Source organism: Ptychodera flava, chromosome 11 (genome assembly GCF_041260155.1).
Source record: "Ptychodera flava strain L36383 chromosome 11, AS_Pfla_20210202, whole genome shotgun sequence".
Lineage (NCBI taxonomy): Eukaryota > Metazoa > Hemichordata > Enteropneusta > Ptychoderidae > Ptychodera > Ptychodera flava.
In genome coordinates this window covers 39,765,020-39,894,784 of record NC_091938.1, presented here as the reverse complement: position 1 = coordinate 39,894,784, position 129,765 = coordinate 39,765,020, and the positions used below count along the sequence as shown (strand labels likewise).

General features: G+C 36.6%; 3 protein-coding genes and 1 long non-coding RNA gene across 5 annotated transcripts; 2 read left to right on the top strand and 2 right to left on the bottom strand.

Moving 5' to 3' along the window:
* Positions 1-30,019: 30,019 nt before the first annotated feature.
* On the top strand, positions 30,020-57,269 carry LOC139144253 (tumor necrosis factor receptor superfamily member 16-like). Its single transcript, XM_070714921.1, has 5 exons — positions 30,020-30,281; positions 42,348-42,846; positions 47,484-47,700; positions 50,605-50,753; positions 54,437-57,269. Exons 1-5 carry the CDS (start codon positions 30,240-30,242, stop codon positions 54,748-54,750), a joined length of 1,221 nt encoding a protein of 406 aa, XP_070571022.1. The 5' UTR covers positions 30,020-30,239; the 3' UTR covers positions 54,751-57,269.
* Positions 57,270-60,948: 3,679 nt separating this feature from the next.
* Positions 60,949-94,105, bottom strand: LOC139144252 (DNA topoisomerase 2-alpha-like). 2 transcript variants are annotated; one of them, XM_070714919.1, is made up of 31 exons: positions 93,665-94,105; positions 90,649-90,861; positions 90,193-90,295; positions 88,820-88,883; positions 88,102-88,247; positions 87,836-87,933; positions 87,015-87,227; positions 86,376-86,549; positions 85,727-85,828; positions 85,238-85,375; positions 84,192-84,488; positions 83,402-83,638; positions 82,402-82,507; positions 81,711-81,913; positions 81,145-81,259; positions 80,479-80,600; positions 78,109-78,257; positions 73,974-74,205; positions 71,471-71,670; positions 70,735-70,870; positions 69,348-69,543; positions 68,678-68,925; positions 67,992-68,075; positions 67,545-67,742; positions 66,525-66,666; positions 65,461-65,646; positions 64,510-64,773; positions 63,934-64,077; positions 63,454-63,558; positions 62,354-62,571; positions 60,949-61,749 (listed from the first exon to the last, which is right to left on the bottom strand). In XM_070714919.1, the coding sequence occupies exons 1-31, from the start codon at positions 93,725-93,727 to the stop codon at positions 61,549-61,551; spliced, it is 5,097 nt and encodes a 1,698-aa protein (XP_070571020.1). In that variant the 5' UTR covers positions 93,728-94,105; the 3' UTR covers positions 60,949-61,548. The 2 variants fall into 2 exon arrangements, with proteins under 2 accessions (XP_070571020.1, XP_070571021.1); XM_070714920.1 differs by lacking the exon at positions 93,665-94,105 and adding an exon at positions 93,299-93,506.
* A 3,697-nt stretch (positions 94,106-97,802) lies between these two features.
* Positions 97,803-101,418, top strand: LOC139144251 (uncharacterized). Its single transcript, XR_011554794.1, has 2 exons — positions 97,803-98,210; positions 101,185-101,418. It is a non-coding gene; the product is annotated as an uncharacterized lncRNA (long non-coding RNA).
* A 4,116-nt stretch (positions 101,419-105,534) lies between these two features.
* Positions 105,535-114,736, bottom strand: LOC139143160 (homeobox protein SIX2-like). Its single transcript, XM_070713295.1, has 4 exons — positions 114,480-114,736; positions 111,337-111,418; positions 107,220-107,341; positions 105,535-106,562 (listed from the first exon to the last, which is right to left on the bottom strand). The coding sequence occupies exons 2-4, from the start codon at positions 111,415-111,417 to the stop codon at positions 106,406-106,408; spliced, it is 360 nt and encodes a 119-aa protein (XP_070569396.1). The 5' UTR covers position 111,418; positions 114,480-114,736; the 3' UTR covers positions 105,535-106,405.
* Between the last annotated feature and the right edge of the window lie 15,029 nt (positions 114,737-129,765).

Below are 129,765 nucleotides of genomic sequence, written 5' to 3'. Positions count from 1 at the left end.
TATGTCAATGTATCAAAGGCAAACAGTGCATTCTCATCCAACTCAGTGTGGTGGCGCTATACTGGTAGTACAAGTGATATTATATCCTTTGTGAAAAGTGAATTTGTTCTGCTGTGTCTATCATTTGTCAGTTACTTTATACAATGAATATTATTTCAGTTTTTTGAGACATGTCATCCTGATCCTTTATGTTTTGCAAAGATCATAAATACTGGTAGTACATATTCTGATGAACTTACTATCACTCTTTTTTTGTGCCTAAAAGAGTCTAAAGCATGTACAGTTACATAAATAAGGAAATATAGTTAGTTGTCAGTTTCATTAAAGATAAATATGCTCTCTGTGGACAGTTGTGTGGCTGCACCAGATTTTTTGTTCAACACACACAACTTGTGCAAATTTCATCTATGCAAGCCTCATGATTTTCTTTAGGCAGACACCTTTCTTCCAAAACTATCCCTTGGTTTAGACAACTCCTAATTTATTTTAAGACATCTAAAAGCATTGACATTTGTACTTGTACATATCCTTGAACATAGATATGTCCTAAAGTAATGAGCGATTCATAGTTTCATTTAAGTTTGACAAACTTCATATTATTTTTGAAAACTGAATAAGTTTCAATGACAATTTGTGTTTAGCAATTATTTTTTGAGTTGATCATTCAAATTCTATGAGACTCAAAACTGGTCGACAAGTTTTATGTTTACAGTATCAACAATCATGAGGACCTAAGAGAATATGATTATCTTTTTGTGTGTCACAATATTCCTAAGTGATATGTGGTATATTTATTATCATGTCAATGGTAGTTTTATCCTGGTCAGTCAAAGGTCATAGTTCATCTAATGTCACTTTTTGTAGTGTACCTGAAATACATAAAAACTCTTGAACTTTCTGCTTTTCTTAAATCCATTACATCCCTTTTTCATCTTTAAGGTCAAAAAGTATTTTATAAAGTAGATTTACAGTTGTTTCCAAGACTATTTATGGCCAAATTGTAAATTTTAAAACGAGAAAAAAATATTTTGTACTTGATTCATTGTCAAGTTGACTGTGCATCTCAGAGTAAGTAACTAAAGTATGAATTCATTCCCACTAGAGTGAGTTATCATTGTGTGTCTAAATTGAAAACTGTCAATTATTACTAGACACCAGTATTTGATTATTTTGATATGATCACGTGTATGAAATGAGTAGCTTTATCCTTGTATGACCTCATACTATACCGTGTTGATAAATACAGCTAATTTCACTAGACCTTGCTCATTAGGTGTCTGCTATACACACATTGTGTGCATGGGACCCTACATGTGTTTATCAAACACAAACAACAAAATCTTATAAAGTTTATGCCTTTTCCTCAGATTTATTACAGCTGGTAGACTGAAGCCTTGAAACTTTATTTTATTGCAACATGGGATGTCAAACCAATATCTCAGTGGTATCCTGTGTAGGCCAATTTACTTAACAGAGACAGGATATCTTTTTCTGTTGTTTGTAATAGATAACCTATTCAAAATTTCAAGCACACAATGTATGCATACCTGACACCGTACTGGTGAGGTTGAGTGAGATTGGCTGTAATTACCATCCGTGGTAATGGGGAACAGTGGACCACCATCATTTTCTTTGGTAACATTATTTATACATTTTGTGTCAATGCCCACATTGCATATTTTACCCTGATAATATGGGAAGATCATTCAAACTTGAGGAAAAAGGGATGATTTCAAGGCATGACCCGCAGAGTCCAATGTCTAACGATCATTGTTGATTTTGAGCGGCTTTGCTTTGAAGTCGTGTTGTAATAATGATTGACACTATTCTAAAGAATCCACAGGAATCAAAGTGTGTACCACAATACCATGCTGTGCCATATACTCACTTGGTTTTCAACGCATTACAAGAGTTCCAATGATGAACGTATGATCTTCAAAACTCAACATTCAGTAGGCCATCAAAGATGCAAGCTTCTCTGAATACATCATCAATCTCTATTGAATTTTTGAAATCCATGTGTAAGTGCATGGTCAAAGTATTGAAATAGTATGTTGAAAAACTGGTATACCACTTCAAGATGTATTTGGTAAATCAAATTTTTGTTGGAATAGGAACTATTGGAACTGTTGTCTAACTAGGCAAGAGTTCAATAACTAATACCTGATAAGTGTGAAAATGCTATCTGTGAAAGCTCTCCAGGTACAAAGATATCCACACCATTAAAGCAGATAACATGGTTTTGATGTCACTGATGAGATACTTTGCTGACATATCCAGTGCAGCCATATGCATTTACCAACATAAGTATCCAACCCTGTTAGGAAATGATCATAGTGCTGTGTCCAAGGGCAAGGTTGACTTTTGCACATCTCTAGCAAATGTACATTATTTCTCTGAAGTAGCAAATCAACATCCTTGTACAATTCAGTTTACATGTAATTACAAATCTTTATTTGTATTCTGCATGTCAACTTTCATATCTATTCAATTTCAAGACAGCAATGTAAGCGTACATATTCAAGACGAAAATGGTAGCGTGCATGCATTCTGTTTTAAATTGAAAAATTTAATTATTATGGTTTACATTACTGAAGAAGCTATAAGTGTTTTTTATTCTGAAATTTTGTCAATGAAATCAATATTGACAATGTAACAAAATAAAGTACTATGAGTGTTCTTAGTTATGGGAACTCTGGTAGTTGACATTCTATTAAACCACATGACAATGATAGCTACAGAAATGATTAATCATGTTGGAAATTACTCATTCTCACCTGCGCCCCCACGTGGTGGTTTCTCTGTTTACTTTTGTTTACTTGCAAGCATATGAGGCCAGATCCTGTTTTATTCAATCATGTAATAACAATGTCAGAAAGTATTATCCATGCTGGACATTATCACATCATACATCACAATCTGTGTATCAGATACTTGAGTTTTTGAACTGATTCAAAGACCTGTCTGTACACACCATCGTCGTAAACCATGCGCCTCTTTACGGCAACAGCTCAGCGCTACCCGTCAAGAGATTTGATTTGATTTTTGCGTAGGTCAGCGGAGCGGAAATTATTGCTCTGGCTCGCGAGAATGGTACACACTATTACAAAAAATAAAAGGTATTCAGGTGATGATAGTTGACCTAGTTACTGATTAAATGTGATGTAATTTCATAAATAATGTAATTATAAAAAGTCAACTGAGAATTTTGTTTTTTTGTTTGGCTTTTCCCTTGAAGATGTAACTGCTTTAAATCCAAGAAATTTGTATACAATTTTGTTCATAAATCCTCTGATGTTTTGAAACTACAAGAATTGTACTTCACATGTGACATTAACATTGATAACACATGCATATGGTGAAAGTGAAATTTAAAATTAACCAAGAAAACTGATTTATCTACAGATAGGCTTGAATGTACACTGATATTCTGCTTGTACATTGAATAAGACCATTCAGAGAAAACTAAATATTGTACATTTTGAATAGGTTTTGTAAAGTCCTTTGCATGTAATCATTTTGACAGTTTTTAAACAGTAGAAGACCTCAGAAACTATAATGCTGTAATATATTTATATGGCTTTCCTTTCCAATTGAACCTTTAAATTATTCAATACTGTATGTAACTGAATATAAGAAATGACCCTACACATTTGAATTTAATAAATGTGTATAAATTTATCAAAACTGAAATCAAAAATATGCCCCATTTTCTGTATTAACTCTGCTGAAATGTTCATTGTGATTATGATTGCGATGAAATGAGTCTACGCTATCTGTACACCAGAAAGTGAAATAAAGGTTTTGAGATTCTGAAAATCTGTCCCAGAGATACATTCCACTGAGATGTAATGTAATGAATTTGATATTAATAAATTTTATTATATTGATGACTTGTTGTGAAATGTTTCCATCATATTCCATCTTCAAAAGAAAATAATTTGATATTCTGTTTTGTCTGATTGAAAGTGACAGTATCAAACAAATGTACATAGATAGGAATTTGTGCGTTAGAGTAACCATGGTAAATGTAAATATGTTACTGATGAAGTCATGCATGTTATAGACATGTTTGTCCTCTGGGAAGATTGTCATGTCCAATTTATAAAATTCATGATATCTGCAGTTTAATATATCAACGTCCTATGGAGTTTGTGGGTTATACCTAACTTTGCCTGCCAATAAGTACACACTGATCAATGGTAGAATTACTTGGCAAGAACATTGACAAAATATGAAATCAAGAAAAAGCCATTCCCAGCATTCTCTGTAGAGGTTACCTGAGAAATAATCACCCACATTGTATAAGGTGATGCACAACTATAAGTCATTTCCCTAGTTGTAAAACAGTACTTCCAACTCCACACACTCACAAATTTACTGTCAACATAACATGTGAATAGTGTATTCCAGGTTGAAATATGGCTGTTCAATTACCTTTCAAGTAATCTTGACACATTGAGATTTTACAGTACATTAATTTTGTGTACAAATTAGTTTCTTGTTCTACTCTGTACGGCACATTGAAACAACCAGTGTTCAGCATGTTCACATAGCATGTAAAAGACAGTGTGTACAGTGAGTGCAATGTTGAATTCCAGACCATAGACTTGCCAACAGCAACATTGGCTATCTAGCTGTACATGTACTTGCTATTTTAACAAATGGAATCAAAGCAAGAAACTATAGTTGATGTACAAAGCAAAATATTCCGACAAACATCTTTACAAAGTATGTATCTTTATCTTCGAAATTATTTTTAAAATAGTAAAAAGATAAATAATGAAAATGAACTCTAATCAAATGAATATTTGATTTTGAGTGTAAGATGTGTAGTATGAGATGTGTGTGTGTGTGTGTGTGTGTGTGTGTTCTACCAGTTCGGAACTGAACTTGAAATGCATCACGCAGGAGCGGACTCGTGTAGTAAATGAAACAGAAAGTAGCCTTTTGGTAACACAGATTATCATCATATATCTTCAACTTATCCTTAAACGTAGTCGAACTTCAATTTGATCTGTTGGTTTTCAGAGCTGGTATGACACCTGTTTGAGAGATTTACATATGCATTGTTCATTGATTGTTTGGGTTAGTGTTGTGGCTTCAATAAAGATAGGGTATTGTATAACATGTATGAATCTTTTAATTATCTTTACGTGCAGAACATCTCACGCCCACAGGTTTTACGTTTTTGTAAATAAATATTAATTTGATAGTTGTTGTTCCAATTATAATATCTATGGATATACAATATCAATGGAAAAAACAACTTTGATATATCGTGCGAAGCAAAGAGCTTTTAAAATCTTTCTTTCCATTGGTAGCAAGAATTTTCAAGAAGAGAGCATTGGTATAAGCCGGAAAAATTACCCCCTCGTGAACCGTTCATGAGTTTCCCTTAAAATGGACTTATGAACACTTTGTCTCCAAAACCCCTTTCACCAGTCGAATTAGTGTCAATTTTGACCGTTAGATCAAAAGTGGCTTGGATACAGGTTTTCTTCTCCTTACGCTGGATTAAAAACCTTCAGAAGGGCAGACACACTACAGATACTTAAAGTTCCATTTACTGAACAACGCAAGTGACTTTTGGAGGAGCTCTGGTTGGATTCTAACGAGAAATGGTGAAATATGGTGGAAATTTTTCAAAAAATGATGAGTAATTGTAGGCGTTGAGGGCGCCCTTTCAGCAGCTTGGAGATAAGGTACATCATTGAAATTCACATGGGAGGGCACAGAGAGTAAATGAGTAACTATGTCATTACTGCAGACTTTCTGGTGTCATATTCACGGTAATTGATGTAGATCTCTACTCAAATTGTTTTCCTATTACATTTATCACCATACAGCGATGATTAAGCTAATAAACTTGGAAAAGTTGGCCAATTCTCACAAAGCATAAATAGTAGTTGCAATTTTCTAGCGCGAATGTCATGATTAATACAGTGTATCGATATTCCGCTTGAATATACATTTTCTGATATATTTAGGATTTTGATTCTTTTTAGAGCCCCCTCAATACACTCAATACACTCAAAGACATTTCAAATCCCACTCTGTGCCTTCACGAGGGGGTAATTTTTCCGGCTCATACCAATAATGCTTCCATCTTGAGGACTCACTACAGCTGGAAAGAAAGTTTCTTTTTCTGTTTTCTTCGTACACAACCCTGATGTTTTATTTCCATTGATAAGGTATATCCATTCATACATGATCAAAATGTTCAAATTCCCAACCATTATTATATGGCCAAAACATTCATAGAGTCGACAACATTAGACTAAAATTGTGATATTTTTTTATTCTAGTATTTTTGCTCATTTTATCAACTCCAATCTCTTGTTTTCCACCCTATCACAGGGCTTTCATTAATCTTTCATCAACAGTTTGAAAATAAATGACAACCGGCTGATGCAGCCTCTACCGAAGGTTTCTACACCGGATGATCAAAGTCGTCGGGAGGGGAGAGAGCCTAAAGGCGGGTCTCCTCTTTGGATGGGGATCCGAGGGTTTGTTACCCAACACACACAGCCCCGGCACACAGCACAAGAATCAGATTTGGGTCAGTAAGAATGTCCAAACGCAGAGAAAAAGTATCGACCACAAAAATTTATTAAACTGAAATTCTGATATCTTTTTATTCTAGTATTTTTGCTCTTTGTATCAACCCCAATCTCTCTTGTTTTACACCTATTACAGCTTGTCAGTATCAATACAAATTTTATGAAAGAAAGAATGACATAACTTCTCTCTTCTCTGATGCAATGTGTTGCATTTATTTGTAATAGATTCTTGGTAAGACTTCCCTGGATATATGATTCGAAATGCTCTCTTTTGAACTGATTCAAGAAGGGTGCTTTGGTCTGATGTGAGGCCATTATGCCATAAGGGACATGCATACTCGACCACGGGTCTTATGATTGACATGTAGTATGTTTGTAAATGCTTTGTGCTCAACCCTGATCTTTTAAGGAGATTGAGAAAATACAGACGTTTTGAAGCTTTGTTGTAAATGTAATTAATGTGATCAGACCAAGACAGTGTATCATTATCATAACTCCAAGGAGTTTTTGGACCTTTACCCTTTCTATGACCAATCCATTTATGACATTTATGGTTGATACACAGAACAGAAATATTGAAAAACATATCCACTGTTGCAGCTTCTGTCCCCTGTTACAGAGTCTACTTGTTGTTTTTTCCTCAAATTCAATGGCATTCATACAATTTTAGATATTTTTTTTTCAAAATAAAAGTCATGAAGAATTTCAAGGGCGATTTGAAATCAATGTTCTTGGTGTGGTAGAAGGCGATTTGAACGGTTTGCAATTTGTATAGGGATGGGATCTGAAAATATTTCGGTTACCTATTGTTTTATATTTTCAGATTCCAGGGTCTGCTAAGTAATTCAATAAAAATGAATGAATGACATTGAATTCCTCCAGCCCCCACCAAGTATTCGTGAATGTAGCCCTATCGGTAGATAACGATGGTAAGGTTGATAAACGCGGAAATGATTATTTAACTACAGCAGCCAATGTCGTTGGTAGGTCAGCCTGGGTTCCAGTGTTGTCACTTTAAGGGAAATGGGTACCAATGTGTGTTCTCAAAATCACGGAAATTGGGTGTTTTTGCTCATCATTACGGTTCCTGAAAATAAGCTAAGGTACTTTATTCCAAAAGTTGGTCCATGAAAGGATTAGAATACCCCTTTGAAAACTTGCAAAACAACTGACTTTGATGCAAAGCCATGCCAGTGATTACTTGAAAATGAAATTGTTTTAAATGACGTCATCATGCATGTACACTCTTTTCCCAAAAGTCATCCTTTTACTTCAGACAGTAATGAAGTTAGGCTGGCAAAGACAACATTAGACTACGTTGATGTATTAAAACAGTCTCATTCCACTACACAAACTATACATGTAGTTCGAAATTATCTCCCCTCCTAGATTTTTTTAATAAATTAAGGGCTTACTCAAAATCCAATTAAGGTAAAGGGTATTTTGAGGTTTGTGCATGGGTACCGAGCCATCCTGTGAGTGCCGTGGAATAAGCTTATAAAGTCGTAATGACTTTGACGATCACATCCAATATCGGAGTTCAGTCACCTGACTGACAGTACAAATACATACAGTGGTACCGTGCCGTAGCGTACTCTACTGATATGGTACGGTAACGTAAAGAAGCGATGCTGTACAGTGCTGCACAACTGATGGCATACCAGCCTTCGTAATTACTGTTACATTTGGTTCAGCATAGCGCTGGTTCATTTGGATAATCAACTCTGTAATACAAGTGATATTTATTAACACTTTTGATTAAACAATCGAAGGGTGTTGTAGTCTAGGACCACCAATAGATGGCGCTGTATCAGCCAATTCCATGGGTTTGCACATAGAAATGCAAGAAAACATCATTGTAATATTGCCATTTTCTTGAAACTTTCACAAAAGACTTGGAATGGGAGGTCATTTTGAAAAGTTATATTCAAAAAGTGGTGTCACCGTGCTATATTTCAAGATAAAATGGCAAGAATATTCCTTTCTACGCAAACAAACCTACAAAAACATGCTCAGTGAGCAGTTTGTAATATTGCAACATTCAGCTATAAGGCACCCAGCGCTTTGAGAAATTTGAAAAATATAAAGATCAAATTCTCCCAAAATTAGTTCCAATCAGTAACTGATTTTGATAAATATATCATCGTGTAACTTCATCAAGTGATCAGCAATGCTCAAGTTTCCTTATACAATCAAAAGTCATTTGTAAGGGTTTTTATCCGAACTCTCTACTGCAGGAAATAACAATACTTTAGTCTTAGTCAGCTCCTTACATCTTTAAGGGCTGAAAATTATCTCAAAGCAGTGCAAACTGCATAAAATCAAAGAGAATGGCATATTTCTATAATCTTAAAAAGCAAGATGGAACATTAATCTTTCTCAATATTTTTCTTGACTACTCACTGTACCCTATACAGCATATGCAAAAATTAGGAAAATGACGATATTGCCTAACAAGTTTAGGCATCTGTTTCGTTGAAACTATCAAAAAGTGTTTTGTAGAAAAAAGCGTCTGGTAGGGTACTTCAGGACCCCCACCCCCACTCAAAATTCGGGACGGGACCCCCCCCCTTTTTGCCCATTTATTTTTGACGTTAGAATAAATCACAGCACAACGTACATGCATGTAGAAATCAGAAAAATGACAATATTTCCTTACAAGTTTTAGGCAGGCTATTTGCAGAGTTATTGAAAATGACAAAAAGTCCTGTCGACTGTCTGCAGTTGAAAAGCGTAGGCCAGGGGTAGTGTAGATCAAATAATAGGATGGGAACCCCTTTTTCTGTTTACTTCTATCGATATAAATAATCAGAGCACAACATATGCAAAAGTCAGACGAATGACAATATTCTCTGACAGATTTTGGGCTTTTCCTTCACTGAAGCCATCAACAAACGACAAAAAACCGTTTGTTGTTGAAAAATGCTCGGGGTACTTTGGGACTCCTAACTTAAAAATAGGACGGGAACCCCTTTTATATTATTTTTGTTTACATAATTGATCATAGCACAACAAATGCAAAAATCAGAAAGATGACAATATTCCCTGACAAATTTTAGGCATATTCTTTGCTGATATCATCGAAAATGACATCATACCTAAAAACGGTAGGGTAGGGGTACTTTGGGACCCCTAACTCAAAAAGTAGGAAACCCCCTTTCTCTGTTTATTTTTGTTGATATAATTGATCAGAGCACAACATAAAATCAGAAAAATGCAAAAACAATGTAGCGATGCACGACATTCAGGACGACATCGTGTGTCAAGAATCGTTTTCATAAAGTCTCGAAGTGACGTCAATATAAAACACAGGTCCACATGATAGCTGCGTTTATTTCTCACTAAGCGAAAAAGTGAGTTTAAAATCATTTAATACTGAATGCATACATATGTGTCTCAATTATTTGACAGTAAAATGTGTACTTACGCGCCAGACGCCAGCTGTCGGCGGTTATCCTCAAGAAATGAGTGCACACGTGTACAATACGATATATACATTAATAAAATGTATAAAATATGCAATACCATTTCAGCAAAACGGCACTTGCACAATACCGCTTATTGTTGGAATAATTGATTCAATACTACCAGACTTTTCACAGACATGTCTGTATTATCGATCTACAAACAAAACCCTGACAAGAGATATGTGTGCATTAGTTCCATATATATTATCAGTCTATCACTTGCAATATTGACTCGATAAACCAGGTACCGATGGCAATTTGTCATCATCAAAGACCGTATGTTTAATATCAGTTGGACTCATGTGTCCAGTCCCATACAACATCAAATTCGTCGCCAAGGCAATAAAATCGTTGTCTTCATCATCCCTCAAATGTGATAGTGAGAGCTTAAATTTCCTCAAATGTGTGTGTGTGTGTGTGTGTGTGTGTGTGTGTGTGTGTGTGTGTGTGTATAACACACACACAAACACACACACACACACACACACACACACACACACACACACACACACACACACACATATATATATTATATATATATATATATATATATATATATATATATATATATATATATATATATATATATATATATAGCTTCTGACAGTCCCTCGTCAAGTAGCATAATCCCATGAACTGTAATTTGTCCATGTATCAAAGACATACTAGATCGTTTATTTCAGTCTTTGTTTGTGTCAGTTTTGTTGAGTATTGAAGGTCATAAATTCATCACTATGGCAAGCCATGTTTTTGCATTATTCCTAGAAAACCCATTTCTTTTTACACAAGTTACATTCATATTCTTCAAGTACTTCAAATTTACGTTGTTGTTCCTCAAACCTACGTTTTGCCATTGAAAAACTATTTTCTTTTTTCAGAACTTGCATTCATACTCTTCAAACCTATATTTCTTTTACTTTTACGTTGTTTTCTTCAAACCCGAGTTTCTTCTTCCCTAAACCAATGTTTGGCTTCATCGATTTACTTTCTTTTTCACAAGTTTGTGTTTATTCTTCTCAATTTAAGGTTCTTGTATTCTCAAAATCCCATGTTAGTCTTACTTGATTTATGTTTTTGTTTCCAAAGTCAATGTTTGTCCTACTCAGTTTTACATTCCTCTTTCTAAAATCAATCTTTGTCAATCAATATCCATTTCGGCTCTTCTAATCTATGCTTATTCCCCTTTTGAAGTCTTGCATTTATTTCCCCGCATCCAATGTGTATTAAATCTAATGTTGTGTTTGGTAGTCCCACATTTCTCATTAATACACAGCTTTTATTCAAAACATCTTCTTTTATGTTAATAACACAACATGTACATAAACTAAGTTTGTATCCGCAAAACTTTCATTCATGTTCTAGCCGATGTTTGTATTCCAGAACGGACATGCGTATTACTCAGGTATTTGTTTTTTTCTTCGATCACATTTTTGTTCTACTCACTTCCATGAATGTTTTCATCAAATAAGTCACCTATAGACTAAAGGTGGCGCTTTAGTCAAATGTTATTTTGCAGAAGTCACTTTACTTTCAATTCATGTCACACACAATAAAGCATACTTGATGCTAGCATGCTTACTAAGAAAAGATCACTACAAAAACGGAAATTCGGGCGCGATATTTACAGTCTCTGAAGAATTCAAAAAAAAATATTAAAGTAACACTTTAGAAATTTATCGACGGCTGTCAAAATTTGTGTATAATAATATGCATTGAGTAAATCACATCCATGACACCTTACGCCATGGTGATGATGGGGATGGTGTAATAATAATACTAAACGATGGTGACGATGATAATGATCATATAATAATTACGTCAAAAAGTGTTGTACGATAAGCTTACGGTGCAGTTCAATGTAGTCCAGTGCAGTGCTGCAATACTGTGCACGGCAGTACGATGCAGTGCGGCACAGTACAACATGGCGCAGCTCAGTGCACTTCAGTAGTACAGTGTAGTAAAAGTACGATACGAAACGACACAAAACGATAATATGCAACACACCGCAACATAACACAACACAACACAACATAATACAATTCAATACAATACAATACAATAAAATACAATACAATACAATAAAATACAATAAAATACAATACAATACAATACAATACTATACAATACATACAATACAATACAATACAATACAATACAATACAATACAATTCAATACAATACAATTGTACCTTGGAATACGACTTGTATCAAGTATTTCTAGCAGGTCATTAGGGTAATTTATTGGTGCAGGTAGGGCTTGCTGATAGTTTGTTGGAAAACTGAAAACTGGGAGTCAATGTACATTATGACGTTTCTTCCCCTTCTTGTGACTAGTGACTGAGCTCCTGAGTGTCTGCAGTTTATGAATTGAATTGACCGCTATATACATCTGGCTACATCAAGTTCCGAACATAAACTCCTGCCTCATGACTTTCCTTGCTTTTATTCGGCATGGAGAATTATTTCACACTTTGCAACGAAAGAATCTTAGGTCTACTGATGAAGGTTTATTTTATGTTTTCTTTTACAAACTAAAGTCAGGAAATTATAATGTATTAGCACAAGTACTACAGCAGAGATACTGTGGAAATTTAGTTTTGAAACAAAAGTGATATTATTTTTCTACTTTGAGCTGCATGAAAATGCGATGTGCTCATGATGCGGAGCTTAATTTACATGCAATTTTCTCTTAATGGTCGTGAATTTTCCCCTGCAGTTGAAGGCAGTAATCTTTTGTTATATGTGCATCCATGCTCTACAAGCCCATCAAGTAAGCAAATATTATTTAGATCAATGAAATACCGTTCCGGACAGGAGTGACAATCTGATTTATGCATGTGATGTCTGGCTTATGAGCAAATGGTCCAAAGTCACAGATGACGCCATCAGCGGCCGTATGTCAAGATTAATTCCGGGGACTTCTTATTCTTAGAAGACCTTGACACTTCTTATTTATGGTCGTTACCTTGCTGTTTTATAATGATTGATCAGTTTCGGTAGCCTTTGTAGTTTAGTCAGTTCGGTAGAAGCATTAGTGGTGTACTTTCATTTTATATTACTCCAGATAAATTTTGGCGATGAAACCCCTAGGTACCCCGACATGATAAATTATCCATTGTATTGCAGCGAGGCACTCAGAAAATTACGTAGCTGTGCTCAAAATATCAAATTGTTATGTCGAACTTTTCTCCGAAATTCATTAAAACTTACTGTGCCTGAATATTAAACGCGAATATTTCGCTTTGTCCAACCGCGGTATGTTCAACGTTTGATGGGGCAACTTCCGCGCTTTAATTTGGAAATATATCATTCTAGATATTATTGGTTCTCTTTCAGAAATGGCCAATATATTAATAAATCACAAATGTGCATCAAATATTTTGCATTTTTGCATCTTTTGTTCTCATCGACCGCTTACAGCAGAAAAGTATGCATATGTCTTTCCTTAACGACCAATCTGTCTATGGACTGATTATCCGTCCAGCATTCATCTGCATATCTGTCTGTCTGTTTGTCAGTCTGTTTCGTTCTCTGTGCCTGCATGCCTATCTATCTATCTATCTATCTATCTATCTATCTATCTATCTATCTATCTATCTATCTATCTATCTATCTATCTATCTATTTATTTGTCTTCATGTCTATATGTCTGTCTTGCTGGCTATCTTTATTTATTCATTTATGTATTCTTATCTGTCTTGTAGCGTGTCTCTGTCTGTCTGTCTGTCTGTCTGTCTGTCTGTGTATGCATCAATGTTGCTATTTTCTGTCTCTCTGATTGAATGTCCGATCGTTTACGTTTTTCTGCTTTAAAGTCTGTTCATGAACGGTGCAATTTTTATGACTCTGAATTTCTCACAATTTCTCGGACATCTCGAAGCTGTAAAACTATGATGAGATGGTAATGTATACATTAACCTAGGGACAACACGTGCGTTGACCTATACCGATACGAAACTTTTTTACTACCTGTACAAAGTGGAGAACTTAACGCTGATTTCCATCAATATTACTCGACAAAGACATCATTTCCAAGTGTTTGCCTTGTCACAACACATCACAACAATACCATGTTATCAAAACAGCCAGTATGGTGCGGGGGTCATTAGCCGACATGCCCTGTGAACGCTGAATGACCTCGGAATTTTACGAGCCTATACTAGCACACCAATTTCCCTAATCCGTCAGCTTTTATTCTATTACTCCCACTATTGCATGTGGCCATAGATTGAAGTACAAGTCTCGTGAGCTGAACAAAATTTTGTAACGTTTAAGGTTCAGCTTTATCTGATCTGGTCTCGGAAATACACGTATCATCAGTTAAAATTGCTCTTTCGTCCATACGTAAGTTAGTGTCAGCTTGTTGTGTCTGTGCAAGGTCCGCTTTTACATGCAATGGCAGAATTTCACACATACAATTATCACCTAGACGTGATCTTCTAAATTTTTTATCTGCACAGGGAAGGAGTATGTGTTTGTCTAGATGTGGTGTGAGTCTGGTGAATGCGTGATAACATAGTAGCAGCCAAACCCCATGAAGTTAATACTCTTAATATAGCCAGTCCAAAGAGTGTCTATGCTTTGGACAATGACAGCGACAGCATAAAAACAACCCTCAAAGCGTACTTTTTTTATACATCATGCGACAAACATGCAAGGACGTGAGTGGAAACGATTTTATTCAGAAAAAACAGCCATAAAACAACCGGGTTGACTAGTTTAGGCATTACATGTAACACCAGTGTTGATTTCAGGAAGGGTACTTTTCAGTCAGTTTACGTTTTGCCAACGCATATCAAAGTCATTACACTGACTGAATCCATGGTCGATTATTTCATTAGTATATCCGTGGTGTGAGATTGGTCGATACAGATGACGACAAGTAATCGTCTGCAATGAGACTAAGGCTACTTTTTGCATCTGACATGTTATACTAAACTTAAAGTTGCAAACTTGCCATTAAGCTGATTCTAAGGGAGCTTTCATTTATTATACCGGGAACGCAAATTTTCAATATTCCATTCACCAGTGAAAAAGGACAGAAACATGTACAATGCGGTGAGAACTGCCAATAGCAAAATGAAAATTCCAACTTGTAATACAGCTCAGAACTTTATTTTCACTAATTTCACTTGAAGTTATCAGCACTTTGCATCAATAAGTACATGCATTCAAGAAGTGCTATATAGTGCAAAAAGATATTTCCATGTATCAACTGCAACTAAAATTTTCCACTTCTTGATAGAGCCTGCAATGTGTAAACCATCATTGCATTGCTTCCAAAATGTAAATTTATACAAAATAAATAAAATAATATTAAAGATTTATTAACAGGCGATTAAACAAAGAATGTTTGGTGTTCACACAAAGCTGCAATCGATACAAGAAATAAAATATAACAGTATCTCTACTTATAAAGAATACAACATCAAAACACTGTATATAAATAAAAATACCTGAAATATGTATTAAATAAAAATCTTTATATGACAATGTTAGTCTGAGGATTCATCACTTAAATGGACTACCTGAAAGGTAATATTCTGCTGGCTCTCATCACTTTATGTTTTATCGCTGGCTTCATCTTCATTAATTTGTTAGTGACGTGATCTCTCAGTTCACAAGGCCATTTTTCGTGAATAAGTTCAAAAGTATGTCTGTCAATCGAATTCATCTGGTACACCGGAAGGAGACTGTTTACTTCTGACAGCGACAATACAATTTTTCAGAAAGTTTGTGTATCGATTTCTCCGGCATAATTCCAAATTTCTCCTGAAAGCCATTAGGCAATTCAAACTGAATTGAATATTAATTCAGCATAGCATGGCTTCTTTATAATCAAGGAGACAAAGATATTACCAGCACGCTCTTTCGATACTATTTTCATTCATTATTTTCAGATATAAAAGATGTTTATCTCTTCATTAATCTCCCTTAAGTAGATCTATTTACAAAGTATTAGCGAGTAGCTTGCCAACACAACACACAGTGTACATGCAATATGGAATATCAATGCCGGCAAATGATTTTTTTGGACTAAAACTTAGTTGTAACGATAACATTGGACCATAACAAACACACAAGCTGGTGTGTTTTCTCGGCATTTCGACACAATTTTCGGAGGAGAAGTCCACGAACAAGGCACAGGAACAACGATTCCGAAAACATGTCAAAAGTTGTAATTATTTTAGAGTTTATAATTTAATATCTACCCATGGCGCAGAATATGAAGTTCTGCAGCGACCTCTGTATATGAGAAACAGCGTGTGACAAACAACGATCCTCCGATTTCCATTAAAAACGTGATTTGAACAGGGCAGCAGCTGCCGAAGGAGATCCCAGGGAATTTCAATGCGTCGTCAAATTCAAGGTTTACAGAAAAGTTCAAGGGCTATTTTCACGACTATGATGCCATAAAAAATTATTACCCTTTATGAAACTTAGCTTGACAAAAACAGAGACTGTAAAAACACAGAGATAGGCGTCTCTGCTGATAGTACCATTCGAACACTCTTTATATTGGAATAGGGACAGATGTAATGCAGCTAAATATTTACGGCGTCAGGGTCTGGGTTTTCATCATCGTTATTGAGGATTTCTGTAAGAGGCAAGACGATGGAAATAAACTTGTAAAATAACGTTATTATGTTTCGAATGGAGCATTTGATTATGATTTGATTAAGTCGTGGAATTAATAACGTTTTTCAAGGACATGAAAGTTTATTTACCGAGTTCAATTTCAAAATACAAAACTAACTTTTTTATGGTCAAACTCTAACCAATATACAAAACTTCGAATCAGTAGGGTAACGGCATATTATGATATTGTGGTCGGTCGGGGGGAGAGAGAGAGAGAGAGAGAGAGAGAGAGAGAGAGAGAGAGAGAGAGAGAGAGAGAGAGAGAGAGAGAGAGAGAGAGAGAGAGAGAGAGAGAGAGAGAGAGAGAGAGAGAGAGAGAGAGGGAGAGAGGGAGGGGGGATAGAGAAATATTCGCTATCTCGACAGACCGTTATTTTATTTTTCCAAGTGTATGAAGGAAAAGAAGTTAATTAACACAAGAAGTCGTTGAAATATTGCAACATAGGAAATACTCAAGTTTCGATATGACAGTTAGTATAAATGATAAATATACAAAAAAAAACCAGCAAAAATGAAATATGAGAAACTGATTGCCCTTAGGTAAGTTATTGAATGATAAAAAGTGCGTCAAACCACTTTCGCTTCAAGGGTAAACAAGTAAAATTGAACAGTCAACAGATTACCAATATAATTGTACACTAGCATACAGAAGCTGAGACACCAGATACTTTCTAATGGTAACTTAGTGACACCAATTTGTTAGTAGTGGAACAACTATGCTTCAACTGAAAGTATGTTGAAATAAAAAAGGCGAACACAATGTCTTTTGAACAATACACAATATTGTTGTTGATAAAAGAACATGCTGGGAGTGGAATTCAACTATCATCGATAACATTAAACTTGCCACAGATACAGACATACGGGTTGTGTGTTTCAAATTGAATACTGGACGTTTTACATGATTTAGGAATGAAACTAGAAACTATTTTTACAAGTAGGACACAAAATAAGGGATTGCACTGACAGTCGAACCGTATAAAGCCTTAACTCGCAGAGGGATACAAAGTTTTAGCGATGAAACCACAAGCTGGAGCATAAACTCATTTGCATTGTGAAAAACAAGTCTTGGTTACACTTCATACACAAGCCCAAACATAAGTGCAGTCAGAGAATAAGTGTTTGAACATTGCAAAACAAAAAAAATCAAAACAAAACAACATACTATTGAACTGCCGAGATGAAAAGTGGTCAAAACTCGGGAAAAGGCACACATCAATTAGTTATAGATCTACGACAGTATTTGACACATCTAAATCCCAAACACTTTCAGTTTCTCTGAATGGTAAGGTTCTGTGTAGAAAGTTACTCTGAAGATGCTACTATATGAGTGGAATCGTTAGAAAAACAAATTGACGTATTATATGATCACGACATTGGCATCCTGATCAGCTTTATTATCTCCTACACAATTAGATGTAAACCCTACACAATTATATGTTAAAATCTACCGAACCGATGTTCAGAAGCGAATTTTGAAGACCGATTCAAAAATTTGGTACAGTTGTTCCATTTCCTGTCGCGCCATCAAACCTTTTAATCCCTGTCTCTTCAAGTTCAACTTTGTTCACATTTATCATCGTCACGGTGTCGTCGTCAGACTAGTTTGTGTTAATGCTCCATTTTCACTCTATCAAAATTCTGAAAATGTTAAATACACTTTAATATTTTCCCTGAGCCACCCATTCGCAAGATGGGGGTTGCACACCAATTTCAGGAATTATGTCAGGGAACATGAACGATCACCAAAACATTTAATAGCGAAGCAGCAAAGTTTTCTATGCACATGCGCACGAGAAAGATGTTCGCCTGGTCAAAGAAAGAAGTGAAAGTAGACATGCATGCATATATCATGATAACATTTTATGACATGCGTAGTGCACTCTTATTTTCATATTTAATTTTTCCCATAGCGAAAGTAAAACGAGAAATAGCGAAGCGACTAGTCTAGATCGACTCACGTGAGGGTAACGAATAAAACCTTTTCGAATTCCTTTTGGCCTGATCATGTCGTAGTGAAAACCTTTGTCTGTTTTGTTATTGTTTGTTCGTATACCTTTCTCTCGTCCTTGGCGTCTTATCAGCTTACACAAAATGTAATAAATGGCATTATCACGTGACGGACTTAACGATGTCTCCAAAGAAGCGTGGTATCTTTTACGACTTCAGTAAGAAGGTCAATCTTTCGGAAAATGATCCATAAAGGGACTGTGATCTTGCATTGCAAGAATACGACTGGGCAGTTGTTTGTTTAGTGTTGAAAGAGAGGCAGCGGTAACCGTTTGATGATATTCTCTGAATGTACACACATCGTTCATTGCAGTCACCAACCCCCAACCCGCTCAAACATGTTACAACATTCAGCTTGACATCCATTTATATTTGTGCGTTTAGTCTTGAATCTGCCATGTAAATTGGCATGTTGGTAAACTTGAATTATAGCATAGATTCTTGAATAGTAAATTTTGCACTGTAATTCCAACGTATCGTTGGCTCGATGTATAGTCTGTTCAGTGATTACATGGCGAGGATGACGAAGTTCGAATCACTCGTTCACTTGATGGATAAATATGTATATTATGAAGGTGGAGCATATTTTAAGACCGATATCCGGACAATCAAAGTCTTAATGATTTTCGCTGGATGTCCACTGATCAGATTGCACGGTCAACTTATTTTGAAACTTGTTGAGAATATAAAGTTTTTCATCGCATTGCTTTTTAGAAAGCTCAAAATTTCAGGCGGCCGTTATTTTTCATTGAAAATGTCGGTAAATTGAGGTAATTTGTTCAAATCCACGTCATTGCAAGGTTACCCCTCCTCTCATATTCATCACTGTCACAAAATATCTTTACAGTTTCTTTGAACCATCTATGGATAGAAATTAGAGTCTTACATTTTGGAGGTAGAGTGTGACTTTTCGTTTAGTATGGTAGGAATTTCAGCAGTGCATTGATTTTGCACCTCTAGTAGCAACTGCATAATAATGTTGCAAATACCAAAAGCAGAGCAACTTTACATGTTAAAACGAGCACTTCAACAATTTTCGCACTTTGTATTTCATGCTTGTGATGGATATTCTCATATTTGCATCGCTTGTCTTACTGCAGGTGTATGCCCGACACATAATTTATCACAGTTATTTTCTTGTTATACCTCGTATGGAGAACTTGGCTGGATCTCGGACCACCGTGATCAACAGGTACGTTCGATTAAGAGAACAACCATGATCAAAGTAATACATGGCTTACAGTCCGAAACCGTTACAATTCCCGCTATGTCACATCTACACGTGGCCGTCTTTATCACGCTCAATCTAGAACTTCATGTCATATCATGTCATGACATTTCCTTTCATTGCATTTGACAACGAAGATGGATTTGAAATATTTTGCTGTGACAAGATACGGTGAAAAGTCTTAACATCGTTCAAATAGTTATGACATATAAACGGTACAATTTAGACTTAAATGGATACAGTCGTCGGTCGTATGGGACCCATACGACCAATGTAAACACTGTATCCAAGGTACGATGGTGATTGATGAAAGTTAAAACATGTCTGTCATAATCTACATCGTATAATTTAAATGTTGTAGCTATGATGATGAGGTGCATCTAGATATCGTGCACGAAATACATTGTTTGTAAACAAGGAACTCGCACAGACGCAGTTACGTCGACCGTTTCCCTTTATTATCCCACAAAATAGCAATCTGTAAGAGGTAAATCATTCTCTGTTAACTTGGGGCGATTACTTCTAAGATCATCATTCATTGACTGTTAGTTCTATCATCGAACCCTTTAGGATTTCGAAATAAACAATTCGTGATCTTGAGAGAAGACCGAAGGAATGAACGACTGACTCTGTTAATAGAGTTCCCGCCTTCTTTGGCCGCCAAAATTTCATATGAAAGAAAACACGGACAAGTCAGCATGGTTACCGTAGTAAAGTAGTAGCAAATTCATTTTTGATCTTTGAAATTGAACAGATTATGCTTTTATTGCAAGAAACGGTAAGACATTTAGCAGTCAACATCATTAGCGATTATTATACTTTGAATTTTGTCATTAAAATGTAAAGAGGAAATGATAATGAACATACAGTATTTATTAAATAGGTTTGTAACATGTTGACTGTTATAATTAGCTGCCATGACGTCATCCTTTGTCGCCATAACGATAAACGCGGGTAGGGTGCCCATCTGAGTCGTGAAAACACAGGACAGCCATGAATATGCAGCCAATACATTACCACTGACAATTATTCATCGATAATTTTTAAAGGCGGTTGTCGGCGAGACACAGAGACAGTGCCGCTGTTGTTCTCATGTTTCTAACAAGGATGTGTGAAATCTTTTGTTTGGGCGAGGAGGGTACTGAGTTGGACCGCCCTAGTTTTATGACCGTGTTTAGTAGATGATAATATTCTTAATAATACAGGAAAAATGTCATGGATGTTAAAAATGTAAGTACGCAACCGCTATGAAGAGAATCGTGTCGTAGAACTGCAATTCAATTCGTCACCGTTTGAATAAAAGGAAAGGAAGAGAAAAGAAAAGAAAAGAAAAAAATTTCAAAGCATGTTCTCGTTTGTATTAGGGTATTTAATATGTGTTACGTTTATTCTCGTATTTAGTATTTAGCCCACTTGATGGTTTTTATGACAAGTTGTGTCAAGCACTTGCACATGTAGCTCTGCAAATTTACATCATAATCTACTTTAACTTGTTTTATGAAACGATCACAGAGCAGGAATGAAGCGACCAGATTTATAATTGTAGGGCGGGGAGTGTGCCAAAGGCCAATCTACATCGTCAATGTGTGCAGGTTGCGTTCGCTATGAACAACACATCACAGTTGTAAATAGAGTTTACATGGAGGGACCGTCGTTTCCTTGACTTGCGTTAGAGCAAATCAGTTGTGAACGAGACGAAGCGAATTGATATTGTCTATGATTTCTGGAAACACCATTTTGTCAAGTGTACACTTGTTGCGACACAAGGGCTTCAATAATGTTATCCAGATAAGTGAAATGATCAGGGTGATAATGACATAAATTATGTTAACTGTGTTTCTACTCTAACTAATGTTGTTATATGATATCAGATATTTAGGATTCCTTCTTGTCCTTCGTCCGATTTCCTTTCCCATTTGGTATTGTCAAGCTCTTTTAAACTCCCCTCACTTGCTTTCCATCGCTACATTTGATTCAAGATAGCGCTCTAAAACATTTTGCCCTTTTGTGCACCTTTTGTCTACAGCTTTCCTGTCGCTGATGTTTTCCCACCGGTTTATTGGGGGCATGGCGTGTTAGTTGTAAACAAAACTCATCTATCATAAATGATCTTAATGAGTCTAAGACAGTATCAAAAGATAAACTAATGAAAATTATGCAAATATACGTACAGTAAATTCATCGGAAGTGAAATAAACCTGATAAAGATGAACGTAAACACTCACGAGAAATGAAATAAACACCAAACTATAATACTTATCAATTCGTTAGTGTGTGTGCGTGTATATATATATATATATATATATATATATATATATATATATATATATATAATATATATATAATACTTTAGCAAAATTGCCATTTTTATGTAAAAAGTACACATTTCTCAAAAATACGGATGACCCCATTGTTTTTTTAAACAGTGGTAGAAGTCAAAATATTGCGTTTCCAGGATCAAGTTGGATTTTGTCATTTTGAGATGACTTTGAAGCTGTTTATTCGGTAGGTTAATGTCATGGTTATGATTTATTCTATAATTGTAATATAATTAGCGTTGTTAGATTGGCTCTGATGTACCCGATAAGCAAACAATTATGTATTTCAGCCCTAAGTTGAATTCCAAGATTGCTGATCTGTGTGTATAGGTTTAGCAATGCTGTTTTTTAAATCTTTTGGTGAATGTTTTAATTTTTTGCTGCAGTAACCCAGTGCGCAAATTTAATGGCTTTAATTCGTGGAGCTAGCTATACACATCATTATCGTTAAAATCGAGTAAAATATTGGATTTTCTTTAAAACTGATCTTGAGCGTATGTAATGTGTGATTTATCTCACATAGAAACTAACTTTAAAATTTCAATAATTACCAATTTGAAGGATGTTTTGCAATAATATGTAAGGGTTGTTATATGAACTGCGATCTTGAAACACAAGGAAGAGCGATTGGGAAAATACCTCGAGGCTATGACGAAAGTGCCCGGCTTTAGCTACGCCGCCTACCAACCCTCGTAGGGCTACCCTGAGGCTGAACACCGCATTGACAGAACCGATAAGACCAGAAACAATATTGTGAAAGATGCAAATACATGCTAATGACGCAACAGCTGCTTCACACACTGAAAGCCTCAGCTTCATCAGTAGAGCGACTGTTGCCTTCATCAGTGGACGGACAACCGCCCCCCCCCCCCCCCATCACAAACACAGTCCCTCCATGAGTGCAGTAACTTGGGCCCCGTTCTCCACTTTTGGCCTTCGTCCACACTCCCGAGGGCCTAAAGCGGAGAATGGGGTCCAGGCTATCAGTGGAGGGACTGCGGCATAAACAAAGTCCCTCCATCCATTGTGGCGGACTGTGGCATAGAGCACAGCAGTCCTATAGTTCACAGTAATGAATGTATCACGAAGCGATATCTCACGAGTTCATCGATAACCAACTACAAGGCGGTATTACTATTTTCTTGACACATCGAACTACAAAGCGGTGAATTTGTACATTTTTTGAAATGCGCTCCGAAAAAGTGACTTTAAATTCTTTCCTCCAGATATCTCGTAAGCCGACTTCATTTATACTGTGAAGAAATGAAAACATGAATAACGGAGTTCGTCTTTTTTCCACTTGTGCTTTTGGCCTATATTGTACAAGAACGTAAAGTGTGGTACCTGGAGAACGCAGTCCCAAACCTTCCCGGAGGAATTGTGAGTTCAGTTAAGATTTCTGTTTCTTCTAATATTATTTCGTAAACTACCGTAAACTACATAACGGCAAAGTCTCCGCTCCTCGGGGCAGTCGTGTAATGGCCTACGTTTCGCTCGAGGCGACTTAATGTCTCCGTAGAATTATCTTTGCAATTATTCCGAGTGATTTATTGCTATTATTTTGTTCCATTTTTAATGCCGAAATGGGACAGCCGATGCAATAATGACTTATCACCATTAGGTCAACGCCCTCAATGATAGCAATCGGTTTTTGTCCGTTTGTAGTACCGCCGATGAATCAGGTGGTCTGGGTTCCAATATTGCGTGACGTCACCGCTGACAGACAAAGGCCGTAAAACTTGCCGTGAAGTCACACCTATCTGTAAAGGATCGCAATGCCATGCTGTTCCCTTCTTTACAATATGCCGACGTTTCTGGAATATGTTGGCTCATATTGCCACAGATTGATGGAACACTCCCGCTGTCGATGTAGTCGTCATGCTTGTACTATCAAGGAGGTCTTTTTTACCTCAATGCTACAATACTGTACGTATGTACCGCCACCCTGGTTCAAGTGGTTCAAACTCACTGATTTCGGTTCGGGCGTTTTCTTTGGTTCAATCTATTGATATGAGTAATGTCTTGCCACCGCGCTGCAAAGTTTACGTCTCACCGACCACTAGATGGAAATCCATTTTCAAAAAACCTTAAACGTTGCCAAGTCATCAATTATGAATGTTTTCAGCAAAAACGAAAAAAAAGAAAGTTTCGTGTTATAAGCTTATAGTGCTACAAAAAATAAATAGTCAGGCAAGTAGCTTGATGTATATTTTTATTTCTCGCCGGCCAGCACGGTTAACCATAAACGTGGTAGATAAAAGATAAAAAATTATACATTCAGGCGTTCTTTTAACATAAAAACTAACAGTCAAGGTACAAAGTAGGATGGGTTGTGTTACAGGAAAATTGGGCTATGATGTAAAAAATAGATTTATTGGTGTTCATCGCGCATATCACTTTGAAACCTGCGCGTTACTCACTCCATATTTCGTTGCCTAGTCTCCTAAACAGCCCAACTAAATAATTCACAATATCGTTTGAGAACAAGCAAGAAACTCAAATAGACTGAAGAGAAACATTTTGTTTTGGCTTGATTAAGTTTTAAAATCTGAAAACATCCCAGAACATTCGATATCAAAGTAAACAATTTGGATATTGCTGCAGAATCTTGGATGTGTATTGGTAGGGAATCGATAGGGATAGGCTTTAGACAATGATATTGTACACAGTATTTATTATTATTGGTTTGGGAAAACAAAATGAAATTGATGTTCTGACTAAAGCTTGTCAACGATTTCTAAACAGACGCGTATAACACAAACTTCGAATCAGTAGGATAATGGCCCATTATGATAAAAAATGTTTTTCGGGCAGATCGTCCATGTAGCCGACACGAACACGAAGTGTCTGTTACCGGCTACCAAAAACTATGAAAAATAGTAAAGAATGAGCTACAAAATCACTATCAGTTTAAAGTTGCAGGTAGAATAAGTCTGTGCCTTTGTAAAAAATACTATAAAAATAGTAGAAAGTGAAGAACCAGCTGAAAGTTAGTTGAGGAGACCTTGACCGCATATCATTTGCATCTCATTGTCGGCTACATGGACTGTGTGCCGTTTCTTTGGAGCCAGGAATGGAAAAGCCAACTTTTGCCTTCATGAAAGTTCTGAATGCAAGTGTTGCAGAGAAAGTTTACGGTATATAATTTGTAATGGGTATGGACTGCAAATTTCCTCAGTCGGCTATATGTCTCCTTACGTCTGAAATTTAGCTGAACTTCTCCGCCTTTCTGTGATCAATTTGTTAAAATAAAAAGCATCGTTCACTTTCGTTCAGACATGTTAAAATCGCATCTTTTGTTATCTTGTTGTAACTTGTAGTCACTCTCGTCGTTTTCTTCAATTTCCGCAGACATTCATTGTCCGGTTGTCCACTACCATCATCAGAATACCACCTACCCTCTGCTCTATATCTACATGTACGCGTCCAGTCATGATTGTACGTTTTCCTAAAGACGCCACTGTAAAATACAGAATGTATGTGGACCTTTGTGGTAGAGAACACTCACAAATGCGTGGCATGTTTGCACGTGGGGTTCTAAAATAATCGCAGGCAGGTAAATGATTGAGTAGAAGTTTGAAACACAAGACAAATATTTACCACCTCTATGAGGTACATACAGGAACGTTGACACCCAATATTCATCAGCGATGTTACATGTCTGGTACCGATCTAATCGAATCTTGAGCGTAAATTCTAATTATCGGGTGAAATGAAAACTATTCAGACACGGCAAAAACAAAGACTCGTTTCATTTTGCAGAATTGTAGCCGGCACAACACCTTACTTCCACATTTTCCCGTTCCCGAATGGTTCACAGGTTTTTCTCCCTCAACTAAACCACACATCGGCATGAACACTATTTAAACTAAACCTTAAACCGCTGTTATCGTCCCGAAAATTGGGGAGAGCGCTAGCATCAGAGACCGAGCAAGCTGCATGAAGCGGTTTTACAGTTGTCGGCAGCCTTGGCTAACGGTTTTATGGAGTCGCCGTTGTGGGAAACAGCCAGGGAGAGAGATGATAAATACGCTGCAAGTGCCTGCTAAAAGCCGAGTGCAGGTTCTAAAGAGAAATTTATGCAAATAAGAAGCGATTTCAGGCCAATGGGCAGCTGATCCTCTTATCTAATGTCACCCCTCTGGGGGTGATAGGAATGTCTTTCTATGTGAAACAGTCGTAAAACCCAGGCTCTTCACATTTATTATGAATTTAATAGCATAATACAATTTTTGTTCAGTACCGATCCGACAGCCATCATTAAATCGAGCACCGTGACCGAATGAAAGGATGTATCATCTACTACAACCACAACACTATCGGCCGTGGAGAATCGAATGTGGAGAGCAGCTACAGATTGGCCTCATTGTACACATTTTTACTAGACTTAGTCCCAACTCTGGTGTGGACACATAAATATCAAAACAGTAAATTGAAGCAAGATACTCTGGGTGAACGCCATGGACAGCCAGAAACTGTCGCGTACTCCTGAAAAAAGCCAGGCCACTAAGGCCAGTCTAACTTTTTTACATGTAGAGTGACAGATTGAAAAGCCTTACACTGTTATAGATCGATCATCTAATTGATCAGTCGATAAGTTGATACATTTAAAACTACCAGAAACATAATGGCGACCAGAGACTTCTGTGAATGGGTCAAATTAACCTTGGAAGCATGTACATACTTTTTTTTTATCTGGGAGATCATTTAAAAGAGCTAGGTAACTTGCATTCCGAACTTGTCTCACTTTAATACAAGGTTTTGAAATAAGGAAGGCACTATGTACGAAAGAACCTTAGCACAGGCTACATGTTAACGACTTAGCGGCGGCGTTTTTGTAATACACGTAAGTCATGGACTGAGGAAAGGTGAACTCGCACAGGTACAGCGACATCCTCAGTGTCATCCTGATGAGCCTGAGTTGCCTCAGTGTGTCAACCCTCAGCACGTACACACTAGATATTTCTTTGGTTGGTCTTGTCCTTCCAAATGTTACGATGTTCTCAGCAAAGAATATTTTCCCGGTCTTTCACGGAAGTGTAAATTGCTTTGTTTATATCTTACTCATGTCACCGCTTCTCTAACAATGAACCAAAGTCCTATTGTTTCTCTTCATTTGTGAGTAGAGTTGGTTAATTAAATTAAGTCGATGGCCACGAATGCAGTATTGACTGTTGGGGTCAAGTGGCGCAGCGCCTTTCTGAGTAGACGCATGCAGCTGGTGAATACGCACTGTTGAAAAAGTGGTTGAGTTCATTCGGGTGAATAGTTTTTAGCAAACGTCAGAGTGATGAGAAACATTACCTCTGGCAACTTAATACAAAGTCTGGCATTCCCTTTCCATTTAGCTTTCTATTCAATGGAATGGTGTCCTTTTTTTTACTTTTCACCGAATACAGCCAATGGTAAAATAATCAAAGAACGGCAACGTAGAGGCCATCCAGGGGCTGCTAACTCAAAGTCAGGCAACTCGCGTATTTGTTTGGCGGAAGTTTCTTGATTGTTAAAACTGAAGTTACTCTCGTGATTCAGAACTTGCCACAAAGCGATAAAAGTCGGGGTTTTTGTAATCAATACTCATAGCAGAGACAAAGCTCCTATCTGAGTGACCGGTACAAGAAAACTTTGTTAATATATATTTTTTCCTCCCTAGGCAGAAATAAACAACAATATGTGCGTCTCCTTTTTCAAGAAAATATTATAGCTTTATCGTCAACAGCTTCTCCAAATTTTACTCCCTACTATTTAAAGAAAATGACTAAATGTAGTTTATCAATGTGTGGTTTTTGAAGCGCAAAAAGTCCCTACAATCATCAGATTTTTACAAGTTTGCCTCCCCCTCCCTGGTGTAGGTAAGATAACGATCTTGGAGGGTTAGTTTATGTTTGTTTTTCAGTCGCACTCACTCGTAAGAAATGGTATTACTCTATAGTTTCCCGTTTGACGTGGAACTGGTTGTCACGGTTTCATTGTTCGTTGCATATTATATGTTGGATGCATGAGCTAGGATCGGTTTTTACCTGTTGATTATGGCAAAAAATGTTACTGCTCATAAATCCAGTGATAAGGAGTTTGCAGCTTGACGTTTTGCACGTTGTTGAACTTTTAGTTTTCGTGTAATAAAAACAGCTTCACCAAGTATTGAGAACATTATCATTATTTTGTCTTCTTCAGCTCAACTTTGTCGAAAGACAAAGTATGAGCCATTGACGTCAATACGCATTGTGTATAATATTCAGTGCTATTGTTGACAAGTAAATTGTATTTTGAACCAAAATTCAGTCATCAACGATGAGATGGAAGATAAAACATACAGGCTGTGTCGTGATGTGGATTTTGGTGAGAACCAGGACAACAATGATGACGCAATCATTACAGTGATATGTTATGCTAACAAACACCAATGCAGGTCATCGCTACTTTCGTTTGAAGAAATACGTGTTATTTCGAGAAAAAAAAGAAGCGGTGATTTAAAGCAAATCCATCAAAGTAAACGGAACAGACAAAACCGTACGGACTTTTCATTTTCTATTTTAGGGTTCAAAGTCGACTTACAATACCTGTCTTTATCAATTCAGTGAATCGTAAGGAAATTTCTGCAGGCGGTGTATTCTTTAATTTACATAAAATCAGCGATTTACGCTTTTGCTTCTGTGTTTGCCAATATTTTTTGTTTCTTTTACGATATTCTATCATGGCAATCCGATTTATTTGGTGGTGAAATCGGCAGATTTGAAGGCCTGGCGCAGCTTTCACAGAGTCATATATTGGTGTATAATAAAACCCCTGGTGTATGTTTAACTTGCCTTGATTGGATCTAGAGTGACAGGCCTTAAGGTTTAGTCAGCACACTTTGATGTGTGACACTGGCCTACCCGCATCTTCATCATGATGCGGACCTAGTAAGACCATACAAACAGTTCTTCTTAGAATGGAAACGACAACGGCGTGTATTTGTCTCTCCACCTGCTGAAAGAAACTTATAAATACATGAATTCCCATCAACATAAACTTCCAAAGCAATGGCTACGACAACTGCGACTATAGTTTTCGGAGGTCAGGGAGGGAAAGTACCATCTCAGAATGTCGTTTGAGAACGAACCGACCTACATTCAATGCAATTTCTTAACTTTTACGTAGTAATTTATGTGACTCTCAAGGGAAAAATAATTTGCCTTTTGATGATATCTGCGGTGATGTTGTCAAACTCTGCTTCCCATTTTAATGAAATAAAATAAAACCGCCCCGATAAGGCACTATCCTGAGAATAGTCTTAAATAATGAAAATTCGTATCCCGATAAAATGTTACATCTCTGTAGCTTTTTATGGCTTGGTACGATAAAACGGTGCATTTATTGTTTCCTTCTAAATCATAATTTTCATCACATATTACTTCAACTGTTGAAGAAACAAATTCCATGTAAGACGCGGCGAAGCTGGAAGTTAAAGTTTGCTTGTGTCGCTCACATGCAAATTTTACGTTATTTCATTGTAGGCCTAAAGCTTTGAAAGTGGTCACATTGAACAACTCAGCAAAACTTTCATCGCTATCACAAGTACAATGCCAAATCAAGTTTAACATGTTAAATATCGAAATTGGTTTTTGCAAAGATCATACAATATAAAATGGAATTTTTTGAATCTGTGCTAATCGCCTAGGATGTTTGCGCAACATGCACACTCCGAGCCGGGGGTGAGCACATTTAACCTAAGAGCCAATATCCCACGACACAGTCGAGCGTCTAATTAAACGATTGCCATATACGGCATAATCACCCCGGGTCAGTTTAATTAGTTGACAACAGACCAATCGGTGGCGCGCTCTATGCACTAATAGGACCATCTGACAGAGCCCATTGTAACACCTTTTACAACTTTTATTACTTTTTTATCCTTCCGTACACTGTGTGCTGAATCGGTGGTGACAAATGCTATTACTAATCCGAACTACAAGCATTGCTACAACCAGCAGTTTGGCGGCAGCAAGTGGGAATCATTGGACAGCGGGCTAAAATGTCAGCGATTTCGGCGTTACCGTTGCTGTATTTGTGTATGGTAAGCCTGTTAGCTATTATATTCAACTTAAGCAGCTTGTTCGTTGACACAATCGCCGTGTCACGGTTGTGTTAACACGCTATCTGTCTGCATAGCATTTCAGGGTGACGTTACTATCTGCTGTGTGAAGGCAGTGGTCTCGTCAGACCGCTTAGATCTGCCAATGCAATGTTTGAAAACTGCGACCGGTGTGAAGAAAAGTCACGACAATATGTTATGCAAACAGCGATGGGGATTACTCGGGCAGCTTTAAAAGGGATTAACACACTGAGTAAACGTTGAAAACACGAAAGAAAGCGAATTGTTCTTTTGGCTTTTTGGAATTTGCCTTCTCCTGAAAAGTGTTTTGTTGTTTGCAGTGAGTACCATAGACAAGACTATTATCCATGCACACTACGCGCCGTTGTCTCAATAGACTCAGACGGTGGTCGGTGGGCACCATTGGGTTCGAGTGGGGATAAGTTTAAAAATACGAGTGTCAAGCTATCTTAGCGGACTTCGAAGGATTTATGTATCAGGCACTTAACCGTGTTGTCGATCGTCGATTGGAGGTCACATGAAGTTGATAAAAGCAAAACATTCAGCGAGTAAGGCCGGTATCTTCTCTGTTGCAATGTGTATTGGCGGTTGTAAATCAAACACACACTTGACTTGGAGTCATTCCAGCGTGTTTGCCAAAACTGTGTACAGATCACACGTGTATTGTGGTTCATACCACCCGCCTTTGTCAGCGAACAGGAGTAGGGCACAAGCCAGTATTTTCAAGTCGCCAACTCCATTCAACGGTGTCGCATCGTCTATAACTTATATCTCGCGGCAAAGAAACTCTTATACATCAGCCATGTTAAGAGTTGCCGCCTCTATCATTGTCAGTTTGTCTGCTTCCGTTGTCAACTTTACGAGGATTGCTTCTCAAGACGTTGGTTAAGGCACAGTGTTCAGGTTCCTGCCTCAAAAGTAGTATCGTGACTGAGATATTCATTCAGGCCGCGGTCTTCTCTTTGAAAACACACACCGACATTTCCTGTGTTAAGCACAGCTCATTGTTTTCACGAGCTTAGCAGGAAGGGACTGGCTTGTCGGCTTGAGGAGATGCGCCAACGGGTTATTTGCAATAGCAAATCGACACATCTGGGTATCAACAATGTGAGTCATGTTGTCGAGTTGGTTTGATAACCCAACCATATTGACCTCTGCTTGTTTTATAGGTTGATTTGCAAACTGACAAGTACTCTGATTAATAGCACAGTCCTTGCCAGCACGCTCCTCGTAAAATAGGCCATCGTTTGTCCATCAGACTCACAGCCTCAAGTTATTAGCCAAGTCCGTTGCCGAACAGTCATCGTAAAAAATCTCCCTCCACGACATGGGGGCAACCTTAAAATTTACAGTTTTATTATTACAATTAAGTCGTTGTAATGGTAGGGTCAGTGGAAGTGTTCAGTGTACCACTATATCTTTTCGACGAGTAAGCTTTGCGTGCTGATGCTCAGTTGATCCACTGAGATACTACGACGCACGGATCTTGCGAAGATTACTTTATATACAGCAAACGCACAGCTGCAGTGGATGTTGTTCAAGTCGCCAATTTGCGCCGGCGGTCTTCAAAGGCGAACCGCCCGCCCCAAATCGTGAGCTGCGGTCGACAGAAAATATGCACGGTAATAAAATACATCCGATATGGGCGAACGCAGCGAGTGCGCCCCGGTCGAAAAGACCTACACGTTTTATGATTACTTTTGATTACTACCGGTGCAACTTTTAATGGTAAGGAATAAAAACAACTACCTTTCAGAACGCGAAAATAGAACAGGCCGGCGTCGTGAAATTACCGAGTGGCCACCCATATTTTGATTGTTACCCACGGCACGGAGGTAGCATACAAGACCTTCATGCCCAAGGGATGTCTTTTTTTCTCACCTCAGTGCTTTTGACATGATCGCTAACACAAGTTGACTCTGCGTTTTGTGGCACACCAGTTACACAAAGACGAATAATATATAACACACGACTGCAATGAAAAACACCATGAAGAATTGTCCCAACACTCGCGTATAATCCAAGTTAAAACTGTTTGTTCCGTGTCAAATGTACACACCCATATGTCCAACACACGATTACCAGCTAAGTAGTGCCTAGCTACACATGAAACAGTTGAACAAAGGATATCCCTCATTTCCCATGTGAACGCCAGATTAATCTAACCAACACTGTTTGAAATTTACACCAAGTGACTCCGGAATTAACGTTTGTAACACTTCTCAGAAATGAACGCCAGCGTTTGTAACATTTCTCACAAATTAATTTTCAGCGTTTATATTATTTCTCTGAAATGAACCTCAGCTTGTAAACAATGCACTGAAAAAAAAACATTGCGCTATCATCCATACACTGGGGTCTACACTTCATCTTTCTTGGCAAATTACTATGGTTACCATGTAGGTAAGAAAAGAGACTTCCATTGGTTGCGGGCGTCATAGCAGTCGATTAACCGTTCATTGAAAGCATATGGAAGTAACGGCAGTTTTGCTGAATGAGGAAAACTTTCAGTTATAATAAATAGCAGTCAGTTCATGACCTTTTCGAAAAGTATATTTAATGCTTAAATCTCATAAACATTAAGTCCAAGGCAATTGTAACTAGGATTAGTTGAATATATCCTTCATGCCTTACTACTCTACCAGGATATGCACAGCTATTCTTTATTGACATTTCCTATGAAAGCACCTCAACAGTTACACCACATAGATACCTGTCCAATAATGCACATGTGTAGAGTCCTATTTTGCTTCTGGAAAACGAGTAGTTACTCGATTACACTGTATACATGAATGAAATACAACTGCAAAGATACTGTATCTTTGTCTGTGTATGTGTTAAAATGCATGTATTGCAGTTTCTATTTTAAAAGTTTTGCTGGTGAAAGGAAGGTTGTAGTTTGTTTGGAGAAGGCTTTGGTTCTGTGCATCCACGGACTGACACAAATGAACATAATGGTCAATGTACGACTCTTTCCACCAGGAAACAGTTTACATTCTTGTATAGACATTGTATGTTGCGTCACCCTCCCATCTGCTCACCCCTTTTTCCCTCCCCTCCTGCACAAAAGTGGGAAATATCAATGGTACTGTTACATATGCAGAATATTGCTGTTGAAATTTTAATATTATGTTTTAGTGACATAAGTAATTGTGCAAGTTTGGACTCTGCAGCCCAATTCATATTGACAAGTAAACAACCATTATATCTCAAAGTAAATAACTCAATTTATTGGTTTAAAAATAATGTATTTCTGCAACTTTAATATCAGTGCCGATGATAAAAAGATATATTGCAATGAAAAATACAGCAGTATTTTCTCAGTGCCTGGGGGTGGGTTACAGTGTTGGTTTTGAATTGAGCGTCAGTTTCACATCGATTAAAGCTACACAAGTATGGAGATGATTATGGATAATGTTTGTCACGTTTCATTGATAACCAATAAAGTAGTGTTGCGGAATCTGTATCTGTGTAACAGTGATGATGGAAGATGCATAGAGTAAGGCATTCTGTGTTGACTTTTCACTATGAATAATACCTTCAGATTTGCTGAAGTAGTTCCATAGTTCAGACACTTTTAGCAACTAACTGGCAAGTCTTGTCAAAGTATGGTTACTTTCACGCTACCAGATAACTTGACTGTATTTTTAGGTCGTGTTGGTGAAAAGTTACCCAGAGGTGGAATAAATTCTATGGCAAGCACGGTGCAATTGAGGTCGTGACCAGAGATGCCCGCAATTGTTTGAGTTGATTGGTTTGACTTTAGGGCCCGTTTACTTCTGGCTGGCTGGATTTCCAGTATCATATGTTATTACAGAGCGGCCTCAGATCGGTTTCAAAGTACTTTAATAGTGCTATAGAGCCAGTCAGTGATCTTCTCTTTGAAAGAATGATACAGTTACCCCCAAGGAGTGGCCCAGACTCTTGCATTCAATGCCTTTTATCAACTCTTCTTTTGGTGTTATGGATCTAATTAGAAATCAGTTAGTGGTACTGACAAAATGCAAGGCCTGCTTTAAGCAACTACAGTCAACATAAAAGTCAGGCCGAAAATTTCCCATGACTCGGACAGACTTTTATGTTGGAATAAAACTCTGCTTCTTTTCAAGGTTTGTAGTAGCAACGGCCACAAGCATTATAGCAGTGCAGATCAAGGTGAACTTTTCAAGACTGTTTACATATTGTTACAGTTGAGCTACTACATTATGAATGATATTATTTGCAGGTCAAATTGTTACACAAACAAGATGGAGAAGTTGTCGCTTGAATTGTAACAAAACTTTCTCACAAGCCAAAAGATATCATGCTTCATCCAATGATTTCCTCAGGCTACTTGCATTTATTGGTATGTTTCAAAGCAATGCTGTTTGATGAAAAATGTTGAACTGCAATATTTACAAAGTGAATGCATTGTTTAAATTTGATCGTCCTGTAACGTTTCATGTCTGTAACTGTTTTGGCAATTTACTCAGACTACAAAATCTAACTGGAAATATTGATTTTGTCATGCCTGCATTTCATCAAGGCTAATTCACTGATAACCATACACAGGCAGCCTTACATGTGAGAATCACCTCAGGCTGACAACATAGCCATGACATCATTCTTGCATCTTGGATTACCTGATCACCATGGTGATTGTAATCTGATAGGGTTTCTCACACCTACTTACTGTAACTAACAGTGGACATCCTGAGGACATATCATTTGCATATTAATTATATAATTAGGTACGCAGAGAGCTGAGAGCTACAAAGGAAATAGTTATCTGTATGTTAGGATGTGGAAAGCCATGGTACTTTCCTTCGGTCACAGTAGTGATATCTCTTCTAGAAACTTTGAGAACTTTGACGAGCTGTGCTAAGCAAATTAGAAATGATGCAGGAACATAAAGAGAGGGAGAATGGAATTTGTAGAACAGGAATTGATGCCAATAACAATTTCACTGAGATCATTTGGTTCATTTACTGCTGTGTGCTGAAATTGAAGCCTTCTTTGGAGAACTAACCGGTTGTTATGACAACAACATGTGCAGATGTCTGACTGATATTTTGAAATTTGACGTCTCTCTATGATCTGTCCATTGGGATGATGGAGTATTTGACAGACACTATAGAATCCATATCTGATGCTGATGTGTTCCTTTGATTTTGTTCTGATAAAAGCATGTTGCTGGTTTTCTCTGATAATGATATGACACCAAATAATAAAGTTTTGCAAATGAAAGTCGGTCCAGGCTGCTTTTGACATACTGGTGAACTGTAAATTCCAAATTTTCATCTTTAGTTGTTTTAGCATTGGGATGTGAATGAGTGTCTTTAGGATAGCTGAGCTGTCTCCATGGCAACATTGCAACTTAGGTAGTGGAGATCAGGGTCGTAAAAAACGTCAGTATGAAGCCTGGTTTTGTGAGAGTGAAACTTGGTGAAAGTTGCAAACTGTGATATGATGTTGTTGACTTGGCTTTGCTGATCCAAACAGCTAAGATGTATGAAAAGTACTGACACACCCATACATCATACAGCATGTTGATTGTAACAATCTTGAAAACTTTCTTTCTTTCAGAAGCTGTGTTTGGGACTAAATTGTATATGCTTATTTTAACAAGCATTGATGGGAAAATCTGTGGCCTTTGTCTACTGTCTTGTTCCAAAAGTGTTTTTGATTAAGGACGGTATTTATTTGAAGCCCTATGGAAAGTTAATTAGAGTGTTAAGCCAAGGGAGATAATGTGTTTATGTCTGGCTGACCTGACATCAAAGTGGTTGCTAGGAAAAATAAAGTCTGATTAAAAGTTATTTCCAGTGTGTGTTTGGAACTTTATGGTAAATTGCATATGTTTGGAGCTTGTCCTAGATTATGAATTCACAAACAAGCCTGACTTGAATGTTTGCAAAAAATAAGTCCGTCATGTCGTCTTCCATATATCTGGTCTGGTTTCTTTGGTAATTTTGTGAAATCCTAGAGTTCTGTGCGGTGTCAAATTAATTTCCGGCAAATTGATTCCTTTCAGTAAATGATACAAACATTGTGGTGACTCTTTTATTATATTCTTGACTTTCAACTACAGTGTTCACCTTGACCTCATTAGAGGCAATTATGTACTTAGGGCTGAACTGTCTTTTATACCTTGGAGACTTATCATTCCCCTCCGCAAGGATCGTGAGTAGACATACGTGAAGATCTACGATACACACTGCGTAGAATATATATCTGCCGACTCTAAAGTTAGAGAGGTGGTGAACTTTCTGAGGACATACTGTTGGCGCCAGCTGTTGAGAGAACAGCTCTGATCTAGGGTTGATGTCTGTCAGCATAGCATTCAATGTGCTATACATTAACAACTCCGTGAGTGGAATGAAAACAGTGTGAGCTTGTGAAGATTTCAATGTAGCCAGTTGAGCAGAGAATGTGATATAACTGAAATAATGCCATCATTTAGAAATGACTTTGGACATTCAGGTAATTATCTTTTAGTGTAACGTCTGTTTTTGACAACTTTTGACATTTTAGTAATCTCTGAGCTCCAGTTATTCATGAATTTTATTTGTATCTCAATTTCTTCAGAAAAGGTTAAATCTTCACAAATGGGAGATTCATACCAACTTTGTTGGACACATTTAATGAAAACCATCCTACCATGTGCTCTGAAGAATTTGCTTGAGGAATTTTTGATGATACAATAAGCTTTCATACCAAAATTACAATCTGAAAGTTACAGATGGCGTCCCGGTGGCGGACTCTATATCATCAAAACAGCATGACTTATGGTAATGTGAGTGAAATGATTAAAAGATCAATTATTGTGGAAACTTTAATAATGCCGACATTATCACTCATTTGTATCAAATTAATATCCCAGCAACAATCATCAACAATGATAATTTGATGAGAACCAACCATAGATCTGTAGCCTATGTCAGTTTGTCTGGACTTACTTTATATAGAGTGGCAATGGATGTCACAACTAGAACAATAATCAGCTTATTAATCCATTCATCCATCTTAGAAAAGTGCTTGACAAGACAGATAAAGAATGTAGATATAATGGTGATTTTGCTGTTTCTGAAAGTTCTTGTGGAGCAGTGATTGTTTACATCTTTACTAAAATGACTTGTTCAGTATTTTGTGAGATTATGATCACAAAATGCTGTTTCTTCAAGGTACATCCTGTAATTACCATCAAGAGTTGAAAGAATTTACATTTCTGATTTGTTAGATGTGCCAAATTCAAGCAACTTGCTGGAAATTGCTGATTGTCGATGCACTATAGGAAATTCTTCATTGAATATGTTGCTGTGTTCACAGTTGACAACTACTATGACCATAGAGGTAATATGACCAGCAGAGGAACAATATATGTAGCTTTAACTTTTAATAACATTTTCATATTCATGTCCTATAAAAAATAGAATATCTACTTTTACCATGTTGAAATGGAAAGTCTTGCCAACATAATTCATTGTTATTATTGACAAATGGATTATTTTATTTTATTTTATTTGCTCATCAACAGCGCCATCAGGCAGCCACTTACAGACAGAAAATAAAGAAAAGGATAAAATACACTAAAATTAAAACAAACAAAAAAGTACCCTAAACATCAAACAATGACAAAAATAAATTAACATGTCTTTTAAAAGTTGAATGAGATTCTTCAAAAACATTGACATCGCAAACCTTATCAATCAAATCATTAAAAAGTTGTGACGTACGTCCAATCAGGCCATTTTTTGTAACATCAACTCTACAATATGGGATGTGTAATAGAGATCTATGTCTAGCAGAATATCTAGGTACACATAGACCATAAAAACCTGTACAATCTGTAGAGTCATAAGAAGATTCTAGTCAACTATTATAAGGTTCAGTTGTCAACAATAACATAGGATATATCACACACATATACACTGTGGCTGCCATACATGTATGTCATGTTGACGACTATGCATCTACCCAACATGCAGTATTTTAGACATGATTTTGTTGGCAGCATAATAACTCAATAACTGTATTTTACAAACAGAACAAAATGAATCAAAAGCTACAGCTAATCGATCTGTACATACAGCCTTCTCTGCCACCCTATACAGCTTTCTGTGCCACCCCATCTAGCCTTTGTCTCATGTTTGGACTACAGGATACACAATAGCCTGGCCCACAGACCAGGAGCCTTCTCTGTACCTGGCCATACAGAATGGTATAGCAGCAGAGCAGCTATGGCTATGGAGGTACATTAATGCGTGCATGTACCTCTTGCTCTAAGATGTTCCATGCTATGGCTTACCATGAAGGAGGTGGTAGGGCTTACAAAACAAATATCCTATCTCATGATGCTGTATTGGATATTTGCATTGCTAATCCATACTTTGTTTGCCTTTTGTTATCCACTGAATGTTTTGAGCTATTGAAAATAGCAACTTCCTGCCAACTTTATATTTGGTGACTAGCTTGACAAGCTTCACTCAATGGTTAAAGGATTATGTGTGCTTTACTGTGTAAAACAATTACTTTAAGTCATCAAGCTGTTTGTGTATTGTGAATTTTAATTAGACTTGGTGCCATTTGATAGTGTTTGTCACAGGAATTGCTCCCTGTTGTTGAGTGCCAAAACATCTAGTTTACTTTTGTTGCAATGTCAGGTAAACAAATGTAGAACTAACTATTATCCATGGATTTTACAAATAGTCAGACAACATGGAGGTTAAACGCTTAGAGCTGGTGTAAAATAAAAAGGCATATCAAACTTGTTTTGAAGTAAGCCAATGTACACAACTATTTCCAGCAACTGATGACAATTACTTAAGTTGATTTCATGACTGCAGTTCACAGACATTTCAAGATAACTTGAAATCACGTCCCTGGATTTGCAACAATATGGATTCCAATGCCATGATATTTCAATACAGGGAATATCATGGAAGTAAAATGAGGCAAAGCAGATGACGTAGTTCCATGTAAATTGAAAGACAAAGTGATTCTTACTGATTTGTAAAAGTATTTTATCAACAAGTAAAGTTCACTGGAACTGAAAACTTGAAGACCCAAAGTGGCCTCTTATCATTGAAGCTATTTATAATTTTATGTATCTATTCACAATGTCAGGTTTCCTGGCAATAGCCTTATTTATTTCTATTGTTGTTTTTTTCCTGGGTTCAGAATGTCACCAAGCAAAGCATCACAATCGAAAGCAGCAAAAGAGAAGTAAACAGGCGACCTGAATCAGAAGCCATGCAAATCTGTCAGTCTGGTGTCGTCTGAGATTCTTACTATGTAACACAATCTAAATTGCAACGCCCGGCTCATAAAAAGTCGCCTTGATTGTGGCAGACCAATTTATGCCAGACTTTTAGTTTTATTACCGTGGAAACCCCCTAAAAACACAAGGAGTCAGTTTCAGAACAAACCAACAGCCTTGAGGTTAGCAGACACATCCATAACCAAACAAGAAAGAGAACCCAAAACAAGGTTGAAATGCACAATGCTTAATGTAGGACAGTGATTTTCACTCGCATATTGTGCCAAGACCTGTTTCGTCAAAATTCAAGGCGCAGGCCACTCACACAATAACGACTACAAAGCAACTTTTGTTGATTTGCATTCATGTACTAATATTACCCTCTCATTAAAATATATTAGACAGACCATTATATTAGTGCTTGCAATATGCAGAGAAAGATTCAATAAAAGTTGGCATTTTCATTGAGATAGCCATTGGAGTCATATACAAGCAATGAGTAGTGGTTGTAGTATATTGGGTTTCACCTACAAGGAATTTTGAAGAGGCGATTAAACGGTTCAGAAGAAGCAGTAGTGAATGGTAGCTATTGGTGAGGCTACTAAAACTCCTAGTGCCTGTGTGCCATATATTCCTGTTAAATAATCACTAAAATACGATTTTCTCATAAAAGCCCTGCTTAGCTCTTGCTTTGTGTTTGCCAAGTGATCGCCATTTGCACAAATTCTGTTCAAAGCAAATCACAACCACTCTGTATGTGAGTCCACTTACAGACATACATGTATGTTATATCTCCTGAGTTGATGTCACTTTTTCAAAACATACCACACTGACGTACTGTAGGCTCCGCAAAACTCATGTTCCTTTGCGAAAACTCATAAAATAGTCAAGACAGACAGAGCAGTGTCAATGTGAAAATTTTGTGTTACAAACATGTAACCTGATTTATCAGATCCGCCTCAACTAGCAAATTTAATAACACTTCATGGTACTTTTGATATTTTTTAGTTATCTTCAAAGATTACACATATGATATGGATGCACCAAATGATATGATGTCAAATCAAAATATCCGCGAGCTTTATCATTTTTTTCATGAATTCTCAGGGCACATGTATTCAGTGTGCATTTTGTACAATTCATATATATATATATATATATATATATATATATATATATATATATATATATATATATATATATATATATATATATATATATATATATATGTATGTAGTATATATATATATGAAAATGCAGAAGGGGCATTTTGATTTATATTAATATATGTCTTATATTTCCAAAAGTGTAGTAGAGGTGAATCAGAACAAAAATTTTTATATGTTGCTACAAGTATATAGAATTACTAAGCTCAAAACTGATAAATTCATTTCATAATACTAGCTTGATTTCGATTTAGCTTCACGTTCACGGGTAGATATTGTCTACAGATTCTGAGTCATGGCTAACCTTGCAAAGATTCGGTCCACCCCATGTCAAATACAATGACAACTCCCTTGGTAATGTCGGTGTTAAAGTCTCTATCAGTGAAAGTAAAGCTGTGTATTTGGGTGGTTTTCATGGTGATTGATGACCTTTCACAATGTATAGACTTCCCATTTGTACCGACTTGTCTTTGGATGTATTACTGCAACTTTTGTGTCATTATGTAAGCCTTGTTGATTTATCCGCCTATGGGGAGAAATGTTTCTTTCCTGCAAGTAGATGACTGCCGGTATGCTAAGCTACATGTAGCTTTGTGACACACATCTGACTCATTTAGCAAGTGGCAACTAGCAGAATATGTACCATTAAAAAAATGATATAACAATTTATAGTTGTTGAGTCATCTGGTGAATTTTATCATGACCAAACCAATTCTTTTCTTCAAAATCAAAAAGCAAATAAAAAGTTAATTGAAGAAGTCTGTTTGTGATGAGAACCCAAATGCAATGAAGTAAAGGCCAAGCAGACACATTATTAGCTTGACTGGGTGTTACTATGGCAACAGCAAACCTAGACAGAATCTAGATAGATTACCAAATCATTATGTCCAATTTTTACACAGACCACATCTGTCAAAGACCTAGGAAATTAGCTCAAAATAGCTCATTAAATCTGAAATGCACAAGCCGTCTGGATTTTTGTCTTTAAAAAACCAAATAGCAAGATTTCTGAGTCATATTGATCATCCCAAAAGGATTAAAATCCATCATGCCATTGTACTAATGATTCTAGAGCTTAATTTTAATCCAAATTATTAGTCTACTGTGATATGTTTCTTTGTTTTTTACGAGTCCGTTGAGAATGCAATGCATCTGAGATATATCATTATAGTGATGTATTCTGCCATTACAAGACTAAGTCTTCTGTCATCTCAGACTGGAAAGTTGTTTGCAGTAAAAATCTGGTCTTGTTAAGAGTTCAACAAAGGATTCATAAAAAGAGTTGCTCAGCACAACCTGACTGTGAAAAGAAATGTATGTGATATTTCACTGAAATTTACAGATTTATCCCAAAATAAAGAAATTATACCTTTTAGAATATTATGTCAATACGATAATAGATTACATAGTACATGTATGACTGTTTTTGTCAAGGGTGGTACACCAGTAAATTTTATTAGGTTTCCCAGCCGAATCATGTTACTAACTGTGCAATTGTATTTTACAATGTAAGATGACAGAAAAGGTACCAGGGCTCCAATTGACCATTTACTTGTAAACCAAACCCTTGAAACCACTTTATGACATGTAAGATTTATAATTGTCTTTATATTTTCTCAATAGGTTATTTCTGTGTGCTATAGCTGCAATAGCAATGAATATACGGATCATGGGGAATGCTGTGAAGACTGTCAGGCTGGATATGGAGTAGTCAAGAAATGTCTGCAATCAAACAACACAGTCTGTATTCAATGTGAACCAAAAACAACGTTTTCAAGCATTGCCAGCCATACAGCGCCGTGTCAATCATGTAGCGAGTGTCCACCAAATATGGATGTCCTACACCCATGCAATGCGACTAACGACACAGTGTGTGAATGTTCAGACAATTACTACATGAACCAACTGGACAATAGCTGTAGTCAATGTGACATTTGCCCTGCTGGGTTTGGTGCCCTGGTCATGTGTAGTGTGAACTATAACTCTGAATGTATTGAGTGTGAGAATGGTACATACTCTGATGAGTTCAGTACAACTGGACAGTGTAAACAGTGCAGTGATTGCAAAGACGATCAAGTTGTCCTATCTCCTTGCACAACGCTGTCTAATACCATCTGCCTAGGTAAGTGTCATCTTTACAGAAACTTACACCTAGCAGTATAGTCATACAGTATAATCAGTAGTCTAGGATCTTCATCGTCGTAAACCAAGTGCCCCTTTACAACAACAGCTTGGTGCTACCTATACGAATTGTACGTCTGTGGAGCGGAAATCATGCTCTGGCTCAGGAGAATGAGGATCTTGCCCCCATCTCGAATGCAAAATAACACAGTTTTAAGTTTCAACCAAGGGACTGATCTTACAATTTATCAAGAGGGTTAATTATGTTTTAATTTGCAGTGCAATTTTTTCTTTATCTCTTACTGTGTCATTGAATTCAGTACATTACATTGTTAATTTGAACAAATTAATGTTAAAAATGTAGTGCTGTGTGACGTATGAAAAATGAGATACATGAAATCTCAGCAACATGAAAACCAAGCAATAATGTATTGGTCAGAATTAACTATGGAAACCACCGTTCCCTTCTTATGAGAGGTAATCCCATACTATAATTACATGTACTTATTGGCAAAGATATGGATAGTAACCAAAGCAAGATTAAAAAAGTTCTATGTTTTCCTGGAAGACTGTATACTTTACTTAATTTGTGCATGGTTTGTTTAAAAACTTCACAAGATTTTATTTATCAAGGTTCAATTTCTTATAGTTTTACAAACTGCATTATCGTCAGAGATACAATGTGTTTTCACACAGATAATAACACTTTTTGAAATATTTATTTGTACATTTTAGCAGTTTCATCAGCTTTTTTATTGCCAGAAAGTACTTATTATCTTTAATATGATTTGATGTGCTTTGCTGATCCTAAACCTAACAATATGTTTACAGAGTTACCACAATCATAATGATTCAGTGTTCTCCACAAATTTGAAAATAAGGGGCACTGTCAGTTTACATCATGACAATTGCATATTCTTTTGTGTAGTTATTATTCCCACCAAAATTTAGTGCAACATTTTAACAATTTTTATGAATTTTTCTGTAATGTTTTTGATATTTTGGACCAAATGGACACCATATTTCATAAGCTATAATTTTTAATCAAAATTTTGGCAAAAAACAAAAAAATTGACTTAGATATATTTTATGAAAGTAACAAAAATTGACTATGGCCCTCAAATGGTTAATATAGGAATGATTGCTAAAACAAGGGGTGGCACACCCTCAAAATTACTTTTGTAGAGAACCCTGTTATTGTGAAAAGTAATCAGCACTTTATGTCATAACTTTACAAGATTTACATGTCCTGTAGCTAAGATATTTAGTTTGCACATTTTGGATGATTTCAGGCAGATTTCTATAAATTAGGACTAAAATTTGGCAGCATTGTTGAGGTTGCTGTTATGATATTGTAATTGCAATGTTGAAACTTTAAACAAGTGTTTCAAACAAACTGCCTGAACAGGGATTTAAGCATCTTGAATCACATGTGCACTTAAGAAGAAACAGCTTGGATGAATTCAGTTTAAAGCATCACTTATCTGAGAGGGTTATTGTGTAGAACTATCAAAGGTTATTAATCAGAGACAGGCGAGTAGCTTTTTTTTTTGCAGTTTCTACCAATAAAATTAAAAGTATGCTTTCAGTGTTGTGGTAGGCCTGTACTAGTCAAATAATCTGATGTCTTTACAGTCCAAAAGAACATCTGCATTTCATTGGTTTTCAGGGTTTAATGGACCATATTCCGAATCTTTTTTCCATAATACCAGTTTACGGTGTGTTTCAAAAGATTTCCTGGAAACTTTGCGGTGTGTTTCAAAAGATTTCCTGGAAACTTTGCCAGATGTTGATTCAGTTCTTTGCTTTGTGAACAGGACATCATGGTGTATTCTAATGACTTTTTTCAGTTGCAGTGTTGGACTATAACACTTTGGAATAGGTGTGGAAATATTGATGGTGTACCAAATTAGAAACATATTTTCATTCACTGGTTTTGTGTAGTTGTTTAAGATCTTCATACATGAAACCTCCGTCAGGGTGTAACGTGAATTGTAATCTATGGGTGTGTCACTGGTAGCATTTCAAACGAGCAGTTCTCTGATATTGTATCATCAATGTTTAGTACAGAAAAATGATTTTAATATCAGCTGTTGCCCTGATTAAGGGAAGTTTATGAACAAGAAAGATTATCAACGTTACAGCTGGTTTTACTTGACAAAGAAACTCTGATATCTGTCGTCATCTCATCAATATTAATTTAGGTCTTGTTTCCAAGACAACCTTTCACACAGCAGCCTCATATATTGTGTCAAATTTTCCGTAGTATAGCTCATATAATTTAATGATGGTATTCCTTTCAACTTGAAATTTATTAGATTTTCATCATATCTCCCTTGAACTTTACTGATGATACTAGATAGATTCACATTTCCCATAGTTGTGTCATTTAATTGTCAAAAAAAAAAACCAAGAAAAACTAATGGAAGTGAAAAATCTGCCAGACTTAATTTTTTGTGTTAGAGGGACATAAGCTGTAACTGTAAGCTGTTATGTCAACAGCAAATTCTTGTTCCACTTTCAAAAGCATGTCAAACCATAGACCCTCGAGGGTCTATGGTCAACACACACCTTCTGGCTTGTCAAGACAGCATCTCTTTATGTAAAATGCAATTATTGTTTGCATTTGAATTTTTGTGCGGACCAGTATTCGCTTGTAAACAACAATAATGCAGTTAATACCCATATACAGACTCAGTATATAAGTTGAATAGTGTGTATCTAAACATTATTGGAGGAGTAGAACAGCAAACTGTAGTAAACATTAAAAATAATGACAAAAGTCACCAAACATTACAGCTAAATACTGGCCCTGTAATTACAAGTCAGGTTTATATGGCAGAATATTTGCGCATTTCATAGGGTACCTTTAAAAATTTTCAATTATAAATTTAGCAGTTACGGTATGCCAAAATGTCTTGAGTTACATACCAACAAATCAAGGAGATAGTAGTCCGTATTAACGATTCCTGTAGTTTGACCATGGCAACAGTAATTTCACCATGGCAATGATCCAATGTATTTTACCAGTTATCATATTCCAAATTGAATATCAGTGTTTTCTTGTAGCCATTTTTATCAGAATAGATGTGAAGAACATCGGGCTACTTTCTCTCTTATATTAGAAATGGTGTCTATGGTGTGTACGTACAAACATAGTAGTGCCAGTGTACCACAGTGAAACACTGTCCCAGTATCCCTCAGTCTTGGTGTTTTTTTCTCTAATCTAATCATTCTCTAAACTTTGACTAATTGTCAGAAACTATTAATGCACACTGTATAAGCTGTGTGGCATACAAATTACTACATATACCTACAGTGTATGCCTGCAAGGGCAAAAATGATAATTCATGCATTTCTTCTTTTTTAAATACCCATACTGTTAATAGAGAGACCATCCTGATATTTTAATAAAGTCGAAATGTGATCCTTTTTAAGAAGAAAATTACATATTTTTGAAAGTTATTGAACCAGGAAAGAAGCATTTTTTGTGCCACACTACAAATCTTTTTGAACTAACGCCAGAAAGTTACCAGTATTGCCATATGGAGTAAATTTTGGTCAATCAAGATGTTTTTATCATATATCATTCTGCAGTCTGTACACTCTATGTATATCTTTAAAAACACAATGATAAAGGTAATATTTTTCAATTTTAACTGCATGTATAAGTGGTCACAGTTAAATTATAAATGAGAGCCAACATCCTTAGCAACCGTCATAGTCAAAACAATGCCAAATGTTGCCATGATTGTACACTGTGTTCAACAAAGTTACCATGTCCACCCCCAAATCCTTGTAAACAGGTCCATACACACCATCGATATCAATGGCTTTGGGCCAAACCATGGTAGTGAAAGGGTTAATGTAACTTCAAAATGTTGTCAGAGAGCAACCCTATGAATTTCTACTCATTTCTACTGTTCCTAAAATTCCCTTGATAAGATAATGCTTTAATTTCACCACACAGTGAGAGAAATGTGTGCTGCATTGCATTGGTGCCAATATCAAACTTGACAAACAAAGTCATACTTTGCTCATGATTCATCTGAAATAATGATAGCAACAGCAATCAATGTCAAATCCGATAACTTTGTCTAGACACCGTTGTCAAACATGCTTTGTTTTTGGTTGTAAATCAGATAATGGCAGGGTTGGTTGAACCCCATAAATTTATAAAACTCCTCAGAGGTACAAATGCTCATTAAAATCACGGCCTATTTCCCTGGTGGTATTTTCCCTGCACAGGTCATTGACCTTATTGAGATGTCCAACAGACTTGACATTTGACTAGAGTTGAATCACCGATGACCCGCTACTGAGTCAATAGCCATCGATCCTTTTCTGTTTTATTTCCAAACTGGGACTGAGCCGCATGTTATCCATTATATTCACTTTATTTCATGAAATCACCAAGTCATAACCGGGACTTACTCACAAGCAATATAATTTTAAGACAGTCTCAGGGGCTATAACTGATTTCATGAGAATTAACAGGTGTAGTAGTGAAATTCACACCACTCAGGGCTTCACCAAAAATCACAAGGCGGGTGTGACAAGGCCGTTGATGATTGTCGATCATTTTTAAACACAATTTGTGTGTGAAATGTCAGCTTTCTCAAACTTTTGCACTTTCAGACAAAAATGTTTACTTTGGTGAGCCAGTGACCTCGCAGATAGAGCTGACCCTCACCACAAGAGGGCAGAATTTGGTGAATTACACAAAGACAGAAAGCAGCAGCGTGGTTCCCATCTACTGTTCAGTGCTTGGAGCAATCATCGTGGGACTGGTTCTCTATGTTGGATGTAAACGATACAAAGTATGGAAGAACAAACCCAAACATCACAAAGTCAGGTTAGTCGAAACTCAGAGTCAAAGTGCTCCCAAACCACAATGTGTCCATAAAACACTCAATTAGGCAAAACTTTTCAACCATAATACATCAAAACCAATGATCTACAATAACTTTTCCAGTATAAAATGTCACAGTTTTAAGACATGACTTATAGTCTTGCTTACAAGGCTAGAGTATGTTGACAAGTTTATCATCAGTTCCTGACAATTCCGCTAATAATTCACTCTGGGTGATAACACATCATCACTTGTCAACCACCTTGAAAGTGCGGCTCACTTAGCGAAAAAAGTTAGCCAAGACATCTTTCGATTAGGATTTCTAGATAATTGTTCCAGCAGTTTAAAGGATAAAATGTTGTGTTCAAAGCAATTCATAGTCATTATAGAGAGAGTAAGTGTCTGTATGAATGACCGGTATTTGTGAGTGTATCTGCAGACACTCTCTCTGTCTCCATCACCACGATCATGATGCAGGGACTGTGCTTGGTTGTTAGGTTGCGGCATAGTACAAAGCCATGTCTCATGTAACAATAGTAAATGTTGACTTGGTCAGGTCAAATGCCAACAGAGATTTAGGTTGATAAGTAATCTTATCAACCTACCTTTCTAAGTTATTTGACCTCCCGGCTGAGAGACTTCAACCATTTTAATTTATTTCTATATCATTAAGTGGTAAATTTCAAAAGCTTTCATCATCTTGTCATGTGATATATTCTTTGTATCTTCTGATCCTTCCATCCTTCTAAGATCCATAAAGCAAATGGCAAGATTTTTTCAAAAAACTAAAATTAAAAACTGTTTTCACAGCCATCATCAGAATTGTTTTCATAGCTGTGCTCTACAGTCTAATCAATTACAACTTAATTCCACAGGAAGACTTTGTCTGGACAAACACTGAAATGATTAGAGAGTGTAAGGGGCCAGTGGGTGGCTCTGGTAGGATTAGTGTACTTGTAAGTGATAACATTACATAAGTGGCGGCCAGGTTTGAGGACTAAATGAGAAGGAAAAAAGCCAAGAGCAAGTAGATTGTGGCACACAGTCCATGTAGCCGACAATGAGATGCAAATGATATGCGGTTAAGGTCTCCTCAACTAACTTTCAGCTGGTTGTTCACTTTCTACTATTTTTATAGTATTTTATACAAAGGCACAGACTTATTCTACCTGCAACTTCAAACTGATAGTGATTTTGTAGCTCATTCTTGACTATTTTCCATAGTTTTTGGTAGCCGGTAACAGACACTTCGTGTTCGTGTCGGCTACATGGACGATCTGCCTAGATTGTCTATTGATGTTGTATTCTACTGTTGTTGACTGTTGAGAAAACGAGCTTTGTGATCACTGGCCATCGAATGTCTTGACTGAGTAGTCTGAATAATTCAGTTGTGTTCTTAATTCCAATGGAAGGTTTTGATTTAGCTAGGTTCTCATTCCCCACATATTTAAACACAGTACAGCACAGAATAGACTAGTGTCTTTCACTCACAAAACACATAACACAGTACAGCACAGAATACACTAGTCTGTTTAGCTTTCACTCACATAACACTGTACAGTATAGAATTGACTTGTCTCTTTCACTCACATAACACGTACAGTACAGCACAGAATAGACTTGTCTCTTTCACTCACAAAACACAGTACAGCACAGAATAGACTAGTGTCTTTCACTCACATAACACAGTACAGCACAGAATAGACTAGTGTCTTTCACTCACATAACACAGTACAGCACAGAATAGACTAGTGTCTTTCACTCACATAACACTGTACAGCACAGAATAGACTTGTTTCTTTCACTCACATAACACAGTACAGCACAGAACAGACTTGTTTCTTTCACTCACATATTATAAACACAGTACAGCACAGAATAGACTAGTGTCTTTCACTCACAAAACACAGTACAGCACAGAATAGACTAGTGTCTTTCACTCACATAACACAGTACAGCACAGAATAGACTAGTGTCTTTCACTCACATAACACAGTACAGCACAGAATAGACTAGTGTCTTTCACTCACATAACACAGTACAGCACAGAATAGACTAGTGTCTTTCACTCACATAACACAGTACAGCACAGAATAGACTAGTCTCTTTCACTCACAAAACACAGTACAGCACAGAATAGACTAGTGTCTTTCACTCACATAACACAGTACAGCACAGAATAGACTAGTCTCTTTCACTCACAAAACACAGTACAGCACAGAATAGACTAGTGTCTTTCACTCACAAAACACAGTACAGCACAGAATAGACTAGTGTCTTTCACTCACATAACACAGTACAGCACAGAATAGACTAGTGTCTTTCACTCACATAACACAGTACAGCACAGAATAGACTAGTGTCTTTCACTCACATAACACAGTACAGCACAGAATAGACCAGTCTTTTCCACTCACAAAACACAGTACAGCACAGAATAGACTAGTGTCTTTCACTCACAAAACACAGTACAGCACACAATAGACTAGTCTCTTTCACTCACATAAACAGAGTACAGCACAGAATAGACCAGTCTCTCCCACAATGCCTTGTAGGATGGGGATGCTAGGCAGTCTTTTTGTTGCATATATATGCCCTAAATGACATGGCTTAGCAAAGCAAGGCATTTGAGAAAGAAGTGTTGATGATAGACATATATTACAAAACTTGAGACATATATTCCTTGCCCCATGATAATTTTTAAATATGAAAATGAATTCAGTTTAATACTGCAAACTGTATATACCGGTATGCACTTTTACACTACTGATAGGTGAGTTCATGTATCAATATTACACCAAATAATTATTTTAGCAGACAACCTCTATGTACACACCATGGAAATATAGGCAAACATATCCATAATCTTTTGTCTTTGTTTTTTCCATTCATCTTCTGTAATTTTAGAAGCAGTCCATCAAAATCGGCAGCAGCACCACCACCACATGTGCATGATATAGAGATAGGACGGCATCATGGCAGTGATAGTGGTATCTTTACCAATGTTGATAGCCTTAGCACAACAAATGGTGGTCCTAGGATACCACTACTCTCATGTAAGTACAGACCACCAGGCACCACTTAGTACTACTAGCTTGTCTCAAGCTGGCCAATTTTGGATTTGCACAGTCCAAACAAACTGGCTAGATTGTAGACATGTTGATCTTCCGTATAGCTCAGTCAACTTTAACTCCCAATGAATTGATTGGATAATAATGTTAGTATCTATCTTTCTTTAATCAAATGTCTGTAATTAAATACTTACTAGATGAAAGTGCAATTTCAAGCAATTAACAAATACAGTTGGTAGGGTGCTATTATACCTACAGCATGATTACATAACTACTGCAGTGTGATAAAACTTTAAATTAGGGGAGAACCATTTGATTTTTTGGGGGGGGTATGGAGGAAATGGGTATGGGAGCAAATTTTTTTTTCCTGTCACAGTGACAGCAATTTTTTTTTTCTACTGTCAGAGCTGCATCAATTTTTTTTTTCAAATGGAGTAGCAATGCAAATTTTTTTTTCTTTGTCATCAAGTTTGTGATGCGTTGTATATAAGGGAGCCGTAATTATTTACGGCCTGAAACTCAGAAATTTCAAGTGACACCCCCCCCCCCCCCCCCCCCGTCAACCATGATGAATTTGAGTAACTCCCCTCTCTAACTCTGAAATTTTGACTGATCCCCCCACTTAGAAAAGTTAAATACAAATACATGTATTTGTAAAATTTACAAAATACAGCAATTTAACAGTAAAGACCTTTGAAATCCTGATGTACTCTGCTAGACTATCATCAGTTATCTCATGATGGTTCAAAAAAGGTGAACCCATCAAAATGAAATTGCAAGTCACAATAAAATAAAGATATAAAAGCTCACGCAGTATCTAACCATATAGTATATTGTTTAATTTGGATGGGTATTATGACAAGGTTTTCACTAGGATATCTGACCGGCAGAATTTTAAAGTACAGGGGGAGAACACGCGAGAGGCTTAGGGGAAAGTGTCACAGGGGCTTTCCCGTATCTTGCATGGAAAGTTTAAGATATTGATGTGTGCAATGGTGCAGTCTGGTGCTATCTGAGAGATGTTTTTTAATTTTTTTTTTACTCAGTGAAACTGTTAGAACACCTCAAGGGGGAGAGCAAAGACGAGAGGGGGTTTCCCCCTCTCGTATTGGAAATTTTGGGAAATTGATGTGTTTAATGGTGCAATCTGAGAGGAGTTTCAGGTTATTTTGCATTTGGTAAAACTGTTTGAAAATGACATTGAACACTGCAATATTTTTACATTTTATGCATGATCAGTGTTTGTGTCACAATATTCAACAACCAAACGATGACAATACAATTTGTGAAAACAGTTCTGTTTGCCAGAGACTGAAGATATATAAATATACAGGAACGGAAAATTTGTGACCTTCTTGTGTCATTTCTCCAACTGCCAGCTTCTAATGAAAAGCTTGAATATGGTATGTTTAACTGTCAAAATGGTCATTGAAGTGAGGTAAATGGAAACATGTCTCTGTGATAATAAAGGATGAATTCACAACAGTTCAGTTTTGTCCTAGATCCTGGGAAAATTTTGAGAAATTGATGTGCGCCACGGTGCAGTTTAGTGCAATCCGATAGGTATTTTAAATTTGTCTTTTACCAGTAACACTGTTAGAAAAGCCAAGGGGGGGGGGGAGAGCACGAGAGGGAGTGCCCCCCTCTCGCATTGAAATTTTGAGAAATGGATGTGTGCAATGGTGCAATCTGAGATGTGTTTCAATCTATTTCGCCAAAATAAATTGAGTAACCCGTCCCCCGTCTTCCTCTCCACATTTTGAGTAACGCCCCCTGAAGTTTTCAATTTTTTTAGTGACCCTCTCCCTTGTATTTCATTACATTTGTTGTTCCTCAATTTTTCATTGTCAACTTGTACATCTTCCTAATATATTTATATTGAGAGAATACTATATTGATTTTAACACTAGTTTATTGACTCCTGTCTTGTGTTTTAAAATTTTCACAATTTACAGAAGTCAAAAAGTCCCCTTTAGATAGTGCCTATGCCATTGAGATATTGCAACAGAAATCCTGAAATATGATTTCTTGGGTCAGGAAAGGGAAGGAAAACATTGAGTGCACTGAGGTGTAAGTAGACCTATGTAGTGCATGCTTATATCATAAGTGCTGGGAAAAAAACATAAGAATTGCTTGTGGTAAAAACATTTGCGCCGCCTATGGCGGCGCGCCGGCAAAGAATACATGAGAATAGGGTTTCCAAATTTTGCTAATTTCTGGTGCATTGTGACAATTTTTTTTTTCACTTCTGTCTGTTATGACAATTTTTTTTTCTCAGGCCATGGCAGGATCAATTTTTTTTTCTTCTATCTCACCTGGCGACAAATTTTTTTTTCTCAAAATCCTCCATACCCCCCCCCAGAAATCAAATGGTTCTCCCCTTACTTGTTGCATGATGATTTCTCACATGTTGATAGGTCATATCAAACTAAAGTTTTGCTGCAATACATCTTTCAGTTAGCAGTGTTGGTATTGAAAATGTTCAATAAGTTTCGGAAACAATCGGTTTATTTTGCAGTTTTATATTGAATCAAAGCATTGAACATAATGTTTGATCATTGACATCAAGAATGATTTGATAGGTTATACTGTCCAGCCAATTAGAATGTCAGTGTAAAGTTGATGACATTGAATTTATTGCTGTGTCACCAATTAGGTAATATACTTTGCATTCAAATGTATTTTAGCAGTGTCAAATATTGGCATTTAGCGGCAGGTCAATTACAAATACTACTGGTATACATATAAATGTTTGCGATCCAAATAATCACTTGCCTTTGTGTCTTGTCAGTTACATCATCAGATACATACAATGGGTATTGTACATGATGTATGTGTTAATGTTGTCATGAGAACTTGTACCTAGCCAGCAATAAAGCAACTTCAGGAAAAGTATTTATTAATGAGATTCATGCCGTACTATAAAGAACAAGTGTATGTATTCATACTGATATTGAGACCAGTTGAAGCATCAGTTGTGTTTGGAACTTTAGTATCAAAAAGTCCATCTTCACAACTGAGTTTGCTGCAAGCAATTCAGTGACAGACCAAAGCTGCTGTTTTAGTCCAAAATGAAACTTTTTTTTGTCATGATGTAAGTGATACTTGACAGTGAAAACACTAGGAAAGTATTCCATTCTCAGTTAGTCTTACAGATTGTTACCATGGATGTCATTTGTCTGCTCACATTAAAAAGTATTTGAAAGGAGTAGAATGGAAGAACTCTGATAAAGATGTGTGTTCAATATATGGATACTAATGGGCATTGAATCTTATTGTATATTTTGACTTCAAATAAGTCACAACGCCAAAATTCCAGTTCAAGTATATTTTTCTCAGTAAAACAGAAGATATATCACGTGGATTTGAACACACTGATACCGGTAAAATTTCAGTTTTGCATCTATTTTAAGTTCAATCAGCATTTGTTGTTTTTTATGAAAGCACTGGAGTCATTCTAGAGAAAAGTTGGTTTTGTTGACTACATTTACTCAAAATTTCCATCAGCATCTGACGGAGACATAATAAATCCCAAAGAAGTATATTTCATTTATCTTTTGAGAGTGCATTAAATAAAGCAAACGAATGTCAGTGTACAAAAACAGTATAATTACACCTTTACGACTGAAAAACATGCCTTTAACCGTAGATGTGATACTTGTTTTCAGTACCAGCGACAACACATTACAAAGACTTAGCGGATGAAAAGAAACGACAGCTAGAGAAACAGCTTAGTGTTAGTGGAGCTCACGGTGGTGACTGGAAAGCTCTGGCCAAGGAACTTGGATTTAATGAAAATGCAATTGTGGAATTCAGTTATTCAAGTCATCCAGTTAGAAAAGTACTTTCACAGTGGTCAAAAAAGGAGGATTCAACATTAGCTGTTTTTACCACAGCACTTCAACAAATACGGAGAGACGATGTGGTCAGCAGTATTCCAATCTATGTGAACTTGGCCAACCTTCAAAGTCTGCCATCATGATATCAACTTTTCTAACTTTTCTTTTAAAAAAGTACACAAACTCCATCCAGAGTTTTTTTTTTCTATGGAAAAGATACTTTGTAATGTTTGACATTATGTCACTGAAGTGTATTAGTATTGATAAACGTATTCGTATTTAAGATGAAAAGACTCTGAAGATTATTTCATGCCTAATTTTTGCCAAATGATGTTTATAGTTTTAAATAGATGTTTCAATCAACAATGTTTATGTCAATGTGTTTAATATACAAAATATGGAAGATGTGGTAGAAAATCGTGTTTGAACTCGATAATCCAAACGTGTTTGTGGATGATATCTTGAAGATATCGTGGAGTTCAACATACCTTTGTGAGATTACTAAAGGTTCATGAAACTTTTGTGTATTTATTTCCGATAGAAAGATTCTTGCAATACTTTATTTAGATATCAGTTCTGATATCATGTTGTTTGCTGACGTTTTGCAGAAAATTACAAAAACAGCTTAACTTGCCAACAAACAAAATCTCTGCTCTGCTCTGTGACTTTTCCAAATTCCTACTCATGATGGATAATGGCTTTGTTATTTAAAAGTCTCCACAGAGGAAGTTCAGTCAAATCTGAATAGTTTCCTCCCTTCATATTTCTATCAGAAACTTGTGAAAGCTAGCCATATTGTTTGATGCTATTGCCCAAAGCTGTAACAAAATCAGTTTCAACTAATTGATACTTTTCATCGCTGACTGCAGAGGCTGTACAGAACCCAGAGTGTAAAAAATAATGGAAGAGAAATGGAAATAGTTCGCATTTTCAATACGGCCAGTAATTTGCTATCTATAACACCATACACACTAACAACCGTGATATTTAAACAAGTGCTTCAAGGCAGAATTGTGTTTTCCAAGCCTACATATTGAATGTAAACCCAAAAATAGGCAGAACAGTTTAAATAGTGTACACTTCAGGTTGCCTATTTCAAATATAAAAAACTTAAAAGAGAAATTATTCAGAAAACGTTAGTACAGAACTCTCAGGCTGATTCTTTCTCTGGATCCAATATTTCTAAATAGCCATTGTATTGAGTGTTTGTTTACGTAAATCAATCATTGCCATGGAAACCAAAATGAAATGAACATATGTGGACAATATTGCAAGGCTGTACTTGAAATGTTTGATTTCTGTCATGTACAGTGAAGAAGCTGGGAGCAGAAATTTCTGTCAGTGTCAGGAAAGAGCATAGACAGAGGGTCTATGGAAAGAAAAATGAGAGAATGTAGGTACACCGTGGCCATGATGTAGACTAAGTCTAAATTCCATCATTTGTGGAAACTCAATCAATCAGACAAAGTTAATGTCAACAGATGAATCTAGAGATGTCCTCCAATGATGCAAGACATTGTTACCTGGAGATAATTTTAGTGTTGTTAACTTATTTCATATTGTTCTGAATTTCATTGTTTTTTATCAGTCCAGTCAGTCAGTAATCGATAAACTTATGCAAGACTGACATGTTTTTATACTGAATGTACATGTTCAATGACATGTACCTGTGAGAAATAAAAAACTTAGTAAAATACAGGGTAATTGCGGTAAAAGGCAACGGATAGCTCATGCCTTATTAACATATTCAAGGACAAGAGTCAGGTCTCATCTAAAAGTAAACATTGACACAGACAACTTAATTATTTTACCATGGTAACTATCTACTCAGTGAAGTAGATTTTAGTAGCAAAAGAGAAAATTTGATTTTATTTGGCTCTGTATCAAAGTTGAAACAAGCGAGAAATCTTTAGGACTGTAATTAGATCCACAAAAGGAATTCAGTTCTCAGTTTGTCTTACCAGTACTTACAGCAAAATCAACCACAACACAGAGAAACTTGTTTCTTTCTGTTAAGCTGTTTAAATCCATTCATCGCCATGGTTTGGTCAGAACCAATAGTTATCAATGGTGATTGTGAACCTGTTACAAGGATTTGGGGGTCGACAGATTAAAGAAAGCCAAACATTTTTTCATTGGAAAAAAAGTGTTGGAAAATAATTGCCTGAATTTTCTTCAGAAGAGATAGTGCTCGTAAAGAAACAAAATGGACTTTATTAGGTGTAGTCTGTCAACATTGAGTAACTTCCAATGCCACCCACTCGTAAAATCACACCATCTGTAGTGTTGTCAGACTGTATGCAAATTATCATCCCTGAACAATTGTGGCTTCATAATAGCCAAGCCTTCGATTATCATTTTTGTTGTTTTATTTTTTCCATGAAAACATATTTACATTCTTGTTTTTGTAAAAAGTTTAAGTTTGAGATCCGACAGTTTTAGTGTAAATACAAGCATTAGCTTACTAAGAGATCTGTATGTGCGGTTGGGACATTAGCAGTCCACATGAATGGATGTATTGGTAATGATTTTATCTTGATTTATCCAGTAACCTTGCCCATTGTACATAGCATTCATGTCTTTCTCATGTGTCTGTCTGTTTTGAAAGCTAAAAGTCATTTCTCAACACTGATTGATATAAATAAAATGCAGACTTGTTACATTACAGTCTCTATATTTGTGTGACTGCTCAGATATAATTGTATTTTCTAGATTCATGTGCAAAACGTGTCTCTATTCCACCCTCTTTGACACAGGTTTGAAAAATTCACCTTCCAATACATGTGTACTGTGTTTTGGTGTAGAACCCTCCCTTCAAGGTACTTATAGCTCCACCGAGTGAGGGCGCTATATTACACCTCCCAAGCATGTCAGACCCGGACTCGAGCAAGAGAGGTTTTTCTTACCATGCTGTACAAGTTTTCAAACAGCTAAAAACAGATTTAACTTTGCACTTAATCAAAACTGTTTATTGCTTCCCTACATGCTAAATTTGCAGTTTTGACGGCCAAACGATGCATTTGATTTCTGGCTGGAGAGATTTCTCAAGTTCGCCATATACTCTCTACCATTATAGAAATTAAATATTTCTTGACTTTTGATATTCCAAGTTTTTACTATTCATATATAACAATGGTTCACCATAGTCAAGGAAAGAGGAGACCAGTATTGCTCTGCTCGGCAAACTAAAATTAAATCTGTTGTTTCTAAGCTTTAATAATAGCGAATTTCTTGGTCTTGATTAGTGCACGTTGAACTTTAACTAACAAATGCTACATGAATTTGTCCCATTGAACTGGAAAACCAACAAATGCTGGCACAAACCACTAATTTACTTCCGGGTTCATTACCCACGAAGATAGTCCGGGTTAAAAAGAGTGCCAATCTCTCCGATTGAAGAGCTTAGGTAAAGGTTTTAAAGGTTAGACCATAGGTTTTATGGTGTTTTAGTGAGAGCAGCATGAGCTCCATTCAAAAATCACATCAGCTTTGCAGACAGTGGTATGATTGAGCTGAAATCTGTTGAGTTATGAGACCCACCTCATATGTATAAATGGACCTTGAATTTTGCAAAATCACCACTCAGGGTGCTATTTTGACCTCTAGCTCAAAATTTCCATGGACTTGCCCACATAAAATTTTGACCATTGTACAAGCTTAGCCCGATTATACACCTGTCAATAGGATTTGGGTTGCTGAATGTTCTAAAGTAGGACAATTTTGCCCAGAGCCACCATGGTCGCCAATGGATTTCCAATTGGCGACCATGGTGGCTCTGGGCAAAATTGTCCTACTGAATTAGTGGTTTTGTGCCTGCTACATGAATTTGTCCCATTGATCAGTACACATTGAACTGGAAAAACCAGCAAATGCTACATGAATTTGTCTAACTCTTGAATGCAATCTCTACAGAATAACAGTGATGGCTTAAAAACAGTTCTGGTCTTTAACCTTTCACTAGCATGGTTTGGCCATATCCTATTGACATCAAAGGTGATTGTGGGGGAATACGTTAACATTTAGCAATAGTAATGCCATTATCTTTTTCTTAATCACTACAGTGTGAGATTACAAGTTTTTTTTCACTGAATGCCAACACTTTCTCTTCCTATGTAGAATTTTAATGAGTATTGGGGGAGGGGCAGTTTTAAAAATAGAAGCTCTCGATTTAGGGATTGTGTCAATCTGAGTGAAATAGAATGTGGAGACAGGCTTGCTTTCATGATTCTTCCTTTTTAGTTTCCTTTGTGTTTGTTGGTCCTCATGTCCAAAGAGAGGTGGGGACAGTACTTTACAAGCTTTACAACATTGAAAGACTAAGCGTATCTCTGTACATTTGATTTCAATCAGATTGGGTTGTGTCAGCTTTTTGTTTAAAGGCCCGATAGCCGTATCTTTTATTTTTCTGTGATTTTACTTCCAAACTAAAACAAGTTCACGGAAATGTACTCATTGAGGGGTGTTTACACAGGTAGAATAAACTGGCCACTGTGATTACATGTGCAATTTTGAGCTAAATAAATAGTAAATGTTTGCCCGAACATAAAATGTCGCCCTTGCAAATTAAAAGCAAAAATACAGTACGTAGTGCATAATTATATGCATTGGAATCTTCACAGAAACAACAGAGTAGTCCAATATAATGCATAGTGCTGAATGTTTTCCACTGGGACACCATACACTATGTTTTCTTTGTAATATTACCAATTTTTAAAAATGGGGGAATTAAAAATAATGGTTATACTTGTCTCATTTTTCAGTAGTGAAAGACTATATCCTTTAAATCTGTAGAATTTAAAGAAAACCAGAGAAAATAAAAAGCCTTTTTCAGGTTGACAAATTTCAAGAGTTACAGCTACAGGGGCTTTAAGGAATACGAGGGATTTTATTAAACATATCAATGATGGAAAAAATTGTGATGAGTAAATCTAAAACTGATGCAGGTGGGATGCAAATAAATCTACTTGTTAGTTGGTTGGCCAGGCAGGGAGTGGATGCTGAACCTCAAAAGTTTCATTAAAAAAATGCTTTCTTCAAACACGGCACAATGAGAAGACTGAGGGAACTTCAAAATTTTATTTTGTACTCTCTACGATAACAGTGAAATGGAATAACAAACTACAAATGGAACAAAATACACTTGAAAGGTGATCGATTAAGTGAATCTGCTTTTTTAAAATATACTCCTTCCAGTGTACAGATATGGCAGCTTGTAATCATGGATGATATATTACTACAGGTGACCAGTGAAAAGCATTGAAATTTTCTCGTTTATTATTAGATGTTTTTTTATGTAAGGAATACAGAAATGTTCAATGTCTTGTCTCCAAAGAAAGTGAATGCTCTGGTTTGAATAGACACTTGACACTCACATCACACAAAATATAAAATAATAAAATAACTACTTTTACATGACTAGAATATCACACAACATTATCAACTAGCGCCTACTACACAGACATCTTTTAAAAACAGACTCATACAGGTCTGGTAGTGTTTTTGGTGTAATTGTTTCTTACAGGCCATACAATATTGCATTCTGTTCATCAGAATTTATGATCCATCAAATCCAAATGTCACAGTCATGTTAAATTTATGAAATCACTGAGTGGACAGTTTCAAAAAAAATCTGAGAAAAGAAAATATGAAAAGTTCAGAGTGAGAGGATAGTGACACAGCAAGAATAGGACAGGATTATAAAATGGTTAAACATAATAATATGTACCATTTGTATAAGTGAACCTTTTTTCCACTCTCAGAAATACATACCCAGGTATACGGTATACAATCATAGTGCATTTTCTATTCAATTGAATCCCCCCCCCCCCCCCCCCATAACATATCAGTGCTACTTTGAACAGTTCAGACATCATCAGATGATACAAAAGATTAATGGAGACAACAGTTGACAAGTCCCAGCAAACTTCCCTGACACCATTGCTGCTTTCTGACAAACATTGAGTGTTGAGTCTAAGGATGCATTTTGTTCCTGAACCTTCTGATCATGGAAAGAGAAACTTAGCGCTAATCAGGCTGAAAATGAGATAAATACACACAGATGGTTCTCCCCCAAAATACAGATATCCTCAAAATAACAGCGGAAATTGTCAAAATCTGATCAATTCTGTTGCTCATCTTTCACATCTGCTCTCAAACACAAAGTACCGGTATAAACCATATATGGGCAAACTAAAACATATCATTTCAAAATCCCTAGTTAAAGCCAAGGGTAAATCTATATTGGACATTGGCAGTACAGATATATAATTTGAATCTTACTCTGACAACACCTGTTTCAATAGAACATGTGGTCCAATCAAGCTGAGGATTGGTCTTATTGACTAAAAAAGGAGAGGTTATCCAGCCTTCTCACTGTAGATATACAGATTTTAGAGTAGGATAACATCTACCTACTAGAAACTCTCTAGTTTCATGTCTCTTGCTTAGATAAATGACTTCACTTCATCAGGAATTTTATAAGTCCCTGCCGAAGCTTAAACCTTTTTGATATATGGGCATAACTTATAAAATCATGGTGTAGTCCAAACTTCACCAGTTAAGATGCGAGATAGACATGGTATCTGCATATCTGCTTTTCTAAGCAAGCACCAGAACGTATTAAATCACAAAGTTTACAAGTTGCCAGCGATTTCCCTTGCAATGTTTCCATTCCTGAATTTCACAGAGAAACTGAGATCTCAAATTGACTGGATGTAGGTACTTAACAGATAGTAGGTGTGGTGAATTCACGCTGTGACATACTGATTAAATTACATCACTGTTTTCATAGCGATACTGGATCAATGACTGATGAGAGCCTATTGACTCTGGTATCTCATTCGTTCTAATGCTTGCTGTATGATGATATCAATCACACATTTGTATATAGAGTGAATATTCACCACATTAGGCGTTTGCACTCCTCATACGTCTTGATGGGTTTAAAAATCACTGTCACTACCACTATCACCAAAGTTATACTTGACCGGTGCCTTGGCCCGACCAGTTCGTGATCTTGGAGCCACTTCAAAGCTGTCATCTACCTTGAAACTATCAGAGTCCTCTTCTGAATCACTCCATTTACTCTTAGCTTTGGCTTTGGGTTTGGACTGTTTAGGCTTCGACTTGGGTTTTGCATTCGTCTGTGAAGCATAATAATAGTAATTCAGAAATGGATATGTGTAACTACATGTTGGCAGAGTTACATCCATATAGTATATAATCACTTAAAATGTCATTTTGGGATGATACAGAAGACCATAAAAATCAATTTGCAATGCCTAAGAGAAAGGTTGAAATGTACATGTAATCAAATGCTATTCCTTGAATATCTTCATACTGGGTCCCTACACTCTCAATCACTTTGATGACTCAGTCTCAGTCACAATTCAAGGACTTTTTCAGCAATTTCCAATGAGTTTTTGAGGTTAAGCATACCATTTTTCAGGTATCAATTTTCCAATATATCATTTTTGTTTATCATTTTATATGATATCATGATTGGTGATCTTGTCATTTTTCAAAACTGATGGTGGATTTTCATTTCTCAAGGACTTTTTCAGGCTTTGAAGTTCAAGGATTTTCCAGGAGTGTATGGACCTAGTTCATAACAGCGATACAGGTTTTGAATTGATATTTCAATTTTGCTCTGGGTACACACTCAAAACTATGGAAACGTCATACAAAATGTCAAGGATGCATCAAGAGTCAACGGCTATTCCTTCAAGAGCTATCACTATGCCTTACCTTGGTTGCCTTCTTCGTTTTTGCCTTTGGAAGGAAATCATCGTCATCTGATATGGACACGGGTCTGCTTGTAACAGGCATCACATCAGAATCAGAGTCTGTAAACCTTGGTGGGGATGATACTTTGGGTGCTGGCTTTGATTTGCTTGACTTTTTGGGCATAATCTCTTCGTCTGAGTCTGAATCAAAAAATTTCTCTGTTGCCTTCTTGCGCACAGCTGTGAGTTAAACAGACATTCACAATGGTTATAAATCCATTCAAGTGTTAAATGATTGTGATTCTGTTTACCAATACAGTAACAAGGCACGAATTTCTATGATGTGAAAAGAAAAGAAAGTTGTGTTGAGAAACTACACACGTCATAACCAAATAAACTTTATAACTTGAATGACCAAATTTTCAACAGTAATGAGACCACTGTGTCCCCAGCCTTGCTCAGGACTGGTATCTTTTAGTTGAGACAGATGGCGTATGCGTGGTGTTGTTGCTAATCAGTCAACACACTTGTTTATTATTCTGCTGTTAAAAAAGCATTTGCTCATGGGCATTTGAGTTGCAAATGTGCATTTTAGTTTTCCTTGCAACATCAACTATGTGTACACTTGTGTTTTTGTCAGTATTTCACCCCAGCTTGATTTCCCAGGACTTTTAATTATTGAGTGTAACACAGGACAGCGATATTTTGAGAGTCCCGGATTTTCATAAGCGCACAAACTCTGTGCTGTTTGTCAATGGACATTGTGATTAGGCTGCCATAACACTGGGGGAAATTGGAAGACCACAGTCTATGGTTGCTAGCATATTTTGAAGTTCATTGTCTTCACTTTCCTTTGTTTAATTGCATGAGATTTTGCATGTAGCTTGTCACTTGGACAATGACTTACATACAGTTTACAATCAATGCATCTTGTTTTTAGAGGTGTTTACTTTTAGGAAAACACTACTTCTGAAAGTGCTGAGTCAATCATTTTCATGTTGTTTATTAAACGGCCACATCAATACGTGGCATTGACATTCACTGTGGCGTTGACCGTAATATGTGTACATTTTGTATTCTTGGGAGACTGAAAGCCAAACAGTCCTGTGATCCATGACTTACCTTTCTTCTTCTGTTTGGGTGCGTCAGAATCTGAATCATTCTTTCGTTTGGCTGCTGATACTTTGCTCATTGCAGTTACAATACTTGGTTGCTTTGATGAACCACCTGTAAGTAAACATAAATACATGGAGTGGGAATATTTTCAAACCAGCATTTGTTGTATTCTGCTATTGGTTTTGGCTTTTACCCACGTGTAATATTGTTTTTGTTCATTTCATCAAATTTGCATAGATTCCTCATTTGCATAGAGAGAACAAGTTGTTCAATTCTCACTCCACAAATGACAGCACTTAACATGTATATGATCTTAACATGTATATGATCTCATTGGAATTTTCTCAAGGTATATAGTAATTCATTGTTGTGCCTGCCAATATTTCCAGCATCATAGTTAGTCAAGGGGTCAAATGATTGAGTTTTGATTATAAATACACCTAATGCCTTCAATGTTGACAACCATCAAGAAATAAACCTAGTTACCTTTTTTACTGGCACCAAGTGTTGTTGGTTTTTTGCCGAGTGTCTTCTTCTTTGTTACTTTCTTCTCTTTGTCAGCTTTAGGTTTGATGTTTTCACTCACCAGTCCATCACTGAAATCACTGTCTAGGCTCACTGCCTTGTCGACTATAAAAAAAGAGAAAATTACTCTAAATGTGCATTCGCCCTCTGGTAAATGACACTGCACACAGTTTAACACAAAGTATATGCAATCTGAAGTGTAAAATTTCAACATCAGCTTTGGTTAGGAATACCAGAAAATATGCATATAACTGTGGTAAGTGTTTGATCAAGTTTGTTTTTGATGGTACTGAATTTTTTTGGGCAAATATGGTTGCAGATAATTCATTAAATCTAAAAGGTTGCAACCCCTTTGCATGGGCTGCTTGTCATTGAATGATGTCTTGGGGGAAATATGCTGATGAGTGCTGAAACAAGGAAGGTAAGATTTTGGTGTTTGTGAACGGAATATCAAATTGAAAGCTAACAACAGCACACAAACTGCTTTTGGTCAAATGTTCATTTAAAATATGTCAAATAATATAATTTCAATCTTACCAGTATTTGTCTGTGACGTTACAGGTTGTGATGTCATTTCTGATTCGGAATCACTATCAAATGCTGGGACAGATGGTTTGGACTTTGTCTTTGGACTGTACCTCCCAAAGTCACTGTCAACATCAGAATTATTGTCTGATGGAATCTTGAAAGAATCGTCATCATCATCATCATCATCCCTGGGTACAACAACTATATCATTAATTGCATCATCATTGTCACCATCACCATCATCATCACTAAATGTGTACTTGGCAGTTGTAGCTGTTGACAGAAAAGAACATAGTTACGCTGTGATGCTATCTATCTGCGTGTATATAGTCAGTAGCAAATATCCCTATACAAAACAAACATTACTCAAAACGGTCTTCATTTTACACCCTGACCACTTGTGAGGTCAATTCTTGCCGCTTTTTGTTTGTAACCGGATACAATATTTTTTTATTTAAAGACACAATTTTCCTAGCTACTATTAGTTGTCCTAAAGCCATTTTTCTGAGCACAGACTATGTTCTTTTCATATATATAAATTTTCAACAGTCCTAAATTTATTTCCTTGACAGGTCTCCAATTGAAGATCTGAAGTCAGATAATATGCCTCATTCATTACCATATCATGCCATACGGTGTAAATTTTATTAACCATCATAAAAGCAATCAAAATCTTGTTGTCCTGGTTGCTGGCGAAAAGCTAACAGAACTCAACAAATACTGTGTATGCTCAGAGACAACATATCAAGTCAGATTAATTGCATCTTATGATACAGATCAGATATCAATATCATTGCTAATGTTGGTCACTTTTACAATTCAAATGTACCTTAGACAGCAAACTTTTAGTGAATTGAAAATAAATGTAAAACAAAGATTTGCAAAGGATTTAGCTAAGTAAACACACGAATCGGCACACCAAGATAAATACACCACTTGAAGACGTTAATATCTACTAACCAGCAGCCTTCCGTTGTGTTCTTTCCCGCGGTACAACCATTACATCCATGTCTGATCCCGCATCTGAATCCATATCTATGTCTATGTCTGATTCTGAATCTGACCACGGATTCCTCTTGGCTTTTTTCTTTTTCTTTGGTGGTGACTTGACAGTAAGTTTGGTTTGCTTCGTGCCTTTCTTGTTACCTAATGTAAAAACAAAGAAATGCAACACTTCAGAGTAAATTTCAGTCAAATGTATCATGTCACAAAAAGCACATATTTCACATTTGCATGTGATGTAAGAAGATTAAGGAGTTTGTTTGGGTATGAAAGGCAGGAGACCCAAACCAAACTTAAAATCTGACCAAAAATTTGCAACTATTTAATGTAAAAAAATTGAAATCTCTAACAAATTTTCATATAATTTATTGTATCAAATTTCACACAACTATAAACTGAATACAGCATAATGTATGTGCACGTCTTTATGGCCAGCATTCAGGCTACAAAGCTAGCACATTACAGATTCAATAGCTTTGAGGAAACCATTTCTTAGTACTTTCATGTTTGTTATCTCAAGTCAGGGAATACATGCCCTGGAAATAGAAAAACGTAATTCAAAAACACCATTGTGAAATGTAAATGTTTATACATCTGTAAAAGCTACTTCTGTCTTGTATGTATAAGTACTGCACAGTAATAACAAGGTACATATGTAAATCACCAAAGCCTGAAAAATTTGTTAATTTTTATCAGACATTTCATCTTGGCTTGAATTTTATATCGTCTCCTCTGTAACAATGTTAGGTAACCCCGTTGCAAACACATCAAGTATTTTCTGGAACCGTACACAGATATGCTCTTGGCATCACCTGTTCTGGAACAGGAAAATGAATTACCAAAGTCTGAGATATGATGTAAGTGTTTGTTGATTTGAAACCCATATTGCCATTGAAATTGATAAGGCACTGACTGTGCAAATTGCACTTTACATGGCATTACATGACCACTGACAGTATTCTGATCAAAACTGCAAGTAGAGAATGATCTCTTGGGAGGAGACATAATAGAGTTATCTGTACCGGGTAAGTTAACTTTTGTTCCTTTCTTAGCAAGTCTTTCCATCAGACTCAATGGTTCATCACTTGCACCTTCTTCTTTGACACCAAACAAATCTGAAACAGTGTTGTCATCATCGCCGACATCTTCAATCTTCAAAGCTTTCTGTGAAAGGATAAGAGACAGTTTGGGATTGAACACTAATGAAGCACAAATAAGTGACTTCCTATAACCACTTTCTTGTATTAGATTGTGACAATATTTACAGCTGTTGCGATCAAAGATTGACCAATGAAATTTATATAAATTTTATCACACCTGTGTAATCTGTAAGTTGTCTAAAAATCGAATTCTGGGTCAGTACTTGTAGTTCAGTTGCAGCAAAGAACATGCAAATGATATTTTTTGCTTTCACAGTTGGCTTCTACAGTAATTCTTGAAAATTAAAACAATGAACAGATTGGAGCTGATTAGTGTGTATATGTGTGTGGTAAAGATTTCCCACAACTATTTATATGCACTTGCATTTCAGTCGCACCTATTTCTTGTTCAGTAACTGTCTCATGACAATGGCAAAGTATATGTTCAGTGAGTTTTTTAAGGCAAATAACTTCAAGAAATGCCAACACAAAGATAAGAACACAGCTTGACTCTGACTCTGGTGTTACAGCAATGCGATTCTCTGTATCTAAAGTGTACAGGACAGTATACTCACTGGAATATTTTATTATGGGTCAGTATACAAAGCCAGTGGCACTACTGTGGCAAATTTTGGAACAAGCGCTCAATCCAATTACACAAGTGTTTTACAACATCTAGAGCAATTTAACTAGTTATTCTGTAATGAAATTGAGTCTCAAAAAAGAGTAAGAATTTATGCAGCTGACTTCCTAAAATGAAACTTGACTAGTCCCCAGAAGACATTTGTGGTGATCAAAAACAAAACACAAATAATGCTCTTTAAGTCAGTGTTACTTGTGAGTAAACTTAAATAGTTTAGAGTCCCCTCTATGAAAATTCTAGCAATATCTTTTAAGTGTTACCTTGGATCTGCCTCGCCCTTTGCCAAGCTCTGCTTTCTTCTTCATGGCATCATCAATTCTGGGTACAACTCTCCTGCCAAGGGGTGAGGGTTTAGTCTCTTCACAAAGTACTCTTTTCCGATGCTTCATCTTGCCTTTTCCAAGATTCACCATGCTTGGTGGCAGCTGTTCATCCTCCCTCTCTTGATTTTCAACTTCCTGAACAAACAAACATTTAACGATACTTAATTATGTGCTGTTTGGTTTTGCTAAAATTTCTCAGATTTCTGCTCAATCAACATGAATTTTCTTTCATCAAGGAAATGAATTACTTCAAACTCCATGTTATAGGATCCAGAAAGAAAATATGCCTAGAAATATCAAAGAATCAAGTCATTGAAACAAAAATGAAACACCTTGCAAAATCTTCTCAGAGAAACCGAGATTTCTAGACATTTTTATACTCACCTCAAGTTTCTTCGTAAAGGCATCTAGATCCTCAATCCAAAGATCATTGGCTGTCTTCATCTGTAACTCTGAAAGCTCTGCAGCCTGTGTGAAGGAAATAATGCTTTATTTCTAACCTGTTCTCAACGGAGAATGACATATGTAGAATATTGTATATTTGTATAATCAAAATGGGATAAAAAAAGGAAAACTATATACAAATAAATTGCACATTTCAAAATTAAGTGGGTTGGATATTTCAAGTTCTTCTGTCACTTCTTTTGGACACCCTCACTTCAATTTCAACAGAAAGTCTGTCGATGGCTCCTTTCAGCCATCGTCAATTGGTGTCCACATGGAGATAAGTGGGACTAAACAGTTAACAAGATAGTCATCATCAAAATGGAAGGTGTACTCATTTTTCAAATTTCACCAGTGTAGTGTCAGGGTTCAAGCACACTGTCTAGAAATCCACTGACTTTCCATCAGTTCTTAGGCAGCTTTTTCCAGGAGAGTTTGAATGTCTTACTAACAACCTCCCCACTGTATGTACCATACATTATATTTCAAAATTTTGATGCTAGATCTATTTACAGGAATTATAACACATTTTTCATGTTCTAGAAAAGGCTTGAAATTCCAAGGCCCCCCAAGTAAGTGCACAAACTCTGAATTGTACACTGTATGTAAGATTTGGAAAACCTGACCTTTGCATCTCTGTTCTTGATTAATTCATCTTTCTTCTCCCTGGACAGACTCATCAAGGGCATGTTTAGCAGATAGTTGAAATCTAGACTGCTGTCAGATGGTGCAGAGAACTGACTTGAGGTATCATCATCATCATCCATTTCCTCTTCTTTGTCATTGTTCTGTGATTCCTTCCATGCCCTGACTGGGTCAGAGTCATAGCCACGCTGTACAAGCATTGAAATCACATCTTTCTTCTTCTTGTTTTCTACAAATAAAAATAATTTTCATTTATCCTTTCTCAGCCAGGCCTGTCACCTGTCATCAGCCAGGTCAGCAGTGTTAAACTGAGATGTTGATGTATTTTCAACTGATTAGCATGCATGCAATTACAGGTCAAGTCGGTAAAAACCATGCATGTTTACAGTAGCTGTTTTCAAAGACCTTCAAAAGTGTCAAGTCTTTGTTAAAATGCCTCACTGGTTTTAACCAAATTGACCTGATAGTGATATGTAGACTTGGCAGGATAACATCTACCGGTAATAATTACTTTTTTATGAAACAGACAAACCCATCACTGGGGACATATTGGGTTAAATGCAGTGTTTTATTTAATGTCTCTAACTGATGAGATTTCCTTCTGGTTACTGAACATCAGAATGAAAGCTGTCATTCTTCACATGAACTTACCAATCACAATAGTGCCATCTATCTTCTCTAATATAAACCTAGCTTGGTTATCTAACTTCAGAGACTCAGCTGACAACATGCCCTCAAGGTACGCCTTGCGAATCCTGTAACGCTCCAATCGGAGGTCGTAGAATTCCTTGAGAATATCAGTCACATTGTCATATTTCTTGATACAGCCATTGGAGTCAAACAACACCTGTGAAGGTAAAATGAGAGAGATTGGTTGCTCAGAGGACAAAACAATACCTGTAAATGTGAAATAAGCGACATGATTGGTTGCCAACAAGACAATAGAGTCCAAACAAATCATAGAGATACAAGAGTTTTACAAAGGATTCTTTACACAAATACTAGTGTTTCCTCTGGCTAAAATTACCTGTTAGCCATTCTGGCTAATTGAGACCAAAATTGATTAGCCAGAACTAGCCATCCAATGGCATTTGTGATTTTGGACAACTGACAGTTGAATATTAAGTGACAGTCACATTCACAAATAATATACTCAGGCAGGTCCTATCAGCTGCCACAGAATTGTAGCAAAAAATGAAAAACAAGTTAAAAACCATTTTTTACAGAACAAACAGCACTGCTTTCTTTATTACTTGTAACATAAACAACAAACTTAAGTTTCTGAGTGCTTCACACGGATGTGACTTCTGTATCACAAGTATTGCATCATTTACAGGGTAACTTCAAGATATTCTCTTTGAAAGATCCATTGCCTCTGCCTCATAGTCATCAAGTGCTTTCAGTTCTCCAATCACAGAGTTTAATTTCTGTACCGATTGTTCACTTTGAGAAAGTGTAGCGGTAATTACATTTTGTACACTAGGTGTGAACAGTCTCCTGTCAGCTGTCTCTATTGGTAGTCCAAACATATAGTTTCAAAATAAAACTGCTCTATGGGTGGGCCTTCACTAGCTATTCTCAACAGTGTGTCAACGTTTTCTGTCTTACGTTATTTCTCAAGGATGTTTTTATCAAATTGAACTGACTCATATCAGTGGCTGCTTGCGGTGCATTCATGGCAAGTCATGTCTTGATGTTTTCTCAGGTTTTTTAAAGCTTGTAATTGTCCTTCTTTGGAATGTCTGATCGCCTACCCGATGTAAATATTGTCCTGTCTGGCCGCCTGATACTTCATATGTGGTACAGAAAAATACTTTGCCAATCCGACATTTTATTCGCCATTTGACTGTCTGGCGAGCGGCAGTGGAAACACTGAATACTATTATCATATTTTAATTCGAGAATTTTTGCAAAATTAGCAAGTGAGAAGGAACAAGGCCAATCAACAATTTGACACATGCATCGGCCATATCACATAGCTACTTGTATTTTTTCCAGAGTCTTGCATCTCTTTATAAAAGAGTAGAAATTGACTTACACTGTTGGTTTGAGACAGGGTTGTCTGAAGTTTGAACACTTTGTGCAGACCTTGTTCCTCAGCTTTAAGTAGTTTGTCTTCTGTCATTTTGACAACAAACTTGACAGTGGTATCTGTGTGGTACTCTTTGTAATCACTGAAAACAATGAAATGCAACAGTTTTTTTAAAAGAGCTCACCTTTTTCTGTGTTTTAATTTGAGCAGTTAATTTTCTTACTCTGTAAACATCAACTATTTATAAGTTTGAATACATTAATGGACCAACTGTGATATCCAGTTTTCCTAAATCTTTGTAAATTTCAAAGAACAGTGACAGAGATCTGAGATCATCATTATTCCTTACCTTTCACAGTAAAATGCACCATGGTGAGTTTTGGACATCTTAAATTTTAAATATTTTTCTGGTTTGTACTCACATTGCAAAGCCTTTGGAATACATGCAATTTTTACGGTCTTGTTTGTGTGGAATTGAAAATCAAAATTTTCTCCACAGTTCACACAATCATGCTATTTTAATATTTGAATATCAACACAGAATTCAAATATCGGTAATTTTTTTCTTTAATCCTAAAGTTTGCATTTTGATTCTCATATATTGGTATAAGGTTTCCTTAATGAAAGTATGGGAAAGTTTACAATTTTCTGTTTCAAGATACATTTTACCTTGATAAAATGTCTGCTAAAATGCATGGCCACATTACTGTAGTATATCAGTGCCAGAATATAGAGTACTTACGTAATCATAGGTTGTACTTTCTCAGTTCCATGCAGCATTGGTTCAAGCACAGACTCTTTGTAAGTCTGAGTCCAGCTTCTGATAGGTAACTCTGTAATCTCTATGGTATTGTTGTCAATGATGGACACCTCTCCGTTACAGATGTAACGATTTTCTTCGATTTCCTCAATCGTGCCTTTGTAGTTCTTGTAAGCTGGTATCTGAAAAAGCGTGCAATTTTCATGTTACATTACTAAAAGAGATGTCTGTACCATGGGAGAGTGTGAACACATAACGAGCAAATTTGTGATTTTGCAATGAAAAATATTGTATTGGTTTTTCAAACAGAGCTACAGATTTTTATTTTGTAAATGTTACTTTCCTAAAAATATAAGCATGAATAATCATCACTTGAGGAAAGCTGGGAAGACTAGATAACACGTTTCTGAACGATTAGAGAATAAAATGTGACAAATCATGAAGAATTTTTACATGTTAATCTCTACTTGCCAGTTTCTATCAGGGAAGTAAAATAGCAAGTATGTAAGTAGTTGCAATATTACAAAGCCGGCTGCAAAGCTGTTTCAGTATCTAGCTAAATGTTGACACAGTGTGTTGGCGTTTGGAATGTAACATGCATTCACCTAATTCTGATGATTTTTCAATGGCAGTCTGCACGTTGTTTTGTGAATGATCACCCTTACTTACAGTAATGGGCAATGATTGGTCAAACATTTTTAGAACAAATGCATGTAGCTATCAATGCTCAAAAGACCTGTATCAAAGAATATCCAGTGGTCCTCTTGCCCAGTTTGGTCATCAGTTTCATCATACTCCATTTAGCACTTGTTGAACCACTGGACCATCAGAATGGCAAATCAACGACGTGTAGCACAGTGTTCTCACCAGAAAAAAATTTTGTGGGACATTTTGTCCCGCTGACCAAAAAAAAAGCGGGACAACGGATGATTTTTGTGAGACAATATATAAATATGTTAAAAAAGTCAAACTGCAAATACGAACCTTATTCTATGCATGGAAAAAATAAAGGACTCAACAACTCATTCAACTTAACAACTTTTTTGTAAACATTCGGTGAACATATCAACTGATATTGAATATCAGTGCCTTTTAATGAAAAGTCTATGGGACTTTCGTTCTTTCCAGTGTGAAAGTCCATTTCGGGGCCCTCTACAATAACAGTAGTTGCTAGAGTGTCCAGCCGTTCAGCTCCCAGTTGATTCCTGTCATTAGTTATTTTTTTTTCGCACACTAAACCCCCTTTCACAACCAGCAGAAGGAACAGGCCAAGTCAGCATTTATTTAGATCAGGAAACATATCCCTATGATGTTTGTAAACAATCATCAACTTTTGACGTGAAATTTTGGTCGCCAGCCAAGGCTACAAATTTTGTCAATTGATTGAAGCATGGAAAAAAGACGTCCATGTTCTCACGTATAAGTTCGCCTGGAATAATATACTTATCACATGCGCAAGCCAAGAATTGATAATTTTTTGCATAATAAGAGAACTTTCCTCCAACTATTCCACATTTAAACCTCGGAACTACTTTTGGAATAATATTATCAATCGGCAGTGGGCCAGTTGTCGATCATTTCCAGTCGTGGGTACTGGGTCGCTTGGGCAAGGAACGGAGCAAATGCCTGATAACATCACACAACACGTATCTCCCGCGAAGTTTATACATGATTCCAAACATAGCAAAGACCTAAAAATTATCTCAGACAAAGTTGCGTTATTTTTCGAGAACAAAAATTCACTGAATCTCAACGGCACGAACACTATAACGTCGTTCCCGTCAAGACCCTGGTTGCCATGCGGAACTCACAGTATAATGCTACCAGCTTCGAGTTCGTTGTTTTCGAAAAATGTTCATGTAATTCCTTAGGGATATACAAGCTTTACATTCTTGTGTTTTCGTAGTTCGGATTATTGTTGTCGTAGCCTATGAAAATATTTATCGTGCCCATGACGCCTCCAGCTTCCGCGAATTCCGTGGACATGTACCGGTATGCATGCAAGGCGAACACGTCCAGTGCGTCAGACTACCACAGTCTCGTGTGGTTCAATACACGACGGCCGCTGTGTGGTATATACGTAATGCATCCACACATCGGCCATCATGTATCGAATCACAAGTGACAGTGGCTTACGGTAAGTACGCCCTCTGACGGGTATTGCCTCCAGATTGCCTCGGTTTCAACCAGGAAGTGTAATTACTCGCGTCAATCATTTACATCCATGGTGAAAAGTATTGGCTGTATGATACGGCCGGCCGGCCGTACGGCTGGCACCGCGAAAGTTTATAATTTCAAAGGTGCGCCACTATTGGCGCGCATGCCGAAGAAATCCGCGACAAAACAGAAAAATACGCGAGAATGTCGCGGAATCGCGGCCTGGTGAGAACGCTGGTAGCATGAGCAAAATACTTCGTAGCCCTGCACTTTAAATTGCTTGGTCTGCTCACCTCCGAACATGCAGACGTCATAATGTGCAACTTACCATGGGAAGAGGTTCCTCTCCATCAATCATCCTTCTGATGTTATTGGCAACTTCACGGACATCATAGTTCTGTATCTTAGTACTCCAACCAGTGCCGATACCATCAGCTCCATTGATGAGTACTGTGGGTATGATTGGACAGTACCACTCTGGTTCTATACGTAGATTGTCATCATAGAGATAGGTGAGATTGGGATCATCTTGTGCTGGGAATAACAATCTTGTAAGGGGGCTGTTTTGGAGATAGACAAGACCAGCATGTTACACTCAATTATCACATGAACTTAAAAAACTTCAAATTAAAACAAAATCTGAAAAAAGGTACCCATAACATTCTGACCCACTGATATGATTCTAAACATAATAGAAGACTGTGCTGATGCCTACAAAGTATTCACCCACAGACAAGCACACAACAAGAGTAAAAGGCGTTCAAATGAGGAATGTTTTCAAAAGCCGCTCCACCTAAGCTTTATGACAATTGCAATTGTGCTCTTGTTGGTCTCATATTTTTTCAGATTGAAACGGGGAGTCATATATTGACCAGATGACACTAGGAATGTTTAAGATGTCACTCAACAAGCTTGATTATTGGACAAGTGCAATGGCTCAAACCTGGACCACCGTACAAAATCACATGCACAAACGCAAATGGAAAATATGTGCATTTCCATGCTTGTTTGTAAACATGCATTTGTTTGTTCTATCATTACATGTCTTGGGCGTAATGAGTGAGTAGAATATTGCTCATTCTTCTTATTCCAGAGTGAAACCATTTATTCCGGTGGGACAAAAGTTACAAACTTATCCCTGTCGCGATAAGTTTACACACACCAAACTTCCAATGTATTTAGGTATACCGCTGGTGATGTTGTTACATTCCCATGTAATCACCCAAGTAATCAGGTAGAATTACACATGCTGTTTACGCTTCTGGAATCCACCGGGAGCTGAGCCTGGCCATAAAAGTGGCGGCTGTACAGATGGGACGGAATATTCCACTTTATTGAATGAGGACACAAAAATAAAATTTTATTAAATCAATGACTCTTGTTCATTTTCTTACTGTTTGTATCATTTACCAAGTGTCACTGCTTTATTTTTTGTTTCTCTCGCTTTTCGTCTTTTATGTCCAGTAGGCCTATAACCTTAAAAATATACATGTGAAGTTACTACCGATCATTTCTCCCAACCCTAATAAAATGGTATCAACCACTACGTTGTCTGTCCCGCGCACAAACTATCTCCACCGAACATGTCGTCGAAGCGAAGGGTTCGCCCGACAGTGCGGTCTGAAATAATTCAGATTTGGCTGAATGGACACTCTATAAGATCTGTTGCTCAGAACAAAATATATCGGCATCAACAGTGGTGGCAACTATTTTGAGGCGATTCAAGAAAACCGGTCTTACTCTAACGGCTAGAGCAAGTGGACGCCCACACAGTACACTCAGTGTGATTTTCGGACGACCTCAGTTTTCGGACATGCTGTTCGTTGTACTCACTTCGCTCCGTATTGATAGCGTTTTACAAGGCATGCTACCGCATATTAAGTCAGGTGACGCTACTGTCCCGTTTTGGATAGTTTTTTTTTTAGGTAGAAGCTATTTCGGGCGCTACAAACTTGGCGAAGTTAGCCACACCGTACGATACAAGATGTCGAACGCAACACACAGAAACAGCCCGTGTCCGATATCTAAGCGCTATACACGTCGAAATACAGTTGCGTCGTCCATGGATTAAACGTAACTAATTATCACGAAATATTTCCACATAGTTTTCTAAACACAACGAAATTGAAAATCGGGGTTCGAAGTTTCAAAATATCAGTATTTAGCCCCTATAATCATATTCCAAATACGACGTCCGATTATTGCGATAGCAGTCCGATTACTACGTACTCAACATGGGTCAACAATTTGGCAACTTTGACCCCCTAAATGCCACTTCTGTCGGTGTTAGCAGTTTGAGGATAAAACACAATAAAGTTTCGAAAGGTATGATAATAAGATTTCGTAGTGCTCGTCATTTATGAAACGGCTTTGGGCGAAATTCACTACCCTGTCCGAAAACTGACACTGAGTGTAAAGCTCCGCAGATGTTGTCGAGTATGTCGAGTATCTGAAAACAAGGAAGCCATCGATGACAGCCAGCGAAGTTCGCGCGGGCTTTTACAGTAGATTTACCAATGATTTTGACGATGAGATACAGCTGGATATTGATACACTACCTAATTAGGTTTGTAAGTTTGCTGGCGAATTTACCCTTTTAGTGGTCAACTTTTACAACTTTGCGCCAACATCAGACAGACTAAAACAGCAGGTGACGCAACAAGATGTCTGTAAACTAATTTACTATCTAGTATGTTTATATCTTTACAGCAGCTATCAGTTTCAATGGTGACACACACAGAGACTGGTTGCCAAGTTGTACAAGCAGTTCAAATTCACGGAGAGGTGGTAAAAGAACGACCTTACTGCAAATTTAGACTCAGAGGACAGTGTTCTTTGTAGTTGAATATCAATAAAGTTCATGACTTCAAAAATAATAGAGTGATGTGTAAAGTGAACAAACTTTACTTTGGTTATCAACAAATGAATGACACCACATTTCTCAATGAGCTGACATCGGGGCCTACTTCAGTACGAAGTGAACTTGGGGGTTATTATTTTTGAAGTCATGAACTTTATTGAGATTCAACTACAAAGAACACTGTCCTCTGAGTCTAAATTTGCAGTAAGGTCGTTCTTTTACCACCTCTCGGTGAATTTGAACTGCTTGTAAAACTTGGCAACCAGTCTCTGTGTGTGTCACCATTGAAACTGATAGCTGCTGTAAAGATATAAACATACTACATAGTAAATTAGTTTACAGACATCTTGCTGCGTCACCTGCTGTTTTAGTCTGTCTGATGTTGGCGCAAAGTTGTAAAAGTTGACCACTAAAAGGGTAAATTCGCCAGCAAACTGACAAACCTAATTAGGTAGTGTATCAATATCCAGCTGTATCTCATCGTCAAAATCATTGGTAAATCTACTGTAAATAGTGAAATCTGTGACATCGATCCTTGCCCTGCCCACAGAACTATATACGACATCTTTAAACGAGATTTGAACTATAGTTACAAGAGGATATCGCAGGTACCTGCAGAACAAGTTACAGAGCAAAACATAGAACGTGTCGTTCGATACATCGACATGGTTAACAAGCCTTGATCCACTGCAAGTACACTTTTCGACGAAGCCGGGATAAAGCGAACGAATATTCTTCCAACTCACGTCATTTTGAAGAGAGTCGCTTGCCGCGTACTTGATGAGAGAAATCTTCTACGACCTCTAATTTTACCTGCTTGTATTCCGCGTTCGGAAGTTTCTGAGCAACGATACAAATCATTGACATCGAGTTCACTGTTGGATAACTTTATAGTGTCTCCTTCGTCATTCCGATACTGAATTTGAAATTCAGCCGTTTTCAAACTTGAGATATTTTCCTTAAGCAGGCACACAAGTTAGAAATACGTTTTACGTATTTTCGTCCCGCAGTACTTCACTTGAAATTGGTACATGTCGCTTGGTCAGTGCACAGAGTGCGCGCGTGTACTTTGTGAAACATTACAGGTCAATATTCGCGCGCTTGGAGTGATTGCAGTTGATACCATTTGTATAAAGGGACTCATTCTATGTGGACATTTTTGAGGAAGGCTAGCACCGATGAAAAATCCGCATGTGAAAATGAAATCAGTTAAAATATATATTATTCTAAATAAATGACACGTGAGACAAATGAGAGTGTAGTTGTACCATTCACATTTTATTTCACCAACCCACAGACCGTTACCAACCTCTTGGGCCAAAATGAATGACCCTTTGAGCTTATCTCGTAGACTCCCCATGACGACGTTCACTTCTCCATAAAACGACGGCTTCACGGGGGGAATGTGATATCAGATATGTAAGAATACAACAACATCACCAGCGGTATACCTAAATACATCGGAAGTTTGGTGTGTGTAAACTTATCGCGACGATAATAATAGTCTTGCATAATTTTATCAGGCTATTGACACATTGCAATCTATGCAAGATCACTCTTGATGGTTTTGATAAATACAGAAAACTGGCAGTTATTAGCTTACCTTAGCATTGTAAAGATGTATCTTGGACTGGCAGCATCTTTGCCGCCATGTAGCCTGGTACCAAACTGACCCACTGGCATCAACAAATTTAAGTTATTGCTTCCAACAAAGTTCTGTGCCAAGTTTATGATGGTGCTCATCAGAGAAGCCTGGAAAAAGTAGTGGTAAATCACATTTTATTATCACTGTGCTGACTCCTTTGATATTGAAAAATAGTGACAACATCACTGTTCGCTCCCATATAGTTATCAAAACAAGTTAACAATTGTATGAAACATGGACATACATATACAGACAGACTGACATACACAGACTGGCACAGAGTGATGACATTGACCCAAGTGTGCCTTGGCCCATGGAGAGTGATAAAGATATAACAAACAGCTGAATGTAATGATAAAATAGTTAAGTATAGGCCTATACAGGCACTGAGAGTGAATATGTTACAGCAATTTGATTAGTTTCTTTCCTTTTCTACTTCTGTGATAATTTTTAAGACAATCAATCTGCAAGGCAGTTTATGTATTGACAAATATGTTATCTTTTACAAGCACACAGTAAACTGTTCTTGATTTTTCATTTACAATATTTGACATAGACTGAAATACATGAGATGCAACCAATGTTTACACTTTGCCCATACACCAGATACATGGAGAAATTTCAACATACAATCATCAACTCAGAAACCCTACAGGAAAAAGTAAACATCGTTTTCTTCCAGAACAGCTGGTACATCCACATCTGGAACAACTTACAAACCAAAAAAAGTTAAACTGTGGTGAACTTGACTATTCCTTTCAAATCCTTACCTAACTTGACATCTTACATTGTAAACTAAAATACACTGCATGGTTAATTGTGCACAAAAATACATCGGGATGGACCATTTGATAAGGGATGGTGTCTGGAAGATCGATGAGGTACATTATCTTTTTATCCGATCCATTGTACATTCTTTTTTCCCCACTCTCTCACCTTTTCTTTTTTGTCAAACCTTCTCTGGCTGAATTTTTTTTATTGGCATTTGTTTGGAATTTTTTCAAAATCTGCCAGAATTTTTTTACCGCATTTCAACACCAAATACAGTTTACTATATCAAATGCTTACTAAATCACCACATTATATACTCTTAGTTCCAGTAGGTATAAAATTACCAAAAAAATCTTAAAAATACAAAATGAAAGATATCCCAGTAAAACTGAAAGTTTCGCAAAGTTGTCCAAAAAATTCAAAATTCCGGATTTCAACTTAATTTCAATATATCTTATTAACAAAAACCCTAAGAACGTTTACTAATATCAAAGCAATCAGACTGGTAAATTTTGAGAAACAAATTTTTTGACCAAAAATGAGAAAAATTGCCCCCCAAAATACAAAATTGCAGATTTCATCCTAATTTTAAATATATCTAATCAACATAAACCCTAGGAACCTGTACACTAGATATCAAAGCTACCAGATCAGAAGTTTTTGGAGAAAAATTATTTGACCAAAAAAGGCAAAAATTGCCCCCAAAATAAAAAAAAATTGCCAGTTTCAATGTACCTTCAATACATTATATTAAGATTAATCTTAAATACCTGTATACCAAATACATGTATCAAAGCTATAAAATCAGCAGTTTTGGATTAAAAAATTTTTATCAAAATTGGGAAAATTGCCCCAAAATTACAAATATGACAATATCAATACAATTTGTACAAGCATGACTGAGGTCATTCTGAGGAACATGAATATTAGGTTTCATAGCATTCAGACGAGCGATTTCAGAGAACAGATTTTTTGACTAAAAACGGAAAAAATACCCTAAAAATACAAACATGCAAATTTCATCCCAATTTTTGCACACATAATTTAGAATACCTAAAGAAATCTGCATACCCAGTTTCAACCAAATCTGACCAATGCTTACTGAGTTTTAGCCATTTGTAGGATTTTTCCTTTTTTCCCCCTCATTTGCATATTTTTGGCACTGACATGTTCATTTGAACAAATTCACATCTCCATCTCTAGGTCACCTGTACACCAAATACTAGGACAGTAGGTGCTACGGTTTAGGAGTTTTTGATCCGGACGGACTAACAGACATACATACATACTTACATACATACACACAGACGCCATTTTCCACCTTATACGAATACCTCCCATTTGCATATATACATATGCATATATGGGAGCGTAAAATAAATTATAGCCCGTTTTCAAACTGTATACTTCATCGTTCATCACGGCAATCATCTTCATTTTAAATGATTGTGGGCATACAGGGGTGTAAGTAAATCCACAGAGGTGTCCAATCCAACTTATGTTTCTGATTGGCAGCTAGTCATTTCCAATGCCAGACTTGATGTCAAGACAACTCACCTCACCATGGTGGTAGGCAGACTTCTCGGCGATGGAACCAGCCAACTGTGCTACTTTGACTTCCCGCTTGTCATTTCTCTTGAAGCAAGTGAACAACACCTTGCGCTGACCGGGCTTCAAACCTTCAAAGTTGTATTTAATAGCATAACATTGTAAATTCTCCTGAGAATGGTATGTATCCTTTGCTTGTTGTGGGAATGGATTATGTCAAAAAAATTTCTATTTCTTTAGACTCTCTTAGTTTGAGTAATAGATTTACGTATCATTTTCACTGTCAAAATTTTCTGGTTTTTGAGTTGATGATTGACCATAATGACATGTTAGAAAATTAAACTTTGTGAAATCTAAACAGCACTATGCAAATTTTCATTCAAATGTTTCCTTCTTTCATTTAGTTGCAACTCTGTTTGCAAAGTAAATAATTAACAGTACACTACGTATGCTATAGTTTCTTCATTTATTGCATCAAAGTTCAATACTCATCATATGGTGTAGAGCGGAGTAAATTTCATGTGATTCTCATACGGGCATCCAAACTAAAGTACTCATAAAATATGGCGAAATACATACTAGGCTTGCTAATGTTGACAATAGGTAAACTTTGAGTGATAGTTGTTGTACATCACATGATTACCATAAAGTATTGTATTCAAAGTATTCGCTTACCGTCAACCATAGAAGGAATAGATCTTTCATTATCTGCATTAGAAAACAGGACCAACTCTTTGTTGACAAAGTCATTGTAGCTGATGTAGTTTGTGTCTTTGTTGTACAGATACAGCTGAAAATCAATACAGAAAGATACTGTACTGTTACTGACAATCACAAATATTATATTTGTCAGTAGCATGTAATTTTAAAAATTTCTGACAACTGTTAATGTTTGAGTGATGGTTTTCAATAATTATTAAACTTTTGAAATTTGCATAGGAAACAAATGTCATGACCAGAAGTCCCAAGAGTCAATGGGAGTTATTAGCTCTACAAAGTAAGAGCAGTGAAATGGTTGTGCTTTTCTTGGGGAACACTGAAAGGTACATAGTCTACACCATATTATGATTTACAATTTCTTTAGAAGTATATTTCTGGAGTATATGCCTGCTCCTCACTGATGAAGCTCATTATAGTCATAGGTGTTTGCTGCTAGTACATTGTGTGCATTGTGAATGACAGCAAAAAGTGCTTCTACTTTTTCCAGTCAGAAGTTATAACATTTAGAATTCCATACTTACATCTGACAAACCATCTTCTCTTCTGCGTCTCCTTTCAGCAAGCCATTCAGTCAGCCATTCTTTACGCTCCTCTACCTTTTTCTTGCTAAAGGCTAGGGTGATCGCAGCATCATCGTCGGGGCCGGCGTACTTGAATGGGATTCTGTGACGTCTCATGTCTGAGAAGTACTCCTTAGCCTCTTTGTTGGTGCTGGTACCCAAACCTTACATGTAAAACATACAGACTTCATAATCATTGAAATCACATACATAGATACTTCTAATGTAGACATATGAAATATCAAAATGTGCCAAGCCACGGGAGACAAGTAGTCTTAAAATCATTCCACAGATATGCTTTTATTTTTGAAATTGACTAGAAATAAATTTAAAAGATATTCTAATATCATCACTTCTGTATAATGGCAGTAATGTTGGTGATGCCATGATCAGTCACTTGTATTTACAAAACCAACTACACACTGAACTTGAAATACAACTTGCACTCATCAATCATGTGTAAAAATGCAGACTTCATTTGAGTTCAAGTTGAACGGCAGATTGTCACTCACTGAACATGATATACCACAATGATGAAAACTGAGATGAGGTGCTAAGCTAAGCTACAAACAAGACAATATCACAAGCCTAGTTTGAATGCTACTCCTTCCAGAGCCTGCTCCTCTGATGATAAATGTCAAAAGGAACAAACCTTTGTAGTACTTTATCTTCCATGATGCATGACTTGGCATTTGTTTCTTCCATTCTTCAAATTCTGGTAAACTGTAGAAGGAGTGGGTTTGACCAGCCTTGCTGACCTAAACAATCAAATATCATTATATTGATGGTGAAAATGCAGTGATCTGATTGATCAAGATGTGAAAACAACTCTGCTATATTTGTACACACAAGCTGGTGGAAAAAATTCCTTTTTTGGTGTTTCACACAAAACTTCAATACACCCTTGTGATATAATGGCAATATAACAACCTCAGCAAAAAGCATACTATTCTATTTTGACCAGTTCACTCCATACATGCACTCACTATCGTTCATGGATATATGTTGTGAACTGGTAAAAATCTTGTGGTTTACCCATCACCGGGGTCCATTATTGCTTAATTATATTACAACTTTGTCAATACCAGTGATTTTGTGACATCATACCCCAGATTATTACTGATAATGTATCTGATTATCCAGCATTATGGCCCCAGATGTGTTTTACTTAGATCTACAAATTCACTGGCACTGCCAAAACTATATAATAAACAGCAAGTGTTTAAAAAATACCATGATTAACGTCAATAGCAGTGTCACTGGAACTATAGAACAATTGGGGTACTACTCACGAGCAGTCTAATTCAAACTTGTCTACTATTAATCAGCCCTATTACAAACACATTATTGAACTTCGCATGACTTTCAAAGTAGCACAAAGGGCTAACATCACATAAATACTTAAAATAAATAGTCAATGTCAACAAGCACATATGAACCCGGGATTGAAGACTGCTGCTTTAACATTGCACGTAGTCTCTGGTATTCAGGAATTCAAATTCATGTAAAAATAATGACTTGGGTATTGTTACATCATGCAAATCTGGAGATACTGACTTATTCTCTGTGAAGAATATTCAAGTACTTCAGATTACACACTGTATGTAGTCATCAAAGAAACTGTGAGTCTGCAGGTTCAAATGATAACTTACCTTGACAATAGGAGTGATGAACTCTTCTAAAAATTTAAGTTTAATTAAACTTGGCCAGTTATGATGGATGAAATTGATGAGTAATCCTTTGATGTGAGAACCATCTTGATCCTGATCTGTCATGATCATCAGCCTGCCATATCTTAACGTCTTCAAGATATCTTCTGAGTCATAGGATTTCTTATACTGGAGACCCATGATTTTGATAATGTTGTTGATCTCAGCATTTTCCATGATCTGTGGGATAAATGGAAATGATGTGACTTGTAGCTGAGATAAGTGCCTTGTGTATGTGGCATCGCAATATTGTTTTAACCCTTTCACCACTATGGTTTGGCCCAAACCCCATTGTTATCAATGGTGATTATGGACCTGTATATAGGGAACTGGGGTGTGAACAAGTCTGTGTTCCTTTACACCAAGATAAGCCCCCCTCAGAACAGTATAAGGTAAGTACAATGGAGGTTATCTTTGTGATCCTGCATATATTCTTCATCATTATACAATCTTCAATTTATGCACAGGTCCTCAGGAAATGGAAAGGGATAGTCACAAAGACAATAAAAATACTTAGCAGTGGCCACTGGACTTCTTTACCCTTGTCTTTCATCAGAATTATATGCTCACTACTTATATATATACCTATTGATAAATGTGCGTAGTTGTCACTGTAACAAAAAGCACAATTATCAACGTATATCTTTGGACTCTTATTGTGTGACTTTCTCTGCACTTAGGATTTTATGAATATGAGTTCTTTAGTTTGATGTTTGTGAACATTTTGACTTACTTGTTTGTGTGTAGCTTCTCTAACATTGAGTAATTTACCACGTAGTGGGAAGACACCATACTTGTCTCTTCCGACAACAGAGAGACCACTCACAGCCAGTGTCTTGGCTGAGTCTCCTTCTGTTAGGATCAGAGTACAGTCTCTGGAATTTTTGGTTCCGGCATCATTAGCATCATCTAGCTTTGGAATACCTCTCAGTTTGGAATGTTTTGTACTGTGGCATTTCTTATTCAGTTGTGTCTGTGCTTTGATTTTCATCCAGTTGACGATGCTCTCAACAATACCACAACCCATGGTCTGCAGTGATGAAAAATGAGATTGTCAGTGTCATGGAGAAATCACCACTGCTAGGTTCTTGTCAAATGTGGCAATGGTCAATCATGTCATGTTGTCAAACTTAAGGCTCTGATGACTGACCTATGCAAGTGCATCAGAACAACCGTCACTGACTAGAGGTAAAACAACTGACTGGTAAAAAAATTCCTTTGCCTTTTTTCTGTTTCATTTTCCTAGGATCTGATATTGGCCTAAATAGGATAGATTCCACTCGTGTCCTACAATTTCTTCCTTATATTTGTTGACTCTGTCAGTTTTGTTAATGATATTTTGTAAATGATGAAGTTCAAAATGTCTGTACAAGACTTCTGGCTCTTGTGACAAATTTCAATATTTCTGGTATTGAACATTATCAATTGCATACATGCAGGGATGGACAGATCAATTCAGTATCTGATTGTCCTTTGGCCTGAATTCAGTAAACCAAGTGGTCTATAGTGAAAGATTGCTGGTCCTACATACATTGCCTATACAGTGTCATACAAGTCTCTTCAATTGGACTAGCTGAATGGTACATTTACTAGTTTATGCAAAAAATTTGTGATCTTTGGCTTTAAAAATACTGAATTTCTCACCACTGACATGTCTTGCGGATCTTGTTTAACCCTTTTACCTCCATGGTTTGTCCCAAAACCATTATTATCAATGGTGATTGTGGACCTGTTTACAGGGATTTAGGGGTGAACAGGTTAAATGACAATTGCGCTCACCTGTTTGATAAATTTGTCACTCATTTTACATGTGGATCCAAACTTCTTGGCCTGTAGCGTCATGTTTTCTTTGGTTTGTGAATCAAAGGATGGATTCTCTATCAAGCAGTTGACAAACACCCATAGGTGACTCTTAATCTAAAATGTAAAAAAACGTGGCCAGATTTAATTAAATGGTTCATTTTCTGTCAAAGAATTGTATGAGAAGGGGGAAAATGTTATACATGACAGTAAGCATATATAAACAAAAGCAATATTTCTGCATATAGATTTATGTGATGTCATCTATCTCCTTCAGAACTGACATCATTGCGACTTGTCTAAGAGTCTGCGATGCAAAATGTATGTTTTTGATTCAACTTTTTTGCACAAAAATAAATTTCAAGACTCCATTGTTCACTTTTATCTCTTGTAGTTGACCGTGTTCATTGCAATTCTCTGTACATGCAGCATTCACTGAACTGACAGACATTGAAGGAGATATCTTACCTGGAATGGTTTAATATTGACTCCTCCCTTATTTTTCTTTTTCACAGTCTCCATTAACTTGCTCACAATTTGATCAACAATATAATCAATGTGTCGCCCTCCCTGTTGGAAACAGACATGAAGTTATCACTGGAATTACTAAAACCATTACGATAAGATCATCACATGCCATGTGTGATTTGTACACATTGTGTCTATTCTGCCTGGAAATGATATTAGTTTACCAACTTATTTTTCATTAAACTGCTAATCTGCACCTGCAAGATTTTAAAAAATATAATTTTGTGATTAGTTGTCAAACAAGAGAGTCGTAAAATCTTTAAAACTAAAGGTTCCTTCCAGGCAGAATCACTTGATTTTGGAATCATACTGTCAGTGTGGATAACACACTGTTCACATAAAGTCCTTGGTTTTAACATAACATTTGTATAGGCAACGACATGTGCTGATATGGTATTCATTGGGTGATAGAGATTTACTTCTGTAAATTTCTGGTGCGTGTATGTTATTCTAGAAATGCTTTGTCAATATACAGAACAGAATTCTATCACTGGAACGGTTGGTCAGCTTTGACAAGTCAGACTCTGACAGATTACTCATTTCACTGGCAATAGCTCTTTCATCAATGGGCAAAACTATGCAATTTTACCTTGGTAGTGGCAATGCTGTTAACAAAGCTGACTTGTTGGAAGCCCTGGTCACTCATTGTGATGCATACTTCCCATCTCTCATTCACCACTTCATGTATAACTTTCAGAGGATCATTGGTCTCGTTGGTTCTGTCCTTGACATACAGGTCCACGTAGTCACGGAAACCTCTCACCTGAAATTAAAACAAAAGTTTGGTATATAGAAAACATATAGCTCCATGGAGGCATTCACCTACTACTGTACAAACAAAAATTTCATGGTCTATTTGCTATAGGAAATCGGAGCATAAGAAGAAATGATATGTTGTAAAATGTATAAGGCACAGTGGGAGTCACTATTACCGGCATCTGTGGTAACTTTTATCCAAAACGAGTGATCTCCACATTATTCAAGTATATTGCAATGATAACACAAATCACAGAAATTCTAAAACAACTCAAAAAATCTAGGAGAAATAATTTGTTAAGAACATACATTAGGGTCAGCTCAAACTCTTGTTCCATAACGATATGCACTGCCATCCTCATTTTTTATTGAAGAAATCAGATATTGGCTAAGTAGAGGGTTAGAAATCTTTACTCAGCATTGACTTTATAGCCTAAGCTGAACAACTCATAAGCTGACCATGTTAACTTACTGACAGTCTCTTCCCATTGAGATACACCTTGACACCTTTAGCAGCACCAGCAATATCGTACGCACGTCTTGTCAACAAGGCAACTGTATCTCTGTCTAAAGATTCCATTTTAAACTTGGCAAGATCTGGTTGGAAACTGATCTCTGTGAAATCCTTCCCATCAAATGGTTTGATTGAAGCATCTCCTGCCTTTGTCATGTTATTCTTCCAAGTCTGAAAAACAAGTTAAGTGGTTCAGAGTAAGTTTCAAAACGCTATGACTTGACATATTTGCAACGTACACTTTTTGCTGGAGCCTTAGCAATTGAAATAATGACTGTTTTCCGAAAACACATACGTTCTAACTTTAAAACAATGACTGAAATTTGCTTGTATCAAAATACAAATTTTGTGATGGAACTTAGAAACTAAAGTACCATAAAAGCAGTGCCGTGTTTGAGATGCTGAGGCATCATTGTACATGTATTTAAGTTATGCAAACCATACAACCATCAAATCTCAAGACAGGGTGATCATACAGCTAAATACACGAAATATATGCAGTGTTGAATCTGGGATCAGAGAAATGGGAGTTATTTGAGTATCAATGTATTTGAGTATCAATGCCACTGAAACGCTGAAGGGCCATGCTTGAGCCCATGCAGTAATAAAATTACTGGTACAGCTGTGATAGACGATTCAAAAGCTCCTAATTGCATAAATTTTGACAAGTCATGTTATTTACATTGCGGCACTTTGTTCTGAAATGTGGAAATCCCATAATGCCATGCTCTACATTCATCACTGAACATGATTCTGAGATATGAACAGCTTCCACTGACCTGTTTGAATTGCTTGCCATATTCCTTGCATGCTGTTGCAACGGTGAATTTTGTACTAAAAATGTTACAAAGTTTTGCACCATAGCCGTTACGACCACCTGAAATACACAAGCAAAGAATGTAATACCTTTATGCTGCATATATAAGTGAAGAGAAAAATGCTGAACTAAGTTGTATGTACATATATGTATAATACAGTATTCACAAATAAATCTTGCCAGAAAGACTGAAGTCAAAATTGTTTAACACACAGGACTGTATCTTACCTGTAACTTTGCGTTCCTCATCATTGTAATTACTGGATGTCAGCAGGTGTCCAAAGATCAGTGATGGTACATAGATTTTCTCAACTTGGTGAACAATGACGGGTATGCCTTTACCATTGTTCCATACACTAATCAAGTTGTTGTCACTATGAAAAAATTTCAAAAGCAGGCTAAGAACTACAGGTTGTAAATCAATAAAAGTTCAGTCACTTCAAAGATTATTTAATGTAAAAATATGTTAATTTATGTTTCCTAAAGCTCTCATCAAGTGGACTATAACTTGTTCATACTACTACACACTGTGAAGACTATCAGCAACAAGTATATGCATGTACAGTGGACAGATTCTCGATCCAGACCTAAGCTATCCAATGACAATAAATTTTAATGTAAGACTGAAAAACAGTGTTTAATAACTGGAAATATAAATAAAGGACAAGCCAAATTTTGACAGGGTTATGGTCTGTGACCCAAGGAACAGTGCAAAATTTGGAACAATTTTCTTTATTTTCCTGAGCGTTTCTGAAAGTGTGGGAAAAGTCTAGGATCAGTGAATTTTAATTTAAGCAGGATGACTAGAACCACACATTTTTTTTTCTTAGCCCGAACACTTGTTTGGGGGTTCAATGTTGTTATTAAAGTATCATGATGACATTGAACCCCCATGGTTGTTAATGGATTCAAAGGCATTTACAATATTGGTATGTATGTTACTTACGGATCAATGGTGATTTTGATGCAATCCATTTTAGGATCTCTTTGTTTGTTATCTGCAGCATTGACTGAAATAAACAAACAAACAAACAAATAAATAAAGTACAATGTAACTATACCATGTTGCTTGTGTAATGCACCCTCAACAAAATAAAAATACAGTAAAATGTTGATTGTGCAAACATCAATTATCCTAATTCGTAATTGTTTGGTAATCTTCACTGTCTCTTTGTCCCCCTGAAATTTAATTTTCATCATTCAGCACAGTGGCAATGATTGTAATCCTGTTTGAAGTTCTACCGTCTGTACAGATATGTTTTTTTTTTGATAAATTAGTTATGTTTTTCTGATAAATTAATACATTAAAACGGAAGAGGTTTAAAATTTCCTTTCAAAACATTAGATGAAATTTTCAAAAATTTGCATGATTGATCACTTCATCCCATCCAACACCTTGCCCTAATGTCCAAGTCACTGACCAGTCACTCTGTAATCAGCTTCACATCAACAGACATGGGCTTGTCAATCATTGTGGAAATGATGAACATTATGAAAATGTTGTTTTGTCAAAAGTTTGTCTGAACATGTCTGAATTCTGTACATTGACAGAGAAATTATTGACATAAACAAAAAAGATCAAACTAATTGAGTATCTGCTCAACCAGCCATCTGGATCAATCAATGAGACCATATCCAACGTATTTGTCTATGGTGGGACTGTACAACAACCCTACATGTATAACCATGATTTGGCAAAACGACTGGTGGTAATTTCTTGACCATTACTTTATTTTTTAAACCTATCATCTATTAATAATCACATGCTCTACAATGCTTCACTCAGAAACGCAATCAACTAAGACTTGAGTGATGTTGATGCAGTAGTATTCATTCACCAGATATTTTCCTTCATTCTGTCAATTTTCATTCAAAAATATTGCAATAACACTGATTAGTTTTTAACATTATGATTGAATTACCCAGTATTTTTAACTCTGCAGTATGAGTAAAGTTAAGCTTACTTGCTGTGAGTGAAATGTGTATATGTGTGCCTGGATGTTTCAGATAAAGAAAAAGAACCATGCCTATCTGATCAAATAACCTCTATTTCCATTAATTCATGTTCCAAAGATGTTTAAATAATTGATGATCAACTGTATTACTAATAACTTTACGCGCTAGTATCAAATTTCAACATCTACTCCCATTTTTTTTTTTCACATTTGACTGGAAACACCGGTAGTAATTTCAAAATTCACTGTTTTTAAAATGAGTTCACTCAGGACACAAAGCTGCTCTGTGACCCGAGTTAACTTATCAAGCAAGTAAGATTCAGTTTGAATATCATATGACATGTAAACCAAACAATGCACTTACCTAAAATTTCATCAAAAATCTTGTAAAGACCTGGCACAAATGTAATCTCTCTGTGTACAAGGCCTCCATTTTCTCCGACATCATTATCAAACACCCACATACTCTGATAATAAAGAGTTGAATTACTACTGTTAGTCTTACTAAAATGTACAGTGTAGCACATTTAAATTCATAATTATTATCTCAAAGTTTTACTTTTGATTTGTGTAGAGAATGTGATATCAGCAACACGCTCGATAAACAGTACAAGTTCATGGGGTCTAACTGTGAAAAAGCTATTTTTGCTGCAGAAATCATTGGGCAGAGGTGAACACAGAATCCAAATTCTATCAGCATTAATTTGCCCTATAGACTTGCCTACAACCGAGCTCGACCATGGCTCAAACAGCTAATAAACTTTGTGGGTATGTCAACTTCAGTATTTCACACAAATGAAGGTACATGTTGTAGCAATACCTGTGTAACTGGTTCAACAGATCCTATATACGTGTCAGGACGGAGCAATATATGCTCCAGCTGCGACTTTTTCTGATAGATGCGTTCAACAGACAGACGTTTTCCTTTCTTGCCTTTTTCCTGATCTTTCTTGATTGCATCTTCAGTGTTCACTGCTGCAGGCTTTGCTTTGGCTTTAGCCTCAGCCTTCTTATTCATGTTGTCAAAGAGGGTCTGAAAACACAAGACATGAATTATCATCACCAGCAAGATGACAAACTTCCAGGCTGATATCTGTATATCATTATATCAGTGATCAACAAAACTGCTGGTGATATGAAACATGCTTAAAACTTTTCCTGCTTTATTCATCTGTCCCTATCATGTCAAGTACACACCTAGATTAAAACAGGTAAATTTTAAGACTTGACCATTATGATTATGCTGATTTCGAATTACTTAACCTGAAAAAGATTATCACCCTCTGGTCAACTTACAGCAAATTTCAGCATAGATTTTATAAATATAAATATATATATATATATATATATATATATATATATATATATATATATATATATATATATATATATATATATATATATATATTACACCTCACGTATTATCCAGGTACTGTGATTGGCTGAGTCTCACTCAAGTGATATAGAACAAAAAGTGATAGAACATGGCTTTAATAGGTGATACAGCCCTGTCGAGTGCACTGATATAGCCCGCTATATGTTCTGGAATACCGTGCCCTATATTGGAAAAAACATTTTAGGGTCTAAAGCAGGATCAAACACCACAGGAATTTGAAAGTACTGTACATGTAGCCATAAGACCCTAGGAAACTGTTTACACCTTCTTTGTTTACCTGTATATGCAGATTTTTCTCCTGAACAAAAGGTAATGCAGCAGCCAATGTAATCCAAGAGGGATCCACCTCAGGCAATACAGGACAAATGTGGGGATTAGAGTGTTTGCAATGAAACTACGCCCAAGGGGGTGGGGCAATTACCTCATATTGATCCCCCTAGTCACTTTCCTGGACAAGTGCAGAATTTATGAATGCCCCACCCATTGGGTGGAGGAAATGAGGGGGATTTCCAGATTGTCTTGCATTTGGGTGGGGGAGGGGGTTCCATTTGACAAATTTCATAAGACTAATTTCTGAATCCCTCACTGTGCCAAAGGTGGGGGGTTGACATTAACTGCTGCAATATTCATTGCAAATGCAATGAATTTCAACAGTACACCACAGTTTAGCCCCCTGAGCCCTTTTCTAGGGTCCATCATCAGTATACACATATTGACTGGCTATGAGGGCAACAGCATACGTCTGTACCCCGAGGGACTGTGAGTCACCCCAAAAAACAGACTGTTTCCCGAGGCCGTAGGCCGAGGGAAACAGTCTGTTTTTGGGGGTGACTCACGGGCCCGAGGGTTAAAGACGTATGCTGTTGCCCTCATACCAGTCATATGTGTTTTGTAACACACCTCATCCGTAGCCATGCATAAGAACGTACTATACACAAAACTTGTCGCATGTAGGTCTATGATGTAATATGTTGGAGTGGTTCAGTAAGAAAAAGTTTTTCCTAAAAAGACCGCAATACTTCTGCAAAACGTTCAATTCACCTTTGATTATAGTTTTTGTCCGTATCGAGTCCTTGTTGGAAACCAAAGCATTCAATTCTTCTTCAGAAAGTAGGATAAACCAAGAAATTTCTGGATTATCGTTTCGATCGGCCACAGACGACATCTTTGTTTACATTCCGGTCCGCGTTCGCGTCAAATATCGTTTTTTGACGTCAGCGGCATCACTTTTCAGAACTGATGCCTGGCAGGCAACAGTTCAAACGAATGATGCCTGATGACGTCGTTTACGTGGATCAGCACAAAAAGAACGCATCCCACGTGACTATCAATTGACGAATTAGAATACAGACCGCGGATGAGGTGTGTTACAATATAATTTGTGACATAACCCTTTGAGCGCAAAAGTCAATCAAAAAGATATACCCCAGTCAATTTTTTTCAGATTTTTACCAAAATTTTGATAAAAAACTGTAGCCGATGAAATGTGATATCCATTTGGTCCAAAATTATCAAAAAAAATTACAGAAAAATTCATAAAAATTGGTAAAATATTGCACTAAAATTTGGTGGGAAAAATAACAGCACTCAAAGGGGTAATGTAATATTGTTGGGGTGATGCAGAAAAAAAAACGTAAATAGTCATAATAAGCCTTGCGCACAGATCCATTACATGTAAAAGTAAGTATTCCTAGTCTTGCACAGCCTGCATACCATGATCAGGTACAACTTCAAGGGATAGTCATATGCGGCCAGCAAGCTGGCTTCGATATTGCTGCAGCACTGCCGTCCGACCAAGAAAGACCCAGGCAAAACCTCGAGCTACAGTGAGTACTGCAGCTTCGACGTGCAGTGTTTACTTCCTGGTTTCAAGTTGCAAGCAAGAACTTGAAGTACATGCATGATTATTAGTAACAACACTTTACTTCAGTTTGACTGTCACACAAACGCAAATTGGACCATGAACTTCACATGACCTTTCTTTTCTGTGATCTTCTCAAAGTCACAATTTTTACTGTGGCTTTCGTTCAGTTTTCAGAAGCACACGCATTCGATTCAAAAGAACCGACGTTACCTTGAGAGGAGACGACATTTTGATTGATGTAACGAAATCGGTCTTCTATGTTAACGCCACTGGAGTTCCCTATGATCGTGTACTCTACCAGTCGCAGTTTGAATTGAATTTCAAACTTCACAACGTCGAAACAGCTTCCTATTGAATCGTATATATACAACGCCGTGCCAACATTTGCTAATCCAAGTACAAACTTAACCGCCAAAATATCTACCAACCACCGTAACGTATTTTGGTCACATGTTTATATTTGCATAATACCGTTACAAATACGTCCGTGAATTTGCGTGATTAAGGGGTCATAGGTCGTGCATAATTCGAAACAAAACTTCCTTCAAATTTTGGACAAAATTACAATGTCCTTACCACCCATGTCAGCTTCCCCGATCCAGAGGGATTTTCTGAATTATCGTCCGACCCAAAGTCCATTGTAGAAAGTCTATCTATGTCCCGGTAGACGCAAATGATCCGTCGGCACTGCCGTCAAATGTACAGTGTGAGCGATCACGTTGTTTCCTACGAACGCAGACTCTGTCAACCGGCTCTGTATATAAAATATTCTACCTGTACGCAATGCGCGGTAGTAAATTCGCGATATACAATCCCGTGGTCCCTTGAACGGTTGTTGCAACTGCAGCTTGCTTGAAGAGGCCCTCTCCTATTTCAAACGCGTCAGCATTCTTATGACAAAAGAAGGAGATCGCAATCGAAAATTCACAATATCAGCGATTTCTTTCGTTTCGGAAACAAAGCCACTAGCTCCACTGTGCCCTCAGCTGCTCAGTTGAATACAAAGGTGGAAGTCGTAGTACAACTTTCGTAAGCAATACATTCATCCAACTTTAAGCCTAAGAAATATATCATTCGTCTGTTTTCGAACGTGTCATTCAATATTAAGAATATGTATTTTTTATCAAAGAGAATACATTGCTTTGATTAAACATTGCCGTTAGAAAGATAGAAAAAAAACCAAAACGCTTCGCGAATTTTGGGCTACTTATATTGAAGTGAATGTCATAATGTAAATAGCTTGATGCAAGTATGTATATAACTTACGATCACTCACTTGGCCAGCAAGAATCTCTGTATTACGTTCTGACTGTTACTCGAATTTAAACATGGTCTTTTGGTGACACAAACTTTGAATTCATTAACATGTCTCTTTACAGTTATCGTTAAACGAATTGTTTTCAAGTTGTTCAGTAAGGTAAGGAACCGGTCGACGAGACGAAATAAGCAGGACAGAGCGATGTTGTCCTGCCGTTACTGGCGTTAGACCCCTGCCTCAATGGGTAGCGCCTATCGACACGATCATCGTGTCTATTGACAAAAAAATGCTTACCGACACGTTGCTGCGAAAACGAGCCCTGCCACTCCTTGACATGTTTTTTGACCAAGCTGCCCGAGTGGCAAAGGCTACGGATTCGCAGCAAACCGACACGATGATCGTGTGGATAAGGGTGACCCTTTTATTTTATTTTATTTTTTTTTGTTTCTCATCTTCAGAGGAATACTCACAGTCACTCGTGATCTATTCAGCTCTGGGACTATACGCCCTATAGACGTGTGTACATTTGCGAGAAAACCCCCGCAAATGTACACACGTCTATGGCGCAAATAGGGCGGTCGAAATAAAAAGAAAGAAAGACAAGTACCAAAAAAACTGTATTTGTTTCAGTTCAATGTTCTGTCCATTCAGTCTCTACAATTTTAAAGTACAAAAAAAAACGTGTATTTGTTTCAGTTAAAATTTAATGTTCTGTCCATTCAGTCACTGCAATTTCTTGTCTTTCAGTTCAGTGTTCTGTACTCTCTGCCCTTTCACTGTTTCAGTCTGAGTTGCTGCAATCTCACAATTTGATGACGGTCACGGGTGCTGTTGCAGGATGTTCACCTCAGAGGCGGCGCAAATACAATTTTTTTATTTTCATGATCGGAGCTGAAATTTACGGTCGGTCGAGAGATGAGAAACAAAAAAATAAAAAATGTCGCCCTAACGTGGTTTTTCTCACCTATATCCACACGATGGTCGTGTCAATAAGTAATGATCGTGTCTATAAGACGCATTTTCTGCTTGTTTGCATGATAATCGTGCAAATCCACAGTTTTCTTACGTATTGACACGAAGATCGTGTTTGTAAGACGCATTTTCCGCTTATTTGCACAATGATCATGCAAATACAGTTTTTCTTACTTATTGACACGATGATCGTGTCTATACGAAGCATTTTCCGCTTATTTGCATGATGATCGCGCAAATAAACCGGAAAATCTTACAATCGAAAAGATCATGAGCCTTTGTTTTTTTACGATCATCAAACACAGCAAAAAGCCGTAATGTTAATGTCTCATCGGGCAAGCAAATTTACTTTAATATGTAACGGCGCACTTGTCTTCCTTATGGCCAAAGGCTTGATACTTTGTAATTTTTAAAGTTCTGCATCTCCGTCAAAGATCAGCGGAGATTGTCAAAATGCTATGAATGTAGCGAGAAAAGAGAAAAAAATGGGAAGGAAGAGTGGGAGAGAAGATAAAAATTACAAAATAACAGATAAAATGAAAGAGAAAAAAGAAAAAAATTTGTAGGTAAAAAGCGGGAATCTAACTCACTCGCTAGGGAGGAACGCATTCATCTGCACCCCTCGCATGCCCAATCCCCATACGCCACATTAGAAGCTATGTAGAGGCAACAAGTTTTATAAATAAAACAAATCTTGTTGTATGTGTGAAGCTGCAATTTTGTTTGTTATGCTCTCTAATTCATTTTTTGGGGACAGTTTGAGTCTCGAAAACGTGAAATATTGAGATCGCGAACACGATTTCATTGGTTGTTTGTTATGAAACGGCGATTGGATTTTAGCAAGCGATGTCAGCAATTCAATTGTCAATTGAACACGTGGGCCTAAGGCTAAATATGGAGAACACACTTTTTGTCACACGAGGAAACTTTATTTCAACACGAAAGCCGTACATTTGAGACCATTTGATAAAGGAAAATGGTGACATAAGTGTACAATGTGCATTTAATCGCAAGTTATCATGATCGTGTCGATAAGGTGCCTTTTGCTTACTGACACGATTATCGTGTTGATAGCCACAACGCATCTTCCGACAGAAGGTAACGTCCACGATCAAGGTTGCGTTTTACATTGGAGTCTACCGAATCTCAAGCTGGCTTTCTGGGCTCGACAGCAGATGAGACCCCAGATGAGACTTGTCTTTTGTCCCCAATTCAGGCGAGGAACAGAGATGACACAGACAATTTTTACCCTAATACTTTCCAAATAGAGCTTACGTACACATCTGTCTATCTCTCTTCACATGTACACAGTCACCTGTGGTCTATTCTGTTCTGCATCTATGCACCCCATAGACGTGTGTACATAAGCTATGCCTGAGAAGAACCAAGTCAGGAACCAAATGGCTATTTTGTATGACAGTGTTACACACTTTTATTAGTCGGTAATGGGTCTTATTCAAAACTCTTTGAAAACTGACAATATATTGAGATCGGTTTATATATAAGAAATTCGCACCTAATGTGGCTTTAAGAATACTTTTTATTTGTTAAGTATTCTTTTAGTAATACCTAAGAACACATAACAAAATTTCTTTTTGAATACTGGAGAAATATCAAGTATCCTTATGCAACTTTCAACACATATGACAGTGTTACACACTTTTATTAGTCTGTAATGGGTCTTATTCAAAGAAAACTCTTTGAAAACTGAGGATATATTGAGGTCGGTTTGTAAGACATTCGCACCTAATGTGGCTTTAAGAATACTTTTTATTTGTTAAGTATTCTTTTAGTAATACTTAAGAACACATAACAAAATTTCTTTTTGAATACTGGAGAAATGTCAAGTATTCTGAGAGTATTATTATGTGTTCTTTAAGTATTACTATAAAAATTTTTGCACAGATAAAGATATTGTAATTTTTGCCTTACCGCACTCCTTGAGTGTATTGTATTGTATTGTATTGTATTGTATTGTATTAGTAACAAACCATGCATTCAACAAAGAGGGAAGAAATCCAGTATATACTCACAATAATTTATTGACAATGACATTAAGCTCTTCAGCTCTTCAACTAACTGAACAAACCTCCTTAGTGCACTGTCAGCTTTCTGGACAGATTCACGGGACACAGTATTTCCCAACAATGTGTGAAGGCTATAGACCAAAAGAAACCAATGATTCAGGTATACAGGTGGAAGTAGACCTTGCAACACAACCAAACTGTAAAATAACAAGAAAGAACGCCATTCCGAACCTTTCCAATATTTTCGCAGATGAATTGGCCTTGGAGTGCGTGTTACTTCATTAGGGAGCTTAGCTTCTGCTGTGATATCGCAGCGGTACTTGTGGCGTATATCGAACGTGATCAGGTCATTAGGGTCATTGCCACAGTCCCTGGCGATGACCCCAATGACCCAATCGCGTTCAATATATGCCACAAGTACCGCTGCGATATCACAGCTACAGTCATAACTCGTGAACTTAACTCCTTTACTTTACGGGGTGGTAAGTGCCAGAGCTTTTCTTTACTTTCTCCTCCAACCCACAAAGCCATAAACTGTCGCGTAACACCGAGCAAAACACAATGGAGATAGTCTGGAACAAAACCATTTACAATATCAAAATTTGGAATTAACTGAGTGATGCTGGGGCCCTTGACCCCAAATGACGGAATACCATCTACTGCTTGCTCAGCACAACCTAAAAAATGATGGGCTGTTCTTTTCTCTGCATCTGGGTTGTCTTCAAAACTGTACACATGGGAATAACCCCTCCCTCTTTCGACATGTTCACCAGGATGCAAACACCAATCACAACCATAGGAAGCATTGAACTGCTTGCAGTTTCTGATTAGTGGACGTGCAATGGCATCTGCAGTGCATATCATTGTATGTACTATTGTTGTCTTCTCTTCATTACTTATAGGGTCAACCCACGTAAATCCTGACCTTGCTAACTCTTCACACTCCTGAACAAATGGTTTTAAAAAAGTTGACATTTTCGGTTTTTCTGTCCCAAACCATAGGGCTGGGAGCAGAATGTTATCCTTCCGTAAACTGAAGGGTAACTCGTTTACTATACATTGTATCGGCCACACAGAATATGTTGAGGACTTAAATAATGGCACTCCATCGCAATTCCACAGTAATGATATATCGTCATCATTGTAGATACTGTTTCTCCTCATTCTGCTAAAAATATTACCATGTTCTACATCACATTCTTTCACAGCATTTGAGATACTTTCATTTTGAAATAAATTTTGCAGCTGAGGTGATAATGGCAACACCATGAAGAAATTTCCCTTAGACAAACTTGTCTCTCTATCAAATTCTACATCACAGGCTTCACAATGAACAGGTAAATCACCATTTCGACCAAAATATAAAAGACAATTACAACAGTAGAAATGCATCTCATGTGATACAGCTCTATCTTCAAAAAACTTTCTGAATAGAAAAGTGCTTTTGGGCAACAAATTTGGTGATACTAGGTTGATGATGGTAAGTAAGTCTTCCATCGCATCTTTCGTAAGTCCATACCGAAGTTTGTAAGCTTGCAGGATCAAAGCTATCCTTTCAGTCAGCGAACTCTCTCCATTGTCATCTGAACCCTACAACAGAAAAAAATGGGCTTATTATTGTCTATTGTTTCAACTCTGTTCAATATTGTATACACCAAGACTTTTTCAATACATTAAGATTCTTTTGAGGAATTCTGCAGTCTTTTAGGAGACAAGAGCTCAAACAGATTCTACTACATAAACTAAGATATTTTGTAGTCTGGATGACTAGGCAACATCAACGTGATGCAAAAGACAGTTTCTTCTTTTTTCACTACATGCAATAAGTAGACCATGTTTGCAAAGATTAACAAACTACAAAGCTCCAACATCTCTTCTTTCAGGTAGATTGCACCTCTGGGACAGATATTTGGACTCTCAAACTTTTCCAATTCCATACTGATCTACCACATGTTGGGGCTCATTTTGAAGCCCTTGGTGAAAGAAAATCTTTCACTGTCATAGTTTTTGAAAATATAAAAAATATTCTCCATACAGTTACTAGGGATGGCACCAATTTTGAAATTGAATCTTGGGTAATTTGTTTCTCTCGTACCAAAATTGTGTCGAGGTAGTGTTTGTTTTGAAATTCGCGCTTGACTAAAGCTTGTCCACTTCCTGTTACTCGTGGCTGTTCACACATCTCACATTGAGTTTTGTGAATGTTACTTAATGTAAATTAAGTTGAGTTTGATAGCCTAGCTTCGAAGTGCATAATGCTACAAACAATTATGCATCACTATAGGGTGCTGGTGAAGTATCGGGCCCTGACAAACTGAAAATTTTGAGGAAACAAAGCTTTACCCCCATTAAAGTATGCATTAATTGAAAGGTTATCAGACAATGCTATTATGTGTGTTGTGCAATCGTTGTTTACCTTTAAGGATCATGTGATAGTCAATTTGAATAATCTTGAATATGTTGGCTGTTCCTTCCCCAGTTTAAGCAGTGCATTGTTTCCTGCCGATATCAGCACTAACAGTTGACAACATAATGATCTCAAAAAGTATCTCTGACTTCTTTTTAAGTAGCTTGTTTTGTAAAGACTCTTAAATGTGCTTGACAATGGGATATTGCAATCACAGAAGTCTAGATTTTGAACCAAAAAATGGCAGCCACACATTACAAGATTTATACAAAGACTTTTAATCATGCAAACTTCAAGCACTGCAGCGTTTGCACAGGGGAAGGAAAAACTAATTTTAGAGGCTTAAGATTTGCTGTCTGGTGATCCTCACGTGAACAATTACTATTTAAAAAGCAACATAGCAATATCCAGGCATTCAGAACATATATATACTTCAAAGTAGATACAGGCTAAGTTCTTGCATGTTATTCTTTTTGAAGAGCTTAATACTTTCTGCATCGTTAACCACCAAGTGAAAATTTGTTATTTGTGTTGAAGCAATATAGATTTGCAATTCATTACCGGTACTTCTAGAGCTTGTCTCCTTCCTGTTACTCAATAGCTGTTCACACATCTCATGATGATGGGTTTTCCTCTTTTTTCAGTGGTGTATGAATGTTAAATTCCCATAGCGGCAACTGTGTAAGAAACCGATCTCAAAATATCCTCAGTTTTCCGAGAACTTTCTTTGAATAAGACCCATTAGAGACTGAAAAAGTGTGTAACACTGTTATAAGTGTGGAAAGTGGCATGTAATTTCCACATTATTGTAGATTTCCCGCCATTTTCAAAACTAATCATATGACAGAGAAAATAAAGATTACAACAACAAAATGTTGGCCATCATGCGTGGTGCATTCAAGTAAATAGCATCATGCTTGTTTCTTTTATGACCACAGTGTGTATGTGCAGGAAATACTGATTTTTACACTTTTCTGTGGGGATGCAATTTTATGAGTGCGGCACTCGTTCATATAGGTATATTTCTTTATAAAAAAATTATATCTATATATCAGAATTTTAATTCTTTGCAACTCTGATCCACTGACATTTAGATTTGTTACTTGTATAGACTGTTTTTCCGTTTGTTTACTTCTCAATTATTAACAAACTTCCATAATGTATGTTTTGAAATCGAATTCAACAGCATAGTGTATATTATATGCACATGCATTACACAGCATATTTTCACTGAAAAAAATATGTTTACATAATGGGCTTTAGTATATACTCACTTTGGCTGTTAAAGTCGTACCTGTCAAATTTAATTAAATAATGTCACTTCACGTTTTCTTTTGATCTCTCCCTAAAACAAGGGAGTGCAATCCTCCCTTCCTGTGCTTGCCTGTTGTCATGATTAAGCCAATTAATTACATTATTTATCTCATGTCAGAATATGTCTGAAAGAGGTTCGGGTCGACCGAGAAAGAAGTACGGAAAATTATACAAAGGAAAACTCAACAACGAAGAAAAATTATTGAAAAGAAAAAGTGTGAATATGTCTTTTGAATAATAATTAAAGCAGCATTGTGTTTTTCTTTCAGTTTGGTTTCCATTTTTGTATTTTTAACCTTGCCAAGAATTTTCTATTTAAGGAATTAAATTTGAAATGAATTTTGATTTGGAACATCTGCTTTGGTGTTATGTTTGATTTTACTTGTGTGAATGGTGTTTAGTCCTATCCTATATATGAGTGTGATATCTCAGCTTACCCCTGATTTTGGTGGTTGTGCCCTAACTTCTTCAGAAAGTGTTTTATAGGCATGTGAAAAGAATCCCTTCAAGAATACTTTAAAATTCAAAAGTATCTTTAAGGAATACTTTCGAAGCAGTCAGTATTCTTTTAATAATAATATGAGTAGAGAAACAGTATTCCTTAAAGAATACTTTAAATTTTGAAAGTATTCCTTAAGGGATACTATTCGCTGTCTTTTAAGAACACGTTCAAAGCCTTCAGTATTCTTTAAAGAATAATATAAGCAGAGAAAAAGTACTCCTAAGGGAGGGACTAAGCTGCCATATCATCGTCGGCGTTTTATTTTACTGTGAAAATTTTTCTCAGGCATATGTACACACGTCTATGGGGCACATAGACGCAGAGCAGAATAGACCACAGGTGACTGTGGCATGTACAACAAATATAAAGCAGCATCAAGAATACCCAACCAAAACATAAAATGGTTTAAATTACATCCAAGAGCTTTAAGATCACATCGATTTTTGAATTTGGAATCGTTCCCCAAAATATCAGATAAATAAATATACCTTTTTGTGCAAATGTGGATGAAAGACAGATTTGTTATAAACAAGAATATTTGCATTATTCCAAATAAGCTGCTCCGCTGGAGGGGTGGAGGAAAATGGACTGTTTTCCTGCCAACAGTACAGCATACTTGATTATGATTGCACAATGCCCACAAGAAAAAGAAGTATTGTGATGAAACAGAGAGCTAATTTGTATTGTAAAAAGGTAATATGGACAATTGTGACTGCAAATAGTCACTCAGCCAACCTGAGTACTATAGTTTTGATGCTAATGACGAACTAACCAGCTTTTACACTAGGTACGTCAGCTTTGTGTGATGGAGGTGCATAGAAAGCAGGTGTCTTTGAAGTAATTTTGTGTCAACTACCATGTTTAAGAAAATTAGCCATGATTTGCTACACTTCAAAGAAACAGAAAAAAGAATGCAAGAAAAGTTTGGTTGTTTTCCGTCCATTCTGACCATAGCCATGACCTACTGCTGCACTTGAACAAATCGAAGTTAAAGTTTGAAAGTATTAAACACTTGTGAATTCAAGATAAAAAGCTACTTACAGCATACCATAACAATGTGTATAAAATTCAAACAGTGAAACAGATTGTCATTTTGAAATCTGATTCCTAGGCTGCTTTTCCATGAACACACCTATTTGGAACTGATAGCAGATGATTTCATGTCACTTTTAAATGCACCATCTAAAATCATTTTACTTACGTAACAAAGTCAAATTGATGTTTTCTGTGATGGTTATGGAAGTCATGGAATACTTGAGAGAAGGAAAACCCACAATGGAAAATTATTTCATGTTGTGAAAGAACTATTTATTTAGCAATCCTTTGAACAAGTTTCAGCATAATACACAATTTTCACAACAAGCAAACAACAAGATGGTATCAAAAATGTGCGATTGAAAAATTGGTCCAGGTGTACATTTTTGGTGAAACAAACTTTAGCACTTTACCACAACAAATCTGTTTCTGAACTTTCAATTTGATTTTTTTCATACCTAAAATTTCAGCAAGATTTCGTTAATGAGACGGTGTAATCTTTAACATTTCATGCAAAACCCGGCCATTGCAGTAAAAATGGAAATATTTCCTTAAAGGCCCCTTCCAAAATTTCTCTGTTTTTTTAATATTTTTGTAGGGCACACTACATTTTAATTTTCATCAACCTTTACACCAGCTATACCCTAATTCTAAATCCCCTTGAAGGTCTGAATTGATGCTTTTCCTGCAAGGAAAGTCTCCAGGTTTCACTGATATCAGGATAGGGGCCTCAAGGAAGTCCTGCCCAGTAACATTTTGCTGGGTGAATCATTACTATGCTGGTATTTAGTAGCTAGAGTAAATAACCAATAAAATTTGCATTCATAAACACTTGTAAGTAATTATTGTTCAATATTTTTGTAATTCTGTTAATTTCTGGAATCATCTTACACAAACAGTGCACAAACATGAAAACAATTATGCATTTCTAAATGTGGCCACTAGAGGGAGGCTCAGGACCACGTTTTGAATTCAAGGCTGTATAAAAGGCGAACAACAGTATATCAGAAGTCCAATGCTAAACATGCCTTTTGTGAAAATTTAGCTCTAAAATATCAAAACATTTAAGTATACATGAAATAACAGGTGTTATGTGAAGTACGGAAAAACTGACGGTTATTTGATCACATGGATGTTCAACAGCTTCAAAGCAGGTGAGTCGCTTTAGTCAGCATCACAACATGATTATTTTGTTACTGTATAATCTCTCCTAGAGACTGAATACATTTTCCTGGTAGTGTCATCAGGATTCTAGCTGCTTCCAGGGATTCCATATCGCTGTGCTTCTTCGTTCTCCAAATATCTCCATCGGTGTCTGGCTCGTGACCTAATTTGGTTTTGCTGAAAATTGATACAAAATTTGATTGTGGTTTACAACAGAATATTCACACTCAGTTCATAAAAGAATGCAGAAACCATTTCACTCTATAATATGAATAATATCAACAACAGATCTTGTAAATTGATTCATTCAACATATTGAATAATTTAGCTTCAAAGGGAATGATTTCCATGCAAACAGAGGATAAGAGGAAAATCAATGAGAAACAAGCCATTTGATTGCTGTGTTAACTCACTTGAAAATCAGTTGTCGGGCTGAGTTTGGCTTGTCTGTCTTGGATTTTTTTCCATTTAAGTTTGTGTCAGATGAACATGCTGCTCTATCGAGACTTATCATTTCCTCATCATTGTCAGGCACTAATGGTAGAAATGATAAAATAGATAATTTTTTTATTCGCCTTTCAAAAATAACAATATTAAAACATATGTTCAATAAACATAACACAGTAAGTTAGTTTAGGTGAAAAGAAATTTAACATATTTTTAAATATAGGAACAGAGAGGACCATACCAATTCTATATTGACTGTCTTTACTTTAATATTGCATGCCTTTATAAGAGTTTCATACTGTGGCTTATACTTTACTGATCTCAAGAATAAAACGTTGTGGTGAGAGTGGAAGATTTTTGGATTTGAAAATGGAATTACGTAAACGTGGCTGCCATAAACTCTTTGAAAAAAAATAAATTTTGATACATGATAGTGAAAATTTCATGTTCTCTGCTTGCAATAAGATATGTTACCAAAAGGATTAGCATTGCAAAGCGTAGATTTTTTAGACTCAATACATCTGAAAATCAGCTTATTTCTCTCTTAAAAAACAAGAGTTGTCTTTTAATGAACAATTTGCAGATTATATTTTTACTTTATATAAACAAAGAAATACCTAGTTAAATTATTATTAACTACTATTATTATACAGTATTACTTTATCTTTATTGGAGAAAAGTTTGAACTTATTTTTGTATCACACTTTTATTGCCACAAATGTGATGTAAATCCTATATTTACAAGCAAGAAATAAAAAATTATTATTATTATTATTATTACATCTGTGTCTGAACTGCACCCTGTTTCCGTATCTCAAGATACAAGTTTCCAAGTTCTGAAACAAATTTAATAGTCTGGATTGACACTGTTACCCATTCTCTCATGTAAAAAGGCCAGCAGATGTAACTTTTGATAATTTTTTCACTTTTGTTTTGTATATCAATCGTAAGTTTACTCTCCCTGAGTATGTTAAAACATCAACTACTTAGCTTGTCAACAAAATGGCTATTTGTGCAGGAATGCGATGTTATTGTTTACATTTGAATTCTAGTCTGGACCAAAATAAACTTGTCAGAAATAACATTGCAGTCTACATATGTACTGGTTTCTTGATAAGCTGAATACTGAGATTCTGAAACATACTTTTAGGCAGAAGAGGAAGAATTTTACTGAAGTTGACATTAAAAATGAAAATGGTGAAAAAACCTTCAAAGTTACAGCTACTGGCCCTTTAAAAACAATTTAGCAAGTAGGCTTGATATGACTTCAGTTAAACCAATGGGACATAATCAGATGTTGTGATTGATCACCAACCTTTGGAATCTTGAATAAGTGAATGAGGTACTGAGCTTAGCAAATCTGATGGTGGCAATGCTCCTTGTAGGGGACTTGTGTATATCAATTCATACTGTTTGGCCTTTTTATCAAGGTTGACAATGGTTGGAGTCATCTCTGGGGATGCTGGACATGAAGAATCATCTGCCTTGATGCTGGCAAGGACGTTATCTGAGAAAGGATGGGTCACTTTGTCAGATGGAAGTTTGACTGGAGGCGCTGAAGCGATGGCTACTCTCTGGTTGGTAAAAACAGGTGACATGTTGTAGATTGGGGATAGTGGGCAGTACTGCTCGTATCCACTATTGCTGCTGGTTAACGGCCATGGTTGAAAGGTGTAACTCCCACAAAGTGGGTTGTAGGAACCAGATACAGCGGTTGACTCATACTCTTGGTAAGGTTGAAAGTTCAGGTAGGTGTCATTTTCCCTTCTACTGAGCTGAAGCACGCTTTGAAAGTGTCGCAAACAGTCCTGATATGGCTGACTGGTACTGGAATTCAGTGATCTGCCTTCAGCATTTTCTATGGCGACAAGTTTTTCATCTTTTGCCTTTGAAGATAGCACTGGGTGAAATGCAGAGGGTTGTCTTTGTCTATTTAGCTGCTGGCCTCCACCATCTACATTACAGGAGACTTGTAGCTTTTCTACTCCTGGTGCCTGAGAGCCATCATTGATGCGCATCCCCGGTGTTGGCACCTCTTTAATCACTGTGTGTTTTCTCTTCTTACCAGAACTTGAACTCTTTTTGTACACTCTAAATTGCTTGTGTGACATCAATGACTTTCCGTTGGCATTTTCCCTCTTCTTCACACGTCTTCTCATATTTGCAAACCATGTCCTCACCTGTGTCAGGGTCACCCAGTTCTTCTGGATAGTTCTGCCTTCTCCAGGGCTGGGTATGGGTATCGCTGGTGCTCTGCGTACCAGCATTCCAAGATTTGCCTGGCATAGTTTGGTAGTGTTTTCACCTGACGCTGTTCAGTAGGCAAGATACTCCTGGGTGGCGGAAACCTTTAGAGACCAGAGTAATACACTTTACTGACAGATCTGAATTTTCACTTCTGAGGAATCTTAAAGATAAGGTAGTTTGAGCCTTGAAAATGAAAGATGTAAACTTTGCTCTAACTTTCCTCATGAGCAAACTTTTAGCTAGTCTCTTTCAAAATCAAGAATACAAATCAGGGGTCCTGGTGCAAAGTTTGGCACTAGAGCAACAAATTAAACGATATTTAAAAAATACCAATATTTTAAATTCAAAATGGTCATCACCACCCCTATGTATCTCTATGAGGGAAAACAAAATTTCTGATTTTCACAAAACTAAAGTTAGTAAACTGGTGGAAAGTTAATGTACTACATACACTTTAAAATGAGCCTCCACAAGTGGTAGCCCAAAAGAATAATGTTAAAGTTTGAGTCTGAATGTCTGTCCCAGAGGTACATTCAGCTTTAATTATAATTATTGATGAAATCGAGGGCAGCCTAAAAATTTGATGACTTAAGATTACCTCTGATGTCCTCACTGTGTCATCTTTTAACTTTGGGAAATTTGTAAAGCATGCAGCTTGTTCAATACTCTCAGAGACAAACTGATCAATACAGTAGGACTAAGAGGATTGGCACTCCAAAAATTGCTGTTTACATGGATATGAGAAACTTGGACTGTACCTTTGGCGAATTCTGAATTTAATCAAAGGGGTTAGTGGTTTGTGGTCCCTATTAAACTTCTCCAGGTAATGCGCTTTGTCCCACAATGAAACAAGATCTTCACCGTCATCGTATGGGTAGGTCTGTAAGGTAAAATAAGCACTCACAGTCACAATAGAGGCTCCCGATTTAATGAAACTGTTAAAATATGCATGTACAACACCTGAGGTAAAAATTTAGATTGTTTGCTCTCGTTCTATATATGCCATGTTAACCCTTGCAAAATGTATATTCACAACTGTTTCAGATTATGCAATATTGTTTGAGCTCATTCTTAGGCTGTGAATACCATGGCTGTAAAAGGAAAGTGAAAACATATTTGCTGTTTATTTTTTGGGCGCCTGAAATCTTTGAGAAAGCAAAACAGTATTTCTGTGGTTTCGACCATGGACAAAGGGATGCATCAAGAGGACACGGTCTGCTAAAAAATATAAAGGCACCTGATTTAGAAAAGGCACCACTAACAAACAAACAATGCTGACGATCAATAACCATCAAGATGTCTATGCATTATTGAAGATTCCTCAGCTGTAACTTTGGTCATTTTTTTTATTTTGTTTGTTCTGTGTATCATCTGTAGTTTCTGGTTTGAATCCCTGAACCATGGAGAAATTCCTAATATTTAGCTCATAAATATACCCTATATGAGTATAATCTGCATTGTTATTGTTTAAATTTTGTATTCAGGTCCGGACTGGAATACATTTATCAACAATAACAATGTCCATTTCACATATACAGGCCGTGCTGGCAAGCAGAACACCGAGCGCATTCATGTTGATCGGATTATAGTAAAATTCTGTAGTTGATACATTGAAACAGAGTAGTGAAAAATTAGTCAACAGTTTTACAGCTAATGTCCCTTTAATGAAGATAGTTCGACTGCATTTCTGAGTTTTTAAAACTCTATTAAATATTAAAACTGCTAAAAAATTCATAACAGGCATTTTCTATGTGGGGTTAGTCAGGAGCACAGCATTGGGGGTGCTTTGTTTGGTGACACTCAGAAACGATGGATGTATTATCATGCAAATGAGAAGTTACTCAAAACTTTTTTGGTTCACTAGGGGTGGCCTATGATATTATATTTGTGACATTGCTGGGCAAGAAATGAGTGTTGTTAGACAATTTCTTTTGTGTTGTTTCAAGTAGTGAAGAGCAAAGTTTCTTCCTTTTATTCTGATATTTTTCTCTGTGGCCTTTGACAAAATTAAGTCGACAGGTTGACTGAATTTTTGAAATGGTATGATGTGGACCAATGGAAGTTAGTATGTTGACAGGAGCAAAACTTGATAATAGAAGACAAGGTTTAGTTCTGTAATATCACATGACATATGTAAGCTGTAACATGTCCGAATTTCTGCTTAGAATGTTGGGTTGAGTATTATTAGTTTTCGATACCCAGAATAACCCCAACCCATTGGCTTGTTTTTTTGAAAGAAATTCAACTTTTAAATGTACCAAAAATCATGTTTTGAGACTCATCCTCATGCACAGTGACCTACACTAGCTCTGTCAGCCTGTTTTAACATTTGCTTGGAACAAATGAAATATCAAATAAACAGTGAGCCACTACTACATCAAAAAGTAAATTACTGCTGCATCAAAACATTCCTGGTTTTGTAATTTGTACTGAAAAATGGAAATGAATTTAAGGACTTTGTCACTGCATAACTTTAGAAGATACCCAGAGCAAAGAAACCTGTAAAGACATCCCTTAATGTCCCATTTACACAATGAAACATCTGTAGATGACAAATGTGTTTACAAGCTGACTCATGGAACATTCAAAATTTACTCTTATGCTGGAGTGAACATAAAGAAGCAGAGCTCAAATTATGAAGTTCACTTCGCGGATCTTCAGTGTCTTTTGTGAAGATGCATAAAGTGAGATGTATATCTACCTCACTTAATTGCGCATTCTCTTTAGGGATGGACCATTAGACCTTGGAGGGGGGTGGGTCACAATGAATTGTGAAATTTTTTTACTATTGTTAATTTCTGAAATTTTTTTTCCAATTGAGATTAGCTGTGCAAATTTTTTTTTTCAGAGTAAATTTTCAGATTTATATTTTTTTTTAGTTCGTCGCTGTCTGAAGATAAAGAGGGCAAAGATGTGGTGCCAAGCACCACAAGCGGCCACGCAAGCAGTCACGAGGGGGGGGGAGGTCAGAGAGGGTGCCCCCTGCTGCTGTGGAGCTTTTGAAAAATAGAGATTAAAATGGTGTTATTTGGTGGCACTTGGGGAGTATTTTTGCGGGGGTGGTCAGGAGGGGGTGTCCCCCTCCTGCCGTTGGAGCTTTTGAAAAATAGAGATTAAAATGGTGTTATTTGGTGGCACTTGGGGAGTATTTTTGTGGGGGGAGGTCAGGAGGGGTGTGTCCCCTCCTGCTGTTGGAGCTTTTGAAAAATAGAGATTAAAATGGTGTTATTTTGGTGGCACTTGGGGAGTATTTTTACGGGGGGGGGGGGGGGGGGGGGGGGGGGGGGGGGGGGGGGGGGGGGGGGGAGGTCAGGAGAGGGGTGTCCCCCTCCTGCTGTTGGAGCTTTTGAAAAATAGAGATAAAAATGGTGTTATTTGGTGGCACTTTGGGAGCATTTTTTTCGGATTACACATCTTCCTCTGAAACATGGTCTTCTTGCTCCTCAGTAGCTTCCTATAGTTTTGAAAATTGACTATTTTGGTTTCCTGGCTTCCCTTTCTACTGCGTGGTGAAATGCCTACATTCACCCCACCAAACATCATGCATCTCATGATTTACAATTGATTTTGACAAGCTGAGAAGCTAAAATAAGCTAAATAATATAGTTAAATTTGCATATTTGTGTTTTTAGAGCAATTGTTGCCCTTTTTTGATCAAAACATCTATTTCTCTGTAGCAGCATGTCCAAATTGTGTATAGATGTGGTTGAAATTTCAATATTTGTCTTTTTAGGGCAATTTATGCCATTCATGGTCAAAAAATCTGTATTCTCTGAAAGGGCTTGTCCAATTTCTTTGAAATTTGCTACACAAAAACGATTATTCATGCAGATTTATTCAGTATTTGCTATCGAGAAACTTTCAAAGTTCAACCCTTTTGTGTGTTTTTGTGTTGGGATTTGTTGGATAGATGGCATTCTACGTAGTGTATTGTTGAATGTTAAACATGTGTTGCTGTTGTTTTTTGAGGCTGTTTTTTGAGAAAAAAGAATTGAAAATGCCTTTTAAAAGCAAAATAATACATAATGACTTGATATGTTGTTTTATCATTATTGACGTGTTTCTACTTGTTCACCCATTCTTGCATTCATCATTGCAATAAAATGCTGTGAAAAAAATGAAACTGATGTGGCCTGCATCTGTTTACCTTGATCTTAAAAGGCAAATACAACTTTCTGTCTTGACAACCATACCATAGTTTCAATGTTTTACCTAGTGTACCTGCTTGGTTTGTACGCAGGAAACAAGTAGAAAACAGGCTCTATAATTTCATAATTTTCAAGTGATCAGAATACAAAAGTCCCGAAAAGATAAGATAATCACAACTTCCAGTATAAGGGATACAGTCACTCTAAATGTATAAATTAAAATTAAAAATGTGCCGGGAGGATCTACTAAAAATACAGAAAGTTGCTTTCTGTCGGTAAAATCTAAAAAAAATTCAAATTTAGACTTTTGCAGATTTTTTTTTACGCCTTTGTCTTCTTATTTATTTTTTTTTTATTTTGCAAACTAGTTTGAAGATTTTTTTTTCCTAACTTTCTGCTCTGAAATTTTTTTTTTTCTGTTTTTGACCACCCCCCCCTCCCAAGATCTAATGGTCCACCCTTTAACCTGTTCACCCCCAGTTCCCAGTAAACAGGTCCAAGATTACTATTGATAACAATGGGTTTGGGTAAAACCATGGTGGTGAAAGGGTTAAAGAGCATTTCTGGTATGATAAAGGCACCTTTAAAAAACCTCTCCTGCTAAACTACAAGTATGACTCCTACAAAGAAATTTGCTTTGGGTCAGTGAACCACATGTTTGTTTTCGAAAAAGAATTAAACATACTGAGGTTGAATTAATTCAATTCACATTTCTAGTATTTCTTACCTCTAGAAGTTCATATACTTTCTTGTAGTCTTTGTTTTCCATGGCCAGTTTAATCAAAGACCTGATCTCTGCTGAACTCATCCTATCAAATTTAAAACAAAAAAAATTTTCTAGGTAATAGAGTGTACAGAGTAAACTTTTCAAAGCTCATCACAAGCATTTTTGGTCCAGGTTGCCTACGTTTGGAGAAAAAAAATCAATATTGTGGCTAATGGTGAAGAATCATAAATGGTTACTCTAGGTGACGATAATCATAACATTATCATTTGATCATAAAATACACATGCAGGCCATATGTGTCAAGTTGAACTTGTTTACAAACAATATATTTGGTGCACGATATCTAGAAGCACCTCATCATCAACATTTAAATTACACGATCTAGATTATCAGGATTATGACAGACATATTTTAATTTTCATCAATTACCATTCGTGAAGGACATGTGAGGAAGTTACTAATGTAATGGCAAACTGTAACGATCTCTTGGTATACTCTCAGGGTGACAGTTTTCGGACAGGGTATGAATTTCGCCAAAGCCGTAAAATGACGAGCTTACGAAATCTTTATTATCATACATTTAGAAACTTTATTGTGTTTATCCTCAAACTGTTAGGCCTAACACTGACAGAAGTGGCATTTAGGGGTCAAAGTTGCCAAATTTTTGACCCATGTTGAGTGCGTAGTAATCGGGCTGCTATCGCAATTATCGGACTTCGTATTTGGAATATGATTACAGGGGCTAAATACTGACATTTTGAAACTTCGAACCCCGATTTTCAATTTTGATGTGTTCAGAAAACTATATGAAAATATTTCGTGATAATTAGTTACGTTTAATCCATGGACGACGCAACAATATTTCGACGTGTACAGCGCTTAGATATCGGACACAGGCTGTCTCTGTGTGTTGCGTTCGACACCTTGTATCGTACGGTGTGGCTATAAACTTCGCCAAGTTTGTAGCGCCCGAAATAGCTTCTACCGAAAAAAACTGTCCAAAACGGGACAGCAGCGTCACCTGACTTAATATGCGGTAGCATGACTTGTAAAAGACTATCAATACGGAGCGAAGTGAGTACAACGAACAGCATGTCATTTAATGTCCGAAAACTGAGGTCATCCGAAAACTATCACACTGAATGTATTGTCGTAAGGTAGGATGGCTGTGACTATTGGCATTTATCGTTCTTTAATTTAATTTCCGTAATTTTATTCTTCAAATATATCTTGACTAGATTAAAAATTTAATACAATGTTGACTATCAATTTAAGTAAGAGAACGACTTTTGTAGCGCTGCGGCTGGGTAAAAGCCAAAGGTAGGTGCATGAAAGTTTCTAGAGTCCTATTTTCCTGTCACAATTACTGCTACTGTTAAGTTCATTAGTGTTCAGATGCGACGAAGTGACTGCGGACCACGATATTTTCATTCTGAGATGTGCACTGGTAGCGCTGATTAATTTTGCAGATTTCCGCAGTAGCTGTCGCTCCAATGCTTCGCGCCATTTTCATCTTGCAAATTTTGTCGTGCGGTCATTTTCGCGCCAATTTCGCTACTTTGCCATTCCTGGGAGCACAAGTCACATTGATCTGTTTCGGAACGAATATTTTGAAATATGTATTTCGTTATAGGAAGGATGGTCGATGACTATCTAGTTCACTTTCCCAGTTTTCGTTTAAGTCTATGTTTTTTTCCGAGAAGAATGGAAAGTTCAAATTAATCAAACGTAAGCTTACACAAGATGAAGATCTTCGAGATGCATAATCTAAACTTGAAGACACTTTCGCTATTGACAAAGGTTGAGACGACCCAAACTAGCCAAAATTAGCCAAACCACCATAAACCACCATAAACGACCCATATCATCAAGTAAACGACCTAAAATAAGCACAGGGATGAAATATGTCTCAGATTTCTGGAGAAACCGCCCCAAAAACGGCGAAAACCAGCCGGCATTTTCGATCATTGCAAATTCCTATACATGCCATCAACGAGTTAAGGGGTTCGGTTTGTTCTTCAATAGAGGGCGCTGTGCAAGATTGTTACTGCTTTTACAACGTAAAGTGTAGCACAGGGAATTTCCCCGTTGTCGTGTTTAGTGGCTTACCAAGGAATGAGATCAAAGTTTTTAGTTTATTACATTTTTACAGCTCATTCACATTTTTTTGATACCAACATTAATTTATTTGAATAAATTCTACAAACCAAATATTAAGATAACATGTGCCGTGGCCCTGGTTCCATACATGTACATACACATACCTGCATATATGTGCATGCATGCATGCATGCACACAAACATATATATGCGTGCATGCAGGTTACCATGGAAAGTTGAAGATCTAGCAAATAACAGATTAAGTGGGTGGTCGCTTTAAAAAAACAGCGCCCTCACATGGCCATATTGATACAAGGGCATATTACAGGAACATGCATGTCTACATTTATATGTGGAGACACACATACATACATACATACATACATACATACATACATACATACATACATACATACATACATACATACATACATACACATATACATGCATGCATGCATATACACACATATACATACAACATACATACATACATACAAGCGCCCTCCTTCGGTGAGCCCAGTTACGATGCTGAAGTTATTTTCGTTTTCAGTTGTGTCATCGAAATGAGCCCCACAACTTGGTAATTGATAGTACCAACAACATGGCTGCCCGCAATTCTGTCGACGGTTTCTCCAGAAGGTGGAGTTTTATTGTATCCCTGAATACCTAGAATGTTTGTTTTAGGTCGTTTACTTGATGATATGGGTCGTTTTTGGTGGTTTATGCTGGTTTGGCTAATTTTGGCTAGTTTGGGTCGTCTCAACCTTTGTCAATAGCCAAGACACTTTCCATAAGCAGTGACGCAGAATGGTCAATATCCGACGGATACACGTATTGTTTTCGAAACTACAACTCACATCGTAAGCAATCATTTTTTCGACCTGTACGCCTAATATAGCTCAAATAAATTTTAGGCGTATATAGTAAAGGTAACTCTATATACATGATACAAAGGAGTGTAAAAATGTTGCTTTTCTTTTTCTGTTCCAACTTCAACATTAACTGAAACCCATTTTTCTCAGAAAAAGAAGAAAATTGCTTACTTCAAAATTGCTCTCTATACAGTCACCTATTTCCAGACTCGATTCTTCGCCAGCGAAGCGAATACTGTCGACCTCTGAAAACCAGGACCAGACTAAACTTTCTGACTTCGGATGACCGACCAGTTCATGTTCGTTCCAAACTCGTGGAGAAATATGATTGGGTCCCGGCACGCGCCATTTGGAACCCTGGCGCCAGGATGTCTGGCTAAACTGACTTTTTTCCCCTTTTCCCCAGGAATGAAAAGAAAGCTTTTGTGGGGAGAAATGTCAGCAAGCTGGTAGGGGCAGCCTTTCTCCATGTATGGCCTGGAGTACAGCTCTACGGCCACTAGGATCTGCAACTATAGCAATGTTAGTTCAATTGTGAATTTTTTATCGATAACACAGATTTGGATATTCTGTCCGAAGTGAAGCTGAAAACCTGAAACCGTCGCGTATGGAAAACACTTAAGTATTACCAAACAAACATAGGCAAGCATTATATATATATATATATATATATATATATATATATATATATATATATATATATATATATATATATATATATAATATATATATATATATATATATATATATATATATATATACGCACACACACATAGAGAAAAAGAAGCTAGTAAGATGCAACAAAAATTACTCTATGTTTGAAATTAATGTCTGGTCATTGTTCATAACGCTCTGCTGTGACATCGAGCACTGTTGATATATATATATATATATATATATATATATATATATATATATATATATATATATATATATATTATATATATATATAATATATATATATTATATATATATATATATACATATATATGCACAAGAGAAAAAAGCTAGTAAAGATGCAACAAATATTATTACATTTTGTATATATATATTATATAATATATATATATTATATATATATATATATATATATATATATATATATATATATATATATACATGTCAATGTTTCTCAGCATGTTCATTGTAAGGGGCACTTTGTACCCATTCATCAAAATTAGGGGACAGACTTGACATTTTAGGTGGCAGTCACTGTTGATGTTGGTTTTGCCTTCCCAGGAAGCACTTTCCCCGATAAGCTTATCACTACAATTTCAGTTGCGTCGTATATGTCGCATGCAAAACCCGTACTAATATCGACCTGATGATGTTTGTCAGCTTGTGATGAGCTCGGCTGCTCTCCATCTGCAATAATTGTAGTCTTGGTTGGCCGTGGGTCTTGGGCTTCTGTCGTGTGGCTTGTGCCTTGCCCCAAGCCGCACGACAGAAGCCCAAGCCCCATCGGCAATCAAGGCTACAATTATTGCAGCTAGGCTGCTCTCCATCTTCAGTCGATTTGTCTCCCACACGTTTCCCTGACTCAGAATTTGACGTATTTGTACCCTGGGACACGATTTGGTCCGAATTTGTGGACTTAAATTCATGAAAATATGCGCCGCCGAAAGGGTCACTAGCCCTTCACGAAAAATCCTATAAACATGGGCCGATTGTGCATTCCCCGAAAAACCCTGAGCGTGGTTCGGTAACTAAGAAAATGTCCCATGCTTCAGGAAAACATTTAATGAACGTGAAAATTCCCCAACTTTGGCAAGCAATAGGTCATATTTTTGGAATATAAACGGGATGATGTTTTCGACTTGGGCGGCACACCCCACGTATGAAAACATCGGGAGTATCCCTACCGGCGCGCTAAGTATGGTGTTTCATTGCGAGCGAGATCAATCGTCACTGCGCTGCAGCCCCGGGGGGTAATCCCATAGAAAGGTGAACGGGTATGTGCCGCGCCGCCCGAATGGGTCACTTTTTCGCGGAAAAATCCCTAAATATGGTTCGACTTTTCATTGGAAAATCCTATTCAGGGGTCGAAACACAGCGAACGTCCCTAATTTTTTTACATGGATTAGAATAACGGTTTAAAATCCTCAAGACCCATCCCTCGGGCCGGCCGCGGCGACCGTGATACGCGATGCGCGTATGCGGTGATGTGGTGACGCGATTGCGTCTCCAGGGCGCCGTCTATGACCTTTGGCTTTCCAGCAGAGACTCGGTCACACAGGTCAAGACGTTTCTCAAAATCCACTTCGGGCGGCCCGGCCCGGCGCGACCAATGACCTTGGGGGAGAACCATTTGATTTCGGGGGGGGGTATGGAGGATTTTGAGAAAAAAAAATTTGTCACCAGGTGAGAGAGAAGAAAAAAAAAAATTGATCCTGTCATGGCCTGAGAAAAAAAAAATTGTCATAACAGACAGAAGAGAAAAAAAAATTGTCACAATGCACCAGAAATAAGCAAAATTTGGAAACCTTATTCTCATGTATTCTTTGCCGGCGCGCCGCCATAGGCGGCGCAAATGTTTTACCACAAGCAATTCTTATGTTTCTTTTCCCAGCACTTATGATATAAGCATGCACTACATGGGTCTACTTTACACCTCAGTACACTCAATGTTTTCCTTCCATTTTCTGACCCAAGAAATCATATTTCAGGATTTCTGTTGCCATATCTCAATGGCATAGGCACTATCTAAAGGGGACTATTTGACTTCTGTAAATTGTGAAAATTTAAAACACAAGACAGGAGTCAATAAACTAGTGTTAAAACCAATATTATTTTCTCAATATGAATTTGTTAGAAAGATGTACCTTGACAATGAAAAATTGAGGAACAACAAATATGATGAAATACAATGTGTGAGCCTTGTTTTTCTGACCACAAACACCGGATCGCAAACATACCATATTCAGGCTTTTCATTAGAAGCTGGCAGCTGGAGAAATGACACAAGAAGTCACAGATTTTCCGTTCCTGTATATTCATTTGTCTTCAGTCTCTGGCAAACAGAACTGTTTTTCACAAATTGTATTGTCATTGTTTGGTTGTTGAATATTGTGACTCAAAAACTGATCATGCAAAAAATGTAAAAAATATCAGTGTTCAATGTCATTTTCAAACAGTTTTACCGAGTGCAAAATAAACTGAAACTCCTCTCAGATTGCACCATTAAACACATCAATTTCTCAAAATTTCCAATACGAGAGGGGGAACCCCCTCTCGTGCTCTCCCCCTTGGGGTATTCTAATAGTTTCACTTAGTAACAATTAAAAAAACTCTCCCCCCTTGGGGTATTCTAATAGTTTCACTTAGTAAACAAATTAAAAAAACTCTCAGATTGCACCAGACTGCACCATTGCACACATCAATATCTAAAAAAATTCCATGTAAGATAGGGGAAACCCCTGTGACACTTCCCCTAAGCCTCTCTCATGTTCTCCCCCTGTACTTTCAAATTCTGCCCGTCAGATATCCTAGTGAAAACCCTGTCATAATATCCATCCAAATTAAACAATATACTATATGGTTAGATACTGCGTGATTTTTTATATTTTTATTTTATTGTGACTTTGAATTTCATTTTGATGTGTTCACCTTTTTTGAACCATCATGAGATAACTGATGATAGTCTAGCAGGGTACATCAAGATTTGAAAGGTCTTTACTGTTGCTGTAATTACATGTATTTGTATTTAACTTTTCTAAGTTGGGAATGGTCAAAATTTCAGAGTTAGAGAGGGAGGTTACTCAAATTCATCATGGTTGGTGAAGGGGGGAGGGTCACTCGAAATTTCGGAGTTTCAGGACGTCAATAATGACGGCTCCCTTATATACAACACATTACAAACTTGATGACCAATAAAAAAAATTTGCACTGCTACTCCATTTGGAAAAAAAAATTGATGCAGGTCTGACAGTAGAAAAAAAAAATTGCTGTCACTCTGACAGGAAAAAAAAATTTGCTCCCATACCCTCTTCCTCCATACCCCCCCCCCCCAGAAATCAAATGGTTCTCCCCTTGCTGAGTCGTGTTCGAAGTGAGGGAAATTCGTCGACAGCGTTCTCCTCGGAAGGAGACGACGTAGACATGTACGAACTTGGCATTATTCCAGCATGGATTCATTGATAGTACAGCGACGGTATTAGCGCCTGTGGATTATACCATCGTATTACCTGCATATATTCGGCCCAACTTTGATGACTTTTCTTGTAAATGCATGAAGAACAGGTAGTATGATCATAAATTTGAAGGTAAACATGAACAAAACTAAACATTGCATAAAACATTGATGTCAATGTCTTTCTTTAGCCGCAGTTTTATCACCAATTGCTGATGATTTGGATTTTCCTTTGACTTTTATTTATCTTCCATTAGAATGGTGTGGATATGTATACATTGTTTGCAAAGATCAGTATCAACCAATCAATTCATCACCTCTTCCTAAACACCGTTTATTCAATCAGTATCATGCTCCACAAACTGAAGCTATGAAGCAGAAGACTGAAATTCTTTCATCTCTCATGGATTCTTCTTCTCCACTTAGAGTTGTTTTTGCTACTGTAGCTTTGGGTATGGGTCTTGATTGTCAGCGGGTTAGACAAGTGATACATATTGGGGTGCCAAGGACAGTAGAGTTTTATTTTCAGGAAACAGGTAGGGCAGGAAAGGATGGTAATTTTGCAAGGGCAGTGATGTACTACAACAACAGTGATATTACATCAAATACTGATAGGGACATGTCAAATGCTATGCGGCAATATTGTCAAAATTCCACTTCCTGCTTGCGAGAATTTTTATTGAGCTATTTTGATTTTGAAAAGCCTCCTCACCAAAGCATTTATGTTGTTCGGTTTGTAAAAATTCATGTACATTTTGGTCTTGTTCCTCATATGAAGATGTAGAAATGAAAGCTGTTTAGCCATTTGATTATCTGCATATATTGATTGCCTGATTGAACTCATGATGCTGTAATCAATCAAAAGTGGGAATTGCCCTACGTTATTTAACATTTACATAAATGACCTTCCAAGTACTTTGGCTCCAGTGAGGATGGTTTAAATAAAGGAGATAACTTTTTGTACATCTAAAGTTCAGATGATAAGCTGTCTCTCATGAAATATATTACAAACATCAGGTTTCCCCCAGCAGGTAAAGACATTGACAACAATGTTTTATGCAATGTTTAGTTTTGTTCATGCTATACTACACTTTCCGGAGTGTGGTGTTGTGCAATATTGTGAAAGTGTGATAAATATGTTGACAGCAAACAAGAATTTTGGGAACTTACATGAATGTGTTTTGTTTGATACTTTATATTCTTAGCATAATAGTACTGAGCTGCATATGTCCAAAAATTTGCTTTGTTTCATTGCAGTGTCATACTTTGTAATAAAGATATCCTATGAAATTAAAATAAAAAAATTGTGAGCAGGGTTTTGTGTGATCTATTTTTAAAAAATTGTACATTTATTGTTGCAAAGCAAAGTGATTACAGTTGGTTAAAGATATATGCTTGTTGTACATTTTGACACATATTAATGTATGAGAATTCTGTACATCTTTCTGATATCAATCATGTATAAATGGATTTTATCAATTGAACTATAAAAACATTTCAAAAGCTAGCTTATACTATGTGAACTAAGTTATTTTTTTTAACTTTTAATTGGTGATCAAACAAAATATTTGTCATTTCCTTATTGTGTACATAATTGCACCAAATATTGACAAATTATAGCATCATCCAAATATAATTTTTATCCTAGGTGTTTTCTTACCCTTTTACACTTGAAGCTATCATAATGTAATTCTCTAGATACTGAGCAAATCATTACATTGTACATGAAATTCTTTATACTCTTAAGAATGAAACATTAATTAAAGATATTAAATTAAAGAATACTTTTTACAGAGAAAATGGTTTCATTTATGTGTAGAATTAATTACAGAGTATATTTGTTATGATCGGTTAGCTGGTAAATGTTACTGCATTTCACAGTTGGCATGTTTGCTCAGGTAATCTGGTATGCAGATATACAGTCTTCCACAAAAGTAATGAAAATTAAGTCTGTATAGTCTATGTGAAAGTAGTGGTAAATTGAGTTAACTACCTACACCGTATTGTTGCACATGATATGGATTACTATAAACAAAAATTGACAAAATTACTGTACAGTGACAAAATACAATGGTGCATGGTAGTTTTGACATTGAAAGACCAAGAAAGTCACTCTATGTTCCAACATCCAAACAAAACTACTGATTAAACTGTTTGCAGTTATGTTCACTTGTTAATAACCTTGTTATGTTCATAATAACCTGGGGTTCTGTCGTCACTTTCTTGACAATATAACTCAAAAGGCCAAGTATTCCCACACAGGTACATCTACTAGAGAGGAAGGAAGTTTATATAAGCCAAATCATGACCACACAGTCATACATGTACTTGGAATGGGCACTGGTCCCATAACATCAAAAACATTCAATAAAGATTGTGATTATTATGCTTATGCACTCCTCTGTTAAGATTATTATTTTGGAAGACAATTGTAAAATGATCCCAACATAGATTTATGTGCCAAATTATTCAGGTGTCATTGTCACTGCTGTCATCACAGGGAATGCCTTGGTCATCTGCAATTTCATTTGCTTTCATCTGTATCCAAGCATTGAAGCATTGAACTTGTTTTCATTGATGATGAACAGTTTTTGTGCCAGACAAAGGTTGCATCTCTTTGTTGCATTGGAATATGCAGTCGCATAGCACAAAAACGACCAGCTTGGTGGTAAAGATTTGTATTCTCGTTCATTAGGTTCCAGATATGTGTAGAAAAGTTCTGTACTGTTTTGAACATCTCATTGGTGAAAGAGTGTCCATGGTTAGAGAAGCATGGTTTTGAAAGATATTTCTGAGGCCACCATAATTTTTGCTTTTACTGTCTTTTGTTGATACTTTGGCATTATAATATGACATTAAAACAAACCAAATGAATAATGTTCCTGGCTTGGCAACCATCTCCAAGTGGACATGTATTTTTGGTCTGGCAATTGCAGTATGCTTATTGGACCCAGCGCGGTGTATAAATATATATATATATATATATATAATATATATATATATATATATATATATATATATATATAGATATAATATATATATATATATATATATATATATATATATATATATATTATATATAAATATATATATATAAACATGGCAGTTAACCCAATCTAACTATCAGCTGCAGCTTAGATATCAGTATTCTGGAAGGATAATCTTTTCCAATTTCTGAGTGCTTATGACATACATTGGCATCTGTTCCATTATGTTTTTTTTTACATTTTCCCAGTGTTCTTGTTTGTTTAAAAAAGTGTTTTTGATTCTCTGAATCACTGTCAATGTGGCCTGTCTGGTGTAATGTCCAATAAGTTGGTGACTGACTGTAGTTTGAACGACAATTCATTTGGGAAAGATATAGCATATTTACGTATGGTGGATTTGAAGGCTATACCCCGTACATTGTTTTATCAATTAAAGAAAACGCTTAATTTGAGGAGCAGAACAACACAAACAAAATATAAAAAAGTTGCGGCTTTTGTCCCATGAGTTTGTTCTAGTAGGTTTCAGTAAGCTAATAGTGAAAACAAACCATTGTCCAATTCTTCTTGACACCACTCTAACTGAACTTGATGCCTACATACAGTTTGTCAAGTTGTTCCTGCCAGTTTACCACTGAAATTCTATCAAAAAGCCTGATGGAGTTACTTGTGTTGCAGGGCCTTGTCCAGAACGTTTTTTTAGAAAGTACATTTAATTACCTCTCAAGTGAATGCTTTTGTTATTTAGTTTTGCAGCTGTACAAATTTCATGAATATTTGTCTGAGAAAAAAATGACGTGTAACACTCCCTATAAACATATATTTGGACTCAGTAAATTTGCTGTTGTTGTTGTTGTTGTTGTTGTGGATAGTATTTGCAGAAAAGAACACAGTATGTGCTGCAAAATTCAATACAGCCTAATTATACACAAGCGCTGCAAAAAATTTTGCAGGGCATGTGTATAATTAGGCTGTATTGTTAATGTAAGAATTAAAATCACCAAACAAAGAAGTCATTTTGTTATTTAGCATTAAAGAACATAAAGTGAAAATTTCAGAAAATTTGACCCAGCCAGAGTGGAGTTAAATTCTTTGGAGAAAAAAGAGAAGCTGGGAAATTGGGTGATTTGCATAAATTAACACTTCTTTATCCCGTAACTTACAAATGCTTTACAAGCTAAAAGATGAACCCAACCAATATTTTAATCTTGGGTCAACAAATTAAGTAAAATTGAATGAATACTTGCAAAAAAGTGATTTTGGAGCAAAATGCGTAGTGTTCTTAAATGACCAGCAGGAACATGGCATAAGTACACTCAGACAGTATAGGAGCCAATTACAGATTTTCACTTTGGTGGCTATGCGGAATAAGTACACCTTCTACACAACATATATTGAGTGCTTGGCCAACCAGCCTCTTTTACCTAAATCCTGGCTGACCAGCTTCTTTTACCTGTGATAACAAAGTAACTTTAGTCATTATGGATGAATAAATAGGATATTTCATAGGTATGACCCCGCTATGATAGTATGCAGTTGAGTTTCCAATAGTCTTGTATGGTTTGCACCGAGGTTTACAGAGCATCAAGGGAAGCACTTGTTAGCTTTGGAGAGAGCGTCACGATAGATTGATACTGATTTATTTAAAAAATGAATTTGATAATTGCCTAAAATGAGGTGGTATATATATGTCAACAGAAACTGAAGTACAACTTATATGGCCCATGTTGAATTGGTGATGATGTTTTGATGAACATTTTCAATGATGTGAAAAAAGTGGCCTGGTGTAATTACAATTATTTTTAAATATATTTGTATGGGGCAAGACAAAACTATTATGACCAATGCAACTCTTGGCATCATAGAAGTAGAGTTTGGGCAGTGTATGAAGGAAGGAGAAGTTAATATTATCCTGGAAATTACACAGCATTGTTTTGTCATATTTTGTTATTTTTGCAAGTATATTGTTTCTAGCACATTTACAGCAAAAAAATTACATAAGCCCCTGTTTTATTTCAGAGTATTTTGAAGTGTAAAGTGTAATTTTCAAGAAAGCAAAACGTGACATGTTCTCTAAGGGTTACTTACAGGCTGTCACTGGTACAGTCCCTGCTCCTGGTGACAGACTTTCCAGTCTCAACTAAAGTCAGCTATCATCAAATGTACTTTTGAAGTCCAAACAAATGTAATGTCATGTCACATATGTATGACTTAAATAATTCCAATAATTCATCTCATAGTAGTTGTATGGTATGCCAATCAAACTTGACAGTGAACAATTTAGCTATCATACCATTCATCACCCAGTCAAATCTTTACCCACAAGGTCTGTGTATCTTTCATTTACACATCTATGTTGTTATGTCAGAGAAAATTTTAAACTATTTTAAAATAGTAAAACATGTAAAATTTATATGACGCTTTTATTGCTACAAAATGTGATGTAAATCCTGTATTTACAAGCAAGCAATGATTATCATTATTATTTTTCATTTTTATTATTATTATTTATACTGAACACAGCAGCTTAAACACTCACAATTGTCTTTCCAATTACCTTAAACAACAATTGTTTTTATTTTAAATATGACAGATAATGTCAAACATGGGGTCCATACTCTCTTGGAAGGTCCTTGAATTTTGGAGCTTCCTGGAAAGACATGAAAAATTCCTTCACAAAGAAATTGATAAACAACCCACAATTTTCATAAAAGACAAGATGAACAGTCATGATATTGTAAACATGTATGTAAATTTATATATATATATATATATATATATATACGCGCGTTTACATGACGCGCATTTCTGCGTCCTTTACGCATAAAACCGGACGCAGGACCCCTCAAAACTAAACTACGCGTCCCTTCGGACGCAGAATATCTGTTGCTGGTGTATATCTCGCGAAGCCGCTGAACACGTAAAACACATCCCAGTAAACCTTACCGACCCCATACTTTAATGGAATGCTCCGTAGTGCATTGGCCTCCACTGTTTGATGACCATGGAACAAATTTATTACCGTAAAAAGCACTTTCAAAATGTAAACTGATTCTTAATTGGTCGATTTCTTGTTTGCGTCTTTTCAACACATGTTGCATGGCGGGTCGTGTCAAACACCCAAAACAGGCCGATCTGTGAAAGTTTTTCGGCGGCCGCAGCAACCAGCACGATGCAGGTTTGGTCGAGGCCGAAACAGCAGCTACGCCATGCGATACTGATACATGTACATCAGTCCCCCGGCCAAGTCAGCAACATTCAACAGAAGTGGCTAGGTAGATTTAAATGGCTTCGATATTCTGAAGAGCGAAACGTCATGGAATGCGTATGTATGTTTGAAAGCGAATGTTACATGCCCGTTCACGGAAGGTTGTTCCAATTTTCAACATTCAACTCTCACTCGTCATCAGGACTCGAAAAGTCATCTCACAAGTGTTAAATCCTAAGCTTGAGGTCACAATTTACTACTGCTCGCAAATCTGCAGAGGGCCGGCGTTGCAGGTGAGTAAACGAACTCGAGGCGTACGCTGCACAATTACGTACTGTTTATCTGATCGCTAAACGTGACCTTCCATGCGATGTATTCACTGACATCATGCATCTACAGAATCTGAACGGCTTAGACATTGAATATTACAAACTTCCTCAGATAGTTATGGAGTTTGAAGAGTGTATTCAACGTGTGATCGAGAAGTCCCTGATTGATAGCATACATGCAAGTGACTTCATCGGTATAATGTTGGATGAGACTTGTGACATACATACCGTTCATAAGAAACTTGCCATATATGTTCGATATATTCAGAATGGCGAGGCGAATGTTTCTTTCCTCGGTAACCAGCAAATTACAGATGCCACTGCTGCAGGGATCGAAAACGCCTTGATTGAATTTTTGACTAGGAAAGAAATCTGTGACGCGGCCGTAGACAAAATATATGGACTAGGAACAGACGGGGCGGCCGTAATGACCGGTCGTTTGAACGGGTTGGGTGCAAAATTAAAAGCCAGAAATCCCAACCTTGTTCAAGTGCATTGTGTTGCACATCGATTGAATCTTGCTGCTTCTCAAGCAGGCAGAGATATTGAATATTGCAAAGAATATCATAATATAATCCATTCATTGTATAAATACTTTAATGACTCTAGTGTGAGATATGACAAACTTAGAGAAATTCAAACTCTGTTGAATGGGAAGGCAAACAAATTACTGAGCCTACATCTGTTCGCTGGTTGTCGGTTGAATCAGCTGTCAAGATGATTTTCATCAGTTTTGAGCCAATTGCCTTGGCACTTGCAAGTGACAAAAAGAGGGAAAGGCTGATGGGCTGTTGAAATTTGTCTCCAATTCATTGTTTCTGCTATTCACTGCCTTATTGATTGATGTCCTTACTGTGATTGGAATTTTGAGCCTTACATTTCAGAAAGATTCTGTCAACCTATCCCATATCAAAAAAGTGTTCAGTCTATTAGGGACACATTGAATACAATGACTAATGATTCACACACTGTCAGAGAAGTCTTTAATGATTTGGGTGATGTTCCTGGCAATGGTCAGAAAACACATACAAAAACATTCAAATCACTGACAATCAGCCACTCAGACAGAGCTTCTGTAGTGTACGAGAAAATTATATCAACAAACTGCTGCAGAATTTAGATAGCAGATTTCCAGATGATGAGATGAATATTCTGGAATGTTTTGATGTGATTCTAAACCCACACAGATATCCTGAAAATGTGGCCAACCTACCTGACTATGGGGTCAACCAGCTTGATCAACTGTTGAATCATTATAACAATACACCAGGTATTGATGCTGATAGAGCTAGGGCACACTTTCTGTTTTACAAACACTTCACAAGATCTCATAGGGACGCACTGAATTTTGATATGTATATCAAGCTGTTGCTAACTGATTTTACAGAGGAGTATCCTGATCTTGCCATTCTTGCTAAAATTGCTCTTGTCATACCAGTGTCCTCTGCCCCATGTGAAAGGGCTTTTCAGTACAAAATGCCATCAAACAGAGGGCACGAAATAGACTCAATCCTCAAAGGCTTAATAGACTAATGTTCATCAAACTGGTTGGCCCCATCATAGATGATTTTGACTTCATGAACACTGCTAGGTTATTTGCTGAAGGAGCTGCTGGCAGAGTGTGAACTGGACTTACTAGGTGAATGCCATTTCAGAGTATGAAATTACTTACCTTCTTGTCAATTTGACAAATTTGAATACTTGTTCAAATTTCACAACGTTGTGAACTTGTCATTAAAGTTATGAGATAATTTCAATCATGAATAGTGTTCTTTGAATTGATCAATGAGGGCCCTCAGTATGAACTAGAATTTTCATGTAAGAATTATTTTAAGAAATGTGCAACCATTTGCCGTGTGTTATAACACTAATTGAACACAGTGAAGACCATGGCATGGATAAACAATAAAATATTCTTGTGAAATAAATTGGGACCCCCATATTTTGATGTAGGACTCCCATTTTCTAACACCAGGGGTCCCAGGGACTCTCAAAAGTAAAAAGTGATGTAAAACCCTGTATATATATATATATATATATATATATAATAATATATATATATATATATATATATATATATATATATATATATATATATATATATATATATATATATATATATATATATATATATATATATATTTAGCAAAATTGATATCTGGAAAGTGGTATTTGGAGACCTCCTTGAAAATATGCTGATTTTGAGTTCATGGACCCTCCAATAAGTGTTACATGATATGCGGCTTAGGCCGTGCCTTTGCCTCAGTACATGACTGTATACCACTTGATATAAAAGATTCAGTTTCATTATGATACACTCTAGCATTGAGTAATACCTTAACCAGTTTACATTTGACAGGCAGTGTGTATGAAAAATATTATGGGATGGTGATAAATATGTATTTGAAGTTCTTGGACAACAGTGTGACGTGTCACCCACATTATAGCACTGGTAAATCATGATCTAACAAACTACACACAGGCTAAATCTGCTCAGAAATATCTCTGGTGGAAGTTGGGAGCCAAGATTAAAAACAATAATGACATAAATTTTCTAGACACCACATATGACTTTTGAAAGGTATATGGATGGTGAAACTAAAAAAAAATCCAGGTGTTTTAGATAGATATAAAAAGCTTTAGGAAATAAACACTTGTAAGTGATATATACAGGTGAATCAATTGGTGTGAATGAACACAATGACTTATCTGAAACAGTTTTACAAATAATATTGAACCTCTTGTCCTGAATAGCTTATGGATAAGGTTGCATCCTATGGATATGATGAGATACTCAGGAGAAAAACAAACAAAAACGTTGTGATATATTTCACAAAGTTGTTTACAAAGATCCATATTTGGTTTACATAAAGAAATCCACATTCATAGATAAATAAAATTTGGAAAGCCAAAAACAGTATTTTTCTGCTGCTTGTTGAATGACAGACAATGCATTTGATTTGAAAATAAGAATTCATATATCAAGAAAATTGAGTTATACATTGAACAATAGCTACTTCACCTGTGTGTCCCTTATGAAAGAAAATTCTGCCACATCTCATACAATCAAGCTACCGAGTATACTGAAACAATTGTCCTTCAAAAAATGTATTTTGATATTCACAAGGAAATTTGTTGTGTTGCTAATATAGAATTAATACAAATGAATTAAAAATGTTCAATTGTGGGCAAGCATAATACAATGTCAGTAATGAACATCAATGAATTGGACTGAAAATAAATATGTAAATAGGTGGGAATAATTAAATTTTTAATACCTGATCTGTCATCTCTTGTAATGCCTATTTTGTTGCACTTAAAACTTCTATCTGATCCGTTGAAAATGCATCTTATTGTCATCAGCCATCATAGATGCTGTATGATTATTATTATGTATGTAAATATGGAGCACTATATTTAAAACTCCTCTTTGCAATAGGCTAGCATAGTCTTGAAGGTTTAAGACAAAATTTGTGCTGTACTGTTGGAAAACACAGTTTTGATGGATATGCAAGATGATTTGCATATCTAGTAATGTGTACACTGAATAGTTTGTCTACAGCTACAGGCAAACACTTCACTGGTGAGTGAAACTGTGATAATGTTGATGATTGGGAAATGAAAAAATTGCTGCCCTTTTTCATTCTACAGCCAAGAAATCAGTTGAGTATATTTAAAGAAACTGATAATTACTCCATGGATAGAATAAAATACTTGGAATGGGATGTAAATATTGAAGTTATCAAGATGTAGCTATGTCAATACCACTTTGTTGCTCAGAGTGACACTTTTAGTTAACACTACACCAATTTGGTTTTCTAAACTTAATGGCATCTTTGAACTGTATGAATTAATCATCAGCAATTTCAAGATATCTAAAACGATAAAAATTATTGTAAAAGGATATATATAAATCAAATTTCTACAGCAATAATCAACACTGACCATAAGGCAGATTTACCCTGATAATTACATGAAATTACACCTTGTTTTAAAGGACTTGTGATGAAAACAAACTCCTAACTTAACTCTTATTATATGCGCAAGGCTATAGTGTATAAAATAATTAAGTTCACCATGAAAATTACATGAATTTTAACACAAACAACCTGCTACAATTATTTTAAAGCTGAACAACACAGCTAATATACATGACAGTCAAAAAAATAAAACTACTTGTCAATGCATGAAGATATATTGTGTTGAGAATAACTACGATCAATATTGTTTTGGAAACCACACCACATAAATGGTCAAAACCAAAGGGAGCTGTCATTATTTATGGCCTGGGGTGGAGGAATGTAGGGGGGCACTCAAAAAATTGAAAGCTACAAGGGGGGTTGCTCAAAATGTGGAGAGAAAGAAGGGGGTTACTCAATTTTTGGTGCAAAATGAATTGAAACACGACTTTCAGATTGCACCATTTCACACATCAATTTCTCAAATTTTCGATACCTGAAAGGGGACAACCCCCTTCCTGCACTCTCCCCCTTGGGATGTTCTAACAGTTTTACTCAGTAAAAATACACATTAAAACACCTCTCATACTGCACCAAGACTGCATCATTGCACACATCAGTTTTTCACATTTTTCCACACAAGAAGGGGTACAACCTCCTCTGACACTTTTCTCCACAGCCTCCTGCGTGTTCTCCCCCTGTACTTTCAGATTCTGCCTTGTTTGATATCTTAGTGAAAACTTTGTGATGATACCCATCCAAAGTAAACAATACTATATGGTTGGATAGTGGTTACAGCGTGAGCTTTTATATCTACATTTTATTGTGACTTTGAATTTCATTTTGTTG

What these genes read in the sequence shown, in the direction of transcription:
- LOC139144253 (XM_070714921.1), top strand. Translation starts at nt 30,240, where the DNA reads ATGTCAGCGATTTCGGCGTTACCGTTGCTGTATTTGTGTATG. An exon ending in CGTTGCTGTATTTGTGTATG is followed by an intron (nt 30,282 to 42,347) that starts GTAAGCCTGTTA and finishes TTTTCTCAATAG; the next exon opens with GTTATTTCTGTGTGCTATAG. An exon ending in CCCAAACATCACAAAGTCAG is followed by an intron (nt 47,701 to 50,604) that starts GTTAGTCGAAAC and finishes CTGTAATTTTAG; the next exon opens with AAGCAGTCCATCAAAATCGG.
- LOC139144252 (XM_070714919.1), bottom strand. Translation starts at nt 93,727, where the DNA reads ATGGACTTTGGGTCGGACGATAATTCAGAAAATCCCTCTGGATCGGGG. An exon ending in TCAATGGGAAGAGACTGTCA is followed by an intron (nt 86,550 to 87,014) that starts GTAAGTTAACAT and finishes TTTTAATTTCAG; the next exon opens with GTGAGAGGTTTCCGTGACTA. An exon ending in GAGAAGCTACACACAAACAA is followed by an intron (nt 83,639 to 84,191) that starts GTAAGTCAAAAT and finishes TTTATCCCACAG; the next exon opens with ATCATGGAAAATGCTGAGAT.
- LOC139143160 (XM_070713295.1), bottom strand. Translation starts at nt 111,417, where the DNA reads ATGAGTTCAGCAGAGATCAGGTCTTTGATTAAACTGGCCATGGAAAAC. An exon ending in AAGTATATGAACTTCTAGAG is followed by an intron (nt 107,342 to 111,336) that starts GTAAGAAATACT and finishes TTTACCTTACAG; the next exon opens with ACCTACCCATACGATGACGG. An exon ending in AAATTCAGAATTCGCCAAAG is followed by an intron (nt 106,563 to 107,219) that starts GTACAGTCCAAG and finishes TGGTCTCTAAAG; the next exon opens with GTTTCCGCCACCCAGGAGTA.